The sequence below is a fragment of the Sciurus carolinensis genome, chromosome 5 (genome assembly GCF_902686445.1).
Source record: "Sciurus carolinensis chromosome 5, mSciCar1.2, whole genome shotgun sequence".
NCBI lineage: Eukaryota > Metazoa > Chordata > Mammalia > Rodentia > Sciuridae > Sciurus > Sciurus carolinensis.
This window is the reverse complement of record NC_062217.1, coordinates 143,267,562-143,411,740: the sequence shown is the minus strand read 5'-3', so window position 1 is coordinate 143,411,740 and position 144,179 is coordinate 143,267,562. Positions and strand designations below refer to the sequence as shown.

The window sequence follows — 144,179 nt, the reverse complement described above, 5'->3', positions numbered from 1 at the left end:
GAAGATGTCAGGTTTGCACCACTTCATACCCCACTAGGAAATATAGAATGGAGAAGCAACACTGTCATAGTATAAATGACAGCTGAGCTGCCTCAAAAGGGACAGAATGGGAAAGAAGAAAAGGCAGAGCATTTTGAGGAGAAAATGTGTCACAGAAAATGGATATATATATTCTCAATCAGGATTGTCAGAAATACTGCTTAAAAAAATGTGGAGACCCTAGGCACAGTGGCACATGCCTATAATCACAGCAGCTTGGAAGGCTGAGACAGAAGCCAGCCTCAGCAAGGGTGAGGATTTAAGCAACTCAGTGAGACCCTGTCTCTAAATAAAATACAAAATAGATCTGGGGATGTGGCTCAGTGGTTGAGTGTCCCTGAGTTCAATCCCCTGCTCCTCCCCCCAAAAAATATCCCAAAATCATGGAAACATGGAGGATGTGCCAGGTACCCTGAAAAAATCACAGAGCACTTCTTCCAGTGATGAGCATGTGTCTTGCATACTGCATCACCACACCTGCATTGTGTGTGCTGAATCTGGCCATGGAGTCTCCGTCTTTGATTCTGTCACTTCAATGCCTGCTCTTCATCTGGTATTGTAGATACTACAATTACAAGGACAGAGACCTCTCTTCAAATCCACATTCGTACACAACAGAAAGGTAAACTAATAAATGGAAATCAGTGTGTAGATGACCCATGCATCAATGAGAACATGAGTATTATGTTGAGTAAAACTAGTGATGGCAAGATTTTATTGTTTGAGAGAATCACAAAAAGCAAAAAGAGGAAATGAAATTTAATGTAGTTGTTGAGGTTGTGTAGGAAAAGGGCATTGCAGACAAAAGCAACTGCATGATACAACACTGTAAAGTACTTGGTCTGTTGCAGATGGATAAAAGGCATGTACAACTAGGACCATGGATAGAGAGTATGAAAAAACAGTGAAATATATGTAAGTATATATTTTTTAAAAGATAAAATGTTAGATATTTAGCAATCTGTTATCCTTTGCCCTTATACCTATCTGGTTCTCCTTCTATACATTCCTCATTCTTCCATCCATCCAATCATTCATCAAACAATTACTGTGCATTCTCAGAATCACATTCATCATCAGAGTCACAGTTACACATAAAGACTAACTATTATTTTGTTTTGTTTTGTTTTGTTTTTAATCTTCTGGAAAACAGATATGTGTGGAAGAGGGCTTGGTTCTCATGAAGCTCTCTTGACCAGTATTGTACAGCCACTTCAACATGAAATCTCTGGCTAAGGAACCTGATACCGAACTATTTGCCAATGCATTGACTTCTCTGCCACGCAGGTACCTGACTGTCTGGCTGCTTCTGTGTTGACATCAAAGTCCTCTTCTCTGGGACACTCTTCACATACTTCCCCTCTTTGGTATGCCTTCTCTGCCCTCCCTTCTCACATTTCCCCATTCCCACAGAATCCAGAAAATACTCTCTTCATTTTAGAGTATTTCCTGGGTCACTAACCAAAAATATCTGCCTTTTCCTGTGCCTGGGTACCCTGGCATGGGTGGCCCCAAGTGCCAAAGCTTACCTAATGTTGAATTGTTCATGTGTCCTTCAGGTCCAACAGCAAAATGATTAAGATGTGATAATACAGGGCATTTCTCCTCCACATGATCTCAATAATAATCATGATTAATTACTGATTTCAATCTCAACTTTCAATTTTTTGTTAAATAATTCAGGTAAAATGGAATGAAATTGGATCCCAAAAGGACAGGCTGGCCCTCAAAATGATAAGCATAGAGTGTGGAAAGGGGAAGTGTTAGAGAATCTCCTTGGCAGGGCTGTGGTGTAGCCCAGAGGTAGAACATTTGCTAGCATGTGTGAGCCTTGCAATCAGTAGCCAGCAAGGAAAAGAAAAATATATATGCAGCAAAAAATGTTCTTTGAATGAGTGTCACCTACAGTTACTAGATAAATAGATTTTAAACACAAATAGCATCAGGCAACTGCAAACCATAGTAGGATACTGTGGAGATTAATCATGGGGGGCGGGAAACAAGCATTAAGGTTACAATTCATGCCCCTGTTTTGTGTGTTAACATGAAAATAAATGAAAATTTGAGATAGTCTCTGCAATTCATGTTTCCAACTCAGAATCAAGTATGAATTTTTTCTCCTATTACTAAGCATATATTGAACTTTAGTCTTCCCTCTCCAACAGAACACATTCCCTGAAAGCCTGAGCTTTCCTTTTATTTATCTATTTTTATTTTACACTCAATAGAAATGTGATTGCAATTTGTTGTTATGTCTCTGAAGTCATTAGTCTTATTTCATCTCCAGAACACACACAATTGAGCTTCTGTTTCATATCTAATTATACATATTTTCCCTTCTTTCTGTGCAGAAATATATGAAAGGAGCAGGGTCACACACTACCCTTTCTGACCTCATCTCCCAGAGGAAATCACTTTGCCAGGTGTTTTAAGGTAATGCACCAGGACCCAGATGCAGAACTCTAACTGTGCCTATGTGCATCCTCAGTGTTTCAGGTCCAAGGCCTATACTCAATTCCTTTCCCCTCCCCCATGCAGGGGCATCTCTTCCTGCCACATGGCTTAGAGTTGGGGTTGCGGTGATGCAGGCAAGTCTTTTCTTCTCACCTTCTTTAATGTGTCTTTTTATTGTCCTAAACTCAGGCACTAAAGTCTCATCTGACTTCCTTATCTCTTGTGAAAGTGATTTGTTGCATGCCTAGGTAGTCTTTCTGTGTGTTCACAATGTTTATATTGCTCATATTTAAAAAGTCAAAAATTAGAAACAATCAAAATTATCCATCTCCTTATATGTAGATAAAAAATTCAAGGTATACTTTGTAATGGAATACTATTCAGTAACAAAAGGGAATAAACTACTAAAACATGTAAAGGAAAAAGAATCTAATATATATTTTTCTACATAAAAAAATACATGAAAATGTAGGAGACTAGCAGAGTATCAGGAGGGATTCAGGGGGAGGAAGAGGGGAAGGGAGGGCAAAGGAAGGTACTGGGGAATGAAATTGATCAAATTATATTATCTGCATTATGAATTGGTCACAATGAAACATATTTTTCTATAAAATTCTTATACACTAATAAAAAGTTAAAAAATAAATTTGGATCTGCATAAGAAGAGTATTGGAGAAGGAATAAATGAAGGTAAAACATGCAGAGATAAAATATTTGATTCTGTAATGATCTATGTCATAGTCTATCATAAGACTTGATAAGTCAAAACCATAGGTACAGAAAGCAGATCCATGGTAATCAGGGCCTGGAAGTGAGGAAGGATGATTGGTTGTAATAGGAGGACAAAAAAACTATGGGGTTACGAAAATATTATATATATGTTATATATTATATACATAGACACAGTATCTCACTATGTGGCTTAGTCTGGGCACAAGTAATCCTTCTGCCTCAGCCTCCTTAATAGCAGGGACTATAGTTGTATAACATCATGCTCACCAATATTTCATATTTTGATTGTTGTGTGGTTGTATCATTGCATATATTTGTCACAACTCATTGGACTATACACATAAAAGAGTCAGTTGTATGTCTGAAAATGTAGCTCAGTGGTAGAGTGCTTGCCTAGCATGCACAAGACCCCAGGTTTGATCACCAGCACTGAAAATTATTTTACATTACATTACTTAGAACCCCATTAAAAATAGAACAAGGTCTGGTATAAAAATGAATATATGGTGAAAAGTATGTCTCCCTTTCACTTTAGCACAGGACCCAGTTTGGACTTTTCAGATACATCTGCCAACATCAATTAGTATTATATCTCTCCAGGGAATATGATCCTTCATAATTACTTTATGCATGTAAGGTAAATAAACCTGTATGCAACAGGTTTATGCAATTTGTTTCTTTGGTTTTTTTTGTTCACCCAAGTTAAAGGTAATCTCCATCATTCTTATTTTGTATTAAATAAAACAATGCAGATATTGCCCTATGTTGACACATATATCTGCACTATTTGTGTTAAATAATATGAATGCATTATTACACTGCTGATAAGTTTTAGGCAATTAGCAAAATTTCTTTGTGACAAGCAACTATGAAATGAGAATATATTGGACATATCTGTTTGCACATGGGGTATATAGCAAAAATTAGAATTTACACATAATAGAATATATATTTTCCAATTTTTCTTTATTTCTTTTTTGTTATTTCAAACACCAGGAATTGAATTGAGGATGCTTAACAACTGAGCCACATCCCCAACCCCAGCTCTTTTTTTTTTTTTTTTATTTGAAACAGAGTCTTGCCACGTTGCTAGGGCATCACTAAGCTGTTAAGGTTGGCTTTGAACTTGCAATCCTCCTTCCTCAGTCACCCAAACTACTGCAATTACAGGTATGTGCTACTGCATCTGGCTTACATTTTTATTTTAAAAGATACTGCCAAATTGTTCTTCAAATTGTATTTGCCGGTTTAGAATCATGCCAGCAGAAAATGAAAGTGCTAATTTATATATATCCTCACCAACAAAATGTTTTCTCAAACATTGGCTGCATCAATGATGTGGGGGAAAATTATATTCCCTAGTATTAGCTTTTATTTTCCAGATATTACATGGTTGAATTCTTACAACATCATAATAAGGCAAATAAGGTATTATCAACAGTGTGCAAATTAGGAAACCAAAGCTCAAAAGGATCAAAAATCTAACCAAGATGACAAGACTTTAGAGCCAAAGTTGATAATACTGAGATCCTCCTGAGCTTGGATAAGATAAATTTTTAGAATAAGACAAATTTCATTTCTCTTTTTTAAAATTTCTTTTTCTTGAAACAAATGGAATACATCATGTTTCTCTGTATGTGAAGTAAAGGCATACCATTTTATGATCGCCCACCGCCCGCGGGGACAATCACAAAGCTTACGCTCTTCTTGATCACAGGAACCAAAAGGGGCTTTATTCCACAAGTCTCAGACTTATATTGAGAACATCAGCCTATCAGAGAGTAGACTACCAGGAAAGTCAGCCTATCAAGGAACAGTCTCCAGGCAGATACCAGGATTGTCTCATGTACAACAGCCAACCAGAGTTACTTCCTAAAACTTGTTTATGAGTGCAGCTATGTCTGGCAAGCTGCCAGGTGCCATCTTAGAGATCAGGCCACAGTGAGGCTATGGGGCCCTCAGAGCCCACCCCTGACACCATTTGTGTAACCACACATTTACATAGGGTAACACTGATTGATTCATTCTGTTACTTATTCCTTCCCCCACGCCTCTCACCACGCTTTTACTCTATACAGTTCCTCCTTCCTCCATTCTTCCCCCTCCCACCCTCAATTATGTATATCATCTCCTTATCAGCGAGATCATTCATCATTTGGTTTACTGAGATTGGTTAATCTCACTTAGCATGATATTCTCCAATTTCATCCATTTACCTGCAAATGCCATAATTTTATTACTCTTTATGGCTGTGTAATATTCCATTGTGTATATATATGTATATATATATATATATATACACATTTCATTGTATATATATATATACATATATATATGTATATATATATATCACATTTACTTTATCCATTCATCAATTGAAGGGCATCTAGGGTGGTTCCACAATCTGGCTATTGTGAATTCAGCAACTATGAACATTGATGTGGCTGCATCACTGTAGTATGCTGATTTTAAGTCCTTTGGGTATAGGCCAGGTACTGGGATAGCAAGGTCAAATGGTGGTTCCATTTCAAGTTTTCTAAGGAATCTCCACACTGCTTTCCAGAGTGACTGCACTAATTTGCAACCCCACCAGCAATGTATGAGTGTACCTTTTTCCACACATCCTCGCCAACACCTATTGTTGCTTGTATTCTTGATAATCGCCATTCTACTTGGGGTGAGATGGAATCTTAGGGTAGTTTTGATTTGCATTTCTCTTATTACTAAAGATGGTGAACATTTTTTCATATATCTGTTGATTGCTTGTAGATCTTCTTCTGTGAATTGTCTGTTCATTTCCTTAGTCCATTTGTTGGATTATTTTTATTCTTGGTGTAGTGTTTTTTGAGTTCTTTTATATTCTGGAAATTAGTGCTCTATCTGAAGTATGAGTGGCAAAGATTTTCTCCCACTCTGTAGGTTCTCTCTTCACATTGCTGATAGTTTCCCTTGCTGAGAGAAAGCTTTTTAGTTTGAATCTGTCCCAGTTATTGATTCTTGCTTTTATTTCTTGTGCTATGGGAGTCCTGTTAAGGAAGTCTGACCCTAAGCCGACATGCTGAAGATTTGGACCTACTTTTTCCTCTATAAGATGCAGGGTCTCTGGTCTGACTCTAAGGTCCTTGAACCATTTTGAGTTGAGTTTGGTGCAGGGTGAGAGACAGGGGTTTAGTTTCATTCTGCTGCATATGGATTTCCAGTTTTCCCAGGACCATTTGTTGAAGAGGCTATCTTTTCTCCATTGCATATTTTTGACACCTTTGTCTAGTATGAGAAAATTGTATTAATTTGGGTTTGTGTCCATGTCCTCTATTCCTTACCATTGATTTACCTGTCTATTTTGGTACCAATATGATACTGCTTTTGTTACTATTGCTTTGTAGTATAGTTGAAGTTCTGGTATTGCAATACTCCCTGCTAAACTCTTCCTGTTAAGGATTGCTTTAGCCATTCTGGGTTTCTTATTCTTCCAGATGAATTTCATGATTGCTTGCTCTATTTCTATAAGGTATGTCATTGGGATTTTAATTGGAATTGCATTGAATCTGTATAGCACTTTTGGTTGTATGGCCATTTTGACAATATTAATTCTGCCTATCCAAGAACATGGGAGATCTTTCCATCTTCTAAGGTTTTCTTTAATTTCTTTCTTTACTGTTCAGAAGTTATCATTGTAGAGATCTTTCACCTCTTTGGTTAGATTGATTCCCAAATATTTTGTTTTTTTCAAGGCTATTGTGAATGGGGTGGTTTTTCTAACTTCTCTTTCTGAAGATTCACCACTTATGTGTAAAAATGCACTTGATTTATGAGCATTGCTCTTATATCCTGCTACTTAACTGAATTTACTTATGAGTTCTAAAAGTTTATGGTGGAATTTCCATGTTCCTCTCTATATATAATCATGTCATCAGCAAATAGGAATACTTTGAGTTGTTCTTTTCCTATTCATATCCCTTTAATTTCTTTGGTTTGTCTAATTGCTCTGGCTAGAGTTTCAAGGACGATATTGAATAGAAGTGTTGTAAGAGAGCATCCCTGCCTTGTTCCTGTTTTTAGGGGGAAGGCCTTCAGTTTTTCACCATTTAGAATGATATTGGCCATGGGCTTAGCATAGATGGCCTTTACAATCTTAAGAAATGTTCACACTATCACAATTTTTTCCTAGTGCTTTGAGCATGAAGGGATGCTGAATTTTATCAAATGCTTTTTTTGCATCTATTGAAATAATCATGCAATTCTTGACTTTAAGTCTGTTGATATGGTGAATTACACTTATTGATTTCCAGATGTTGAACCAAACTTGCATCCCTGGGATACAACCCACTTGATCGTGGTGCACTATCTTCTCAATATATTTTTGTATGTGTTTTGCTAAAATTTGTTGAGAATTTTTGCATCAATGTTCATTAAGGATGTTGATCTGAAATTTTCTTTCCTTGATGTGTCTGTCTGGTTTAGGTATCAGGATGATATTGGTTTCATAGAATGAGTTTGGGAGGGTTTACTCCTCTTTGATTTCATGTAATACTTTGAGAAGTATTGGAAAGAGGTCTTCTTTAAAGGTTTTGTAGAACTTGATTGAGAACCCATCTGGTCCTGGACTTTTCTTTGTTGGTAGGCTTTTAATGACTTCTTTTATTTCTTTACTTGCATTGATCTATTTAAATTGTGTATGTCCTCCTCGTTCAGTTTAGGTAATTCATATGTCTCTAGAAACCTGTTGATGTCTTCAAGATTTTCTATTTTGTTGGAGTATACATTTTCAAAATAGCTCCTAATTATGTTTTGTATTTCACTCATGACTGTTGTGATATTTCCTTTTTCATTCCAAATTTTAGTAATTTGAATTTTCTCTCCTCTTTGATAGTGTGGCTAAGGGTTTATCACTTTTGTTCATTTTTTCAAAGAACCAACTATTTATTTTGTTAATTTTTTCAATTGTTTCTTTGGTTTCAATTTCATTGATTTCAGTTCTGATTTTAACTATTTCCTGTCTCCTACTACTTTTGGTGTTGCCTGTTCTTCTTTTTCTAGGGTTTTGAGCTGTAGTGTTAGGTTGTTTATTTGTTGATTTTTTTCTTCTTTTATTGAATGTGTTCTATGAAATAATTTTTCCTCTAAGTACTGCTTTCATAGTGTCCCAGAGATTTTGGTATGATGTATCTTTGTTCTGATTTACCTCTGATGATTTTTTTAATTCCCTCCTGATGTCTTCTGTTATCCATTTATCATACAATAGTGTATTACTTAATCTCCAGGTCTTGGAGTAGTTTCTGTTTTTTATTCTGTCACTTATTTTTAATTTCAATCCATTATGATCTGATAGAATACAAGGTATTATCTCTATCTTCTTGTATTTTCTAACATTAGCTTTTTGGCATAAAATATGGTCTATTTTAGAGAAGGAAACATGTGCTGCTGAGAAGAAAGTGTATTCATTCTTTTTTGGATGGTATATTCTATAAACGTCCACTAAGTCTAAATTATTGATTGTGTTATTGAGATCTATGGTTTCTTTGTTCAATTTTTGTTTGGAAGATCTGTTCAGAGGTGAGAGAGGTGTGTTAAAATCACCTAGTATTATTGTGTTGTGGTCTATTTGATTCCTGGAATTGAGAAGGATTGGTTTGACGTACATGAATGAGGCACGGTTTGGGGCATAGATATTTATGTTTGTTATGTGTTGCTAATTTATCCTTCCCTTAAGCAGTGTGAACTGTCCTTCTTAATCCCTTCTGACTAACTTTGTCTTGAAGTCCACATTATCTGATGAGGATGGATACTCCAATGTTTTTGCTGAGTCCATGTGCATGGTAATTTCTTTTGCTTCTTTTCACCTTTAGTCTGTGGGTATCTCTTTCTATGAGATGACTCTCTTGCAGGCAGCATATTGTTGCATCATTCTTTTTAATCCAATCTGCCTATGTCTTTTGATTGATGAGTTCAGGTCATTAACATTCAGGGTTATTATTGAGATATGATTTGTGTTCCCAGTCATTTGGCTTATATTTGTTTTTTTGACACGACTTGTTTTCTCCTTTATTTGACTATTCCTTTAGGGTGTTTCCTCCCTTTGCTCATTGTTTTTCATCTCTGCCTCATGGAATATTTTGCTGAGAATGTTCTATAATGCCAACTTTCTTTTTGTAAATTCTTTTAGCTTTTGTTTATCATAGAAGAGTTTTATTTCATCGTCAAACCTGATGGTAAGTTTTGCTGTGCATAAGATTCTTGGTGGGCATCCATATTCTTTCAGAGCTTGAAAAATGTTGTTCCAGGCCCTCTAGCTTTTAGGGTCTGGGTTGAAAAATCTGATATCCGTATTGGTTTCCCCCTGAATGTAATTTGATTTTTTTCTCTCACTGCATTTAAAATTCTGCCTTTATTTTGTATGTTAGGCATTTTCATTATTTTGTGCCTTGGTGTGGGTCCATTGCAAATTTGTATATTTGGAGTCCTGTAAGCCTCTTGTATTTGATTTTCCATTTCAATCTTCAGATTTGGGAAATTTTCTGATATTATTTCATTGAATAAATTGTTCATTCCTTTGGTTTGTATTTCTGTGCCTTCCTCAATTCCAATAATTCTTAAATTTGGCTTTTTCATGACATCCCATAATTCTTGTAGATTCTGTTCATGATTTCTTACCATCTTCTCTGGCCAACTTTGGTTTCAAGATTAAATATTTTGTCTTCAGTGTCTGAAATTCTGTCTTCCAGGTGTTCTATTCTATTGATTATGCTTTCTGTGGAGTTTTTAATTTGGTTTATTGTTTCCTTCATTTCAAGGATTTCTTTCTTTTTTTTTTTTCAGTATCTCTAACTCTTTATTGAAATGATCTTTTGCTTCCAGCATTTGCTCTTTGAACTGTTGAGTGGTGCAATCATTCAAAACCTGCCTTTGCTCTTTTATCTCATCATTTGCTTCTCTGGTCATTTTAATTATGTACTATTTGAACTCCCTTTCTGACATTTCTTCTGCCATGCTGTCATTGGATTTTACTGATGTAGCATCTAGGTTTGTTTGGGATATTTTCCTACCTTGTTTTCTCATATTGCTCAGGTATCTATCCCTCTAGTAGTGAAACTCTGAGATATTTCAGATTTCCTCTATTGACTAATAGTGTCCCTGTAGATTTCCAATAACTTACCTCCTGGCCTTCAGTAGCCTGAAGTCTTGAAGGAACTTGATAATGTGGTACTGTACAAGGAAGCTTCCCCTCTAGGGGTTGTGGCCTTCAGGTGGGTACATCCCCTGCCTATGGGCAGAGGGTCCCCACTTGTTGACCAATGGTCAGTCAAAGGAGTTCTAGACTGGGGACTGGGGCATGTCTGGTCTGGGCCTGTGTCTCTGGTTCTACAGACCTGGTGGGAAAGACTCGCCCAGTGGGGAAGACTCACCCGGTGGGGAAGTTCCCTGGGCCACTCTCCTCTGAGAAGTTCCCTTTGGTCCAGAACTATCACCAGGGCTGGGCAGCCCTCCTCTGTGATGTTCCCTGGGGACCAGATCTACTGCCTGGGTTGGGGAACCTGGCCCTGGGAGGGACTCTTGCTAAACACCCTCCTCTGCTATGTTCCCTGGGGACCAGCCCTACCACCTGGGCCAGGAAGTTTCACCCTGTACCGAAGTCTCTTGCTGCGTGGCCCTCCGCCGAGAAGCTGTCCAGTCCTGCCACCCAGGCCTGAGATCCTCACTCTGCATCAAAGCCTTTCACTGTGCGGTCCTCCTCTGCAATGCTCCTGGTTGACCAGTGTCGAGGCTCCATTGGGGGAGTCTCACTGGGCCACTCTATTTCATGAAGTTTCCTGCATTCCTGGACTACTGCCCCATCCAGGGAGTCTCGCCCAGTGGGAGAGACTCACCCGGAGTCTCTGAGTTGGTCCTGAGTCTCTCAATACCTCCTCTTCTTGAATCCTGAGTCCTGTCAAAGGGCCTCCAGTCTCCTGTAGGTGTCTCAAGAAGGGAGCCGCCCTTCCAATGATGATGGCCACGCCCTCAGGAATAATTCAAAATGCCTGCACCAGCCTCCAAAGAAGGTGGGGAGCCCCAGTGAGGGTGCACTGAGTCAGCACAGAGGCATGTGCAGTGTACCTCAGCAGTTGGGGGGGGCAGGCAGGCAGGCTCAGCAATGGCGTCTGACCTCGGCATGGGGGTACGACGGGCTGGCTATCCTGCCAGCTCGCTCTGAGATGGGGACCAACCTCCGTGTCGGCAAATTGCATTTCTAAGTGGCTACCTGACTTTTCCATTTTCAGGATACAGTTGATAGAAGGTAGTACCTGATTTATTGAGAAGAGACAAAGAGTGATACTCTTTCTCACAGGCGACACTTCTTTCACCCTCTTCCCTATGGATGCAACTGTAATCCTGATCCTTCGTTTTCCTGGTTGAGAAATAAGAACTCCCCAACACAAAAAAGGCATGCTCTTAATGCAGTAATTACCACTGATCTTTCTGCATCTCAGAGAAAGTCATCCTTCTCTAAATGTTTCCTCAACAATTTCAAAATAATGTGTTTGTGTGTATGTGTGAGTGTGTGTGTGTCAGGAGAGGGCAGTTTCATTGTGTCCTACCTTTCTGATTCAGTCCTTAACTATGAACATTGGTCTTAGAGATGCAGTTGCTGAATTGTCATACTGTAACATTTTAGAAAGACTTTATGATGTATGCACTGTAGATATTTATAATACTCCCAATATGGTAGTGGAGGATTAAATCATAGAATCAAATGCATGGATATTTTTAGAAAAATTAATGAATATTACAAAGAATGTAGAATAAAAAATAATAGTAAAACCTCTGATATACGGTCTGCAACTTGATCATTTCTGCAGAGTTCTGTCCATTCTGCCTCCGTGTTTCAGAAATTTGTTGAAGTTTTGTTGGCTGTTTCCTCTACTTTTCTTCTCCCACTTTAAAAGAAGAAATTCTCAATTATAATTAGTTTAATAGTTTTGATGGAGTCCTGAAACGGGAAAGATGGTGTTTGCTTCTATTCTGCTATGCATTACTGGCACTCTTTAAAGGTACATTTCTAAATAGAGTTTTTGGTGAAAAATAAACTTAATAAGTACATATTTCTGAAATAATAAAATTCCTTTAGGCATATCTTCTAAGTAGCAACACTTATAAAAAGGTTATTTTTCTAACCTTTTAGAAAACTTTTCAGACACTAGTAATACATCTGCAACCTCATTAAATTTCTAATTTTTGTATTTATACTTCCATAAAGAATTTTTTTTCTCCCTATCTAGCACTAGAGCAAGATATTTTCAGAATAAGGAAAGATTTCCACAGAAATCTTGCAAGAACACACCTAATATGCCAAGTGGATTTTCCTTGGAAAGACCAATATGCAGTCTTAGGCCAACTCATGCTGGCTGTTGCATGCTGCAAATCACTTCCCAGTGGAATCCAGACATGAACAGAGCTCCACTGCTTTGCTACTGCCCATGCTGTCCTTCACTTCTCTGTCACTGTCCCCTAACTGTGCCATGTTTTCTTTTTTATATCCCTTCACTAAATTTGGACAAATATAACTAAAAGCACAGAAATTTCAATATGGACACTTCTTTCAGAGAAATAGATGAGGGCACTAGCAGTGTCTTCCCATACAGGAAGGTGAAATGCACCCTGCTGACCATCTGCAGTCATACCTGTGACCTCTGGGTTCTTCTCTGACCATATGTCAGAGGGGTGCTTGTTGTCTGTCTCAGCTCCAAACAGATCATTCACAAGGTTTACTAAGGCTTCAATGGTAAATTCAGTCTGTGGATTGCCCTTTTCCAAGGAATAATTCAAAGCACTTAATTCACAATTAATTTAGCATTTAATTGTAATAATTTCAAAAGAAATCAGGTGGTTATAAATAGAAACCAACACAGAAACAAAGAATACAATTTTATAAAAAGAGTCTGCATGGTATACTAAACTACAAATTAATTGACCAAACGTCCATTTCCTACCCTCTTACCCCTTGTTATCTAAAGATTCTGTTTCCCATCCTTTTTTGCAAATAGGAAGGACTTGCAACATGTTTCTAATGAATAAAACAAACAAAAGTCTATTTGCCACTTCTCTTTCCTTCCTTCTACATAAAATATAGACATATAATGTAGGTAAGACAGAAATGTTTTTGAGATTTCAAGATTTAAACACGAAGATAAAAACTAATATATTAAGTACAATGTTTTAATTCATTTTCTGTTGGTATAACAGACTACCAGAAACAGGATGATTTATAAAGAATAAAGGTTTATTTTGTCCCAGCACCTGTCAACATTGTTACATTGTGAAACAACTTTCAACATGAGTTTTGGAGGGGAAAAGCAAAATGCAATCATAACATATGGTGAAGGAAAATGAAGGCATCTGAGTATCTGATGTTTCTGGACTTTGTACTAACTCTAGTCTGGCCTACCCCAAGTCTTCCTTGTATGTAAGATAAATAAATCCACTATTTCAGCTCTTGTAATTGAGTCTTCTTTTACTTGTTGATAAAAATGGTCATAATTGTTAGAAATAGATAAATTAGGGCTATATCATGGAAAACAAAATACTTAAATCAAGAATATGCAATTTTCTTCTTCTGATAAAGAATTTACTTGGACTTAGGATTTCCCACACATTCATTAGGAACAGAAAAATAAGCAAAAGCTAATAAGCAACACAGTGTAAATAGAGTTAAAAAAATAGAAGGAATTATAAAGACAGAATGTATTCCAGATGTGAGGTGACAGATAGCATGACTAAGGAAAAAAGTACAAGAATGAATTCACCCTGAAATTTACCCTGCTCTTAGGATACCAGTTGAATAAGATACAACAAACATGAAGACAGAGTTTAGATAATAACTATTCATGTAGAATGAAGGAGAGAGTAGGGATAATGCAGTTTCTGAGAATAAGAGGGTAACTCGATAAAGCTCTCATACATTGGAAATTTAGAAATAAAAAGTACATGATAAGACCAATCAATGTTGATTTAGGACTAGGGTATTATTCGACAGTAGACTTGACATCAACAAGGGTTAATTTAAAATATTGATTAAAGGAGACTAAAAAACATAGAATAAACCTAGCACATGAATTACATATAGAAAATGTAATTTTGCAACCAATCCATAGGAAAGAATTCATTTTCTGGGGTTTATATAATATTCAGGTAGACTATAGCATGTTCAATAATATTAATTTTAAAGAAGACCTGGAAAATGGAATACCAGAAGAACCCACAATATTGTAGCAGTTCCCTGACCATGAATTAAAATATCAGTTCCATAGGAAAAAAAAAAAAAAAAGCTCAGATAGGAAGACTGTAGGATATTTTCATAGAGCTAGCAGGCAGGTGAATTCCAAAAACATCAGGTTCTGCAGCAGAAAGTAATTAATAAAAGCAACAGAAGAGAGTAGCATCCAGTGAGTGGTGGCTCAGTAGAGAAGGGGAAGCTCTACATAAGGACTGAGAGATTAAATAATATATTATTGCATGATGAATAGAAAACTGAGAGAATTAGGGTAGAAATTTAAACTTCCTAGACTCAAAAAATAATAGAGACACAACATACCAGAATCTCTGAAACACATGGAAGGCAGTTCTAAGATGAGAGTTTATAAACTCTGAGTGAATACATTAAAAAATCAAAAAGATTCCAAATAACCTAAGAATTTATCTCCAGACCTTACATGACTCAGAACAACAGTCCCAAATAGTGTAGAAAGAAGGAAATAAGATGCAAGTTGAAATTAATGATAGAATTAAAAAGTACAACAGATCAATAAAACAAAGGCTTGGTTCTTTTGAAAAGATTTAACAAGACTGATAGAAAATTAGCCAAGCTAAACAAAACAGAAAAGATTCAAATTAATAAATTAGAAATGAAAAAGGAGCTACTACCAGAGATACCTCTGAAATCCAGACAATTATTATGGACTACCTAGAAAACTCATTACTGTAAACCCAGAGGTTTGTGAAGCTGAGGTAGAAGGATCTTGAATTCAAAGTCAGTCTCAAAAAAGTCAGGTTCTAAGCAACTCAGTGAGACCCTGTCTCTAAATAAAATGCAAAAATAGAGCTGGGGATATGACCAAGTGACCTTGAGTTCAATCGTTGGTACCAAAACAACAACAATAACAAAACCAAAAACATCCACTATTCTAATAAACAGAAAATCCAGAAGAAATGGGCAAATTTATATCTAGATATTACCTACAAATATTGAACCAAGAGGTCATAGAAAAATTAAGCATAGCAATTATAAACAGTAAGACTAAAGCGGTGATACAAAGACTTCAGAAAAAAAAAAAAAAACAAAAAAAACAGGACCAGATGGGTTCCCAGCTGAATTCAATCAGATCTTTAAATGAGTGCAGCTCTTTCTCATATTATTCCATGAAATAGAAAGTGTGCATGTGTCAGAGGGTAACTCCCAATTCATTTCATGAAATCAGTCACCCTGAAACTCAAAACAGATTAGGACACATCCTGAAAAGAAAACTAGAAACCAATAACCCTGATGAATATAATTGCAAAAATTCTTAATAAAATATTGGAAAATTATGTTTGAAAGCACATAAGATTGTACATCTAAAAAAAAAACAAATAAAAAAATTTTACAAGATATCACTTGTTTCATTCCAAGGATGCCTCTATGGATGGTTCAAAATCCACAAATCAATAAACATAACTAATTACATAAAAGGAATCTAGTAATAAATAATCACATGGTAATCTCAATAGATGCAGTGAAAAGCCTGAGGCAAAAATCTAGCACCTATTCATGCTAAAAATGCCAAAGAAATCAAGGCTAGAAAGAATTTTCCTAAACATTTTATGGGTTGTATATAACAAACTCCAAGCCAACATATGGAGCGTAGGGGAAAACTGAAAACATTTTTCTCTGCACTCAGGAAAAAGACACAGATGTCCATTGTCACTACTTCTACTCTGAAAAGTATTTGATATTTTAGTCAGAGCAAATTAGGCAAGAGAAGGAAATAAATGTTATACAAATAGGAAAGAAAGAAGCCAAATTACCCCTCTTTGAAAATGATATGATTCTGTATTTGGAAGACCTAAAAAACTTCACCATAAGACTTTCAGGGTTTTCAGAAAACAAGTTCAGAAAAGTAACAGGGTAAAGATCAAAATATAAAAATCAATACCTTTTATGTACATCAATAATGAGACCACTGAGAAACAAATCAGGAATACAATTTCATTCACAGCAGCCTAAAAACAAAAACAAAAAAATTCAAATTCTAATATCGTAGGAATTAATCTAAGAAGGAGAAAAATCTCTATGATTAAAACAATAGAACTGAAGAAGAAACTCAAGAAGAACTTAGAAGAAAGGAAGACTCCCCATGTTCTGAAATAGGCAGAATTAATATTACCAAAATGACCATATTACCAAAGCAAGCTATAGATTGAATGAAATCCCAGACAAGATAACAATGCCATTCTTCACTGAAATGGATGAAAAGGTCCTAAAATTCATTTGGAAAAATAAAAGACCCAGAATCGCTTAAGCGATCTGGAGCAATAAGAGCAATACCAGAGGCATCATAGTACCTAAGCTCAAATTATACTACAGTGCTCTGGCAACAAATAACTACATGGTTCTGTCATATAACTAATGGGAAAAAAAATAAAGACAAACCCAAGTGGATACAATGATTCCTTGACAAAGTTGCCGGACACATACATTGGATAAAAAGGCATTTTGTTGTTTGTTTGGTTTGGTTTTAACAAGTGGTGCTGATACTGTATAGCCATATGTCAATGAAAGAAATTAGATTCTTCTCTCTCATCCATCTCATGGGTCAAGTCAAAACAGATTAATGACATAGGAATTACACCAGAAACACTGCAACCACTGGAGAATAACAAAAAGTCAACATTTCAACTGATAGGAATAGGCATTGACTTTAACAATAAGAATCATAAAACTAAAGAAATAAAATAAATACTTAATAAATGGGATAGCATAAAAGGAAATGTTTAAGAATATGAAGAGACAACCTACAGAATGGGAGAGAATATTTTGCTAGCTACTCTTGTGGCAGAGGATTAATATCAAGAATGCACAAGGAACTCAAAAACCTTAACACCAAAACCCACAAATAACCCAACTAATAAGTGAACAAATGAACAGAACACACTCTTCTCAAAAGAAGAAATAAAAATTGTCAACAAATATATGAAAGTTAGTCAACAGTGTTAGCAAGTAGGGAAATTCAAATTAAAACAATACTGGGATTTCATCTGATTCCAATTAGATTGGCAGTCATCAAGAACACCAACTAATTAATGCCGGAGAAGATATAGAAGAAAAAAATAATACTTTTACACTGTTGGTGGGGTTGAAAATAAGTACAACAATCATGGAAATCATTATGAAGGTTCTGCAAATACTGGGACTGGAACCACCATATGACCCAACTATACTACTCCTCAGTAACTATTGTAAAGAATCAAATAAGGAAAAAAAGGCTGGGGGGAATCCATGAAAACCAGTGGTTAATCAGTGGAGATAAAGGGGATCAGGGAAAATGAAGAGGTGACAGAAAGGGGAAATACTGGAGAATAATACTGACTGAATGGCATTGTTATATAGTGTGTGCATGTATGAAGACGTATCAACAGTCCAACCATTATGTTGAACTGTAATGCAGCAATAAAAATATACAGAAGGGAAACAAAGAAAAATAAATGTTGGTGGGAACTTGAAGGAAAAGGAACAGTTTTACACTTTTGGTGGGATTGTAAATTAGTACACCCACTATGAAAATCAGTATGAAGATTCCTTAAAAGAGTAGAAATGGAACCACAAAATGACCAAGTTATTCCACTCATTATTTATCCAAAAGAATTAAAGTCTAGCAATACATGCATGTCCTTTTATAGCAGCACAGTTCACAATAGCCAAGTTAGGAAACCCACCTAGGTATCCTTCAACAGATGGATGGGTAAAGATAATGTGGTATGTGCACACAATGAAGTTTTACTCAGTCTTAAAGAATGAAATGTCATCTCCAAGGAAACAAGTGGAACCGAAGAAAATATTGCTAAGAGAGATAAGCCAGACTCTTCAGAGAGTCCAGGGTCAAATGTTTTCTCTCATTTGTGGCAGCTAGACAGAAAAGGAAAAGTAAAGGGACCTCATCAAAATGGAAAAAATTTCAGGACAGAAAGAGAAAGGAATGGGAAAGAGAGAAAAGGAAGGAAAGGGATAGTATAAGGGAAAGAAACTGAAAAATTTGTATTATGTGCATGTATGAAGATAGTACAATAAATCTCACTCTTATAGATAATTCTAATGTATCAATAAAACCCTTTTTAAAAAGATGACAGTACAGGAGTAATGTCAAATATAGTGGAATAGGACGTTCCAGGTGTCAGTCCTTCCAGAGAAACAACGATTGACCTAGTATGAACTGTCTGAAGCAACTCTTTTGGAACTCTGGAATCCAGTTGAAAATGATAGTCTCTGGGGAAATATTTGATAAACAAAAGTTCTGAAAAATCTCAGTGTCTCACATACCAGCTACTATTTCCAATATAGCAGCACCCACTGCAGGCAGCTGTGAGGACAGATTCTACAGTCCTGTTGCATCTTATTGGTCTTACAATGGGCAACAGAGATTCTGTCCTACAAAAAAATCCTCCTTGGTCACATGATCTTGATCATAGAAGCCATTACATGGCCAGTCATTGGATACATTTGTATTCTCCTATACATTGAGTACAATCTTTTCAATTTGAATTTCATGACTCTGATTTTATATTTTATAACTTGTTTATGATTATTTCCTTTTCTGCTGAGGTGTGAATTTTTTCTTTCCTCAGGTAGATTATTAGTATCTGTAGAACAGGATCCATGCATTCTAACCACATAATAATTCAATTTTAAATCTTCTATGATAACTCATGTAGATCTTTAAAGATAAGATGTGCTTGAAATGCCTGTCAAGAATGTCTTGCCTGACTATTTAACTATTATGAGTAAGCATAGGATTAATCAATGAAACACAAAGTGTAGAAGCAATCAGATAACAGAGCTGTGGTTCACATTCTACCTCTTCCATTTTAATCAGGAAGCAGTTGGTAAAGTCCCAAGGAGTTTTTATATCCAGGGATTCTTGTTGCTCTTTTATTTTCTCCTAATAATACTGTTTCATACCACCAACATACTTGATTTACTTTTTATAACTACCTGGGAAATAGTTAATGAGAGCAGGTAAATTGTGTCAAACCTAAAAAATAAAAATATTTATTAACTAGAAACAAGTAATCTGGATATATAAATATTATGCCTAGCCACCTTAGCAACAATAGCTTTAAAAATAACTTAAAAAATTAGTGTCCGCCTTGAGGGAGAAGTTTTTACTGTACATATTTAAAAATTCTCAAGCTTATAGAAAGATTTGAGGGAAAGAACTAAGATCACAGGATCAGAAAGAATAACCCTTTCCTATACTCATATATCATCTTTAGAGATAAAAATAAGTGTATATAAATTCTCTCCTTTAAACCAATTTTTCCCTAGAATCTGGAAAGACAGATTGGCATGAATTACCATGATTGATGCTTTGAAGATGAGAACAGATTTTAAGGGACTTTAGGTAATCAGAGAAAGAGTACAATGCTTGGTAATTGAGAATTATACTCAGTGGAGTAGAGAGAAGAGAACAGAGTGAGGGAGAAGAGAAAAAGGGGAAGTGGTGGGGACTGAATTAGGATGTATTATATCCCATGATTTTATAATTATGTCAAAGTGAAGCTTATTGTTATGTATAAGTAAATGAACTAATAAGATTTTTTTTAATTAAAAAAGGAAAGAGCATAATGCTATTCTCTGCTTTTCCTTATATAAAGCTGCCTGATAAATAGAGTAATTGCTATAGAATAGGGGAGGTTTTGAAAATACCATGAAATGCAATTGGGATTCTATGAGTGAAGTAACTGTGCACAAGAGTAGTCAGTCAATTTACTTGAATGGAGAATGTGGACCCTGCGAGCTAAGTATAGGGTTTGTTTGTTCAGGATCCTACACATTGAAATGCAATCATTTCATTAGCCTAGCCCTACTACCTTGTCAGGTCAGATGCCATCTGAAGCATTGTTATGATTTAGATGAAAGTTGTCCCTAAGAGCTCATGTGTAAAGACAATGCAAGAGGGTTTAGAAGTGAAATGATTGAGTTATGAGAGTCTTAACCTAATAGAGCATGAGAGCATAGATAGGAGTTAACTCTAGGCACATAAGTTGTGGTTGGAGGAGGTCGGCCACTAGGGGTGTGTCTTTGTTGTATATATTTTGTCCATGGTGAGTGGGGTCTCTGTGCTTCCTGGTCCAATGTCTTGAGCTGCTTTTCCCCACCACATCTTTCTGCCTTTAGGTTCTGCTCACCAACAGGACCCAAAGAATGGGGCCAGCCATCTATGGAATGATACCTCTAAAACTGGTACCTCCAAAGGAACATTTCCTCCTCTAGATTGTTCTTTTCAGGTTTTTTGGTCATAGCTGTGAAAAAGTTGACTAAAACAAACATAAAAACATCTCTACCAATTCAGTTTCCTTACAGAATCTATGATCCCATTCTCCCTCCTTAATATCCTTAATGAAAATATTTCATGCGCATGTGTGTGCGTGTGTGTGTGTGTGTGTGTGTGTGTGTGTGAAGCATTGATTTTTTACTGGTTCTTTTTAGTTATACATGACTAAATATATAGAATTCTTTTTTGACATAATTATAGCAGCATGGAATAAAATTTATTCTAATTCTGTCCCCAGGGTCCTTCCTCCTCCTCCCATTCCTTAACCACTGTTCCCTTCAGTCTACCCTTATGATTTCTGTTATTTAATTATAGTTTTATTTAGATTAATGTCTTGTGTATGTACATGATGGTGAGATTCACCATGGTATTTTATATGTGTACATAGGAATGTTAGGACAGATTCAATCCATTGTCTTTCCCTATTCCTTCCCTCCTCTCCTTCATTCATTCCCCTTTATCTAATCAATGGATCTTTCTTCTATCCTTTTTTAATCTACCCCACCTTATTTTGGATTAGCTTCTGCATAGTAGAGAAACAATTCAACAATTGGATTTGTGGAACTGACGTATTTCACTTAGACTTATAGTCTCCAGATTCATTCATTTACTGAAAAATGCCACAGGTTATTCTTCTTTATGATTGAGTAATATTCCATTTTATATATACCACATTTTTTCCATTCATCTGCTAAAGGGCACCTAGGTTTGCTCCATAGCCTAGTAATTGTGAATTGTGCTGCTATAAACATTGATGTGGCTGTATCCCTGTAGTATGCTGATTTTAAGTCTTTTGGTATAGGCCAAAGAGTGGGATAGCTGGGTGGTTCCATTCCCAAGTTTCCTAAGAAGTCTCCATATTGCTCTGCAGAGTGGCTGCACCAATTTGAAATCTCACTAGCAATGGGGTATATTTTCCCCCATGTCCTCACCACATTTATGGTTAATAAATATTGTAACCTTGATAATTGCCATTCTGACATCAGTGAGATAACATCTCAGTGTAGTTTTGCCTTTCTCTAAGTGCTAGAGGTGTTGAACATTTTTTCCATACATTTGTTGATCATCCATGTGTCTTTCTTCAAGAAGTGTCTATTTAGTTCCTTTGCCATTCATTGGTTTGCATTTTGGTTTTTTTGGTGTTAAATTTTATGAGTTCTTTGTATAGCTTGTATATTGTTTCCCTTTTGAAGAGCTGATAGCAAAGATTTTCTCTCATTCTGTAGGCTCTGTCTTCACAGTCTTGTTAAGAATGCAATTCCTTAACGAGAGTTGATATGTTGGAGTGTGGGCCTACATTTTCTTCTAGCAAGTTCAGGTTTTCTGGTCTAATTCCTAAGTCTTTGATCCTCTTTGAGTTGAGTTTTGTGCAGGGTGAGGGATAGGGGTTCAATTTCATCTACCACATATTGATTTGCAGTTTCCCCAGCACCATTTGTTTAAAAGGCTTTCTTTTCCCCAACATCTGTTTTTGAAACATTTGTCAAATATTACATAACAGTTTTCCTGACAAATAAAATGATGAAACTTCTAATTGGTGATTAAATTGCAGCCCTTGTTCAGTGATAAGTCCTCCACGGGGACCTGGATGTGCAGTGACCTTGCTCAAATGCAGTAACCAAAGTACTTTATAAATATTAGGCTTTGGGGGTTACTGGGTAAAGCACTGGCCAGAGAGCTAGTGGACTTACCTATCATCTCTTATTTGGACTTTCATTTTCCTGTGCATAAATTAAAGTAAATATGACTTAGTCATATTTTCCTGATACTCACTCCATGACACTCAGCTCTGGGCCAGACTGTGGTGTCTAGACTCATTTCACATCTTGGACAACTAGAAGGCTTAAGCAGTCTAATACAAAATATCAGTAATGTACAAAAATATTTGAAAAGATCAATTTACAAACACCTATTAATTCAATTTCAGTGCATAATCATGTTTTTCATCAAACCTGTAGGTAATTAGGAATTAGGTTGAAAGAAAAAAGAAGTTGAGGATGTTCATTTTAAATACATAAATAAATATACAAATATATAAATATACTAATATGTACATATTCAAATATATTTGGGAAAAACCATGTGTAAATCCAGCAGAGGTAAAGACTAAAGAGTAAGTACCTATGTACAAATTTGTATATTTCTGGAACAAATAAAGATAAGCAGAAAACTTTCATGTTTTATGAAGAAAAAAATCAAACATACATAAACAATGACATGTATTTATCAAAATAAGAGCAAGACAATTATATGTTAAAATAAATTCAAGGTAGCAGAAAGATTAAATTCATAAATGGAATCTGTTTCTTCATTAGAGAGAGAGAGAGAGAGAGAGAAAGAGAGAGAGATGGATAGACTCTGAGGGAAATGTTCCCACCTTAGGAAATAGTGCCCATCATCTTTAAATGCCTCAAAATTTAATCTATTTGGCAATTCTGCCTGCTTGTAAACTTCTGGAATATTTCTCTGAATCATATAGTCACCAGTATAACTAAATATTTTATTAAATTTGAATGCTGGTCATCAATTTAAACAATCCTGTCATTTTACAGGTAAAGACATTAAAGTAGTACACGTTTTTTAATTTTCTGTGGGACTCTATAAAAAACAAATTACAATTAGGTAATAAATAAATTTCATTTATAAAAAAGTGTATCCCAATTCACAACTATACATTTAGTTAAAGTTTAAATGATAAAAAAACAAGGAAGTGAAAGACTTCTACAATGAAAATAATAAAACACTGATGAAAAACCTCCCATGCTCATAAACTGGAGGATTAACATTGTTAAAAGGATCATACTATCAAAATCAACAAGTGGGCTCAATTCAATTCCTATAATAATACCAAAGACATTCTTCACACAACAAGAAAAACACATTTAAAATTCATGTGGAAGCACAAAACTCAAGACAGTCCTGAGAAAAGGAGCAAACCTTGAGGCAGGAGAGTGCCTGAGTTCAAGCCATACTACAGAGTCACAGTAAGCAAAACAGCATGGCACTGGCATAAAAACAGACAAACAGGATAATGGAAGAGAAAGAAGATTTTGGGGGTGAGGAGAGACAGGCATCTACAGTCAACTGACTCTCAACAAATTTACCAAAAGTTATGGTGGAAAATGAGACACTCTTCATTTAATAGAGCATGCAGATGATTGCAACTTGGTGCTTACCTCTCATGCTGTACAAAATTCAACACAAAATTGCCCAGAGACATTATTGTAAGACCTGAAACCCGTAAAGAAATACAAGAAAACATAGGGAAAACACATCAAGATAGATACAAGTGATGATTTTTGTTTTTTGTATATGACTCTAAAAGCAAACCTAGGCAAGTAGATTACATCAAACTTAAAAGCTCTTACACAACAGATAAAAGACTGAAGAGATCCTACAGAATGGGAAATTATATTTGGGAATTATTCATCTGATAAAGGATTAAAATCAACAACATATAAGGATTTGAAAAACTTAAACCCTAAGTAGTACAATAAAAAATGGGCAAATGACCCTGGCCAACATCATTGTAATTGAAGAAAAACTGAAAACATTCCTCCTGAAAACTGGAAGAGACAGGGATGCACTCTTTCACCACTTCTATTCAACATAATCCTTGAAACTCTAGGCAGAATAATTAGACAGAAAAAGTAAATAAAGGAATACAAATAGAAAAGAATTCAAACTATCTGTATTTGCCAATGTCAGGATTCTATATTTAGAGGAGCTGAAATACTCCACCAGAAAACTTCTAGAACTCATAAATGAATTCAGTAAAATAGCACAATATAAAATCAATGTTCATAAATCTAATGCATTTTTATTCATAAGTGATGAATCCCCTGAAAGAGAAATTAGGAAAACTACCCCATTGACAACAGCCTCAAAAAAAAAAAACAAAAAAAAAAAACTTGAGAATCAATCTAACAGAAGAGGTGAAAGACCTCTAAAATGAGAACTTCTGAACAGTAAAGAAAGAAATTAAAGAAAACTTTAGAATATGGAAAGATCTCCCGGGTTCTTGGATAGGCAGAATTAATATTGTTGAAATGGTCACACTACCAATAATGTTATACAAATTCAATGCAATTCCAGTTAAAATCCCAATGACGTACCTCATAGAAATAGAGAAAGCAATCATGAAATTCATTTGGAAGAATAAGGAACCCAGAAGAGCTAAAGCACTCCTTAGCAGGAAGAGTAGAGCAGGTGGTACCACAAACCCAGACCTTCAACTATACTATAGAGTAATAGTAAAAAAATGGCATGGTATTGGCACCAAAATAGACAGGTAGACCAATGTTACAGAGCAGTGGACACAGAGAATAACACACATAAATACAGTTATCTCATACTAGACAAAGGTGCCAAAAACATTCACTGGAGAAAAGATAGCCTTTTGAACAAATGGTGTTGGGAAAACTGGAAATGCATATGCAGCAAAATGAAACTAAGTCCCTATCCCTCACCCTGCATAAAACTCAACTCAAAATGGGTCAAGGACTTAGGAATTAGATCAGAGACTCTGCACCTAACAGAAGAAGAGGCAGGTCCAAATCTTCATCATATCAGCTTAGGATCAGATTTCCTTAACATGACTCCCAAAACACAAGAAATAAAAGCAGGAAACAATAATTGGGAGAGATTCAAACTGAAAAGCTTTTTCTCAGCAAGGGAAACAATCAACAATGTGAAGAGAGAGCATACAGAGTGGGAGAAAATCTTGGCCACATGCACTTCAGATAGAGCACTAATCTCCAGAATCTATAAAGAACTCAAAAAACTTTATATCAAGAATACAAATAACCCAATCAATAAATGGGCTAAGAAAATGAGCAGACACTTCAAATAAGGAGATCTACAAGCAATCAACAGATATATGAAAAAATGTTCAATATCTCTAGTAATAAGAGAAAGGCAAATCAAAACTACCCTAAGATTTCATCTTACCCCAATTAGAATGTCTATTATCAAGAATACGAGCAACAATAGGTGTTGGTGAGGATGTGAGAAAATGGTACATTTGCAGCCACTCTAGAAAGCAGTATGGAGATTCCATAGAAAATGTAGAATGGAACCACCATTTGACCCAGCTATCCCACTCCTTGGCCTATACCCAAAGGACTTAAAATCAGCATACTACTGTAATACAGCTACATCAGTGTTCATAGTAGCTCAATTGACAATAGCTAGATTGTGGAACCAACCTAGATGCCCTTTAGTAGAAGAATGGATAAAGAAACTATGATACATATACACAAAGGTATATTATTCAGCCATTAAGTAGAATAAAATTATGGCATTTGCATGTAAATGGATAGAGTTGGAAAATATCATGCTAAGTAAAATAAGCCAATACCAAAAAACCAAAGACTGAATGATTTCTCTGATTAGTGAATGATGATTCATAATGGGGGTGGGTGGGAAGTAAGAATGGAGGAAGGATGGAATGTGTAGAGGAAAATGAGGGGTGGGGAGAGGGTCGGAGGAAAGAACAATAATAGTAAAAACAAACTGATGCTTAATATTTTCTCTGCAATTTTGTCACCTCATTTGGACTCTAATTTGTTATCCCTGTTTATCACTTTTTAATCTCTTACAGGATCATTTGACTCTGATATTTCTGGCTCACATACATAACCACACTAAGATTCCTAGACCGCACACCAAAGGAAAAGTTCATGCTAATGCTAAAAATCAATTTATTATCTCTTTTCAGATGCCTTGCAATGATCATTTTTTTCATCAAAATGTTCACTCTTTAATAAAAACCTTTTCTATTTCCCCTCAACAGGCCCATTTTATCATTAATAATTGCTCTCATTGCACACCCTTTCATTCCCCTACTTGGGAAACTGTAAGCCCTCAAGGTTAACATTCTAATGCTTTTTGCTAGATAATGTAACTCTCTTCCACCCCTATTCTTTTTCACATGTTATCATAGATATATCCTCAGGCCTTCCATGGGTCAGAGCACATTGTTCCAAAGTCTCAGTCTGTATCTCTCATTTGCTCCTTTACACTGCCACCATAAGTAAACCTCATCATTTAAAAACTATCAGTGCCCCGGCTTATGCTTCTAGTGCCTTTGCTGAATTTTGTAATCAATGAAATGTAATTTTAACCCATGGAATTCCCTACAATCCTACTAGACAGACCTTAGCTGAATGTGCACATCACACACTTAAAACATGACTTTAAAACAAAAACAAAAAATGTGACCTAGCCTTGCTCATGTCAATAATGCTCAAAATTGCCTTCTTTACAATAAATGTTCTTAATGTACAATATGAAGATAATAATGCACATCATTGGTTCTCTGCCTTGGAGAGACACTTTATCCCTAAGGAACCACTACCAAAAATTTATGTAAGATATTGAGTTCCACCAGATCAAATATGGTGGGACTTTGCACCCTTAATTACATGGGAAGGGATATGCTGCTGTTCTGACTCCTACAGGTCCTGTTTGGATTCCTGCCAGGTGTGTGAGATCCATCAATCATCATGAGTTGGCATGAAGGACTTCACAATCTGATTCCCAAATTCCATTTGACTCTGGATGAAGAGGGCCCTGATTCAAAGAAGGAACCTCCAACAATAAAAACAGGCCTAGGAGACCCCTAGTCTTCTAATTATTTAGTGACTTGGGGGATATAAAGTGTTTAAAAACATCTACTCAACAATTGCTAGTCTAGATGGGTTTAGAATGTACCCCAGAAAATTTGCTTATAGCTCTATTTGCAAGCTTACCCAAATATAACTATGTTGGCTGTTATTGTGTTATTTTTCTGTTGGATCCCTGTTGGTAGTGCCCCATACAAAAACCTGTTCTATTTTTAGCTTCCTGCCCTCATTATATTTGGGTGCAGTAAGCGGAAATTGTTAATTCTTCAAAAAAATTGTATCCATTATACTATTATTGATAATAGTGCTACAGTTAATTGTTTGCTGTTGTAACATAATCAGGTATGCCAGAAATTTAATATGTGTTGTTTCAATTTAACTAATAAGAATAACACCATTCAAATGGAATTGGATTGTCTTAAGACATTGCAAAGGAAGCACAACAATATGATGGAGATTGGGATGTATTAGATTGGTTAACCTCATGGTTACCAAATCTTACATGAATCAAACAGGTTTTAATTGGAGGATGTTTATTGATACTTGCCTTATTATACTGTGCTTGTTTTTGCCAATGTCTGCCTTGCTTTCTTCTTGCAACTTCCTTACGCAAAAGACAATCCATGCCTATTCAAAAGGTCATACAAAACAAAAAAGGGAAGTTGCAGAGGTTTCAGGTCAGTCAGTGTACAGAGGAGCGAAGTCCTTTGAGTTCAGCAAACTCCTCAGGACAATAGGCCTGTGATGTGAATGGCTTAGAAACACTCTGCAACTTCTCTGTCCTTGAAGCCTGGAAACATTATCTTATTATAAACATTTGGTACTACTGTACTCTGAGCTGCCTCAAGTTATATGATCTGCACATGCACAAGGTTAACTGCACTATGTAACCTAATGCAATTTGATATGACCCTGGAATAAATAATAAAACTGAACTGACTTTCCGACGAGAGCCACTCTTTGCCATCCTGTGTGATTGCCTCTTTATTTCTCTCCTCTTAACCTTTACAGTTGGACCACAATCAGCCTTTACAATAACTTAAAAATAACAAAAGACAAAAATAATGCAAAGGAAGCGTAGAGCATTGGGTAAGAGCAAAAATTTCAAGTTATCTACTTATCTGAAAGGTACAGGAAATATTTCAGTTTCCAAGCTTTCAGAACAAAGGTTTGTTTTAGCTATGGAGTTAGTGGGTAATTAAGAAAACCTGGGAATTTCTTTATGTTTGTCATTCACTGGAATATCTGATTTTTAGTCCTTCCTTTTTGTTACTTTGGAAGATAAATGTAAAAACAGAGTAACCTGAATCCAACCTGAAAATCACAGACATTAAAAAATATTTCATGAATCAGTAGAAAAGATGGAGAGGTAAGTAATTACCATAAGCATGATCAATGAGATTGTCCAGGAGGTATGCAAATCAATGGAAGACCATAGATAAGAATAATTAAAAAAAAAAAAAAAGAATAATTACTAGGCACTGGCCTTGGAAGAACCCCTGAGAGATTTGAGACATCAAAAGTGACTATACAACCACAGTCCAATTAGGTGAAAGAACACTTCACTTGCTTCAGCTCCACAGGGTCTAAGGTTGATGTATCCACTGTGTCCAATGGACAATAGTGAAAGCTGTGGAATGGAAAACTCAGAAATGTGCCCTGGGGCAACCCTGCTCTTTAACTCTTTAAGAAAACACATCTCTAAACCTCTGTCTTCATGATGCAATGATTTGAAAACAGAAATAAAGCTGGTCAGAGGAGGATTATATGACATTTACACTCACCATGCAGCCCACTCATGCCTGTACCGAGGTAGCAGATCCCCAGGCTCTGGTTCTCTGCTTCAAATCATCCCTCCTCCTCATGAGGACTGAGAGCGCCCATAATTAAAGGTGTGGCTGTTGCTGAAATGTGTCTGCTAGGCTGGAAATGGGAAATATAATGTAAAAATTTGCTGAACAAGATCAGGATTTGATATACATGTTTGAAATTATTCAGATGGTTATTCAGACTATTCTCATTATATTTGCTATATTTTTTTGTGCCACAAGAATCTTCAGATACTTATGAATTTTTTTCCTACAAACATGATGGCAATCATAGCTGTCAATTATGGATGGTCTATGATGTGCCATGACTGGCTCAGGCAATTGATATCTATACTATAATTAATCCTCACATCAATGTATTTAGGGAACTTATTTGTCCTATTCTACTTGCGAAGGAAATGAGGTCAGAAAGTTGCAAACTCATTTGCATGTACCATGACTAATAAACAGAAGACCAAAATTTGAACATTTATTTTGTCAACTTTGAAAGTTTGAAGAATTTTTTGGTCCCTGGTGGTAATCCACCTTTGCACCAATACCCAACTGAATTCTTCTGGGTCATTAGCCGGGTTTGTGCCACAGATATTTTGACTGAGTAAGTCTACGATAGGTACTGGAAGTCTATATTTTTAATGGTGACCCCAGATGATTTCACACTTATAGGTTGAGACCACAGGTATCTCTAACACAGTAAGAGAGAGAATTCCAGGAAGGAACACCAGGCTGTGAAGCATATCTTGGAAGAACAGTTTCCCTCACCTTGCAACAATTCATAGAGTATAGACTAAAGCTTTGTGCAAAAACCACAAGAATTCTGTAAACAGCCAGTGGACCCTGAGTAATTAATTCTTTCTTCACTCTCTTATGCTGTTTCTCAGCCCATAGTTTTATTTTATTAATTGCTTTATTGAGATATGATGGAAAAATAAAAAATTATATATATATATATATTTAGAGTGTAAAAGTGTGATACTTTGATTTATGTAGACATTGCCAATTGATTATGACAGTCAAGTTTATTAATATGTACATCATCTCAGTGTTCACAATTTTATGTATGCATGGTGAAAACACGTTAGCAAATTTCAGATATAAGATGTATTCTTATTTACATGTGAAGCACTGGGTTCAATCATCAGCACCACATAAAAATAAAGGTATTCTGTCCATCAACAATGTAAAAAAAAAAAAAAAACAGGAAAAATTTTTTAAAAATACAGTTCAAACAAGTTTAGTGTTCAGTAGCCCTATTTTGCAGTACTGCCTGATTACACTAACTGACTTTGGAAATATTTGCTGACCATATTGCAACATTCATTGCTTAAAATGAGGTCAGAAGAGTTGGATTTTTTAACCTTTAGAATTCTGCTTAACTTAGACCTTGATGGATTTTTTTAATCCATGTGAAAGTGAAGCAGTATTTTGCTATGTGAATCACAGAACTGTGACCTCTAAACAAACCATCTCAGACTCTAAACATAGACAAACCACATTTTCTTAATTTTGATAAAATAAATATTATCAATATATTACTAGCTTGATTCTCTATGAGATGAATTTCTTTCCTGTCCTTCTTCATTCCATGAAACTCCTGCCTTACCCAAATTCTTTGTATAGCGATAATCACATAGGAATTCAAAATGAAGGGAGCTAGCAAAAGTAGTACTAAGAAGGAAGTTTATAGCAGTGAATGCCTACATGATGAAATCAGTTTCAAATATACAACCTAATGATGCATGTCAGGGACCTAGTAAAGCAAGAGGAAACTAAACCCATAATTAATATGAGAAAAGAAATAACCAGGATCAGAGTAGAAATAAATGAGGTAGAGATTTAAAAATACAGAAAAAGATTAATGAAAAAATTTAATGATAAAATCAACAAACCCTTAACTAGACTAAGAATAAAAAGAGAAGTTATAAATAAATAAAATTAAAGATGATACATGTAACATTACAACTTATATCACAAAAATACAAAGCTCATTCAAGAGTATTGTAAAATATGTCAGATGATAAATGGAAAATCTAATGAAAAATGTTAAGTTTCTGAATACGTATTACTTTCCCATATTGAGCTATGAGCCATGACTAATAATTGACAGTGAAATTGAAGTAATAAATATTTCTCAACAAATAAAAGTTTAGAATAGAATGACTTCACTTTGGAATTCTGTCAAACTCTCACAAAACTAACAACATTTTTTTTATTTTTGGTCAAACAATTAAAAGGGAGGGTGTTCTTTCAAACTCATTGTACAAGATTAGTGTCATACTGGTTAAAATGGGGGTCAGAAAAGTTTGATTCTTTAACCTTTAGAATTTACATAAACCCAGGACACAATGAACCGTTTTCCAGGGCAAGAAGAAACTAACTTGCTTTCTGACTCTCGGAGATCTAAAGTCCAAACCAACCAATCTAATATCTGATAGAACCACATGGACTTATTTAAAAAAAATCTGATTGCTTTCTCTGCATCATTAACTTTATTCTATGTGAGAAGAATGTTTCTACCCTCCTCCTACAGAGATTCTTGCTTCCCCTTTTCTCTTTTTATGGAAAGAAATAATCACACAAAATATCAAAAGTTGTGGAAAGAATAAAGGGTAACTCTAAGAAGGAATAGCAATGAAGGCCTGCTGTCAAGAAATTAAAATATAAAATGAAATAAATAACCTAAACATGCAGTAAAGCAATGGAAAACTAAAATTAATAGGAGAAATAAAATAGCAAATATCAGATCAGAAAAAGATAAGATAATAGCATAAAAAAATGAAACAAGGTTATTTTGTGAAAATATAGGCAAAATCAATAAACCTTTAGCCAGACCAGGAAAAGGAAAGAAAGCAAATAATTACAATTAGAGATAATAAATGACACAACATAGTACAAATATAACATAGAATATTACAAATTTTTAGGGAGAGTATATATTAAAATAGGGAAAAACTTAGAAGAACTAGATGTTTCTGGACAATAACCCATCAAAATTGAAATATATGAAGAAATAAAAACACAAAGAGACTATAGTGGATATTAAAATTGAACCAGTAATCAAATATTTCCATACAAATAAAGGTTCAAGATAGAATGGCTTCACTGCTTAATTCTAATAAACTCACAGAAGAACTAACAACATCATGTTTTGTCAAATAATTCCGAGGAATTAAAAAGGAGGAAACTCGGGGGCGATCCAAGCTGGCAGACTAGAGGGTGACTGCATCTCCTATCTCCCCAGAACCCAGGATTCAAGAAAGGGAGGCATTGAGAGACTCGGATTAAAATAGAGCCACGGAGTGGGTCTCCCCCAACGGGTGAAGCTCGGCCGGGCGGCAGGCCCGGTCAGGGGTGGCTTTTCAGAGCAGGGCAGTGCAGCTAGAGTCTTCCCCAGGTAGCCCTGCTCCCTCCGGCGGTGGGCTCCTCCCACACGGCCAGCTTCTGGAGCAGGCCCCCCAGTGAGAGCCTTTCTGCACAGAACCAGCTCTGAGTCCTGGAACCAGAGGTGAGATACGGCCCACAGGCAGCTTCAGGGACCAAGACAGGGCAGCCAGGGACTTCCCCAAGCAGTACTGCTCACTCCGGAGGCAGGCTCCTTTCACGGCCAGCTTCTCAGAGCAGACCGCCCAGTGAGAGCCTTTCCGCACAGAGCCAGCTCCAAGCCCTGGAACCAGTAGCAGGCTAGGGGCAGCTTTCTTCGGAAGCACTGCATTATCAAGTTCCTCCAAGACATCAGGCTACTGAAGGCTGGGAGGTGTTATACTGGAAATCTACAGGGACACTATAAACCAATAGAGGAAATCTGTAATATCACAGAGTCCCACTGATATCTGACCAATATGAGAAAACAAGGGAAGAAAATATCCCAAACAAACCTAGGTATTATATCAATAAAACCCAATGTCAGCACAGCAGAAGAAATGTCAGAAAGGGAGTTCAGAATGTACATAATTAAAACAATCAGAGAAGCAAAGGAGGAGATGAAAGAGCAAATGCAGGCATTGAAGGAAGAGATGAAAGAGCAAATGCAGGCATTAAATGATCGCACCAATCAACAGTTAAAAGAGCAAATATGGGAAGCAAGAGATCATTTCAATAGAGAGTTAGAGATACTGAAAAAACAAAACAAAACAGAAATCCTTGAAATGAAGGAAAAAATAAACCAAGTTAAAAACTACATAGAAACCCTAACCAATAGGACAGAACACCTGGAAGAACCTCAGACATTGAAGACAAAATACTTAATCTTGAAACCACAGTTGACCAAACAGAGAAGATGGTAAGAAATCATGAACAGAATCTACAAGAATTATGGGATATCATGAAAAGGCCAAATTTAAGAATTATTGGAATTGAGGAAGGCTTAGAGAAACAAACCAAAGGAATGAGCAATAATATGAGAAATAATGTCAGAAAATTTCCCAAATCTGAAGAATGAAATGGAAAACCAAGTACAAGAGGCTTATAAGGCTCCAAATATACAAAATTACAACAGACCCATACCAAGGCACATTATTATGAAAATACCTAACATACAAAATAAAGACAGAATTTTAAAGGCCGCGAGAGAAAAGAATCAAATTACATTCAGTGGGGAACCAATAAGAATATCAGCAGATTTTTCAATCCAGACCCTAAAAGCTAGAAGGGCCTGGAACAACATTTACCAAGCCCTGGAAGAAAACGGATGCCAACCAAGAATCTTACACCCAGCAAAACTTATTTTCAGATTTGACGATTAAATAAGATCCTTCCATGATAAAAAAAAAAAGCTAAAGGAATTTACAAAAAGAAAGTCAGCATTACAGAACATTCTGAGCAAAATATTCCATGAGGAAGAGATGAAAAACAACGATGCAAATCAGCAACGGGAGGAAGTAGCCTAAAGGAATAGCCACATAAAGGAGAAACCAAATCATGTCAAAAAACAAAAATGACTCAAATGACTGGGAATACAAATCATATCTCAATAATATTCCTGAATGTTAATGGCCTGAACTCATTAATCAAAACACATAGACTGGCAGATTGGATTAAAAAAAAATCCAACAATATGCTGCCTGCAATAGACTCATCTCATAGAAAGAGATACCCATAAACTAAAGGTGAAAGGATGGGGAAAAACATACCATGCACATGAACTCAGCAAAAAAACTGGGGTATCCATCCTCATTTCAGAAAATGTGGACTTCAAGCCAAAGTTACTCAGAAGGGATAAAGAAGGACTTTTCATAATGCTTAAGGGAAGCATAAATCAGCAAGACATAACAATCATAAATATCTATGCCCCGAACATTGGCTCATCCATGTATGTCAAACAAATCATTCTAAATTCCAGAAACCAAATAGTCAACAACACAATAATACTAGGTGATTTTAACACACCTCTCTCACCACTGGATAGATCCTCCAAACAAAAATTGAATAAAGAAACCATAGATCTCAATAACACAAACAACAATTTAGACTTAACGGACATATATAGAATATACCATCCAACAAAGAACGAATACACTTTCTTCTCAGCAGCACATGGATCCTTCTCTAAAATAGACCATATTTTATGCCACAAAGCTACTGTTAGCAAATACAAGAAGATAGAGATACTACCTTCTATTCTGTCAGATAATAATGAATTGAAATTAGAAATAAATGACAGAATAAAAAACAGAAACTTCTCCAATACCTGGAGATTAAATAATATGCTATTATATGATGAATGGATAACAGAGGACATCAGGAGGGAAATAAAAAAATTCGTAGAAGTAAACAAGAACAAAGACACATCATATCAAAATCTCTGGGACACTATGAAAGCAGTACTTAGAGGAAGATTCATTTCATGAGGTGCATTCAATAAAAGAAGTAGAAATCAACAAAAAAATGACTTAACACTACAGCCCAAAGCCCTAGAAAAAGAAGAACAGATCAACAGCAAAAGTAGTAGAAGACAGGAAATAGTTAAAATCAGAGCTAAATCAACGAAATTGAAACAAAAGAAACAATTAGAAAAATTAACAAAATAAATAGTTGGTTCTTTGAAAAACTAAACAAAATTCATAAACCCATAGCCACATTAACAAAGAGAAAGAGGGAGAAAACTCAAATTACTAAAATTTGGAATGAACAAGGAAATATTATAAGAGACACAAGTGAAATACAAAACATAATTAGAAGCTATTTTGAAAATCTATACTCCAACAAAACTGAAAACCTTGAAGACATCAACAAGTTTCTAGATACATATGAATTACCTAAACTGAACGAGGAGGATATACACAACTTAAATAAATCAATTTCAAGCAATGAAATAGAAGAGGTCATCAAAAGCCTACCAACAAAGAAAAGTCCAAGACCAGATGGGTTCTCAGTCGAATTCTACAAAACCTTTAAAGAAGACCTCTTTCCAATACTCCTCAAAGTATTCGATGAAATAGAAGAGGAGGGAACCCTCCCAAACTCATTCTATGAAGCCGATATCACCCTGATACCTAAACCAGACAGAGACACATCGAGCAAAGAAAATTTCAGACCAATAACCTTAATGAACATCGACGCAAAAATTCTCAACAAAATTTTAGCAAATCACATGCAAAAATATATTAAAAAGATAGTGCACCACGATCAAGTGGGTTTTATCCCAGGGATGCAAGGTTGGTTCAACATCTGGAAATCAATAAATGTCATTCACCATATCAACAGCCTTAAAGTTAAGAATCACGTGATTATTTTGATAGATGCAGAAAAAACATTTGATAAAATACAGCATCACTTCATGCTCAAAACACTAGAAATAATAGGGATAGTGGGAACATTCCTTAACATTGTAAAGGCCATCTACGCTAAGCCCATGGTCAATATCATTCTAAATGGTGAAAAACTGAAAGCATTCCCCCTAAAAACTGGACCAAGGCAGGGATGTCCTCTTTCACCCCTTCTATTCAACATCGTCCTTGAAACTCTAGCCAGAGCAATTAGACAGACCAAAGAAATTAAAGGGATAGGAAAAGAAGAACTCAAACTATCCCTGTTTGCTGATGACATGATTATATATTTAGAGGAACCTGGAAATTCCACCAGAAAACTTTTAGAACTTATAAGTGAATTCAGTAAAGTGGCAGGTTACAAAATATATGCTCATAAATCCAATGCATTTTTATACATAAGTGATGTATCTTCAGAAAGAGAAGTTAGGATAATTACCCCATTCACAATAGCATCGAAAAAAATAAAATACTTGGGAATGAATCTCACAAAAGAGGTGAAAGACCTCTACAATGAGAACTACAGAAAGAAGTTAAAGAAAACCTTAGAAGATGGAAAGATTTCCCATGTTCTTGGATAGGCAGAATTAATATTGTCAAAATGGCCATACTACCAAAAGTGCTATAGAGATTCAATGCAATTCCAATTAAAATCCCAATGATGTACCTTACAGAAATAGAGCAAGCAATTATGAAATTAATCTGGAAGAATAAAAAACCCAGAATAGCTAAAGCAATCCTCAGTAGAAAGAGCAAAGCAGGGGGTATTGCAGTACCAGATCTTCAACTCTACTACAAAGCAATATTAACAAAAATGGCATGGTATTGGTACCAAAATAGAAAGGTGGATCAATGGTACAGAATAGAGGGCATGGGCACAAACCCAAATAAATACAATTTTCTCATACTAGACAAAGGGGCCAAAAATATGCAATGGAGAAAAGATAGCCTCTTCAACAAATGGTGCTGGGAAAACTAGAAAACCATATGCAACAGAATGAAATTAAACCCTTATCTCTTACCCTACACAAAACTCAACTCAAAATGGATCAAGGACCTCGGAATCAGACCAGAGACCCTGCATCTTATAGAAGAAAAAATAGATCCAAATCTTCAACTTGTTGGCTTAGGATCAGATTTCCTTAACAGGACTCCCATAGCACAAGAAATAAAAGCAAGAATCAACAACTGGGATAGATTCAAACTAAAAAGCTTTCTCTCAGCAAAGGAAACTATCAGTAATGTGAAGAGAGAACCTACAGAGTGGGAGAATATCTTTGCCACTCATACTTCAGTTAGAGCACTAATTTCCAGAATCTATAAAGAACTCAAAAAACTCTACACCAAGAATACAAATAATCCAATCAACAAATGGGCTAAGGAAATGAACAGACACTTCACAGAAGAAGATGTACAAGCAATCAACAGATATATGAAAAAATGTTCAACATCTGTAGTAATAAGGGAAATGCAAATCAAAACTACCCTAAGATTCCATCTCATCCCAATTAGAATGGCGATTATCAAGAACACAAGCAACAATAGGTGTTGGCGAGGATGTGGGGAAAAAGTTACACTCATACATTGCTGGTGGGGTAGCAAATTAGTGCAGCCACTCTGGAAAGCAGTATGGAGATTCCTCAGAAAGCTTGGAATGGAACCACCATTTGACCCAGCTATCCCACTCATTGGCCTATACCCAAAGGACTTAAAATCAGCATACTACAGAGATACAGCCACATCAATGTTCATAGCTGCTCAATTCACAATAGCCAGAGTGTGGAACAAACCTAGATGCCCTTCAGTTGATTAATGGATAAAGAAACTGGGGCATATATGTACAATGGAATATTACTCTGCAATGAAGAACGATAAAATTATGGCATTTGCAGGCAAATGAATGAAATTGGAGAATATCATGCTAAGTGAGATAAGCCAATCTCAAAAAACTAAAGGACAAATGATCTCGCTGTTAAGCGGATGAGGACATATAATGGGGGGTGGGAGGGGTTAGCATTAGGGTTAGGGTTAGGTTTAGGGTTAGGGTTAAGTAGGGTGGCCGAATGGAGGAAGGAAGGACTGCATAGAGGGAAAAGAGGAGTGGGAGAGATGGGGGGAAGGGAAAAAATAACTGAATGAATCAAACAATATTACCCTATTTAAATTTATGATTACACAAATGGTATGCCATGACTCCATGTACAAATAGAGAAACAACATGTATCCCATTTGTTTACAATAAAAAAAGGGGAGGAAACTCAAACTCATGTAAACACTGCATCACTTTGATTTAAAAATTAGAAGAATAGAACAAAAATCTATAGACCAGTGTCTCTGATATATAGCAAAAATTACTAGCAAAAGAAATCAAATAATACATCCAAAAGTTCATTCACCATGGTAAAGTATTTTTTCAAGGGATGCATAGGTGACTTGACTTAGGCAAATCAATTAATATAATACAGCACATCAACAGAATGAAGGATAAGAAAACATTTCATAAAATTCAACATGACTTCATGATAAAAATCCCTAACAAAATAGTTATTGAAGGATTGTAACTTAATGTAATTAAGACTATGTATAGAAAAAAACACAGTCAACATAAAAATAAATGGGGAAAATCATAAAATATTTCCCCCAAATCTAGTACAAGATAAAGGTATCCACTATCACTGCTCTTATTAAGTTTAGAAGTAAAAGTTTTAGCCAGAGCAATAAGCTAGAGAAGAAAATAAAAGATGTAAATAGGAAGGAGAGAACTCAAATTACGCTGTTTGCAGATTATAGGATTCAAAAATATAAAAATTTAAAGATTCCTCCAAAAGAACATTAAAATTGATTACCAAATTTGCAGGATACAATATCAATATTAAAATAAGTAGAATTTTTATATATCAATAATAGGATTTCTGAGAAAGAAACAATGAAAGGAATCCCATTCGTAACAACTACAAGAAAATATTAAGCATCTAGGAAAAAACTTAATGAAAGAAGTGAAAGATCTCTATATCTTTCCAGAGTATTTATGAAAGAAATTAAAACACACACACACACACACACACACACACACACACACAAGTATGTGAGACAGAAAATGTAAAGACCTCTGTCTCATGTTCATGCATTGGAAGAATTAGTACTGTTGGAAGGGTTATAAAATTCATAGAAATTTATAGATTATATATAATTCCCATGAAAACACCAATGAAATTCTTTATATGACTGGAAAAAATAGCCCCAAAATTTATATGGAAGCATAAAAAAAGAAAAAACCAAAAAGTCAATATTATCTTGAACAAAAAGCACAAAACTGAAGGAATACTGCTTCCTAATTTCCATCCACATGACAGAGGCGTAGTGAGGTTACTGGCCTGATGCTGGCATAAAAACAGACACATAGACCAAGGGAAAAAAAAACAGAGGTTCAAGAAATGAACTCATGCATCTGGGGAAAATGGTTCTGAGAAAAGGAACCAAAATCATACTTTGGAGAAAGTGACCCTTTTCGTACAGCTGTGAGAATTATAAATCCACATGGCAGAGGATTGAAAGTTGACTCTCTCATCTGCACAAATCAACTCAGTGTGTTTTGTCAAAGAAGTATAAGTAAGACATGACATCAAAACTGGTGGAAGAAGATGCATGATTTTTGATAGAGGCAAAGATATGTTTTGCATATAATCCTAAAGTACAGAAAACAAAAGCAAAATTTCACAAATGTATTACATCAAATTAAAATGATCCCATACAACAAAGTAAACAATCAATAGAGTGATGAGTCAGCAAACAGGTTAGGATAAAATATGTGCCATTTATTCACATGACCAAAGATTAATATCCAAAATATATAAAAACTAAAATAAATGAAACTAAAAGCAAAGAGATCCAATTAAAGACTGGGACAATTATCTTTGAATTTTCTGCTTTATTTTTCTCATATTTTATTGGTTTATTATAGTTGTACCTAATGGTGAAATTTTTCATTACGTAAGTGTACATATACGAAATAGAATGGCATAATTTGACCAGTATCATTCACTATAATTTCACTTTACCTTTATCTCCTTCCTCCCCTGGTCCCTATCCTCTACTGATCTTCCTTTGATATTCATGATATTCCCCATACCTTTTTTTTTCTTTTTTCTCTTTGGCCTCTACATATGAGAGAAAACATATGACCATTGATCTTCTGAGTTTGGCTTATGTTACTTAACATAATTTTTTCAAGTTCCATCCATTTTCCTGCAAATGGCATAATTTTACTTTCCTTTATGGCTGAATAAAACTTCCCTGTGTATATATATCATATATTATTTATCCATTCATCCATGGGCAGACACCTGGGCTAGGTGAAGTGTGTCATGAAGGGAGGCTGCTTGCTCCCTTTATGACAGCAATGAAGGGTGGGGGAAGGAAGGAAAGGGAGAGAGGGAAGGAGGGAAGACCTTAGGGAACAGTCACCCACCCAAGGCACACACCCAGTGACCACCTCCTACAGCTATGCCCCATCTGCCTACAATTACCACCCAGTCCTTTTAAAACTAGATGAACCAATTAAGTTATAACTCTTACAATCCAATCACTTCACATTCTGCTTTAATACAGAAACTTTTAGAGGAGGAACACTTTATATTCAAATGGTAAGAACAGGTATCACTTCTGTGTGTGTGTGTGTGTGTGTGTGTGTGTGTGTGTTTGTGTGTGTGTATAAAGGAAATGTTATCACCTTACCAAAGAAATTCCTGCATATTCATGTTCATGTTTACAGTAGCATTATTCCCAATAGTTAGGATAAGGAATCAATTTAGGTGCCCATAAACAAATGAGTGCATAAAGAACAAGTGGTGTGGGTACACACTAGGATTCTATTCATTCTTAAAGAAGAATGAACTCCTATGATTGCAGCAAAATGGATGGAACCACAAGATATTATATTAAGAAAAATAAGTCAGACAAAGAAAGAAAAGTACTGTGATATACTGAATCTAAGAAAGGTGTCAACATGAATTTACAATAGTGATTACTAAAGGTTGGGACACAGTGGCAAGGAAGAAGGGTAATAAAGGGAAGTTGTATTTGATTAATATGTGATGTCTAAAAGTGATGGAATATCACCTGAGCCATGCTAATATGTAAAATTAATGCATGTTAAAATTTATAAACATAATTGCAAACAGAGACAGAAGTAATTTCAGAGACCCACTGGTTTACTACCTTAATTTAATTTAGTTTAGTAATAGGATATTGGTGACATAGCAAGGAGAAATGTCACCAAGGACTCAATACAAAACCTTGTTTTAGAATTCAGGTCTTATGGATTCTAAAATCCCACTTCAGTTATTCTCACATCTTTGGGATTTCTCATCACTACCTAAATGAATGGACAGGAGGCCTTAACATGAAACCCCTCACAGATGCAGATGCATCAATCTCTCTTGGCTAGAGCTGTTTGCTTTTATGTAAACATTTTCATTAAACAATAATTTCAAAATAACTACAAATGAAGAGTCTGGTAATTTCCAATACATGGAAGTGATAAATGTTTGAGGAAGTGGAAATGATAATTACTGTGATGATCATTACGTATTTTATATGTATTGAATTATCATATTCTACCTCATAAATATTAAATAATGGATATTATGTGTCAATTCAAAACAAATTTAAATAAAGTAAAAGGAAGCAGTGGGAATACAACTTCTCAGCAAGATGAGTGACTAAAGGAATTCAGTGAAATTTATTATTGGACTGTCAGAGTCTACAGAATTCTGGTGTTTGAACAGAGGAGAAGAAAAGGTACGTTGGAGTCAAATTTCTGACAGTAGTAGTGTCAGGTCCCATCAGATGGACTGGTTTGCACAAACAGAAAGATGGAAAAACATATGGAACAAATTTGGCATAGGAACATTGGTAAAACAGATAGAGACTCTGAATTTAGCCAAATCAGGGGTGGCTTAGTGAGCTGGTGTTTGAAAAGTGTCCATGTTTCTCAAAATTTAGCAGAGAGCTGTGGTGGAGAGCATCATAAACAGGTCACATCGGAACTTATTGTACAGGAACCTGGGAGATCATAGCAAATACTGCCACAATATCCTAGTCAACACCTACCATGTGACCTGGGGTATCCTGGAATGAAACAGGCACAGAGAAAATTGTACCCAGGGGAATCAAGTCAGAGTTTTGAAGGGAGTGCAACTTACTTTCCCTTTGTGTGCTACCTCCTGGGACCAGCTGAAGAAGATAGTTAAACTGAATAGAAAGGCATGACTGCCTTTGGGAACTGTGCCTTAGAAAGCCATGTCTGTGGGTGGTGGCGTGTGTGAGACCTGCCATGCCCCTTCCACCCAATGTTGGGTGTTACTCTACCCTGTGAGTAGAATTCTCAAAAGACCACTGAACGTCATAATGCCCAACAGAGATCAGTGTATGCCTGACCCTGGGGATGTGTTGATCTAATTTCTTCAATGTACATGCCACCTGACAAAATTTCTGTGTGTTGATAAGAACTAGACTCCAGACACTAAAACATTCCTTTATAACTCTGCATTATCCCTGCCCTGGGAGTGTCTCAGTCTTGTCTTTCTGGACAGTTCCCACTCTATCCTTCCTTGTACTGGTGAGCAGAGAAACTGAGGACCATTTCAACCAGTTTTGATTCCAGACATCTTCAGTAGGTAGTTTAGTAAGCAACACAAAAAGAGGAAGAGTTTAATAACCGTGAGCCCTTGCTTTATTTAAGACAGAAAAAAAAATGGAAAAAAAGTGCAGTTTGGCAATAGGAAATTAATATCCATCCTTATCCATAGTTTCAACCATCTCCAGTGGAGATAATTCTTTCAATTTTTAAAAATTCTTTAAAATTTTTGGTCGTTCTTGTTATATTTGCTAGTTGGTACATGCTTATACATATATCCCTACCTGTTTGTTTCTTTTTTTTTTTTTTCTTTTTTATAAATTTTCTTTCATTATCATTCTGTTATCTTGCTTTGTTTTGTTTTTGGAGGATTGGTTTTTGTTGTTGTTGTTTGTCTTGCTACACTTTTTTATTCTTTCTTATCCCTGTAATAACCACATTTTTATGTCTTTCTATTTTATTTCTTTTATTTATTTATTTTTCTCTCTTTTTTTTTTTTTTTTTTTTTTTTTTTTTGTGGTGCTGGGGAATCAAACCCGGGGCCTTATGCTTGCAAGACAAGCACTCTACCGACTGAGCTATCTCCCCAGCCCTTTTCTCATTCTTTATGGACTTGACTTGATAATTCTGATTTGTCCTCTCCTTGTTACCTCTTCAGTATTCATGTTCTTTTTCCCTTCTAATCTATATTCTTTTCTTTCTTTCTTTTTATTGAATTTTTTTTTCTTGTTACAACCCTTGCAACTAGGGACCAGTAACCAAATGAAGGGTGAACCAGTTTTTAATATTAAGGGACTGGAGAAATATTTAGAAATAAGACACAAATATATGAAAAATAGTTTCAAAAGCTGGGGTAAGTGGATCAGACTTGATGAGTAAGATCCCTAATAAAGGAAAAAAAACATGAATTGTTTATTTAAAGGGAAGCACATCAGTAAAGGCATTTATTGTCAGGAAGGGTTCTTCAAGGTATACAAAGTGAGCAGGAACTGGCTTATCTATTTGTGTAATATCTTCTTCTCGCTATAGACAGCTGGGCCTTAGGCTATTGAGTGCACCCACATTTCTTTCACCCCAGGGCACCAGGCATATCAATTCAAAGCTATTGAACCTATAAATCCCATGTCATTCATGGAATCTGCATTATTAACAGGGACCACCTGTAAACGAATGTGTCTTTCAGCACCTTGTACTGAGAGAAACCCAAATGGGCAGTGTAGATGTCCAAGGCTATGGAGTTCAAAGCAAAGATTCATTTGCTGCTGCTAACCATGTTTTAACATCTTTTACATTAATTAGTTTATATAATTTTCCCACTATATATGTTGTCACAGTTATTAATACTTTGGATTCTATAATGACAACTGGAGTTTATTTTAATGCTATATGTAGTTTACATTTGTTTGATGTTGCTATTATTAATAGCTGATTCCATTTTTCCTGTTTTTGTGGTTATTACTATCATAGATGATATGTTAGGCACCTGTTCTTTCACTGCTCAATTTTGTTTGTGGGTCTTATTTATTCTCCCTTTTTCTACATGGTGCTAAAAATCTAGTGTGACACTACAAATCCCAGAGTAGATACTCTACTACTTAGATAAACACCCGAACAACTAAAAGAGTGCACCTTGCTACACAGACAACCTAACCCCACTTGAATTTCAGCAAAAGTTTAACAAAAAGGATAGGGAGACAAAAATAACAAACTGATGACCAGGTCCCAAGTAGAAATGGCTAGGATGAGCCTCAGATCTCTCTAATAGACACCTCCTCCTACAGCAACAGCAGAGAAAAATAACATAAGGACCATGGATCCCACACCCAAAAAGAGCCTCTACTTAGAATACTTCCATACCCTTTTAGAGCATACAGAGTTTTCAAGTCTTAAGAGCAATCACAGAGGTTGCCCACCATATATCCTAGTACATAACACAATTGCCTGACCTACTAAAAGACCCTGCTATTTTGAGATAGAAAGAGAGGGTGGAATCCTTATATTCCAATAAAATACATATTGTGTTGAAATATATTAATCATTACCAAAAAACTAGCAGAGATAACAGTATGAAACCCACTAGGAAATATATTCATCAATTCACAAAAATCTGATATTCCAGAACACTTCACCAAAAAAAAGCCGGTAAAGAAAGGGTGGAAAATGATATTTCATAAAAACAAAATCCCAAAACAAGTAAGGGTATTTATTTTCATATCTGACAATATGACATCAAGTTCAAATTAATCAAAAGAAACAAAGATGTCAGTTTATATAGGTAGGGAACAACCCAAAAAGAAGAGGAAACAATAGCATGTTTATTTCTCAAATGTCAGATAGACTCAGATAGACTCCAATAAAAAACTAGGGAAGATTTCAACACATCGCTCCCAGCAGTACATAAGTCACCAAGACATAAACTCATTAAGGACACTTCAGAACTAAAAATATTATAAATCAAATGGTCCTAGCAGACATCTATAAAATAGGTCATCCATCTAAATTAACCTAAATTAACTTTTGAACCAGCTGCTTATGGAACCTTCTCCAAACCAGACCATATTTTTTAATTCAAGGAAAGTGCTACAAAATACAAGAAATTATACAATTTCTTCAATCTTGGATGGAATGAAATTGGATATCAACAGCAAGATCATAATGGAATGAAATTAGAAATCCATAGAAAGAAAAAGTTCAGAAACGTAAAAACATTTTGATTAAACAATATACTTTTGAATGATAAATGAGTGATAGAAGAAGTCAGGGTAGAAATATAAAATTTTCTATATTTAAATAAGAATTGACATATGATAATCTCAGACACTTTGCTTTTTTAGACTCTTTAGAGGGAAAGTCAACATTTATTATTGACTACATAAAAAATTTCAGAAAATTTCAAATGAATTATAAGGACCTAGAAAAACAAAAAAATTAATTTCCAAAACCAGTAGAAGAACAGGAATCATTAAGGTCAAAGTTCAGATTAATGAAATAGACAACAAAAATACAAAATACAAAATATTAATATAATGAAGAGTTGGTTCCTTGAATAGACAAACACGTTAAACAAAACCTAAGTGATCGTAGAGACAGAGAGAAGGGGACCCAAATCAATAAAATTAGAGATGAAAATGGTGATGTCCTCACAGATTTTACTAAAATCCAGATGATCATTAGGGACTAATATGAAATTGTATATTCCAACAAATTGAAAATTCTAGAGGAAATTGACAAATTTGTAGGCACAGATGATCTACATTGATCCAAGAGGATCTAGAAACCAAGACAGATCAATAACGAGCAATAAAATGAAGCAGTAATAAAAGCATGTCAACAAAGATAATCCAAGTATCAGATGAATTCTCAGCTGTATCTACAAGACCTTTAAAGAGGATCTAATTCCAATGCTCCTCAAATTACTCTGTAAAATTGAAAGGGGTAAAATAATTCCAAATTCATTCTATGAAGCCAGAATCATGCTAATAATAAAACTAGACAAGGATACATCTAGGAAAGAAACCTAGAGACCAATATTCCTGATGAACATGGATGCAAATTTCCTTAATGAAATGTTAGCAGATTATATTCAAGAACACATTAAAAAGTTTGTACATCATGATTGATTTTGTTTCTTCCTAGGGATGTAAGATGGTTCAACATAATCTAAACACATATAATTAATCACAAGTAGAATTAAGGAACTAAATCATACGAACATCTCAGTAGATGCAGAAAAAGTCTTAGAAAAATTGTAGCACCCATTAATAACAAACACTGAAGAAACTAGAAATAAGACCATGAAAAGACACCCTAAAGATGATGAAAAATCTTTGCCAGGAAATCTTTTTAAAAATTTTTATTTTTTTATAACATTTCTACTTGCTATTTTTAGATCTAAATGACAATAGATTGTGTTTTATATTTTGTATTTTCACAATGTGTTCTGAATCATACATATGTGGAGTATAACTTATTATAATTGGGATCCCAATCTTGTGGTTGTACATGACTACATTTTTAATTGGATTATTATTTAGAATATATAAAGGACACAAAAAACTTCACACCAAAACAAGAGCAGACAAACAAACAAAACTTAAGAAAGAAACAGATATTTTATAAAAGAAATGTAAGTTGCTTGGCCAACAACTACATAAAAAAAAAGTTCAACATCTTTAGTAATCAGAAAAATGCACATCAAAACTACACTGAGATTTCATCTCTCTTAAGGTAGAGTGGCAATAATCAAAAATATAAATAATAAGTGTTAGTAAAGATGTGGGGAAAAAGGAGCACTTATACATTGTCAGTATTATTGCAAATTACTACAACCACTATGAAAATCAGTATAGAGATTCTTCAGAAGACCAGGGATGGAAAGCCCTTTGATCCAGCTATTCCACCCTTAAGATTTATCCCAACAAAGTAGATAAATGCACTGCAATTAAGGACGTGCAATTCACAATAGCCAAGTTATGCAACCAGCCTAAGTTTCTGCCTACACCTAAATGGATAAAGAAAAATTGGAACAAGATGGGGGTTCCCTCTTTTACCACTTCTATTCAACATAGTTTTCAAAAATTTAGCCAGAGCAATGAGACAGAGGAAAGAAATTAAGGATACAAAGAGGAAAAGAACTCAAAGTACTACTACTTGCTGCTGACATGATTCTATATTTAGAAGATACAAAAAGCTCCACCAGAGAACTTCCAAAAGTAACAAATGAATTCAGCAAAGTAGCAGGATATAAAACCAATGCCCATAAATCAAATGCACTTCTAAATGTCAGTGATGAATCCACTGCAAGAGAAATTAGGAAAACTACCCCACTCACAGTAGCCTCAAAAAAAAAAAAAAACCTTATGAATCAACCTAAGAAAAGAGGTGAAAGACCTCTGCAATGAAAACTACAGAACATTAAAGAAAGAAATTGAAGAAGACCTTAGGAAATGGAAAGATCTCCCATGATCTTGGATAGGCAGAATTAACATTGTCAGAATGGACAGACCAAAAGCACTGTCCAGATTCAGTGCAATTCCAATTAAAATCCCAATGAAGTTCTTCATAGAACTAGTAAAAGCAATCGTGAAATTCATTTGGAAAAACAAGAGAACCTGAAGAGACAGATCAATCCTTAGGAAGAAGAGTAAAGAATGAGGCATCGCTATCCAGTTTCTTCCACATCCAGCATGCATGAGGGAAAGGGTTTCTGTTGGAGGGATGGGCTGGCTGTGTGCTAATCAGTAAGAAACATCTAATAGAAGAACCACAGGAGACAATTATCCTTGAAGCAGGGGCATGACCCATTGAGCTATACCAATCTGGCTCTAATAATAATGGAGGAGCCTACCTTCCCTTTATTTATAGTTGTACAGGTGAAGGGAGACCAGGAGGAGCTTCCTTTGAGAGTAACAAACAGGATGGGGTGGAATTAAGGAAACCATTTGCTCTAGCAGGTCATCCCAGCATGAGCAGCTAATTGTGGATGACCAGCCACTCTGCACTGAAATCTCATACTTCAGGTGATCTGGAACAATCTCTTGATGATTGCCAGTTCCTAAAAGCCAGACCTCTGCTTCTGATGGTTCAACCAAGGCTGATCTTGCTAGCCATAGATGTGTCCCCATACATCATAATAACAGACATTAAACTATGCTACAGAAGAATAGTAACAAAAATGGCATGGTATTGGCATCAAAATACGTATGTAGACCCATGGTATAGAATAGAAGACAGAGCCAAACCCACATAAATAGGGTTGTGTCATACTAGATAAATGTATGAGAAACATACATTGGAGAAAAGATAGCCTATTTAACAAATGGTGCTGGGAAAATTGGAAATCCATATGTAGTAAAATAAAATTAAACCTCTCTCAGTCTGCACAAAAATCAACTCAAAGTTGATTTAAGACTTAGGCACTAGAATAGCGACCCTGCAGAAGGACCAATCTCCACCATGTTGGTTTAGGACCTGACTTCCTTAAGTAGAATCCTAAAGCACAGGAAGTAAAATCAAGAATCAAAAAATGGAATGGATTCAAACTAAAAAGTTGCTTCTCAGCAAAGGAAACAATAACATAAAGAGAGAGCCTATGGAGTGGGAGAAAAATCTTTACCACACACCTCAGATAGAGCACTAATCTCCAGGATACATTAAAAACAAACAAACAAACAAAAAACTTAGCACCAAATAAACAAATAACCCAATCGACAAATGGGCAAAAGAACTAAACAGACACTTTACTAAAGAAGAAATACATACAATCAATCAACAACCATATGAAAAATGTTCATTTTCTCTAGTGATTAGAGAAATGCAGATCAAAAGTACTCTGAGATTCCATCTCACTCCACTAAGAATGGCAATTATCAAGAATACAAGCAACAATAAGTGTTGGCAAGGATGTGGGGAAAAAGGTATACTCAGACATCGCTGGTGGGACTTCAAATTGGTGCTACCACTATGGAAAGCAGTTTGGAGATTCCTCAGAAATCTTGGAATGGAACCACCCTTTGACCCAGTTATCCCACTCCTTGGTTCATCCACAGAGGACTAAAAATAAGCATACGACAGTGACACAGTCACATCAACATTTATAGAAGCTCAATTCACAATAGCTAAACAATGAAACCAACCTAAATACCCTTCAATAGATGAATGTATAAAGGAAATGTGCTACATATGTACAAAAGAATAATACTCAATCTTAAAGAACAAAATTATGTCATTAGCAAGTAAATGGATGGACCTGGAGAATATCGTGCTGAGTAAAATAAGTCAAATTCAAAAAACCAAAGGCTGCATGTTTTCTCTGATAAGTGCAGGCTAATCCATAATTGCTGTGGTGGGGGAAAATGAAGGAACTTTGGTTTTTTCAGGGGGACTGAGGGTAGGGGAGGAGGCGTGGGAATGGGAATAACAGTGGAATGTGTCAGACATTATTACCCTACGTACAGGTATGATGACACTACTGGTGTGACTCTGCACCATGTTCAGCCAGAGGAAGGAGAAGTTGTGCTCCATTTGTGTACAATGTGTCAAAATGCATTCTACTATCATGTATAACTAATTAGAACAAATTTTTAAAAAGACTTAGGACTTAATGGGTTAAGCCTTGAAGAGACTGCCCATGATTTCTGTTTTCTTACTCTTTGCCCAAATTATACCTCAGAGGAGAATATTTTTTATTCTATAATACACCAGTAACACAATTTAAAAAAAAATAGAGAAAATGTGGTTTATATACTCAATGTGTATGCTTTATATATGTATGAATACAGCACAATGAATCCCAATTTTTGTATAATTATAATGTAATAGTCAAGAAACAAAGAAAAATAAAACATACATCAAGAATAATAACAACAACAACAAAAAGGGAACCCAGTAAAAATTAAAGGGGAAGTGCCAGGGGATGAAAAGCAGTAAATTATGTTATGTGCACGTGTGAATATGTCACAACAAACCATGCGGTTATGTATAATTATACTAGTAAAACCACAAAAATAATTTAAAAAGAAAACAGGGACAGAAGGAACTTTACATGAACATCATAAAGCATATATACAACAAGCCTACGTCTAACATCATATCAAATTGGGATAAACTGAAAGCATTTCCTCTAAAATCAGTAACAATGCAAGGCTGTTCACTCTCACCACTCCTACTCAATATAATACATGACATTGTAGCCAGAGTAATTAGGCAAGGGAAGGGAATTAAAGGATATGAACAGAAGAAGTCAAATTATCATTGATGATAAGTTCATATATCTAGAAGACTCAAAAAATTCCACCAGAGATCTTATAGAGCTAATAATGAAATTCAGCAAAGTCACAGGATATATAATCAACATTCAAATCTGATGAAAATAAATCAGAAAAAAAAATTCCATTTGCAGTAGACACACACACACACACACACACACACACACACACACACACCCCTAGTAATAAATACAACCATGGACATGAAAGATCTTTACAATAAAAATGACAGAACACTGAAGAAATTGAAGAAGACAGTAGAGGATGGAAAGACCACTTAAGTTCATGGATAAGTAGAAATGATATTATTGGAATGATTATATTATCAAAAGCAATCTACATATTCAAGCCAATACCATCAAGAAATCAATGACACTCTTTACAGAACTAAAAAAAGAAAGTCCTAAAATTCATATAGAAAACATTAAAAATTCAGAAATGTCAAAGCAAGTCTAACGAAAACAATAGCAGTGCAGGAGTTATCACAGGATTCAATTTTATATTATACTACAGAGCTATAGTAATGAAAACAGAATTATGCCAGTATTGGCATAAAAAACAGATACATAGTCCAATGTAATAGCAAAGAAGACAGACAAATCTACAAAGAGGAAGTCATCTGATCCTTGGCAAAGACAACAAAAACACGTTGGATAAAAGGTTAAATCTTCAACAAATGTGATCAGGAAGCTGGATAAGTATATGTAGAAGAATGAAACTAGATACTTATGTCTCACCTTGCCCCAAAAGCTCAAAATGACTCAACTTATGGATTTAATTTTATTATACATTGTCAGTCTGTTTGGATTTTTAAAATGGTTTCAGACAGTTTAAGTTTGGTAGTTATATCCAGAAACTTACCCATTTCTCTTAAGTTTTCTCCTATGTGGGCCAAAAGTTTTTATAAAAATCTCTAATATTATTGTGCATTTATGTGGTACCAGTTATAATGCGTCTTTTATTATCTATAATTTTGCTAATTTTCTTTCTTTCTTTTTTCCTAGTCTAGCTAAAAGTTTCTTGATTTTATTCATGTTTTCCAAAACTAATTTCATTAATTTTTCTCAGATGACTACATCATCTTTTTTTGATCTGATATTTGATTTTTATTTCTTCTATTACCCTTAGTTTTCCATTGCCTTACTAGATTCTTGAGATGCATCATTGTTATTTGAATTTTTTACTTTTTGTGTAGGCATTTATTGTTGTTCCTTCTTATAGTTACTCTTTCTCTATCCCATAACTTTTGTTATGTTGTATGATTCTTTTTTTCTATAAAAAGAGAAAAGGTAAAGCAAGAACCTCTGTAGGGGAAGAGTAGAAATATTCATTTTATAAGGAATAAAGTTAATGATGCAAAGAGAGTCATCAAGTCACTTTTATTTAAAATAAGTCAGTATCTCTCAGAGATTGGAGCCCAATTTGATTGGTTTGGACTTCAGATCTCCCTGAGTCAGAAAGCAAGTTATTTTCTGCTTGCCCTGGAAAAAGAGTATATTGTGTCCTGGGTTTAAGCAAATTCTAAAGCTTAAAAAAATTCCAAGTTTTCTGACCCCCATTTCAACCAGTATGATACTGGCCTTTTAGAATGAGAGTCACTCCCATTCAATTATTTGTAATTATTTGACAAAAAAGATGTTGTTAGTTCTTTTATGACAATTTGATAGAATTCAGCAGTGAGGACATTCTATCCTTAACATACTGATTGGAAAATATTTTCTTACTGACAATATTACTACCTATGTTGGTCTGTTTATTGAGCTCATATTTCACAGATGACTCTTGTTAGGTTATAGGTGTGCTTAAAGTTAACAATTTCTATTAGATTTTCCATTGTTTGATTTATAATTTTTATAATATTAATGATCTTTGAATTTCTGTGATATCAATTATAAAGGCTATTTTATCTCTAGCTTATTTACTTATTTTCTTCTGCTTTTTAAGCTTATGTCTAAAGATTTTTGATTTCTTCTCATAAAAATCTTTCATTGATCTTTTGTAATTTTTTAAATTTTTCACTTATTTGTTATTTATTTCCTTCTGTTAATTTTGAGTTTACTAAACTCTTGCTTTACTTGGTCCTTTTGATACATAATTAGATACATATGTGAAATTGATTTTATAGCTTAGCAACTCATTGTTATAAACTTCCTTCTTAGTATTATGATTGCTGTATCCCATAATTTTCATACTCTGTGTGCTTCTTTCTTTCACTAAAAAGAGAAAAGTTCAGGCAGAGACATCATGGAATAAAGGAAGAGAGCAGAAAAGCCTATCTCATAGACAATAAAGCTAATGATCTGAATAAGACCCCTGAAATCAATTTTGTCCAAAAGAAGTTAATGTGGTTCTATCACAATTTAGTGCCCTATAGCCACATTGAATTACATGTCACAACATGTGAGTCATACAGCAAATTGCTGTGTCCCCTTAGTATGGATAAAGCATTCATCAAGACTTGAGTTAATGAAAGTTCTAAAGGTTAAAAAATAAAATTTTATGACCCACCATTTTGAACAATGAATGCTGCAATTATTTTCAGTGATGCTTTCAAGTCACTGATTAGTATAATGAGAAGACTGCAAAATAATATATGCTCAGTAAATATTGAACTTATTTGAACTACATGTTTTACTCTAGGGAAGACTTTGAGACTGAGGCTCAGGAGTTCCAGGCTCTCTGTTCTACCACTTACGATCTGTGTACTGGTCCAAGACATTGCATCTCTGAGGTCCAGCTTCTTCATTTCTAAAGTGGGAATAATTTTACTATAGATAAAGGTAATTAAAAATCAGAAGTGATATAATATGTGTGAAATCGCATGTTAATTTTGAGAATACATGTATATGTATGCATTAAATATTTGTAACTAGAGTCTTGACAGCAATTTTCCTTACTAAATACATTGTAAATAACAACGCTTGCCAATTTGAAACACGTATAATAGTCACTTAATAGGATACATCTTTGTACAGCATTAACTTTAGTGAGCTAGTACTGCACAGAAATCTAATGACATGCAACTCATGACTACCAAATAAAGTCTCACATTCCCATTTGCATAGTGTCTTCTATGCTGGGAGTCTCTTTGATGTACTCTCTGACTCCTATCCACCTCTAAACCACATGCCTGTTTATCTGTCTCTAATATTAGTACATATGGTCCAATAATTTTCATTCCATTACACTGGACAAGGAAATACTAAACAGCGACAGAAACAGTCCCATCTGGAAGAGGTGAGAGATTGGCACAACCATGGTTTCTCAATCCCTCCCCTTCAATTCTCTGAGATCAACTCTTACTCAGTTCTGCTGAATAAGTTTTTCTTTTTAGAGCATATTTTTTATTTTTTTATATTTCCTAAAATATTTTTTTTATTATAAACAAATGGGATACATGTTGTTTCTCTGTTTGTACATGGCGTAAAGGCATACCATTTGTGTAATCATAAATTTACATAGGGCAATGTTGTTTGATTCCTTCTGTTATTTTTTCCCTTCCCCCCCACCCCTCCCACCCCTCTTTTCCCTCTATACATTCCTTCCTTCCTCCATTATTGCCCCCCTCCCTAACCCTAACACTAACCCCTCCCACCACCCATTATGTGTCATCATTCACTTATTAGCGATATCATTGTCCTTTGGTTTTTTGAGATTGGCTTATCTCACTTAGCATGATATTCTCCAGTTTCATCCATTTGCCATCAAATGCCATAATTTTATCATTCTTTATGGCTGAGTAATATTCCATTGTATATATATACCACAGTTTATTTATCCATTCATCAATTGAAGGACATCTAGGTTGGTTCCACAATCTGGCTATTGTGAACTGAGCAGCTATGAACATTGATGTGGCTGTATCTCTGTAATATGCTGATTTTAAGTCCTTTGGGTATAGGCCAAGGAGTGGGATAGCTGGGTCAAATGGTGGTTCCATTCCAAGTTTTCTAAGGAGTCTCCACACTGCTTTCCAGAGTGACTGCACTAATTCGCAGCCCCACCAGCAATGTATGAGTGTACCTTTCTCCCCACATCCTCGACAACACCTGTTGTTGCTTGTATTCTTGATAATCGCCATTCTAATTGGGGTGAGATGGAATCTTAGGGTGGTTTTGATTTGCATTTCTCTTATTACTAGAGATGTTGAACATTTTTTCATATGTTTATTGATTGCTTGTATATCTTCTTCTGTGAAGTGTCTATTCATTTCCTTAGCCCATTTGTCGATTGGATTATTTGCATTCTTGGTGTAGAGTTTTTTGAGTTCTTTATAGATTCTGGAGATTAGTGCTCTATCTGAAGTATGATTGGCAAAGAAATAGAGCAAGCAATTATGAAATTCATCTGGAAGAATAAAAAACCCAGAATAGCTAAAGCAATCCTTGGCAGAAAGAGTGAAGCAGGGGGTATCCCAATACCAGATCTTCAACTCTACTACAAAGCAATAGTAACAAAAACGGCATGGTATTGGTACCACAACAGACAGATAGACCAATGGTACAGAATAGAGGACACGGACACAAACCCAAATAAATACAATTTTCTCATACTAGACAAAGGGGCCAAAATATGCAATGGAGAAAAGATAGCCTCTTCAACAAATGGTGCTGGGAGAATTGGAAATCCATATGCAACAGAATGAAACTAAACCCATATCTCTCACCATGCACGAAACTAAACTCAAAATGGATTAAGGACCTGAGTAAGTTTTACCTCTGTACTGATGGGTGGTGGGAGCCCTTCTGTGCCTTTTTCTTTTGAAGAATCTATGACCCAGTTATACGGGGATTGAAATAATGGGTAGTGACTTGAGGGGAAGCTTGTTGGTCTATGAACAGAGCCAGTGTGGTGTTTGCTTTACTTTTCTAATGTGGCTTTGGAGGCAGCTCTGATGTAAGCCACAGCACACCATTATGGACATTAGATCTTCAAACTCCAGTTCTGACCCTTGTGAACTGTGTGAGTGAAGGTCTTCCAAGCACACAGAATCTGAGTTTCTCCTTTTGTCAAATTAAAAATAGTATAAATCTCTACCCTCTGTTCTCCAGGATTTGGGGTTTTGGGGTGCTAAATAGCAAATGCTATGTACATTTACTTAGTTACATGATGATGTGTGTTTGGTATTTCAAAATATTTAACTTTTTCTATGTAGTTTATACTTAGGCATTTGGGATGTAAGTTCAGCATTTTAAAAATTTTAAAAGATTTGATTTTCAAAGATAAATGATCTTATTGTTTGATGAAATATTAGAAGTTCAATATTTTGTATAAAAATCAGAGGTACACTTATTTCTTCCAAGTCCTGAATTTCCAACCAGTCATCAGTGTGAGAATCTAGCATGTTGAGCAATGTTTTGTTATCAAATGCCTCATTTTTTCTTAATCCTATGTGCACACTGGTACCACCAGACGTTGGTTGCTTCTGTGTTTTGTTGCTTGTTTGTTTTAAAATACCTATTCCTGGGATCTATCCCAGAGTCCTGAACTAGATTTTTAAGGATAGAGTTTCAGGAAGGAGAGCAAGAATAAACAAGTTTGTTTTTATTCTTATCAGGTGACCAATACATACTCAGAAGGGGTCAGAACTTATCTAGCAGATTGGCTCAGCACTTTATGTCAATAGCACACATTCTGATTAACAGAGCACTATAAAGGTTTACACGGGTTGCAAGCTCACAGTTGTCTCAGGAAAAGGAGAAGGCTTCAATGGATCCAGTTGTAGTCCTGGTGATCAGTCTCTCCTGTCTGCTTCTCCTCTCACTATGGAGATAGAGATTTGGGAGAGGGAAACTCCCACCAGGACCCATGCCTCTGCCAATTATTGGGAACATCCTGCAGATAGATACTAAAAACATCAGCAAATCCTTAACTAATGTAAGTATGTTGATGCTCAGTGGCTTGTAAAGGGCAAATAAATTAATCCTTCATTTTAAATTCAATATATGCACAAGGAAATTTATTAAAAGAGATTGCTGCACAGCAAATAATCTTTGGATTTTGATGTTTCCATTTCTTTTTATAGTTTTCCATTGATAGAGGTAGTGTAATGAAACAATAATCTGAGTCAAAAGAAGCATTTAAGTTTCATATTTTGACAGCAATATGAAAATGTCAAAATCCGGAGTACACTTGTCCTTCATTGTTTCATGATCATTTGCTGTGATTTTCTATTTTCTGCACAATCTAATCTTTTGTGATGCTCTGCATGAATATTTATTTGATTCAGTGTGTCTTCCATTTCCTGAAGTTCTGATTAGTTTCTTTTAAACATCTCTTTTTTTTTTATTGAAATCATCTTTCAACCCCTGACTTTTCTCTCTTAATTCATTACTTAGGGCTTCATTTAGGTTTTGAACATTTTAATAATCAGTTTTTAATCATCTTTCTAAGGAAATTTAAAATATTTTCCTGTCCTTGGGATTTCTTCTTATTAAGGATTGTGAATTTGGGGAGATTTGTTTGCTGGATTCCTCAAGTTTTCACAGATCTTGAACTTGCACTTCGATTGAGATGGATTCCCCTTTCTCTTTTATATCTGTGTCTTTTTCTGTGTAATTATCTCCTTTGTTTTGAAATTTCTTTCTGTTTTTGATATATGAGTAGGTTCAGGAGTGTGACCTGAAGTCTTCCTCTGCTGGATCCTCCTTCGGGCCTGGTTGTTGGTTTCAGGTTTCTATCTCCTCAAGTCTTTGCGTTCAAGTAATTGTGAGGTGGAGCTAGACCATGTGTGGGGTGAGATTCCTTGTTATTTGGCACAGTTGGGAGTATTGCTTGGAAGCAGGATGTGTATTTTGTGAACCTGAAGTGACCCATTCACTTTCCAACCCCACTGAGAGGAAGTGGTGGGCCAGGAGCAGCACTATTGTTATCCACAGATTTCAGCCTTAAGACAAGGTCCAGTATCTATTTTGACATCTGGAACACCATTGCCACCTATAGAAGAAGGGTGGATTCAGCAATGAAAAAAATTGTGTCTACATGGTGTGAAACCAGAGAAACAAAAAGTTGTACCCCATTTGTGTACAGTGACTCAAAATGCAGTCTGTAAAATTAAAATAAAATAAAAAGTAAAAAAAAAAAAAACTGTGAACAAGCTCAGTCATTAGACAGCAGTGGTCTATTACATTGCCAGCTGTGCTAATAATCATAATAATATGAATGAGTTAGGAATAGCATAGATTGTATAATTCTACATTTAGTGAAATTATAGTTTTTTGTGTGGAGAGAAAATAGAGTAAAAATGCAAGGGAATGTTTGAAATGTTGTAAAAAGTGAAGAGAGGAGAGACAGGAGATAGATCACAAGTAATTTAAGATAAAAACAATTCAAACCATGTGTGGATACACCCCTCCTATGCTAAATCAAGGCTAAATAACGACAGGCACAGAAGAAAGCAGTAGAGATGAAAACAAAATTATACAAATATATATATATATATATATATATATATATATATATAAAACCTATTCATGCAGTGTGAACACACACACATACACACAAATCTTGCATAATGGAATGAATGAAATACAATAAAATACAATGAAATGATATTTGAAAGTAAATTAGGTGTACATGACAGCAGAATGCATTTTGACACATCCCCCTTAAATGGGGTATAACTTCTCATTCTTCTGGTTGTACATAATGTAAGATCACAGGGGTTGTAGTCATATATGCACAGAGGATATTAATGTGCAATTCATCTACTATCCTTACTCTCCTCACACTCTGTACCTTCCCTTCACTCCCCTCTACCTAATCCTATTCTTTCCTAACCAACCCACTCCCCTATTGTGAATTACCTCCTGTGTATCAGATAAAATTTTCCACCTTTGTTTTTTGGGGATTGGCTTTTTTCCCTTAGCATGATATTCTCCAGCTCCATCCATTTACAAGCAAATGCCACAATTTCATTATTCTTTAAGACTGAGCAATATTCCATTGTGTATATACACCACATTTGTTTTTACCAATTCATCTGTTGAAGGGCACACACACAAACCTTGTACAAAGGCAAGAAGTAAAAAAATAATAAAATGCAATGAAATATATTTGAAAAAAATTTTTAAAAATCTTTATTTGTTGTTTTTAAATATACATGACAGTAGAGTGTTATTTGACTCATTATACATACATGGAGTGCATTCAATTCCAATTAGGATTCCATTCTTGTGGTTGTACTTTAATGTGGAGTTACCCTGGTTGTGTATTCATTTATGAGCAAAGGAAAGTTATTTCTGATTCTTTGAATTGTCTTTTGTATTCCCATCTCCCCTCCTTTCCCTTCATTCTCCTTTATCTAATCCAACGAACTTCTATTCTCCTCTCACTACTACTATTCTTTGTTATGGGTTAGCATCCATATATCAGAAAGAACATTTGACCATTGGTTTTTTGCTACTGCCTTATTTCACTTAGCATGATGCTTTCCAGTTAAATCCATTTACTGGCAAGTAAAATAAATTCATTCTTCTCTATGGTTGAGTAACATTCAAATCATTGTGTATATACCACATATTCTTTATTCAGTCACCTATTGAAGGGCACCTAGGTTGGTTCCATAGCTTGAATCTTGTGAATTGAGCTACTATAAACATTAATTTGCCTGAGTCACTGGGGTATGCTGATTTTTAAGTGCTTTGGGTATAAAGAGAGGAGTGTAATATTTTGGTAAGTGGTGGTTCTTTTCCATGCTTTGTAAGGGGAACTGCTTTGCAGAGTTGTTGCACCAATTTGCAGTATCACCAACAATGTGTAAGTCAAACTTTTTCCCCACATCCTTGCCAATTGTTATTGTTACTTGTATTGTTGCTAATTGCCATTCTGACTTGAGTGAGGCGAAATATCAGTGTAGTTTTCTCTAACTGGTAGAGAGGTAGAACATTTCTTCATATATTTGTTGACCATTCTTATTTCTTCTGTGAAGTATGCATTCAGTTCTTTTGCTCATTTACTGATTGGGTTATTTGTGTTTTCTTTTTTTTAGTTAAGTTTGTGAGTCCTTTAATTTTTAAAAATAATGGAAAGAATATATAAAAATTGGGTGAGCATGAGGGTGAAAAAAAAGAAAAATATTAAATGAAAATAAAAGGCTTTTTTCCACCAAGGTGGTCTGAATTGTTGACAGGGATGGGTTTTCATTCTTCATATTTGTTTGTCTTTTTTTTTTTGTGAACCTAGAGTTGAAGTTTGGTCTTCGTTAAGCCAAGTATTTTTGCATTCATAACTTAGTCAGCAGTCAGACACTGTGGCTAGGAGCCCCATTATTGTAGTAGTCCTCATTTTCCATTATTCCAATGTAGGTGGCATTCACTGAGGAGTGATGACAAATTCAAAATTCCTGTAACCAGAATGGTGCAGAGTTCTAAATGGGATGTTAGTAGTTGGGGTTTAGTTTTGGTCATTTGCTGTTACTTTCTGCCTAAAGATTAATTATACTTACAGTGTAATTAGTTCATTAACAAAGTGATCTGCTGCGTGACTTGTAGGTATTTTTATAGCCATCAAAATTAAATTTCTCTGAAGAAGAGAACTATCTTCAGGTTAAGAAATACCTATGAGATAGACTGTGGTAAGATGGTGGAGTACGATATTCCAGTCTTCATCTCCTCTTTCACAAGAACAACAAAAGGAGAAACATCTACAAATGAAAAAAGTTCCAGTAGACTCAGCAGTCCATCCCAGCAACACCATGATGTGAAAGACTTAAAATAACTTCTCAAGGCTAGGAAGAATACTTCTATTTTACCTACATCTTTCTGTTCTCCGCACATTATAGCGATCATCCACCATGAACAGGCAGGGTTCATCGCAGATATCCAAGGGTGATTCACATGCGTAAATCAATATATGTGACACATCATGTTAATGAAATGAAGGACAAGAACCACAGGAGCATTTTGATAGATGCAGGGAAAGCATTTGACATATTTCAAAGTCTTTCATGATGAAATTTTCAAAAACACATGACACAGAAGGAATTTTTCACAGAACACTAATTGCTATGGGTGACTACCCAATATTTAACATCATCTTCCATGGTGAAAGTTGAAATTTTTTCTCAAAAATTAGGGAAAAGTCAGAAATGCCCACTCTGCCACCCTTACTCAGCAAAGAACTCATCTTGCCAGAACAATTAAGCAAGAAAAAAAAAAAAAGTAAAAGACATACAAACCAAAAAGAAAGAAGCAAAATACTGTCTGTTTTGGAAAACTCTCAACTTCAACTGAAAACAACTAGAACTAATAAATGAATTCTAAATAAACAGGATACACAAATAAAATACAAAATTCAGCAGCATTTTAAATAACAAATAGATAATCAAGACAGTATATCTTTTACAACAGCGTGAGAAAGAATAAAATATTTAGAAATAAATTTAAACAAGGAGGTGAAAAATTTGCATGCTGAAATATAAAAAACATCAATGAAAGAATTTGTAGCAGACAGAAATACATGGAAAAATAATTCATGTTCACAGATTGGAAGAATTATTTTTGTCACTACTTAATGTGATATACAGATTCAATGCAAAATCCCTATGAAAAATACAATGGTACCTTTCAAAGAAATTTTCCAAGTCTTAAAATTTGCATAGAACCTCAAAATATTTTGAATAATGAACAGTACCTTATACAAGAAATCTGAGGCTTCAAACACTGTAAAAAACTATAGTAAATGAAACATGGCCATGCAGGCATAAAGCAGACACATACACTCATGGATCCCATGGAGAGTCCAGGGAATATACCTACCCACATACATTGATTATTTATTCACCAAAGGACCAGAAATACACAGTGGGTGAGTGAATGTCTCTTCACTGAATAGCATTTGGGAAACTGTACATCCACATGGAAAAACCAAATGAAATTAGACTCATTTGTAACACTACACACAAAAATAAATTCCAAATAGATTCAAGACAAATGGAAGCCCTGAAACCATAAATGTACTGGAGGAAAATGCAGGGAAGATGTTCTCTAACCTTGATCTAGAAATGTTTTGTGTACATTTCCTTTTTAATTGATCCTCAAGAGTCATACATATTTACATGGCACCATTTTATGTTTTGATACCTGTGTATTTTGTGTAATGCTCAAATCAAGGTAAAAATAACTTTCTCTTCAAACAATTATCATTTATTAGTGATGAAAATATTCCAAATCCTTTCTTCTAGCTGTTTAAATAAGCAGTTCATTATCTGTCATCGTCCTACTGCACAACATAATGCTAGGACTTATGTTTCCAATCTATATCTTAGTGACAATAAATCAAATTTGCCCCATCCATCCCTCTTGGGGCTTCAGTCCACAGTCTCTGATATGCTTCTTTTTCTTTTTTTAAAGTGTTATTTTAACATGTTTTTATTTTATTTTTTCATTTTACGCCAAAACCACATATAAAAAATATACAAAAATGTGACTAAATCATGCTATAAATATTTCTGCACACCAAAGAAAAGAATGTACAAAAAGGAAACCCTATAGAAAGGAAGAAAATATTATCCAAAAATGTATAAAAAACTAAAAAAATCAAAATCAAAACAAAATTAAACTGAAAAAACATGATAAATAACCTTATTAAAAATAGTCAAGTGGACCAAGGTTGGATGACATTGCTGAGCCTGCCTGACCCCCACACCAAAGTCAGACACCATCACTGAGCGCAACCCCCCCACACAGAGGTCAGACCCGTTGCTGAGCCCGCGCCCCCACGCTGAGGTCAGAGGCCAGTAACTGAGCCTCTCAGCTCACCTGCCCCCATGCCCACTGCTGAGGGACACTCGCCTGCCTCTGTGTTGACTTAGTGCACCTTTGCTGGGGCTCCCCAGCTACTTTAGAAGTTGGTGCAGGCATTTTGAATTATTCCTGAGGGTGTGGTCATCATCATTGGAAGGGCAGCTCCCTTCCTGAGACACCTACAGGAGACTGGAGGCCCTTTGACAGGTACCTTTATTTACTCACTTGTATCCTACACCCTTTCCCCATTCTCTTGTTCACAACTAGAAATAGTGTAAATAGTAATTGAACTGATCCTGTTTATTTTAAAAATGTTAAAGTCTTTATAGGGGCTATCTGGTTCAGTGCTACATATTCTTTGTATTGGGTGCTATTGGTATTCCTTCAAAGGAGAGGTAGAGGAAAACTGCAGGGTCATAATAAGCCTACAGGGGGCAAACTTGAGTATCACTGATCTTCACTGCTAGAGGGGAATATAGAGAAAGAATATGAAAAAACAGGGGAGGAAGGTGCCCCTAACAAACCAAGATGCTATTGAGATAGAATCCAATGACAACATGGCAGTAGAAATGACAGAAAAAGAGTTTAGAATCTGCATAATTAAAATGATCTATGAAGCAAAAGATGAGATAAGAGAGCAAATGCAGGCAATGCAGGATCATTCCAATAAACAGTTAAAAGATCAAATGTAAGAAGGAAAAGAACACTTCAATAAAGAGAAAGAGATTCTGAAAAAAACAAAGAAACACAAATACTTGAGATGAAAGAAATGATAAACCAAATTAATAACTCAATAGAAAGCATCACTAACAGAATAGACCTCATGGAAGACAGAATCTCAGATAATAAAGACAAAATATTCAATCTTAAAAATAAAGTTGAACAAACTGGGATATCCAAGATGGCGAACTAGAGGGAGGCAGCGTTCCTTGTCACTCCGTAACTCTGGTTTCAAGCAGAGGATATCTGTTTCTCAGTGAGACAGTTTTTGCTGCTTTTCGATCCCCTACTATTTACCCCATTTGTCTGCTGTGATCACCTGCAGTCTGCCAGCACATTGATGCCTTTTTTGAGTGCAGATTGCTCACTGTCAGGTGCCTATCATCCTCCATTTGCCTGCCTCTTGCCTGTCCATCGCCTGCCTTACACCTATCCATCACCCACTGCCCGAGGTTCACCTTCCGATCGTCTGACAACATTCAGGAAACTGATTGCCGACAGCCAGAGGAGCACCAGCTGCCTGCTGTTGCCTGGAAGTTCACTGTGACAGCACCTACAGGTTTGATTACATGTGGCTGCCGCCATTTTCAGACAACAACCAAGCCCCGGAGGACCCCTGACCAGGATCCCTCAGCCCAACTGATCACTCCCTGCCTCTGGGGCCCTCACATTGACTGCTCCCTGCCACCAGGACCCCCAGACCAACTGACTGCACTCTAGCACTGGGACCACAGACCGACTGATTGCACCTGGTCTCCAGGATCCCGCAACCACACCAAACACACCCGACTCCAGGACTCCTGCCTGACCAACTGCACCCCGCCTCCAGGACCTCCAGCTGACCACATCCACACCCTGAGCTGCAGCTCCCCATTTGCCAACACATTTGGAAACCAGAGTGGCCATCTTGGATAATCCTAGAAGCCTTGGCTCCAATCTTTAGATGGGGCAAATCCCATACTGAGACACCTGCTGGAGACTTGAAGCTCATTATCAGGGGCTATTTGGTCTAGGATTACATAGTGTCTGAATTGGGCACTGCTAATATTGATCTCCCCTTAAAGAAAAGGTTTTAGAAACCTATAGGGCCACTATAAGCCTATAGGGGAAATCTGCAATACCCCAGATCTGCACTGCTAGAGGGGAACATACATGAACAACATGAAAAAACAAGGGAAGAAAATGATCCAAACAAATCTAGATTATATATCAATAGAATCCAATGACAGTATGTTAGAAGAAATGTCAGAAAAGGACTTCAGATTATATATGATTAAGATGATTCGTGAAGCAAAGGATGAGATAAGAGAGCAAATGCAGGCAATGAATGATAATACCAATAAGCAGTTGAAAGAGCAACTGCAGGAAACAAAAGATCATTTCAACAAAGAAACAGAGATTCTAAAAAAAAAAATAAAAAATAAATAAAAAAAACAGAAAACCTTGAAATGAAGGAAACAATAAACCAAATAAAAAACTCAATGGAAAGCATTGAAGAATGAAATGGAAAAGGCTTACAGAACTCCAAATGCACAAAATCACAACAGATCCACACCAAGGTATATAATAATGAAAATGCTAACATTCAAAATAAAAATAGGATTTTGAAGGCCGCAAGAAAAAAGCATCAGATTATATATAGGGGGAAACCAATACAGATAGCAGCAGTCCTCTCAACCCAGACTCTAAAAGCTAGAAGGGCCTGGAACAACATATTTCAAGCTCTGAAAGAACATAGTTGTTGACCAAGAATCCTATACCTAGCAAAACTAAACTTCAGATTTGAAGATGAAATAAAATCTTTCCATGAAAAACAAAAGTTAAAAGAATTTACAAATAGAAAGCGAGCACTACAGAATGTTCTCAACAAAATATTCCATGAGGAGGAAATGAAAAACAACAAAGGAGGTCAGCAAAGGGAGGAACTACCTTAGAGAAAAACCACTCAAAGGAGAAACCAAGCCAAGTTAAAAACCAAAAATAAGCAAAATGACTGGGAATACAAATCAGATCTCAATAATAACCTTGAATGTCAATGACCAAAATTCAATAATCAAAAGACATAGACTAGCAGATTGGATTAAAAGAAAGACCCAACAATATGCTGCCGGCAAGAGACTCATCTCATAGAAAAAGACATCCACAGGCTAATGGTAAAAGGATGGGAAAAAACCTACCATTCAAATGGACTCAGTAAAAAAGCGGGGATTTCCATCCTCATATCAAATTAAGTGGACTTCAAGCCAAAGTTATTCAGAAGGGATGAAGAAGGACATTTCATACTGCTTAAGGGAACCATAAATCAGGAAGACATAACGATAGTAAATATTTATGCCCCAAACCATGGTGCATCCCTGTACATCAAACAAATCCTTCTCAATCTCAGGAATCAAATAGACCACAACACAATAATTCTGTGTGACTTTAATGCACCACTATCACCACTAGATAGATCTTCCAAACAAAAAACCAAAAAAAAAAAAAAAAAGTAGAACTCAATAACAAAATCAATAACCTAGACTTAATAGACATATATAGAATATTCCATCCATCAACAAGCGAACTCACTTTCTTCCCTTCTCAGCAGCACATGGAACCTTCTCGAAAATAGACCATATGTTAAGCCACAAAGCAGCCCTCAGGAAATACAAAAAAATAGAGATATTGCCTTGTGTTCTATCAGATCATAATGGACAGAGTAGAAATGAATGACAAAAAAAAAAAAAAAAAACAGAAATTACTCCAACACCTGGAGACTAAATAATATGCTATTGAATGAAACACGGATAACAAAAAACATCAGGGAGGAGATAAAAAAAATTCTTAGAGGTCAATGAGAATGACGATACAACATCAAATTCTCTGGGACACTATGAATGCAGTACTAAGAGGAAATTTCATTGCATGGAACACATTTCAGAAAAGAAGGAAAAGTCAACAACTAAATGACCTAACATTACAGCTCAAAGGCCTAGAAAAAGAAGAACAGAAAAACAGCAAAAGTAGTAGAAGATAGGAAATAATTAAAATCAGAGCAGAAATCAATGAAATTGAAACAAAAGAAACAATTCAAAAAATAGACAAAACTAAAAGTTGGTTCTTTGAAAAAGTAAACAAAATACACAAACCCTTAGCCACACTGACAAAGAGAAGGAAAGAGAAAATTCAAATTACTAAACTTCATGATGAAAAGGGAAATATCACAACAGACACCACTGAGATACATCACACAATGAGAGGCTACTTGGAAAATATGTATTACAAAAAAATATAAACTACCGAAGACACTGACAAATTTCTAGAGACATATGCTCCTCCCAAACTGAACCAGGAGGACATACACAATTTAAACAGATCAATAACATGCAGTGAAATAGAAGAAGTCATTAAAAACCTACCTTCCAAGAAAAGCACAGGACCAGATGGAATCTCAACCGAGTTCTACAAGACCTTCAAAGAAGAACACATTCCAATACTTCTCAAAGTATTCCAGGAAATAGAAAAGGAGGGCCCCTACCAAACGCATTCTATGAAGCTTATATCACCCTCATACCCAAACCAAACAAAGACACATCAAGGAAAGAAAATTTTAGACCAATATCCTTGAAGAATATACATGCAAAGATCCTTAACAAAATATCAGCAAACCATATCCAAAAACATATTGAGAAAATCGGGCACCACAATCAAGTGGGGTTCATCCCTGGAATGCAAGGATGGTTCAACATTCATAATTCAACAAACGTAATCCATCATGTCAATAGACTTAAGGATAAGAATCATATGGTTATTTCAATTGACGCAGAAAAAGCGTTTCACAAAAGACAACACCCCTTCATGCTCAAAACACTAGGAAAAATAGGGATAGTAGGAACATACCTGAACATTGTAAAGGCTATTTATGCTAAGCCCATGGCCAACATCATTCTTAATGGAGAAAAACTGAAGCCATTCCCTTTAAAAACGGGAACAAGACAGGGATGTCCTCTTACACCACATCTATTCAACATTGTCCTTGAAACTCTAGCCAGAGCAATTAGACAATCTAAAGAAATTAAAGGGATTCGAATACGAAAAGAGGAACTTAAGCTGTCACTATTTGCGGATGACATGATTCTATATTTAGAGGATCCAAAAACCTCCTCCAGAAAACTTCTAGACCTCATCAATGAATTCAGCAAAATAGCAGGCTATAAAATCAACACGCATAAATCTAAAGCATTTTTATACAAAGTGTTGAAACATCTGAAAGGGAAATGAGGAAAACAATTCTATTGGCAACAGCCTCAATAAAAATAAAATACTTGGGAATTAATCTAACCAAAGAGGTAAAAGATCTATCTGTACAATGAAAACTACAAAACACTGAAGAAAGAAATTGAGGAAGACCTTAGAAGATGGAAAGATCTCCCATGTTCTTGGATAGGCAGAATTAATATTGTCAAAATGGCCATACTACCAAAAGTGCTACACAGATTCAATGTAATTCCAATTAAAATCCCAATGATGTACCTTAAAGAAATAGAGCAAGCAGTCATGAAATTCATCTGGAAGAATAAGAAACCCAGAATAAGATAAAGCAATCCTTAGCAGGAAGAATGAAACAGGGGGTATCGCAATACCAGGAGTTCAACTATGCTACAAAGTAATAGTAACAAAAACGGCATGTATTGGGTCCAAAATAGACAGGTAGATCAATGGTACAGAATAGAGGACATGGACACAAACCCAAATAAATACAATTTTCTCATACTAGACAAAGGTGTCAAAAATATGCAATTGAGAAAAGATAGCCTCTTCAACAAATGGTGCTGGGAAAACTGGAAATCCATATGCAACAGAATGAAACTAAATCCCTATCTTTCTCCCTGCACAAAAACCAACTCAAAATGGAAGAAGGACCTCGGAACCAGACTAGAGACCCATCATCTTATAGAAGAAAATGTAGGTCCAAATCTTCACCTTGTCGGCTTAGGATCAGAGTTCCTCAACAGGCCTCCCATAGCACAAGAAAGAAAAGCAAGAATCAATAACTGGGATAGATTCAAACTAAAAAGCTTTCTCTCAGCAAAGGAAACTATCAGCAATGTGAGGAGAGAGCCTACAGAGTGGGAGAAAATCTTTGCCACTCATACTTCAGGTAAAACACTAATTTCCAGAATATACAAAGACCTCAAAAAAACTCTACACCAAGAATACAAATAGCCCAAACAACAAATGAGCTAAGGAAATGAGCAGACACTTCACAGAAGAAGATGTACAGGCAATCAACAATATATGGAAAAATGTTCAACATCTCTAGTAATAAGAGAAATGCAAATCAAAACTACCCTAAGATTCCATCTCACTCCAGTTAGAATGGTGATTATAAAGAATATAAGGAACAATAGGTATTGGTGAGGATGTGGGGATATAGGTATACTAATACATTGCTGTCGGGTTGCAAATTAGTGCAGCCACTCTGGAAAGCAGTATGGAGATTCCTCGGGAAGCTTGAAATGGAACCACCATTTGAGCCAGCTATCCTACTCCTTGGCTATACCCAAAGGACTTAAAATCAGCATACTACAGATATACAGCCACATCAATGTTCATAACTGCTCAAGTCACAATATCCAGATTTTGGAACCAACCTAGATGTCCTTCAACTGATGAATGGATAAAGAAACTCTGGTATATATATACAATGGAATATTACTCAGTTATAAAGAATAGTAAAATTATGGCATCTGCAGGCTAATGGATGAAATTGGAGAATATCAGCTAAGTGAGATAAGCAAAACTCAAAAAAACAAAGGGCAAATGATCTCACTGATAAGCGGATGATGACACATAATGGGGTGTTGGAGGAGGGCAAGAATGGAGGAAGGAGGTACTGTATAGAGGGAAAATAGTGGTGGGAGAGGTGGGGAGGAAGGGAAAAATAAAATGAATCAAACACCATTAACCTATTTAAATGTATGGTTACACAAATGGTATGCCTGTACTTCATATATAAACAGAAACAACATGTATTCCATTTGTTTAGAATAAAAGTAATTTAAAAAAAAATAGATGAACAAACTGAGATTATGTTAAGAAGTCATGAATGGAACCTCTAAGATTTATGGGATATCATGAAAAGACTAAATAAGAATTATTGGGATTGAGGAAGGCACAGAGATACAAACGAAAGGCATGAACGACCTGTTCAATGAAATAATACCAGAAAATTTCCAAAATCTGATAAATGAAATGGAAAATCAAATATGAGAGGCTTACAGAACACCAGGTGCACAAAACTACAACAGATTCAAACCAAGACACATTATAATGAAAATATCTCACATTCAAAATAAAGATAAGATTGTAAAGACTGCTGGAGAAAAGCATCAGATTACATATAAGAGGATACCAATGCGGATATCAGCAGATTTTTCAGCCCAGACTCTAAAAGCAAGAAGGGCCTGGAACAATATATTTCTAGTTCTGAAAGAACACGGATGCCAACCAAGAATACTATACCCAAAAAACTAACCTTCAGATTTGACAATGAAATAAAATCATTCCATGATAAACAAAAGTTAAAAGAATTTATAAACAGAAGGCCTGCCCTATAGAACATTTTTGGCAAAATATTTCATGAGGAGGAAGTAATAAACAATACAAGTCAGCAAAGCAAGGAACTGCCCTAAAGGACAAGCCAATCAAAGGACAAGTAAAAAACCAAAAATAAGCCAAAATGACCAGGTAAACAAATCATATCTCAATAATAACCTTGAATGTCAATGACCAAAATTCAATAATCAAAAGACATAGACTAGCAGATTGGATTAAAAAGAAAGACCCAACAATATGCTGTCTGCAAGAGACTCATCTCATAGAAAAAGACATCCACAGACTAAAAGTGAAAGGATGGGAACAACATACCATGTATATGGACTCAGTAAAGAAGCAGGGGTTTCCATTCTCATATCTGATAGTGTGGACTTTGAACCAAAGTTAGTCAGAAGAGATAAAGAAGGAGATTTCATACTGCTTAAGGGAAGCATAAAACAGCAAGATGTAAAAATTTTAAATATTTATGCCCTAAACAATGGAGTATCTGTGTATATCAAACAAATGCTTCTCAATTTTATGAATCAAATAGTCTAAAACACATTAATTGTGTGGAACTTTAACACACCACTATCACCACTGGATAGATCCTCCAACCAAAAACTGAACAAAGAAACTTTAGAACTAAATAATACAATCAATGATATAGACTTAATGGATATTTAGAGAATATTTCATCCATCATCAAGTGAATATACTTTCTTCTCAGCAGCTCATGGATCCTTCTCCAAAATAGACCATTTACTATGCCACAAAAAAGCCATTAGTAAATACAAAAAAAAAAAAAATAGATTCCCTACCCTGTATCCTATCAGACCATAATGGAATGCAACTAGAAATGAACAATAAAATAACACAAAAACTACTCATATACCTGGAGACTAAATAATATGCTACTGAATGATGCAATGATAACAGAAGACATCAGGGAAGAAATTAAAAAATTCTTAGAAGTAAATGAGAACAATGACACAACATATGAAAATCTCTGGGACACTATCAAAGCAGTACTAAGGGGAAAGTTCATTGCATTGAGCACATACATTAAAAAAATAAAAAGTCAATAACTAAATGACCTAACATTGCACCTGTAAGCCCTAGAAAATGAAGAACAGATCAACACCAAAAATAGAAGACAAGAAATAATTAAAATCAGAGCCAAAATCAATGCAATTGAAGAAGAGAAACAATTCAAAAAAATGACAAAACAAAAAGCTGTTTCTTTGAAAAAGTAAACAAAATTGATAAACCCCTAGCCACACTAATGTAGAGGAGAGAAAACAATCAAATTACTAGAATTCATGATAAAAAAGGAAAGATCATGACAGACACAATTGAAATACATAACATAATTAGAAGCTATTTTGAAAATCTATACTCTAAAACAATAGAAAATATTGAAGACATTGACAAATTTTTACAGACATATGATCCTCCCAAACTGAATCAGGAAGACATACACAATCTAAACAGGTCAATTTCAAGCACCAAAATAGAAGAAACCATCAAAAGTCTACCAACCAAGAAAAGCCCAGGACCAGATGGATTCTCAGCTGAATTCTACAAGACCTTTAAAGAAGTACTGATATCAATACTCTTCAAAGTATCTCAGGAAATAGAAAAGGAGGGAACCCTTCCAAATTCATTCTATGAGGCTAGTATCACTCTAATACCAAACCAGACAAAGAAACATCAAAGAAAGAAAACTTTAGACCAATATCCCTGGTGAACATAGATGCAAAAATCCTTAACAAGATACTGGCAAATCGCATAAAAATATATTAAAAAGATAGTGCACCATGATCAAGTGGGGTTTATCCCGGGGATGCAAGTTTCGTTCAATATCTGGAAATCAATAAATGTAATTCACCACATCAATGGACATAAAGTTAAGAATCACATGATTATTTTAATTGATGCTGAGAAAGCATTTGATAAAATACAGCATCCCTTCATGCTTAAAACACTACAAAAAAATAGGACTAGTAGGAACATACCTCAACATTGTAAGGCTATCTATGCTAAGCCCACAGTCAACATCATTTTTTTTTTTTTATTATTGTATACAAATGGGATACATGTTGTTTCTCTATTGTACATGGAGTCAAGGCATACCATTTGTGTAATCATAAATTTACATAGGGCAATGATGTTTGATTCATTATTTTTTCCCTTCCCCCCCACCCCTCCCACCCCTCTTTTCCCTCTATACAGTCCTTCCTTCCTCCATTCTTACCACCCTCCTTATCCCTAACCCTAAACCTAACTCTAACCCTAACGCTAACCCCTCCCACCACTCATTATATGTCCTCATCCGCTTATCAGCGAGATCATTCGTCCTTTAGTTTTTTGAGATTGGCTTATCTCACTTAGCATGATATTCTCCAATTCCATCCATTTGCCTACAAATGTGATAATTTTATCATTCTTTATGGTGGAGTAATATTCCATTGTATGTATATGCCACAGTTTCTTTATTCATTCATCAACTGAAGGGCTTCTAGGTTGGTTCCACAATCTGGTTATGGTGAATTGAGCAGCAATGAACATTGATGTGGCTGTATCTCTGTGGTATGCTGATTTTAAGTCATTTGGATATAGGCCAAGGAGTGGGATAGCTGGGTCAAATGGTGTTTCCATTCCAAGCTTTCTCAGGAATCTCCACACTGCTTTCCAGAGTGGCTGCACTAATTTGCAACCCCACCAGCAATGTATGAGTGTACCTTTTTCCTCACATCCTTGCCAACAACTATTGTTGCTTGTGTTCTTGATAATTGCCATTCTAATTGGGGTGAGATGAAATCTTAGGGTAGTTTTGATTTGCATTTCTCTTATTACTAAAGATGGTGAACATTTTTTCATATATCTGTTGATTTCTTGTACATCTTCTTCTGTGAAGTGTCTATTCATTTCCTTAGCCCATTTGTTGATTGGATTATTTGTATTCTTGGTGTAGAGTTTTTTGAGTTCTTTATAGATTCTGGAAATTAGTGCCCTATCTGAAGTATGAGTGGCAAAGATATTCTCCCACTCTGTAGGCTCTCTCTTCACATTACTGATAGTTTCCTTTGCTGAGAGAAAGCTTTTTAGTTTGAATCTATCCCAGTTGTTGATTCTTGCTTTTATTTCTTGTGCTATGTGAGTCCCGATAATGAAGTCTGATCCTAAGCCAATAAGTTGAAGATTTGGACCTACTTTTTCTTTTATAAGATGCAGGGTCTCTGGTCTGATTCCAAGGTCCTTGATCCATTTTGAGTTGAGTTTTGTGTAGGGTGAGAGATAAGGGTTTAATTTCATTCTGTTGCATATGGTTTTCCAGTTTTCCCAGCACCATTTGTTGAAGAGGCTATCTTTTCTCCATTGCATATTTTTGGCCCCTTTGTCTAGTATGAGAAAATTGTATTTATTTGGGTTTGTGTCCATGTCCTCTATTCTGTACCATTGATACACCTTTCTATTTTGGTACCAATACATGCCGTTTTTGTTACTATTGCTTTGTAGTAGAGTTGAAGATCTGGTATTGCGATACCCCCTGCTTCACTCTTTCTACTGAGGATTGCTTTAGTTATTCTGGCTTTTTTGTTCTTCCAGATGAATTTCATAATTGCTTGCTCTATTTCTGTAAGGTACATCATTGGAATTTTAATTGGAATTACATTGAATCTGTATAGCACTTTAGGTAGTATGGCCATTTTGACAATATTAATTCTGCCTATCCAAGAACATGGGAGATCTTTCCATCTTCTAAGGTTTTCTTTAATTTCTTTCTTTAGTGTTCTGTAGTTCTCATTGTAGAGGTCTTTCACCTCTTTTGTGAGATTCATTCCCAAGTATTTTATTTTTTTCGATGCTATTGTGAATGGGGTAGTTTTCCTAATTTCTCTTTCTGAAGATTCATCACTTTTGTATAAAAATGCATTGGATTTATGAGCATTGATCTTGTACCCTGCTACTTTACTGAATTCACTTATAAGTTCTAAAAGTTTTCTGGTGGAATTTCCAGGTTCCTCTAAATACATAATCATGTCATCAGCGAACAGGGATAGTTTGAGTTCTTCTTTTCCAATTCGTATCCCTTTAATTTCTTTGGTTTGTCTAATTGCTCTGGCTAGAGTCTCAAGGATGATGTTGAATAGAAGTGGTGAAAGAGGGCATCCCTGTCTTGTTCCAGTTTTTAGGGGGAATGCTTTTAGTTTTTCACCATTTAGAATGATATTGGCCATGGGCTTAGCGTAGATGGCCTTTATAATGTTAAGGAATGTTCCCACTACCCCAATTTTTTCTAGTGTTTTGAGCATGAAGGGATGCTGTATTTTATCAAATGCTTTTTCTGCATCTATTGAAATAATCATGTGATTCTTAACTTTAAGTCTGTTGATATGGTGAATGACATTTATTGATTTCTGGATGTTGAACCAACCTTGCATCCCTGGGATAAAACCCACTTGATCGTGTTGCAGTATCTTTTTAATATATATTTGTATGCAATTTGCTAATATTTTGTTGAGAATTTTTGTGTCGATGTTCATTAAGGATATTGGTCTGAAATTTTCTTTCCTGGATGTGTCTCTGTCTGGTTTAGTTATCAGGGTGATATTGGCTTTATAGAATGAGTTTGGGAGGCTTCCCTCATCTTCTATTTCATGGAATACTTTGAGGAGTATTGGAATGAGCTCTTCTTTAAAGGTTTTGTAGAACTCTGCTGAGAACCCATCTGGTCCCGGACTTTTCTTTGTTGGTAGTCTTTTGATGACCTCTTCTATTTCATTGCTTGAAATTGATTTATTTAAGTTGTTTATGTCCTCCTCCTTCAGTTTAGGTAATTTATATGTCACTAGAAACTTGTTAATCCAACATCATTCTTAATGCAGAAAAACTGAAAGCATTTCTTCTAAAAACTGGAACAATGCAGGGATGCCCTCTTTCACCACTTCTATTCAACATCATCCTTGAAACACTTGCCAGAGAAATTAGACAGACTAAAGAAATTAAAGGAATACAAATAGAAGAACCAAAAAGAAGACTAACAAAAGGAAGAACTGAAGCTGTCACTATTTGCTGATGACATGATCCTATATTTAGAAGATCCAAAAAACCTCCCTAGAAAACTTCTAAACTAATAAATGAATTCAGCAAAGTAGCAGGATATAAAATAAATATGTGTAAATATAATGCATTTCTATTCATAAGTGATGAATCCTCTGAAAGAGAAATTAGGAAAACCACTCCATTCATAGTAGCCTCAAAAAATAAAATAAAATACTTGGGAATTAATCTAACCAAAGAGGTGAAAGACCTCTACAATGAAAATTACAGAACATTAAAGAAAGAAATTGAAGAAAATCTTAGAAGATGGAAAGATCTCCCATGTTCTTGGATAGGCAGAATTAACATTGTCAGATGGCCATTCTACCAAAGGCACTATACAGATTCAATGCAATTCCAATTAAATTCCCAATGACATTCCTTATAGAAATAGAGAAAGGAATCATGAAATTCATCTGGAAGAACAAGAGACCTCGAATAGCCTCAACAATCCTGAATAGAAAAAGTGAAACAGGAGGTATCACAATACCACACATTAAACTATACTACAGAGCAATAGTAACAAAAACAGTATGGTATTGGCACCAAAATAGGCAGATCAATGGTATAGAATAGAAGACACAAAGACCAAACCACATAAATACAGTCACTTCATACTGGACAATGGAGCCAAAAACAGAATAGAGAGCCTGTTCAACAAATGGTGCTGGGAAAACTGGAAATCCATATGTACCAGTATGATACTAAACCCCTATCTCTCACCCTGCACAAAAATCAACTCAAAATGGATCAAGGACCTTAAAATCAGACCAGAGACCCTTCATCTTATAGTAGAAGAAGTAGGTTCAAATCTTCAACATGTTGGCTTAGTATCAGACTTCCTTAACAGGACTCCATAGCACAAAAAATAAAAGCAAGAATCAATAACTGGAATAGATTCAAACTAAATAACTTTCTCTCAGCAAAGAAAACTATCAGCAATGTGAAGAGAGAACCTACAGAGTTGGAGAAAATCCTTTCCACACACACTTCAGATAGAGCACTTATCTCCAAAATTTTTAAAACTTTACACCAAAAATACAAAGAACCCAATAAATAAATGGGCCAAGGAACTGGACAGACACTTTACAGAAGAATACAGACAGGCAATTAATAAATATATGAAAAAGAGTTCAACATCTCTACTAATTAGAGAAATGCAAATTAAAACAACTCTAAGACTTCATCTTACTCCAATTAGAATGGCTATTATCAAGAACACAAACAATAATAGATGTTGGCATGGATGTGGGGGAAAAGGCACACTTTTACATTGCTAGTGGAGTTGCAAATTTGTGCAGCCACTCTGGAAGGAATTATGGAGAATCCTAAGAAAACTTGGAATGGACCCACCTTTTGACCCAGTTATCCCAATCCTCAGTTTATACCCAAAGGACCTAAAATCAGCAAACTACAGTATCACAGCCACATCAATGTTTATAGCAGCTCAGTTCACAATAGCTAGATGGTGGAACCAACCTAGATGCCCTGCAATAGATGAATGGATAAAGAAGCAGTGGTATGTATACACAATGGAATACTATTCAGTCATAAAGAATAATAATATTATGGCATTTGCAAATAAATGAATGGAATTAGAGAATATCATGCTAAGTGAAATAAGTCAAACCCAAAAAACCAAAAGCTGAATGTTTTCCCTGTCAAGGGGAGAATGATATGTAATGGGGGTGGGGAGTGGGGAATGAGAGAATAATGGGGGAACTTTAGAATATGTTGAAGGAAATGAGAGGGAGGGGTGTATGAAGAATGGTGGAATGAGACAGACATCATTACACTATGTACATGTACGATTACATAAATGGTATGAATCTACATTGTGTACAATGAGGAAACAAATGATGTACCCCATTTGTGTACAGTGAATCAAAACATAGTCTGTAAAAAATTAAAAGCTAAATAAAAATAATATTAAAAAATGACCAAGGTGGAAAATGGATGAAACTGGAGACCCTCATGCTAAATGATATAGGCCCAATCCAGAGAGTCAAGAGTTTAATGTTTTCTCTGAGATTCAGAAGCTAGACCAAAATCAGAGGTAAGAATTAAAGGGAGTGTTTCCACAAAAATAAAAGAAATTAGTGGAGTGGAAAAAAAAGGATTGAGGGGAGAGAGAAGGGATGGGAAAATTGAAGACCCGTGGAATGATTCTGACCAAACTTCCTATGTACGTATAGGAATATACTACAGTGAATCTACCTTTGTGTATATCACAAGGCACTAATCTGAAAACAAACCCTATAAATAATAGAAGAAATTTCAGTAGAATAGAGGAAAGGGTAAAGCATAAGGGAGAAGGGAGGGCAAGGGGAAGCACTGGGGACTGAAGTAGAACACATTATTCCATGCTTTTAGAATTATGTCAAAATGAGCCCTATAAAAATGAGACTGATAAACTCTTCAAACTTCTGAAGATGACAAAATAAATGTTCAAATTTGGGTCTTCTGTTTATTAGACATGGTACACTGCAAATGAGTTTGTAACTTTATGACTTCATTTACTTTGCATGTAAAACAGAACAAATAAGTCCCCTAAATACATTGGTGTGAGGATTAATTATAGTATAGATATCAGTTACTTGAGGCAAGCATGGCACATCATAGACCATCCATAACTGACAGCTATGATTGCCATTGCATTTGTAGAAATTATTAAAAAATATTTGAAGATTCTTGTGGCACAATAAATGTAACAAATTAATGAGAAAAATCTGAATGACAGTCTGAATCAGTCAAACATGTAGATCAAATGTAGCAAAATAGATTCAGCTAATATTCACATTTTCTTTCCCATTTCCAGTTGTCAAAAGTCTATGACCCTGTGTTCACTCTGTATTTGGGCATGAAGCCCACTGTGGTGTTGCATGGATATGAAGCTGTGAAGGAAGCCCTGATTGATCATGGAGAAGTATTTTCTGGAAGAGGCAGTTTCCCAATGGGTGATAGAGCTAGTAAAGGATTTGGTAAGTGTGTGTGCAAGTGAAATGGGAGAGCAATGGTCATGGTGATCAGGAGAAAGGAAAAGAGAAAGCCAGGTTGAGTTTGACCATCGCTGTGGCTGCCACTAGTCAACTTCCTCTACCTTGCCTGGGACATCCCTTCTAGATTCTGCTCTCCCTCATTTAGGAGTTGTTTTAACTACTGGAAACAGATGGAGAGAGATGAGGCACTTCTCACTCATGACTCTGTGGAATTTTGGGATGGGAAAAAGGAGCATTGAGGACCGCATTCAAGAAGAAGCCCACTGCCTTGTGGAGGAGTTGAGGAAGACCAAGTGTGAGTGACTCATCACATCACTGTCCTTAACAGACTGCTCTCTCTGTGTCTAGCAGACACATTTCAGTAACAGCCAGACCTTTGATTATGGATGCTGTCAGTCCCCATGTGGAGGAGGGATGATTTGAAGCAGAGAGTCAGAGTCTGTGGATCTGTGCTGCCTGTGCACAGGCATGAGTGGGCTGCATCGTGGGTGTAAAGGTCATATAATCCTCCTGTGACCAGTGTTATTTCTGTTTTCAAATCATTGCATCTTGAAGAGAGAAGGATTAGTGATCCATTCCCTTAAAGAGGTAAAGAGCAGGGTATCCCCAGGGCATATTTGTGAGTTTCCCATTCCACATTTCACCTTTGTCCAATGGACACAGTGGAAACATCAACCTTAGACCCTGTGGAACTGAGGCAAGTGAGGTGTGCTTTCACCTAATTGGACTGTGGTTGTAGAGTTGCTTTTGCTGTCTCACATCTCTCAGGATTTTCCAAGGCCAGTGCCTAGTTATTATTCTTATCTATGATTTTCCATTGATTTGCATATATCCTGGAAAGTCTCATGAATCATGCTTATGGTAATCACTTACTTCTCCATGTCTTCTCTACTGACCCATGAAGTGTTTTTCATTGTCTTTGATTTTCAGGTTGAAACCAGATTGCTATGCTTTTAAATTTCTCTTCCAATTTAACAAGAAAGGAAAGACTAAATCAGACTTTATAAGTGGATAATATACATAAAGAAATTTACAGGCTTCTCTAATTACCCTTCAACTCCATAGCTAACATAAATTTTTGTTGTGAATGCTCAGAAACGTGGAACACTTAGAGAGCTTGGTGGAAGAGTAGATAACTTCAAAGACTTGTTCTGACCCAATGCTCTATACTTCATTTGCATCATTTATTTTAAAATTATTTTATTGTAGTTTTATTAACATCTAATCAGTTCACATTAATGAGTATCACTCTGGTATTCCCACATGTGTGCAGCAAATACTGTTAAAATCCATCCTTTTCATTGCTCTATTCTCATCACCACCACCACACACCCTTCCCCATCTCCAGTAATCACTATTCTACCCTCAGGTGCACATTCATTTTACCTTCCACACCTGAGAGAGACCATGCAATACTTAACTTTCTGTTTCTGACCTCTTACCATCAGTTCCCCCAGTTTTTTCTTCTTGGCAGCAAATGACAAAATTTCATTCTTCTTTATGACTGAATGCAATTACGTTGTGTCTGTATAACATTTTGTTTTTATCCACTCATCTGTTGATAACCACATAAATTTATATGATAGCCTAGATATTATGAATAGTGTCATAAATATCCTAAACATTCAGCAATCTATATGGTATATTGATTTTATTTCTTTCATCTGTGTATCAGAATCAGGACACCTGGATCCTATGGAAGATATGTTTGTGTTTGAGGAAACTCCATACTGTTTTCCATAATGACTTTTCTAATGAAACATTCATACCAACAGGTATAAGGTGTCCTTTTTCTGAACACCTCTCCAATATTGTTATTTGTTGTGGTTGTGGTGTTAAGTTGGGTTTCTTATATTCGTTTCTGTTATTTGATGATAGTCATTCTAACTGGGGTAAAATATTATATCATGGTAGTTTTGATTTGTATTTCCTTGATGTCTAATGACATTGAGAATTTTAAAAATGAATTTATTGGACATTTAATTTCTTCTTTTGAGAAGTGCCTAGTAAGATCATTTGTCCATTTTTTATTTAATTACTTGGGGTCTGTTGTTATGTTTTTTTCATTCCTTATTATGTTGTCGATTTTAATTTTTCATGAGATGAATAATTTGCAAATATCTCCCATTCTGTAGGATGTCTCTTCAGTCTCTTGACTGTTGTGTAAGAGCTTTTCAGTTTGATGTAATATAATAGCCTACTTTTCTTTTATGGTCCTATACTATACAAAAATATCATCACTTGTATCCATCTCCAGGTGTTTCCTCTATGTTTTCCTCTAGTTCTTTTAGGGTTTCAAGTCTTACAGTAATGTCTCTGAGCCACTGTGAGTTGAATTTTGTATGAGGTGAAAGATATGGGTCAAGTTGCAGTCATGTTCATGGTCCATTTATTGAAGAGTGTCTCAATTCTCCACCATAACTTTTGGTGACTTTTATATGAATCAGTCAAGTGTAGATGCTTGTCTTCCCTGTCCCAACCCTGGAGTTTCCTCTCTCTTTCATTGTTTTATGTTCCTGTTTTCATGCCAGGGCCATGATATTTTGCTTACTCTGACTCTGTAGTATGTCTTGAACTCAGGCATTGTCCTGCCTCCAGCTTTGTTCCTCTGCTCACGATTGTCTTGCCTTTTGTGCTTCCACGTGAATTTTAGGATTTTTTTTCTAGTTCTGTGATACATGTCTTTGGTATTATCATGGGAATTCAATGGAGCCTGCAAATTGATTTAGATAGTAGGATCTAAATGTTCCAGTTGATGAGCACGGGAGGTTTTTCCATCTTTGTGTGTGTGTGTGTGTCTTCTTCAACTTCTTTCATCAGTTCTTTTAATTTTCATTGTAGAGATCTTTCACTTCCATGGTTAATTATTTTTATCAAATAAACTTTAAAACTATACTTGTGAATTTGGAGACTTTTATTTTCAAATGAAATTTATTGATCACCTAGTTGTAATTTCCTTTTTATAGAGTCCCACAAATAGAACCTTGTCCTACTTTAATTTCTTTCCCTATAAAAGAACAGATTTGACTAAAATGATGGCCAGCATTAAAATTAACTAAACTATATTGATCTGTGGGTGACTATATGATTCAGAGAAATGTTCCAGAAATTCACAAGGGGGCAGCATTGCTAAGTAGTTTAAATTTTGACGCGTTTGAAAATGATGGGTGCTATTTCCTAAGGTGGGAAAATTTCCCTCAGTGTTTGTCCCTCCCTCTCTCTCTCTCTGTCTCTCTAATGAAGAAATAAAGAGATTCATTCATGAATTTGAACTTTGTTTTACACGGAATTTAGTTTAAAATAAAAATTTCTCACTTTTATTTTCATAAGTGCATATCATTATTTATCTTGCCATTTTTCCTCATAAAACATGAATGTTTTCATTTGTTCCACAAATACAGAAATTTGTACATAGTTATTCTATTTAGTCTTTATTCCTGTTTTACACATGAATCCATCAGCTCAGGTCTGTGGCCCATGCTTATAATCACAGTGGCCCACGAGGCTGAAGCAGGAGGATCCAGTTCAAAGCCAGACTCAGCAACAGGGAGTTGTTAAGCAATTCAGTGAGACCCTGTCTCTAAATAAAATGCAAAATAGGGCCGAGGATGTGCCTCTGTTGTTGAGTGCTTCTGAGTTCATTTACCAATACCAAAATCAAACAAAAAAATTCACACAGGAATCTTTCAATGGTCACTATTTGTTGGGGGCTGTGACATGCGGAGGGCGCCAGAACAGCACCTGATCACATCAGCAGTGAGGAGATTAATTAACATAAGCACACTCAGGTGATTTATCACTGGCTATATTCAGTTAAGTCCACGTGCACAACATGAGCACAGGTTTTCCCAAGCGCGCCTGCTCGGGCCTGCTTGTTTTAACCCTTGCTGTGATAGGGCAGCTGGCTCCTCGCCTGATGGCGACTTGCGTGGCCCCACCCTCCGCCTCCTGGAGGGAATATAAGCGGGTGGTGGGTGGGGCCGCAACCGTAAGCAGCAGCAGCTAGCAGCAAGAGGCGGAGAGAAGCCATTAACAGAAAGGAAGAAGAAGAAGTGGCAAGCAGATAGAAGCAGCTGGCAGAGAGAAGCAGCAGGCAGCGGGGGAAGGCAGATCACAGAGCAGAGAATTGAGAACACACCTCAAGATCACAGATAGGTAGATCGCAGTACGCAGGACACATCACTAAGAAGCACCTCAGATAGACGCACCCTTAGTTCACAGGATGCAGGACGCACCTTTAAGAAGCTCAGAACTAAGAAGATATAGATCTCTGAAATTGTAGTCTCTCTCTCTCAAGCAAAGTCTCTCTTTCTCTCTTATGCAAAGCCTCTCTCTCTGCTCTCAAAGCAAGTAAGCCTCATTTCCTCTATCCTCTATAAACAAGCAAGGAAGGAAGCAGCTCAGAGATAGAAGTAGCTCAGTTTCCAGTCCACCACCCATAAAGACCTGCACAAATTGTTGCTGCAGGCAGTGACAAATACCCGCGGATTTGGCACTGCAAAGAGCCAGTGACAACTATTCATATATATATGTATAGTGGTTTGATGACAACTATGATTCTGCACAGGTGGTTTTAAAGTAATATTTTTAAACATTTTCAAATAATAAGAGATACTCTGTGTTAGAATGACTTAAAAAGGAAGTCAATATTTGAATGGAGCACTATGAAAAACACTATTAAACTGGCTAGAAGGTAAAAGTCAATTCAAGATTAATGTAAAAGTGATAATGACTTTTAGCATGCTGAATATTTTTCATCTCAAGGGAATTTCTTGATAGATATTGCTTTGAGGTTCTACAATTACCTTTCCCTGTTAACATAAAGAAAAACACGTTTTATGTATATTTTAATGTTAACGTTTTATGTTTCCATTTCTTTAGCCTCAGCCTGTGATCCCACCTGTATGTTGGTCTGTGCTCCCTGCAGTGTAATCTGCTCCATTATCTTCCATATCGTTTTGATTATAAAGATCAGCATTTTCTCAACTTTATACAGAAATCAAATGAAAGCCTGGAGATTCTGAGCTCCCTATGGATCCAGGTGAGACAAAATCCTATCCCTTCTTCCTGAGAAAACACATACGGTCTTTACTCCAAAAAGACAAATCTTCTAATGCTACAAGCAGTGAAGCAAGTCTAGACACCACAGTCTAGCCTTGAGTTGGGTGTCCTGCAGTTTCAGGAAAATATGACTGAGTCCTTTACTTTATGCAGAAGAAAATGAATGCCGTCATAAAAGTTGACATGTAAGCCCATTGACTCTCTGGTGTGTGCTTTTCCCATAACCCCCAAAGCCTAATTTTTATAAAGTACTTTAATGATTGGTTTTGAGCAAGGTCATGGCACTCAGTGGACATTCAGCCTCCTGTGGAGGACTCACCACTGACAAGGGCTGTACTCCAATTCACCACTTAGAAATTTCACCACTTTACTTGGCAGAAATACAGTTATCTGATACTTGACAAAGGTTCCAACAATACACTTTGGAATAAACAGTTAAGGGGAAACTGCAAATGTATATGTAGTAGAATGAAATTGAACCCTTATCTCTCACCCTGCACAAAACCGAACTCAAAAGTGGATCAAAGACCGAGGCATTAAACCAGAGTCCTGAACTTATTAGAAGAAAAAGTAGGCCCCACTCTATTGCATTGGTTTATGAAGTGACTTCCTCAATAAAACTCCTGAAGTGCAAGAATTACAATCAAGAATCAGTAAATGAGATATTATTAAACTAAAACCTTCTTCACAACCAAGGAAACAATCAAGAATGTGAGGAGGATGCCTGCAGTATGGAAGAAAATGTTTGCCACATGTACCTGAGACAGAATATTAATCTCTAGGATATAAAAGAAACTAAAAGAAAGTAACACCAAAACACCAAATAATCTGATCAATAAATAGGCAAAGAAAATAAGCAGACACTTCGAAAGAAGGAATATGAATGTTAACAAATATATGAAAGAAGTTCAACGTCTCTAGCAATTAGAGATTTCATCTCACTCCAGACAGAATGGCAATTATCAAGAATACAAGGCACAATAGATATTGGGGAGGATATGGGGAAAAGAGTACACTCATATGTTGTTCCTGGGACTGAAAATTGATACAACCACTCTGGAAAGCAGTATGGAGATTCCTCAGAAAACTTAGAATGGAACTCCCTTTTGATCCAGTTATCCCATTCCTTGGTATATATAAAAAGGATTTGAAGTCAGCATACTACAGTGATGCATCCAGATCAATGTTTATAGAAGCACAATTCACAATAACTAAGGTATGGAGCCAACCTACGTGATCTTGAATAGATGAATGCATAAAGAATATGTGGTATATGTACAGAATGGAGTATTACTCAGTCATAAGAAAGATTGACTGTATGGCATTTGCCAGTAAATGGATGGATCTGGAGACTTATGCTAAGTAAAATAAGTCAGTTTCACAAAACCAAAGGTCGAATGTTTTCTCTGATGTGCAAAAGCTAATCCAAACTAAGGTGGGTCAGAAAAAAGGGAGAGAATAGAAACAAGATCAGTGGAGTAGATGAAGAGGAATGAAAGAAAGGGAGGAGGAGTGAAGGGATAGAAAAAGACAGTGGATTGAATCTGTCCTAACAGTCCCATGAACACATACAAATATACTACAGTGACTCTCACCATCATGTACATACAGAAGTCACTAATCTAAAAAATGATAAGTAAATAGCCGAAAGATCAGAAGAGTAGAGGGAAGGGAACAGTGGTGGGAGGAAGAGTGGAGAAGAAAAGTACTGGGACTGAATTATGATAAATTTTATTTGTACTTTTATAACATTGTTAACCCCAAGATAATCCCTATCTGTGGACTACTGCTCTGATTAGGTTAAGGCTCTCATAACTCAACTCTTTCACTTCTAAACCCTCTTCATTTTTTCACACATGAGCTCTTGGGAGACAACTTTAATATAAACCATAACGATGCTTCAGATGGCACCTGACTTGACAAGGTAGTAGGGCTAGGCTAATGAAATGATTGCATTTCAGTGTGTAGGACCCTGAGCAGTTTTACCCTATACTTTGCTTAAAGTAAATTGACTCCTAACTATTGTGCACAGTTAATTCTTCCATAGAAAACCCAATTGCATTTCATGGTATTTTCAAAACCGCCCCTAATCTATGGTAATTACATTATTTATGAGGCTGCTTCATATAAGGAAAAGCATAAAACAACACTGTGCTCTTTATTTTTTAATTTACTAAAATTTAATAAAAAATTGAGTATGCATAACAATAAGATTAATTTTGACAGAATTATAAAAACATGGAATATAATACATTCTAATTCAGTCCCCACCACCTCCCTATTCCCTCCCCTCTTCCCCCACCCTGTTCTCTGCCCTGTACCCATTGAACATAATTCTTAATTATCAAGCATTGTACTCTTTCTCTGGTTACCAAAAGTCCCTTTAACTCTGTTCTCGTCTTCAAAGCATCAATCATGGTAAATCATGCTATTCCATTTATAGATTGTGGGGAAATATTGGTTTGAAAAAAGAAGAAAAATTATATATACATATTTTTAGGTCTAGAGATGAGTATGAGTATAGGAAAGGGTTACCATTTCTGATCCTGGGATCATAATTCTCTCCCTCATATCTTTTTTTTTTTTCTTTTTTTCTTCTTGTAAACAAATGGGATACATGTTGATGTTGTTTCTCTTATTGTACATGAAGAAAGGCATACCATTTGTGTAGTCATACATTTACCTAGGTTAATGGTGTTTGATTCATTGTTAGTATTTTCTTCCCCCCCCAACCACTCTTTTCCTTCTATACAGTTCCTTCTTCCTCCATTCTTGCCCTGCTACCACTCCCCATTATGTGTCATCATCCTTTTATCAGTGAAATCATTCGTCCTTTGTTTTTTTTGAGATTGGCTTATCTCATATAGCATGACATTCTCCAATTTCATCCATTTGCCTGCAGATACCATAATTTTACTATTCTTTATAATGGAGTAATAATCCATTGTATCCATAGTTTCTTTATCCATTCATCAATTGAAGGACAACTAGGTTGGTTCCACAATCTGGCTATTGTGAATTTAGCAGCTATGAACATTGATGTGGCTGTATCTCTGTAGTATGCTGATTTTAAGTCCTTTGGGTATAGGCCAAGGAGTGGGATAGCTGGGTCAAATGGTGGTTCCATTCCAAGTTTTCTAAGGAATCTCCACAATGCTTTCCAGAGAGGCTGCAGTAATTTTCAACCCCACCAGCAATGTATGAGTGTACCTTTTTCCCCATATCCTCTCCAACACCAATTGTTGCTTGTATTCTTGATAATCGTCATTCTAATTGGGGTGAGATGGAATCTTAGGGTAGTTTTGATTTGCATTTCTCTTATTACTAAAGATGGTGAACATTTTTTCATATATTTGTTGATTGCTTGTAGATCTTCTTCTGTGAAGTGTCTATTCATATCCTTAGCCCATTTGTTGATTGGGTTATTTGTATTCTTGGTGTAGAGCTTTTTTGAGTCCTTTATAGATTCTGGAAATTAGTGCTCTATCTGAAGTATGAGTGGCAAAGATTTTCTCCCACTCTGTAGGCTCTTTCTTTGCATTGCTGATAGTTTCCTTTGCTGAGAGAAAGCTTTTTAGTTTGACACTATCCCAGTTATTCATTCTTTCTTTTATTTCTTGTGCTATGGGAGTCCTGTTAAGGAAGTCTGATCCTAAGCCAACGAGGTGAAGATTTGGACCTACTTTTTCTTCTATAAGATGCAAGGTCTCTGGTCTGATTTCAAGGTCCTTGATCCATTGTGAGTTGATTTTTGTGCAGGGTGAGGAATAGGGGTTTAGTTTCATTCTGTTGCATATGGATTTCCAGTTTTCCCAGCACCATTTGTTGAAGAGGCTATCTTTTCTCCATTGCATATTTTTGGTCCCTTTGTCTAGTATGAGAAAATTGTATTTATTTGGGTTTGTTTCCATGTCCTCTACTCTGTACCATTGATCTACATGTCTATTTTGGTGCCAATACCATGCTGTTTTTGTTACTATTGCTTTGTAGTATAGTTGAAGTTCTGGTATTGCGATACCCCCTGTTTCATTCTTCCTGCTAAGGATTGCTTTAGCTTCTTCTGGGTTTCTTATTATTCCAGATGAATTTCATGACTGCTTGATCTATTTCTGTAAGATACAGCATTGGGATTTTAATTGGAATTGCATTGAATCTGTATAGCACTTTTGGTAGTATGGCCATTATGACAAATTTAATTCTGCCTATCCAAGAACATGGGAGATCATTGCATTTTCTAAGGTCTTCCTTAATTTCTTTCTTCAGTGTTTTGTAGTTTTCATTGTAGAGATCTTTTACATCTTTGGTTAGATTGATTCTCAATTATTTTATTTTTTTTTTGAGGCTTTTGCAAATGGGGTTGTTTTCCTCATTTCCCTTTCAGCTGTTTCGTCGCTTGCGTATAAAAATGCTTTAGATTTATCTGTGTTGATTTTATAGCCTGCTATTTTGCTGAATTCATTGATGAGGTCTAGAAGTTTTCTGGAGGAGGTTTTCGGATCCCCTAAATATAGAATCATGTATCCGCACATAGTGACAGCTTAAGTTCCTCTTTTCCTATTTGTATCCCTTTAATTTCTTTAGTCTGCCTAATTGCTCTGGCTAGAGTTTCGAGGACAATGTTGAATACACGTGGTGAAAGAGGACATCCCTGTCTTGTTCCCATTTTTAAAAGGAATGGTTTCAGTTTTTCTCCATTAAGAATGATGTTGGCCTTGGGCTTAGCATAAATAGTCTTTACAATGTTCAGGTATGTTCATACCATCCCTATTTTTTCTAGTGTTTTGAGCATGAAGGGGTGTTGTATTTTGTCGAACGCTTTCTCTGTGCCAATTGAAATAACCATATGATTCTTATCCTTAAGTCTATTGACATGATGGATTACGTTTATTGATTTACAAATGTTGAACCATCCTTGCATTCCAGGGATGAACCCCACTTGATTGTGGTGCACAGTGTTCTTAATATGTTTGTGGATATGGTTTGCCAATATTTTGTTTAGGAACTTTGCATCTATATTCATAAAGGATATTGGTCTAAAATTTTCTTTCCTTGTGTGTCTTTTCCTGGTTTGGGTATGAGGGTGATATTAGCTTCATAAAATGAGTTCGGTAGGGTACTCTCCTTTTCTATTTCCTGGAATACTTTGAGAAGTATTGGAATGAGTTCTTCTTTGAAGGTCTTGTAGAACTCAGCTGAGAATCCTTCTGGTCCTGGGCTTTTCTTGGATGGGAGATTTTTAATGGCTACTTCTATTTCATTGCTTGATATTGTTCTCTTTATATTGTGTATGTCCTCCTGGTTCAGTGTGGGAGGAGCATATGTCTCTAGAAATTTGATAATGTCTTCAGTAGTTTCTATTTTGTTGGAATACAGATTTCCAAAGTAGCTTCTCATTATGTTCTGCATCTCAGTGGTGTCTGTCGTGATATTTCCTTTTGCATCATGTATTTTAGTAATTTGAGTCTTCTCTCTCCTTTGTAAGTGTGGCTAAAGGTTTGTCTATTTTGTTTACTTTTTCAAAGAACCAACTTTTTGTTTTGTCAATTTTTTGAATTGTTTCTTGTGTTTCAATTTCATTGATTTCAGCTCTGATTTTAATTATTTCCTGTCTTCTACTACTTTTGCTGTTATTCTGTCCTTCTTTTTCTGGGGCTTTGAGCTGTAATGTTAGGTCATTTAGTTGTTGACTTTTCATTCTTTTCTGGAATGTGCTCCATGCAATGAATTTTCCTCTTAGTACTGCTTTCATAGTGTCCCAGAGATTTTGATATGTTGTATTGTCATTCTCATTGACCTCTAAGAATTTTTTTATCTCCTCCCTGACATTTTTTGTTATCCATGATTCATTCAATAGCATATTATTTAGTCTCCAGGTGTTGGAGTATTTTCTCTTTTTTTTATTTTGTCATTGATTTCTACTCTCAGTCCATTATGATCTGATAGAACACAAGGCAGTATCTCTATTTTTTTGCAGTTCCTAAGGACTGCTTTGTAGTATAACATATGGTCTATTTTCAAGAAGGTTCCATGTGTTGGTGAGAAGAAAGTGAATCCGCTCATTGATGGGTGGAATATTCTATATATGTCTATTAAGTCTAGGTTATTGATTTTGTTATTGAGTTCTATGGTTTCTTTGGTTGGATTTTTGTTTGGAAGATCTATCTAGTGGTGACAGCTGTGCATTAAAGTCACCCAGAATTATTGTGTTGTGGTCTATGTGATTCCTGAAATTGAGAAGGATTTGTTTGATGTACAGGGATGCACCATTGTTTGGGGCATAAATATTTACTATCATTATGTCTTCCTGATTTATGGTTCCCTTAAGCAGTATGAAATGTCCTTCTTTATCCCTTCTGAGTAACTTTGGCTTGAAGTCCACTTTATCTGATATAAGGATGGAAAATCCTGCTTTTTTTCTGAGTTCATGTGCATGGTAGATTTTTTCCCATCCTTTCACCTTTAGTCTTTGGAAGTCTTTTTCTATGAGATGAGTCTCTTGCAGGCAGCATATTATTGGGTTTTTCTTTTTAATCCATTCTGCCAGTCTATGTTTTTTGATTGATGCATTTAGGCCATTAACGTTCAGGGTTATTATTGAGATATGATTTGTATTCCCAGTCATTTTGCTTATTTTTGGTTTTTAACTTGGCTTGGTTTCTCCTTTGAGTGGTTTTTCTCTAAGGTAGTTTCTCCCTTTGCTGACCTCCATTGTTGTTTTTCATTTCCTCCTCATGGAATATTTTGTTGAGAATATTCTGTAGTGCAGGCTTTCTATTTTTAAATTCTTTTAACTTTTGTTTATCATGGAAGGATTTTAGTTCATCTTCAAATCTGAAGGTTAGTTTTGCTAGGTATAGGATTCTTGGTTGGCAACCATGTTCTTTGAGAGCTTGAAAAATGTTATTCCAGGCCCTTCTAGCTTTTAGAGTCTGGTTTTAGAAGTCAGCTGCTATCCATATTGTTCTCCCCCTATAAGTAATCTGATGCTTTTCTCTCGCAGCCTTCAAAATCCTATCTTTATTTTGAATGTTAGGCATTTTCATTATAATGTGCCTCGTTGTGGATCTGTTGTTATTCTGTGCATTTTGTGTTCTGTAAGCCTCTTGTATTTGATTTTCCATTTTACTCTTCGGGTTTGGGAAATTTTCTGATATTATTTCATTGAATAGGTTGTTCATTCCTTTGGTTTGTATCTCTGTGCCTTCCTCAATCCCTATAATTCTTCAATTTGGTCTTTTCATGATGTCCCATAGTTCTTGGAGATTCTGTTCATGATTTCTTACCATCTTCTCTGTTTGGGCAACTTTATTTTCAAGATTAAATATTTTGTCTTCATTGTCTTAGGTTCTGTCTTCCAAGTAGTCTTAAGTCTCTTGGTGATGTTTTCCACTGAGTTTTTTATTTGGTTTATTGTCTCCTTCATTTCAAGGATGTCTGTTTGGTTTTTTTTTTTTTTTTTGAGAATCTCTGTCTCTTTGTTGAAATGATCTTTTGCTTCCTGTAGGTGCTCGTTCAGCTTATTTGTATTATCATTCATTGCCTGCATTTGCACTCTTATCTCATCCTTTGCTTCACAAATCATCTTAATCATGTATAATCTGAAGTCCTTTTCTGACATTTCTTCTAACATACTGTCATTAGATTCTATTATTATATAATCTAGATTTGTTTGGATCATTTTCTTCCCTTGTTTTTTCATGTTGTTCATGTATGTTCCCCTCTAGCAGTGCAGATCTGGGGTATTGCAGATTTCCCCCTATAGGCTTATATTGGCCCTATAGGTTTCCAAAACTTTTTCTTTAAGGGGAGATTAATATTATCAGTGCCCAAATCAGACACTATGCAATCCTAGACCAAATAGCCCCTATGGGGACAATAACAAATTTGTCATAGTAAACAAAATGAATTTAAATATTATCTTTGGTAAAACAAACAGGTTTGCAATAAGGCCTGCAGTTTCTAATGGAGAACAAAGAGGATGCAGAGGGATGTAGAATGTGGCTGTTAATGGGATAAGAAAAGAATATACAGAAGTTCCAGAGAATAGAAAGGGTGATAGTATAATCAAAAGAAATCGGATGTTAGCATGCAAAAAAGGGAGAAAGAGACTCTGAGGGAACAGATAAACAAAAGGAAAAGAGAGCAAGAAAAGTAAAGAAATAAAAACTTAAATTTTTTAAAAAGGAGAAAAAAGAAAATCTACTGTATAACAGTCATATACTAATGAAACCTCCCAGTGTTCTGTAGCCTGATGCATGAGAGGTATCTGACAATGATCTTCAAGACTCCAGCAGGCATCACAGGATGGGATTTGTCCCACTCAAAGATGGGAGCTACAGCTTCCAGGATTATCCAAGATGACTGCTCTGGCTTTGAAATGTGTTGGCAAAAGGGGAGCTACAGCTAAGGGGTGGACGTGGTTTGCTGGAGGTCCTGGAGATGGGATGCGGTTGTTCCGGCAGGGGTCCTAGAGGTCCAGTGTGTTTGGTGTGGTTGTGGGATACTGGATGCCGGGTGCAGTCGGTCTGGGGTCCCACTGATAGGTGCAGTCAGTTGGTCTGGGGTTCCTAGCGGCAGGGAGCAGTCAGTTGATGTGAGGGTCCCAGAGGCAGGGAGTGATCAGTTGGGCTGAGGTATCCTGGACGGGACTCAGTCAATCCGGCCAGGGGTCCTACGGGGCATGGCTGTTTTCTCAAAATGGCGGCAGCCACGTGTAATCAAACCTGCAGGTACTGTAACAGTGAACTTCCAGGCGACAGCAGGCAGCTGGTGCTCCACTGGTGGTCGGCGATCACTTTGCTGACTGTTGTCGGAAGATCGGGAGGTGAACCTCGTCCGTTGGGTGATGGATAGGTGTAAGGCAGGTGATGGACAGGCGAGAGGCAGGCAAATGGTGGATGATAGGCACCTGACAGTGAGCAATCTGCACTCAAAAAAGGCATCGATATGCTGGCAGACTGCAGGTGATCACAGCAGACAAATGGGGTAAACACCAGGGAATCGATAAGCAGCAAAAACTGCCTCACCGAGAAACGGATATCCTCGGCTTGAAACCGGAGTTACGGAGAGACAAGGAACGCAGCCTCCCTCTAGTCCACCATCTTGGATCTCTCCTGTCATTGGGCTTTATTGATATATTATCTAGGTTTGTTTGGGACATTTTCTTCCCTTGTTTTCTCATATTGCTCAGGTGTCAGTGGAACTCTGAGATAATGCAGATTTCTTCTATTGGCTTATAGTGTCCCTGTATATTTGCAGTATATCACCTCCTAGCCTTCAGTAGCCTGCAGTCTTGGAGGAACTTGATAATGCAGTGCTCTCCAAGAAAGCTGCCCCTCTAGGGGTGGTGTCCTTCAGGTGGGGTATATTCCCTGCGAGTGGTCAAAGGCGCCTCCACTTGTTAACTGATGGTCTGCCAAAGGGTAAGTAGATTGCAGGCTGGGGCATGACTGGTTTGGGCCTGTGTCTGGCCTGCCGCCCAGGCCCTGGGTGCCTAGTTGTGTGCGGAAGCCTCTAACTGGCCGGCTCTGCTCTACGGCTAGTCACTGGGTCTGTGGGTGGGGGCTGGCTGTGAGGGAAAGCCTCTCACTGGGTGGTCCTGCTCTGAGAAGCTGCCTGTGGACCAGGCCTGCCGCTGGTGGATCCTGGATGTGCGAGGAAGGGGGAGCCTAGATGTTCATGGAAGCCTCTTGCTTCCCAGCCCTGCCCAAGAAGCTGCCTGGGACTGGGCCTGCTGCCAGAGATAGCCTGGCTGTGCGCGGAAGGGAGGGCCTGGCTGTTTGCTAAAGCCTCTTGCTGCCCGGCCCTGCTTCTAGAAGTTGCCTGCCTTTCGAGCCCGCTGCTGTGTCCAGGAGTGGGGGCTGACCTTGCGCAGAAGGGAGACCTGGCTGCTTGCGGAAGCCTCTTGCTGCCCGGTCCTGCTCCGAGAAGCTGCCTGCTGTCTGGGCCTGCTGCCCCGGCAGAGCTTTACTCAGTGGGAGAGACTCACCCAGTGGCTCTGAGTTGGTCCCGAGTCTCTCAATACCTCCTCTTCTTGAATCCTGTGTTCTGGAGCAACATTAGATGCAGTCACCCTCTAGTCTGTCATCTTGGTTCTCTCAAATTTTTCTATAAGCAGGGGGATTTTTAATATGAACAGTAAAAACTTCTCGTCAATGTGGAGAACTTTTTTAGTTTTTTTTTTTTTTTAAGGTATAGTTTCTACGATAGACTAGGGATAATATGCATGTTTTTCTTACCTGTTTGTAGCTAAAATATATTTTTATTTTGTAGGTCTGCAACAATTTTCCTGTTCTCATGGATTATTTCCCAGGGAGTCATAAAACATTTTTTAAGAATGTTGCTGATCTGAAACAGTATTTTTTGGAGAAAATAAAAGAACACCAAGAATCACTGGATATGAACAGTCCTGGGGACCTCATCGACTGCTTCCTGATCAAAATGGAAGAGGTAGAATGTGAAGCACAGCTCTGTTTTCTGATTGCTTCTACATTTTGTGTTTCACTGAGTAATTCTATGGTTACTAGGGCTAGACACATGGTCAGGAAAGACATTCCTGAACACTTGAAGCATATCTTGTCTTTAAAGATTTACATGAATTATCATTGAAGAATTAAAATTGAATCATTAAATACCTAGAGTACTTGAACACTGTTCTATAGACATTAATAATCTACCTGAAGAAAGACAAAATTGACACCTGAGGTGAAAAGGAAATATTCATAAAAAAGTTACAAATTATAAAATTGGAGGCATGAAATGCAAATTGAAATGACTGTACTCAATGTATGGGAGAAACTGAAAGTACCCAATGGCCAGCCTGTGTAATGGCTTCTCTGTTATCAAGATCAAATGACCAAAGCATACACAGGGGATTTTTGGAGGAACAATCCCTGTTTCCCGTTCTAGCACCAACAAGATGCAACAGGACTGTGGAATCTGTCCTTACAGTTGCCTGCAGTGGGTGCTGCTCTATGGGGAAGAGTAGCTGGTATGTGAGACACCTAGATTTTTCAGAACTTTTCTTTATCAAATATTTCCCTTCATACTATCATTTTCAACTAGATTCCACAGTTCCAAAAGAGTTGCTTCGAACAGTTCATACTAGGTCAATAGTTGTTTCTCTGGAAGGACTGACACCTGGGACTTCCTACTCCACCATCTCTGGGTCATTTTTCCTGTACTGTCATCTTTTTAAAATGGTTTTTATTTATTCACTATAATTATTGTAAGATTGGGATTTATTGTGCTATGTTCATACATGAACATATTACAAATTCGTCAGTTTCTTTTCCCCATACTTCTTGTTTCCTTCCTTTTCTCCCTTCCCCATTCCCTCTCTACTGCTCTGGTCTTTTTTCCATTTTCATGAGGTCCCTTTACCTTTCCTTTTCTGTCTAGCTGCCAGATATGAGAGAAATCATGGGACCCTTGACTTTCTGAGTTTGACTTATCTCACTTACCATTATGTTTTTCAGTTCCATCTATTTCCTTGGAGATGACATTTCATTCTTTAAGACTGAGTAAAACTTCATTGTGTGCACATACCACATTATCTTTACCCATCCATCTGTTGAAAGATACCTACATGGGTTTCATAACTTGACTGTTGTGAACTGTACTGCTATAAATGGGCATGCTTGTATTGCTAGAGTATGTGACTGATTCTTTTTGATAAATACCAAGGAGCTAGATAGCTTGATCATTTTTTCATTCCAATTCTACTCTTTAGAAGAATCTCCATAGTGATTTTCATAGTAATTATTTATAATCCTACCAAGTATGTGAAAGTATTTTTTTCCCTCCACGTCATATCTCCATTTATTATTGTTTGTGTGCCTGATGACTGAAATTCTAATTGGAGTGAAATTAAATCTCAGTGGCATTTCAATTTGAATTTCCCTAATTGTTAAAAATGCTGTATATTTTTTCACATACTTGTTCAACATTTGTGTTTTTTCTTTTGAGAAGTGTGTGTTTGGTTTATTTGTACACTTATTAGTTGGGTTAGTTGTGATTTCTGGTGTTAAATATTTTATGGTTTTTACATATTTTTGATATTGATCTTCAGAAAGAGTAACTGGCAAAGATGTTTTTTTCTCCCATTCTGTAGGTTGTCTCTTTACATTCTTTTTATTTCCTTTGTTGTACAGAAATTTTGTAATTTGATGCCATCATATTTATTAATATTTTTATTTTCTTTATTGCATTTTAGGAGTCTTATTGTAGAAGTCAATGCCTATACCTATCAGTTAGAGTGTTCCCCTTCTGTTTTATTCCAGCAATTGCAGTGTTTCTGGACTAATTTCTAGGTCTTTCATACACTTTGAGTTGACCTATGGGCAGGATGAAAGAGAGGAATCTAGTTTCATTCTTTTACACATGGATATCTAGTTTTCTCAGCATCACTTGTTAAAATAAAGCAGACTTTAATGTATGTGTTTGGCACCTTTCTCAAGGATCAGATCACTATATCCATGTGGGTTTCTCTTGATGATTTGTTTTCCATTAGTCTACATGACAGAACAATGTAGTTTCTGTTGCCAGAGCACTATAGCAAAATTTGATGTTAAGTATTGTGATGTCTCTAGCATTGTTCTTATCGATCCATATTGCTTAAGCTATTGTAGGTCTTTTATTTTTCTTGCTAATGTTTAGGACCTTTTCTTCCAGTTCCGTGAAGAATGGCATTGTTATCTTGATTGGAATTTCACTGAATTTATAGATTTCTGTGGTAATATGGTCATTTTGATAATGTTAATTCTGTCTTTTTAAGAATATGGGAAGTCTTCCCTTCTTCTAAGGTCTTCATTTTCTTTCCTCAATGTTCTGTAATTTTAATCAAAGAGATTTTCCTCCTCTTTAGTTAGATTCATTCCTAGGATATTGGGATTTGGATTTCTTTGTTTGTTTCTAGGTTATTGTGAATGGAATATTTTTCTGATTTGGATTTATGTTTGGATTTATTTTTCAATGGATTTATTTTTGTTCTGGTGAAGTTTTTTGGGTCTTCCAAATACAGAATCATATCATTTTCAAACAGTGATAATTGGACTTCTTTCTTTCCTATTTATATCACATTTGTTTCTTTCTCTTGCCTAATTGCTCTGTCTACAATATCAAATAGTTTATTGAGCAGAAGTAGTGACAATGGACATCCTTGTCTTTTTCCTGAGTGTAGGGAAAAATAGTGTCAATCATTTAACATTCGCTATATGTTGGATTTGAGTTTGTTATATACAGCCCTCGTGATATTTAGAGAAGTTCTTTATATCCTTACTTTCTTCAGTATTCTGAACATGAATAGGTGCTAGATTTTGCCACAGTGTTTTCCTGCACTATTGAGATTATCATGTGATTATTATTCATTAATTCAATTTATGTAATGAATTATGTTTATTGATTTGTAGGTGTTGAACAATTCTTGTATCCGTGGAATAAAGTAAACTTGGGCATCATGTACAATTTTGTTATTGTTCCTTTTATGTGTACAATCTTATTGTGGTTTCAAGCATGATTTGTCAAAGTTTTAATAAGAATTTTGGCATTTATGTTCATCAGGGTTATTGGATCCTGGTTTTCTTTCCATGGTGTGTCCTTATCTGTTTGGGGGATCATGGTGGTACATCGTGTTCCCTTCTGCCCGCAGAGAGAGACACGACACACTGGTTGTTTGTTAGAGCTCTTTATTGTTCCTCTTCTTCCTCTTTCTCCTTTCTCCTCTCCCCCTTTTACAAGGAAGTCATGGCCATTATATATGAATCATGAGCCAATCAGGTTACAGAGCATGTGGGGAGAGCATGATAACAATGTAATACAATAAGGGCAACAAGAGGGCACGCAGCGAGCATGAGTCACCTTGTCCAATCAGAGCAGTCCATTCTGGCACTGGCTTAGTGCCGGGCCAACTTCCTTAAGCAATGTTAGCTGTTTGTTGCAAACCAGGGGCCCCGGCTCAGTGCCAGACTAGGGTGGGGTCCGCGGTACCCCGACAGTGGTATGGGTTTTATAAAATGAATTGGGAGTTATGCCCCTCCCCCCACACTTTTTATTTCATGCAATATTGTGAGAAAGAGCTGCACGAATTCTTCTTTAAAGTCCTCGTAGATTTCAGCGGAGAACCCATCCAGTCTGGTTCATTTTTTTGTTGTTTTTTTTGTTTGTTTGTTTTTTGTTTTTTCTGGAAGGCTTTATGTTACTGCTTCAATCTCATTGTATACAATTGCTATGATTAAGTTTTTTATATCCTGGTGTTTCAATATTTTAGTTCATATCTGGGTATAAATCTGTCCATTTCTTGTAGATTTTCTCATTTATAGGAATATGATATTTTGATGTAGTCCATAATAATCCTCTGTATTTCAGAGATTTCTCTGGCATTGCTTATTTTTCATTTCTAATTTTATTACTTCCTGTCTTCTGTTTTGCTTAGTTTGGCTAACGTTTTATCAATCTTGTTGCTCTTTTCAAAGAATCAAGTCTTTGTTTCATAGTAGTTTTTAAATTTATTATTAATTTCATATTGCATCTTCATTATTTCCCTCTTTATTCAGTTTGGGATTGTGTTTTAATTTTCTACAGCCTGAAGATGCATTATTAGGTTATTTGGGATCTTTCTGATTTTTTAATGTATTAATTCATAGTTTATAATCTCTTGTCTAGAATCGTTTTCTGAGTGTTTCTGAGATTCTGGTATACTGCATCTATATTATTTTTTGAGTCTAGGAATTTTAAATTTCTACCCTAATTCTTTCAATGTTCTATTCATCATTCAAAAGTGTATTATTTAATCTCTAGGTCCTTTTGTAATTTCTATGGTTATTTTCTTGCTGTTGATTTCTAATGTTATTCCATTATGACCTAATATGATGGATGCAAGGGATTATAGGGACTTAAGAAGAATATTTTCTAAGACTTAGTACTTCGTGTCCTGAAATATCAATTTAGAGACAGTTCCATGGTCAACTGAGAAGTTGAATTTAGCTGCTCTTAGGTGAAATATTCTATAATAAGTCCACTTAATTTATAATACTTTTAGGTCTGAAAAGTCCTTAGTGATTTTATGTCTTGATAACCTATTTCATGGGGAGAGAGGTATGCAGAAAATTTCCAGTATTGTAATGTGGCCTATTTGGATCTTTAAGTTGAGTAGTACCTGTTTTATATAATTTGGTGCACTGATGTTGAGGTATGATTACTCTCCTTTCTTTTCGGTGAATTGTTTTCTACCAGTATGACTTGCCTGGTTTTTTTTATTCTCCATTTTCATGGAATATTTTTCAGCCTTTCACTTTTAACCTACGTATGTCTTTGCCTTAAGATGAGTCTCTTGAAAACAGTATATAGTTGGGTCCTATTTTTAAATCCAATCAGCCATTCTATGTCTATTAACGTGAGAGTTTAGATTATTTACATTCATCTTTGTTAGTCAGCCTTTTTGTTTCTGGGATCAAAAGATCTGACAAAAACAAGATAGAAGATGAAATGCTTATTTTGACTCATGGTTTCAGAGGGACAACCCATGGTTGGATGACTCAATAGCTCTGGACCCAAGATAAGCCAGAACATCTTGGCAGAAGAGCATAGTGGAGGAAACCAGCTCAGGGCATGGCAAGCAGGAGGCTAGAGACCTCAGCTCACCAAGGACAGAATATAAATCCCAGTGGCGCACTCCAGTGACCTCCTTCCTTCAGCCTTACCTTACCTGCCCACAGGTCCTGCCCAGTGAACCCACATCAGTGACTAATGAACTTATGGTTTTATACCTCTCATTTCTAATCATTCCATCTTTGAAAATTCTTTCATTGTCTCATATACGATCTTTTGGGGGAATCCCTCAGCTCTAAATCATAACATTCCACAACCGGTCCACCAAATCATCATGGATTCTTGTAGTTTCTTCTCATTTTGAAAGTTTTACACTTTCTCTTCAATCCTGAAGGCTAGTTTTGCCTGATATGGTAATCCTGATTAGCAATTATTTTCTGTCAAGGCTTGGAATAAACTATTTCATTTCCTCCTCTCTTTTACATTCTCAGTTAAGAAATCAGGAGTAATTCTGCCTAAAATATCTCTCAATGTGACATAATATTATGTTATACTTTTAAAATTCTTCTTTTCTGTATGACAGGTGTTAAGTGTGCTGTGTCCTGGAGAGGTTCTTTCTTGATCTTGTTTGGGGTTCTGAATGTGTCTATCTGGAGCCCTCTCACTCAATAAGTATGGAAATTTCTCTGAAAGATCTCACTGAAAAGGTCATTCATTCCTTTAGCTTTAATCTCAGTTCTCTCTTTAATCCCAATGATTCTTTAGATTCGTCTCATAGACTTGTCCCTGATTTCTTTAACTTGTGATCATGATTTCTTATTTCTTTTATTTTTTGCTGTCTGAGTCTTAAAGTTCATACACCTTGTCTTGTATTCCTGAAATTTTGTCTTTTATGTGGTCTAATTTATTAGAGAGACTTTTAATTGAATATTATATATCCTTACTTTTTCTTTTCAGGATTTCTGTATATTCTTTTTTCAAAGTCTCTATCTGCACTTTGAATGCTCTTTCATTTCTTACATTTTTCTCTCCCCTTCCTTCACTTATATCTTCATATAGTTCATTGATCATTTTAACCATTAAAGTTTTTAATTCTTTGACACTTCATCTGCATCTAAATTGGTAGATTCAGATATTGGTAGGTTATATATATTTTGTAGATGTCCTGTTGACTTGTTTACTCATGTTTTCTTGAGTCCTGTTTTGTGGTTCTCTTGAAATGGATTCCTCTTCCTCTTTTAAGTGAAGTTCCTTTGTAAGTAGTTACATCTCAATAATGTTCCTCTGACTTAGCTTTAACACATCCAATCAGAATGTTAACATTTTAAATTCAATCATTGCTACCACTTTGAAAGGAATTTAAAATGGTAATTTAAGAGCAAATCATATATCAATCTAATGTTCACAGAAGTTATTATTACTGACTGACCACTACAGCACTGTTGACCAAAGAGTATTGATTTGCAATAGACAAGGGAAATTAATATTTAATAGTACATTAAATTTCATTGAAAAAGGGATAAAATGTGCAAATAACAAATAAGGAAGCAGAATATATAAGGAAAAAAGGAAAAGTGCTGCAGGAAATGGAGATACAAGTTAAAATGATTCAAATATAAAGGATGAAAGACAAGGGAAGGAAATGCACATCAAAGAGAAGAAAAGGTATACTAAGAGATGATCCAATGAATTGACAAAATACATAAAATGAGAGATAATTCTGACAAAACACAAAATTTGGGCAGACAGTAGGAAACAGTTTTTATCAAGTAGTTGATGCAATATCTGTCCTATTAAAAAAGTAATTTTTCTTTCTCAGGTTTTTGAAATAGAGACCTTTCCCTCTAATGTTTTTATTCCAAAATCTTCTGAGATGAAGATCATCTTGTCCATTCTATTTTAGCATCCCCTCTGTGCCCAGACTGAGTCACAGGTTGGACCCTCACCAACCTAGTGAATAGTACAGCATAAGTGGCTATTGGTCTTGTGTATTCTAGTAGACAGTGTAGCAATACCCATTATTATATGTAAGTGACAAAAGGGGGAAAATACTGTAGTTTGAAAGAAAAATGTAAACTTCAGGGATTTCTAGTTTGACACTTAAGAAATTCAAACAGTTGTTCTTTTTGTTTTTTTGTTTTAGACTTCCTGGTTTCCCTACTTTAACTGTCTCTACTGGGGGAGGCTGGGGATTTCTAATTCTAGCTTAGCTTGCTGTTGATGAGCTATGTGTATACACACACATACACACACACGTATGAACATACTACATTGAGTCCTGCACATACATGAACATTGTAGTATGGTTCATACATGAACATAGGATAATTTGGTATATTTTGTGCTCCAGTAATTCACCATGTCCTCCCCTCTTTTCTCCCTCTGAATCCTCTTACTCTACTCTATTATTTTCCCTTGTACTTCTATCTATCTACACTCTACATATAAGCAAAACATTGATCTCCTGACTTTATGAGTAAGGATATTTTTTAGCATGATATCCTCCAGTTTCATCCATTAACTAACAAGTGACACAATTTCATTCTTCTTTATGGTAGAATGAAACTTTATTGTGTATATTTATCAATATTCATTACCCATTTGTCTATTGAAGACATCTAGGTTGATTCTATAACTTGGTAATTGTGAATTGTACTGCTATAAACGTGGGTATGCTTGTATCACTACAGCACACTTATTTTAGTTCTTTTTGTAAACACCAAAGAGTGGAAGAGCTCTGTCTTGTAGTGATTCCATTCCTGAATTTTGCATATCTCTGTATTGCTTGTACCAATTGATTGTACCAATTTTCAGTTCCACCAAGAACATATGAGTGTACTTTGTCACTGATATCTTCCAAAGTTATTATTGTTCTTTGTATTATTGAGAGTTGTCATTCTAACTGGAGTGTGATGATATTTCAATATAACTTTGATTTGTATTTCTCCACCACCAGGGATGCTGAGCATTTTTATTATATGTTTGTAGGTCATTTACATTTCTCCTTTTGAGGAATGTCTGTTTAGTTTATTTGCCCAATTCCTGATTGTTTTATCTGTATGTTTGGTGTTAAGGATATTTTTAGTTTTTTATAAATCTGGAGAGTAATCCCCTGTCATAAGAGCACCTGAAATAGATATTCTCCACATCTCTAGACTTTTCATGCTCTTGTATTTTGCTGTGAAGAATCTTTTTAATTTAAAGTCATCCCATTGATTGATTCTTGGTTTTGTTACTTGAGCTTTAGATATCTTATTCAGGAAGTTGGTACCTGTTCCAATATGTTAGAATTCTGAACCTATGCTTTCTTCTGGCTCTTGTACAGTTTCTGATATAATGCCTCTCTCATTGATCCACTTTGAGATTACTTTTGTGGAGGGTAAGTGACAATGATCAAGTTTTATTCTTCTACATGTCAATATCCAGTTTTCTCAGCGTCCTTGGTTAAAAATAATATCTTTTCTCCAACACATATTTTTGGCAGCTTTGTCAAGTACCAGATTATTGTATCTATGTGGATTTGTCTCTGTATTGTTGGATTTTATGGATTTTTTGATAATACTATGCTGTTTTTATTACTAAAACTCTAGTATAATTTGAGATCATGTATTTTGTTGCTTCCAGAAATATTCTTATTTCTCATTATTGCTTTAGATGTTGTGAGTCTTATAAATTTTAGGACTGATTTTCCTAGTTCTGTGAAGAATATCATTTGTATCTTGATCAAGATTGCATGAAACCTATATCTCATTTTTTGTAATATCAACACTTAAATAATGTTAATTCTCCTGTCCAAAACTATGGGTAGTTTTTCCATCTTCTGTGGTTCTCTTCAATTACTTTCTTTAGCATTCTATGATTTTCAGTGAAGAGAGCTGCACTTCCTTGGATAGATTTATTCTAAACTAAATTTGAGTTTTTGAGGTTATTTTGAATGGAATGGTATTCCTGAATTCTTTCTCAGAAGGTTTATTATTAGAGTACAAGAAATCAATTGATTTTTGCCTGTTGATCTTGTATCCTGCTATATTCAAGATTTTTTAAAACTCAGTTCTACATATCTTGTCTTTTTTGTTGTTGTTTTATTTTGTTTTATTTTTTTTGTTTATTTTTTAGATGGAGGTGTACTTCTAAGTATAAGTAAGATATGTCATCTGAGTTTGTTTTCTGCTCAGATGTGACTGTGTTAAACAATGATGTCTGCTTTTCTTAAACTTGGTGAGAGAGATTCATTTGTCTCTTGGAGGGGAGCTTCCCCTTCCCCACTGAGTCACCACTCACTGAATGCTGCACCTGTCTGTTGCTTTTATTCATTCTCTTTTGCTGGAAAACATAACATTTTTTATATTCACCAGTCTGCTAGCTCTACGAAAATTTCCCACAGTCTTTCTGCCTGAGATTTTATATGTAGAACTGATGTTTTCATTGATACGAAGTGAATTACTACAATATTGTGGCTTCCTCTGGTCTTCTATTTTACTTATTTTCAGTAGTTTGATCTGAAGTATACTGAATGTTTTACTCCATGCCATGGAATATGCTCCTATTTGGGTCTTCTTGGAAAGTTTGTTTGACAATCTCAGAAAACTAGGTAAAGTCAATGTTACCTTGTCCAGAAAATATGCCTATTGAGATAGATGACTCTCTAAATGTTGATTATATATTATTGAACATTCTATAGCCCACCTGGATATTATATAAACTGCAGAAAATGAATTTTGCCAATGGTCTATTTATAAAACTTCATATTTTATATATAATTCAAGTTTTAGGGTTATTCTAGGTTTTCAACTTTCTGTTAGTCAATATTTAAAATTAATTATTGTTGATGTCATGTCTGTGTCAATTAATACACTCAATCCTCAATCAAAATTAGTTGCTTGCATCAAGTACTTTTTTTTTTCTCAATTTCCATTGTATGAGAGCTCTATTGAGTCAGCTCTTATCCTCAGAATATGCATCATTCCTATGCTCTCCTTAATTCTAAATGAATAGTTAATACCTAAACTCTCTGTCTTCATGTTTATCATGCCTTGTTCAATTTGTATCTTAAATCAGGGTGAATTTCAGAGGGAATTCACTCTTGTAATTTTTTCCTAAGTCAAGTTACCTGTCACCTCACATCTGGAGTACTTTCTGTCTTTGTAATTCATTCCCTTTTTGATTGTTTTATACTCTACAGTCATATTAGCTTTTGCACATTTTCCCATTCTTATTAAATGTGTGGGAAATCCTGAGCCCAAGTGAATTATCAGAAGAAGAAATGTGCACATTCTTGATTGTTATATAATATTCCATGATATAGCCCTAATTTACCAATTTACCTCTTGCTATCAATCATGATCATCTTTATCTACAAGTTAGTGAATATTCATTTGCCAGTGCTTAGAATAGTGGATTTATTCATCTTACATACAAGGAAGATTTGTGGTGGGCTACACTAGGGTTAGTACAATAGCCCAGAAACATTGGAGACTCAGGTGCCTTCAATTTTCCTTCATTAAATGTTATAGTTGCATTTATACTGTCCCGCTCAAAACTCATAATGAAAGTTGGTTCACAATGTGACAGTGTTGACAGTTGGCTGGTACAAAATAAACCTGTATTCTTTATAAATCACCCAGTTACTGGTAGTCTGTTGTAGCAAAAGAATGAACTAAAACATTGTACTTAATATACTAGTTTTTATCTTCATGCTTAAATCTTGCAATTTCAAAACTATTTTTGTCTTACCTACATTATGTGTCTATATTTTATGTAGAAAGAAGGAAAGAGAAGTGGCACAAGCAGACTTCTTTTTGTCTTTTTTAATTAGAATTACTTTACATGTCCTTCCTATTTGCAAAAAGGATGGGAAACAGAATCTTTAGGCAACAAGGGGTAAGAAGGTAAGAAATGGACATTTGGTCAATTAATTTGTAGTTTAGCATACCACACAGAATCTTTTTATAAAATTGTATTCTTTTGTTTACATGTTTCCTTATGTTTATAAGCACCTGATTTCTTTTGAAATCATTATAATTAAAAGCTAAATGAATTGTGAAATAAGTGCATTCAATTATTCCTAGGAAAAGGACAATCCACAGACTGAATTTACCACTGAAACCTCAATAAATGTTTGAATGACCTGTTTGGAGCTGGAACAGAGACAACAAGCACCACTCTGACATATGGTCTCCTTCACCTGTTGAAGAACCCAGAGGTCACAGGTATGACTGCAGATGGTGAGCAGGGCGAATTTCACAACAGAAATATGGGAAGACACTGCTAGTGCCCTCATCTATTTTTCTGAAAGACGTGTCCATATTGAAGTTTCTGTGCTGCCAGTTATATTTTTCCAAATTTAGTGAAGGAATATAAAAAAGAAAACATGGCACAGTAGGGGACAGTGACAGAGAAGTGAAGGACAACATGGGCAGTAGCAAAGCAGTGGAGCTCTGTTCATGTCTGGATTCCACTGGGAAGTGATTTGCAGCATGCAACAGCTAGCATGAGTCGGCCTAAGACTGCATATTGGTCTTTCCACAGAAAATCCACTTGGAATATTAGGTGTGTTCTTGCAAGATTTCTGTGGAAATCTTTCCTTATTCTGAAAATATCTTGCTCTAGTGCTAGATAGGGAGAAAAAAAATTCTTTATGGAAGTGTAAATAGAAACTTTAGAAATTTAATGAGGTTGCAGATGTATTACTAGTGTCTGAAAAGTTATCTCAAAGGTTAGAAAAATAACCTTTGTTTAAGTGTTGCTACTTAGAAGATATGCCTAAAGGAATTTTATTAGAAAAATAACCTTTGTTTAAGTGTTGCTACTTAGAAGATATGCCTAAAGGAATTTTATTATTCCAGAAGTATGTTTTTATTAAGTTTATTTTTTACCAACTCTATTTATAAATGTTCCTTTAAAGAGTGCCAGTAATGTATAGCAGAATAGAAGCAAACACCATCTTTTCCTGTTTCAGGACTCCATCAAAACTCTTATACAGTAATTACAAATGAAAATTACCCCTGTTAATGTGGGAGAGGAGGAGTAAAGGAAAAAGCAAACAAAACTTCAACAAATTTCTGAAACACAGAGGCAGAAAGAAGTCTGTAGAGAGGATCAAGCTGTAGCCAATATGTCAGAAGAAGTTTTATTAGTGTGGAAAAGCCAGTCTGAGTACCAAAAATTATCCATGAAGTTCAAGATTTAGAACCAACACATGTTGATCATGTTATGGGAAATTTGCAGCATTACATAGGAGCTCCTCTATGCTCAGTTGCCTGCTACAACTCCTTTGAGCAGTTAAGTGTTTTCCTCTCCTAGGAAGAGAGGTTTACTCTCTAGAGGATCTGAAGCAAAGAGTTTGTGAAATCAATTTTAGAATATCAAATTAAAGTTAAAAATTGCATAAACTTTCAGAATTAAATTCTGTCTTGTATAAGGATTTATGAATCAGAAGGGCATCAGAGTTCTAAAGAGCAACCGTTGTTTTGTGTGGTAATGAAAAATATAAGAGCCAGTTGTGATGGCAGAAGCTTATAATCCAAGCTATTTGGAGGTTGAAGCAGGAAGTTTAGGCAAATTCAAGGCTAGCCAGGCCAGCCTGTCTCAAAATAAAACAAAAGTGCTGTGGTGGTGGCTCAGAGGTAGAGGGCCTCTGGGTCAATCCCCAGGACAAACAAGAGGAAACAAAATAAAAAAAACAAAACCCCCACCCAAACCAACCTGCCAACCAACCAACAAACTCAAACAACAAAACAAAATATCAACAAAAAGAAAGGAAATATGGTTTTAGATCTATGTTTGCTACAAAATTTATTCCTCTTTTTCACTCTCACAGGAATATATTAGAGCATATGCTTCATCCAAATATTTAAAATCAAGGCAGAAGCAGTCACAGGTTCCAGGAATGAGGGGACCTTAGGTATAAAGATGGGAGTTAAAAGGAGGCTTCTGGGCAGCAGGTCTAGGAAACAACCAATTGTCCATATTAAGTAGACACAGCAGATGTGTTGGAAGATCAGGAAAATGAGAGAGTCTGAAGTTTAAGCATTCAGAAAATTATTACTGTGAGCTTTAAAATAGAAAATTAGGAATTGGTATAAGTTGTTGAAATATGTGTTAAACATATGCAATTAAAGAAACATACACATAGTTACCTTATCAGTGAACATTGTTTATGAGGTTATAATGGTGTAAATAAAATATATTAATATAATGAAAAATTGTGATCAAAATAAATAGGAGTACAGAGGGAGTGTGTGAGGGATGTGGGCGTGCATATTTATTCATGGTATATATTTTGCAAGGAATAGAGATGGATCTTAATCTTTCTAAATCAAGAAACCATGATAGAATATTATTTAGAAAAATAAACATTTTAGAAGAAACCTTAATGATTCAAAAAGACTACATTTGAGGAATGAAAGATTGAAAAGGGTTCCACTGAAAACCACACACAGACTTATACATGAATACAGAATCCCATATATACATGAATATAAGTAGATTCATTAGTAGAATTTAAATTTATAATCATATTTTATTTTGTCATAAAATTAATGTTTTTATCTGTTTTGCTTTCAGCAATGATAATAATTAATTACTCATGAGATAAGCTGATATTTTGAAACATTTTATCATTTATATTTATATTCGATATAAGCTAGAATGTTAAGCTTATATAAATTTGTAGATATGTTTTAATACCTCATGTGTAGGAGAGTCATAAATGTATATGAATCATACATTTATGTATATGCATGTATGTATTTTTGTATATGTATCAGTATTTGTTGATAGATCTTGATAAATAGATAAAAATAGATACATATAGTATCATGGTGATCTTTTTAATTCCCAGAAGTACTTGTTGCATATAAGTCATATTTCTAATACCATTTGGATACACCCATGATGTTTCACATAACCTCGAATATTTTAAGAAATATACTATTTGTCTCTTTTCCATTAGTTCTTATTTTTAATCTTATCAGAAAAAGTCCAGGAAGAGATTGACCGTGTGATTGGCAGACAATGCAGCCCCTGCATGCAGGACAAGAGCAGTATGCCTTATACAGAGGCCGTCCTGCATGAGATCCAGAGATACATTGACCTCGTACCAACCAGTCTGCCCCACTCAGTGAACTGTGACACTAAATTCAGAAACTACTTCATCCCTAAGGTAAGATTGTTTTTCTCACATTCAAGTCCCCGAATTAGCATTATGGTCCCAATCCTCTGCCAACCCAAGGGAGAGAAGTACAAAGCTCATCCAATGAAGCACCTTGATGGTCTCAGTGCTGGACAGACAAGGTCATGAAGTTCCATAGCTGTTCCTGATGTACAGCAGTGTGAATTTTCCATATTTGTTCTGCTCCTTCAAGATTGTTTTTTTTCTATACTCAGCACTTTCTATTTCCAAGTGAATTTTGAATCATTTTGTTAATTTCCAAAACCACTCTTCTGGGATATTTTTCAACATAATATTAAATCTATAGATCAGCTTGGAAAGAATTAACATCTTAACATGTTGAATATTTCAGTTAATCCACATTGTATATGTTCTCATTCTTTTTTGTTTTCTTTATTTTTTCTAACAATGTTTTGTTTTCAATGGAATAATTTCACACGTTTTGAAGGTTTTTAAAAAATTTTTTTTGTATTATTATATATTTTCTGTGGTGCTGGGAATTGAACCCAGGCCCTCCTGCATGCATGGCAAGCACTCCACCAAGTGAGCTATATCCACAGCCCTGAAAGATTTTAATTAGTTAATTAATGTTTGAAAGCCAATATAAATTTACAGTTTGAATAATGACTTTTCCAATGTGATGTTCCAGGCATTTGGGCATATTGCTAGTTTTATTTTAATGAACTTATATGTATAATTCTTAGTTACTTTTTAAATGATTGCTAATAATTTGTGTTTATATTCTTTTGGAATTTCCTATGTACCTTATCCTGCTATCTTATTAATATTTGTTTTATTTATATTTTCCATTCCTAGTGACCTTAATTTCTGTTTCTTACATTATTTTCCTGTCTCAATGGCCAGAACAGTGTTGAACAGAAGTGGTGCGTTAAGCAAGCTTTTAATTGTTTTTAAACCTAGCAGGAGGTAAAGGTTTAGCATCAGACTATTGAGTGTGATGTTTTATGTACACTTTTGCAGATATTCTTGAACAGATTAGGGAAGTTTTCCTTTCCATGTTTGTGTTTGATGTTTTCTTATACTATGCCATTTTTTAAGTGTAACATACAGTTCCATCAAATAGATTCTCTGCATCCATTGATCATGTGTTGATGGTCATGTATTTTGGTCTTGTTCTCCACTAAATATGCATAATGTAAACATAGACATACAACTGTATTTGATCTTCTACATTTTAGTATAGACTTTTTCTCTTCCCATATTTTTTATCAGTGCATTATTGTTGTGATGAAATTTGTTGTCACATATATATGCATGCACATTATATAACAATATAATTTGGTCAATTAGCTCCCCAGCATTTTTATTAATATTTTTGACAGACTTTTCTCCAACTTTTCCACTTGACATTTCTTTGTCATATTTCTGTCAAATAATGCTGACCTCATAAAATAAGGAAGCCTGTATTTCCTTCATTGAGACTACTTTTATTATCTTTCTGTCCTCCCACTTTCTTTTTTTTTCAGTCTCTTAGTTGTATCTTTGGAATGCCTAATAATATTTGCTTAAGTACGTTTATATAAGCAAAGTTGCAATTTCAGATGATGCTCACCTTTTTCCAGAAAGAGTTCTTTCCTTCCCTACTAGAGAGAATACTATAACACCTCCTGCTCTGACTCAAGAGTTGTTGACTAACAGGGATGAAAAATGACTACAGTTATCAGCCAATCTCTCATGTTCCCCTAGCTGTGTAATCTTGGAAACAATTTTTATCTCAGCAAATTTCCAATGAGTCTAACAAATTTTCTTTATTCCTTTATACTTTCTGGTCAGTGTGCTACTAGCTATTCTAATTCTCTTAAAGTCAGAACATATGACTAATAAAATTTACAAATGATAGAACTGAGAGTGGTGTTTTCATGGTGAAGAAAGAATTATGATTGTAATAAGATTAGAAATATTGTTTTCTTCTTCTATAGAAAAGTGAATGGAGAACTTTCCAGAGAGGTGATGGGACTTGACCTGATGATGAAAGATTTCATTCAAGGGTTAGATTTTTTTTAAAATTCAATTTGTTTTCAGCAAAGAAAACAAGCAGAAGATCATGTTATGCCTAATCTCTGTTGAGATTTGTTAGCCCAGAACCCAAGGCAATGAGCTTTTCCTTTCTGTATGGAACAATGAAGGAAATTGCACCTGCACAGGTTATTCTAATGACCCCCTTATGAATTATAAAAATAAGTTCTGCTGTCACTCAGTGAGGTGGACAGTTATCTCATACTAGACAAAGGTGCCAAAAACATACAGTGGAGAAAATAGCCTCTTCAATGGTGCTGGGAAAACTGGAAATCCATATTCAGCAAAATGAAACTAAATCCCTATCTCTCACCCTGCACAAAACTTATCTCAAAATGGATCAAGACCCTGCACTTAATAGAACAGAAAGCAGGTCCAAATTTTCATCATGTCAGCTTAGGACCAGAGTTCCTTTACTAACTCTCAAAGCACAAGAAATAAAAGCAGGAGTCAATAATTGGGATATTTTCAAACTAAAAAGCTTTTTCTCAGCAAAGGAAACAATCAACAATGTGAAGACAGCCTACAGAGTGGAAGAAAATCTATGCCACACACACTTCAGATAGAGCCGTAACCTCCAGAATCTATAAAGAACTCAAAAAACTTTACATCAAGAATACAAATAACCCAATCAATAAATGGGCTAAAGAATTGAGCAGACACTTCACATAAGAAGGTCGACAATCAACAGATATATGAAAAAATGTTGAACATCTTTAGTAATAAGAGAAATGCAAATCAAAACTACCCTAAGATTCCATCTCACCCCAGTTAGAAAGTCCATTATCAAGAATACAAGAAACAATAGGTGTTGGCAAGGATGTGGGGAAAGGTACACTCATACATTGCTGGTGGGGTTGTAAATTGGTACAACCACTCTGGAAGCAGTATGGGGATTCCTTAGAAAATTTGGAATGGAACCACAATTTGACCCAAAAGACTTAAAATTAGCATAGTTCAGTGCTATATCAATGTTTATAGAAGCTCAATTCACAATAGCTAGATTGTGGATCCAACTTAGATGCCCTTCAACACATGGATGGATAAAGAAACTGTGGTATATACAATGGAATATTATTCACCATGAAGAAGAATAAAATTATGGCATTTGCAGTTAAATGAATGGAGCTGGAGAATATCATGCTAAGTGAAATAAGCCAATCCCAAACACCCAAATGCTGAATGATTTCTCTGATAAGTAGATGGTGATACATAATGAAGGGGAGAAGGAGGTAGGAATGGAAGAAGGATGGAGTGTATAGAGGAAAATGAGTGTGGAGATGGTGTGGGGGAAAGAAAAATAATAGAATGAGACAAACATCAATACCCTATGATTATACAAATGGTATAATTCTACTTTGTGACAAAAAGAGAAATGGTAGTTGATCCCATTTGTGTACAATGATTCAAATTTTTAAAAAATTAAAAAAACAAAATTTATTATATAAAACATTTTATTTTTTTATTTATTTATTTATTTTTAGCAATTTTCACATGTTTTATCAAAAGAGTATTTGAAGGTCTGGGGATATAGCTCAGATGGTAGAGTGCTTGCCTCCCAAGCATGGGACTCAGGGTTCAAGCCCAGCACTGCAAAAAAAAAAAAGGAAAAGTATTTGAATCTAAGTATTAGTACTAATGTGATTGAAAGGTTCTAATAATCTTTGTTTTATTTCTTTTTCTTTTTGGTATTGGGGATTAAACCCAGTGGTGCTTTACAACTGAACTAAATACATGTCCTTTTAATTTTTTTATTTTGAGACAGGGCCTTACCAAGTTGGTTAGGTTCTCACTAAGTTGCTGAGACTGGCCTGGAACTAGGGATCATCATGCCTCTGCCTTCCAAGTCACTGGAATTACAGGCAAGCATCACCATGCTTGACTTCCTATTGCTTCATATTTCATAAGCCTAGAACTTGTAAAATAGAATGGCCACATAAATTTTAAAAAATGCTGTATATGAACAAGTAGGACAGCACTTTTCTTAGTCTTTTCCCAAATAGGATTCAGTGTCTTTCATTATTTTTGGAATAAGGGCAACAAAATATTGTTAGATAGAGGCAATACATTTTATAGTGTTCTAGAGCACACTAGGATAACTTTACTGTACAGCCATTGATTATGTATCTTATAAGTAATAAGGAGAGCAGTTCAAATGTCACCAAAGAAAAAATAATGTGATGAAAATGCTACTTATACTGATTTAATCTTTACATCCATGCAATACATCTTCACACCATAAATAAGTACATAATTGAAAAAAAAAATTCTCCAAACCTAAAAACCTAGAACACACAAAAATGTATTTTGGTGCTGTCTCATTGACTGACCAAAACTGAATTGAATTGCAGTGAATTATTGATATTCTTTATTTTATTCCATTTTCTATGAAATATGTATTTATTTTGCTAAAAATAATCTTGTATTCCATTCTATGATATTAAACTACATTACGCCATTGGAAGTATCATAAATATCCAAATTGCTTGTACCATGATGCCTTTCTAAAATGTTAACAGTGTGACAATGGAGCAATTGCACCTTTAAGACAGAGGTTCATACTTGAGGACTGAATTGGACAGGTGGCAGACAATAAAACTGCCGACTCCAGACACACACACACACACACACACACACACAAACACACACAAACACACACACAATTTTGAAATGGTTGATGAAACATTTTGAGAAGGATGGCTTCCTCTGAGATGTGGAAGGTTCAATGATGATTACTGCAGTGAGAGCATGTCTCTTTTGTGTTGGGGAGTTCTGATTTCTTAACCAGAAAAATGCAGAATCAGGATCACAGTTGCATATACAGGGGAGCGGGTGAAAGAAATGTCACTTGTGTGAAAGAGTATTTCTCCTTTGTCTTCTAAACACATCAGGTACTGCCTTCTGTCAACTGTATCCAGAAAATGGATGTCAGGCAGCTACTTAGAAATGCAAGTCACCTTTATCTAAGAATTTATTTTATCCAAGGGTCAGGAGGACCTCAACTATGTATCAACTATGGCTCTGAAACTCCTAAATACTATCTTCATTAGATTTGTGATCCCTTTGAGCCTTGGCTTTCTCATTTTCACACTGTTAATAATACCTTATTTGCTTCCTTATGATTCTGTGAGAGTTCACCAGGTAACATCTGCAAAACAAAAAGTAATACTAGGGGATATCATTTTCATCCAAATCTCTTATGCAAAGACTGAGAGAGCATTATGTTGATGAAGATATGTAAGGATCAATGAACAGTTTCATGTGCTATTGGCAGAATTCTAAACTGGTACATCCATTTTGAAGAACAATTTGGCAGTATCTATTTAAGTAAAAATGTAACCCAGTCTCAGTGACACATACCTATAATTGCAGCAGTTCAGGAGACTGAGGCTGGAGGATTGCAAGTTCAAAGTCAGTCTCAAAAGTTTAGTGATGCCCTAGCAACTTAGCAAGACTCTATCTCAAATAATAAAAAATAAAATGAGATCTGGCTGGGAATGTAGCTCAGTTCTTAAGCACCCTCAGTTCAATACTTGGTCTAAATAAAAAAGTAAAGAAAAGAAAAGAAAAGAAAAGAAAAGAAAAGAAAAGAAGAGAAGAGAAAAGAAAAGAAAAGAAAAAGAAAATATAAAATGTATATTCTATGATGTAGAATTCTAATTTTTGGTATATACTCCAAGTGCAAACAGGAATGTCCAATATGTGCTCATTACAGTTGTTTCTCACAAAAAAATCTGCAAATTGCCTAAAACTTGTCAGCAGTGTAATATGCCAGTCATAGTATTCAGCATGTAAAATGTAGCTGTGTGTATAAAATAAGGCAGTACCTGAATTTTTTTGTTAATACAAAATAAAAATGCAACAGAATACCTTTAATTTGGGTGGAAAAAAGAGCAAAATAAGAAGTTGCATAAAACTGTTGCATATGGGTTTATTTGTCTTATATCCATAGAACAATTATGAAGGAACATATCACTGATTGGTGGCAACAGTGGTTTCTGAAAAGTCCACATTGGTTTCTGTGGTAAAGTGAGAGGAAAACTTAATTTTCACCATAAATTCATTTTGATACAATTTCTTATTCTATATTTTTATTTATTTGTGCTTTTAAGTTATACATGACATTAGAATGTATTTTTGGTGCTCTTCAACAGAAGAATGAATAAAGAAATGTAGAATATAAATGTAATAGAATATTACTCAACCTTGTTCTATTTTTGATGGAGTTCTAAGTAATGTAATGTAAAATAATTCCCTCACTTTCTTTTTTTTGCAGTGGTTATGATCAAACTCAGGGTCTTGTGCATGCTCCGCACTCTACCACTAAGATACATCCCCAACCTACAACTGATTCTCTTTTGTATACAGTCAAAACAGTTGGGACAAATATATGCACTGGTGCAGCCACAGAAAAATTAAAACATAAAATATTGCTGGGCATGATAGGCCATGCTACTCAGGAGGCTGAAGTAGGAGGATGGCTTGAGCCCACAAGTTTGAAAGCAGCCTAAGCAGCACAGAGAGATACTTTGCCTATGGATATAGTATTTCCATTACCCCATAAAGATTTTTCATCCTCCTATTACAGCCAATAATATTTCCTCACGTTCAGGCCCTGGTGACCATGGATCTGATTTCTGCACCTATGGTTTTGATTTATCAAGAAAGTCATACAATAGAATATGACATAGAACACCACATAATGAAATCATTCGTTGGGGGCTATGCCATGCGGACTCGCCAAGACAGCGCCTGGCAGTCAGCCAGAAGTTGTTTTGATCACATAGGCAGTACGGGTGCACAAGTGTTCCCGAGTGCTCTTGCTCATGCCTGCTCATGATTGGACAGCTGGCTCCTCGCCTGATCTCAACTGGCGTGGTCCCGCCCTCTGCCTTCTGGAGGGAATATAAGCAGGCAGTAGGTAGAAGGAAAAAAGCACCAGCTAGCAGAAAGAAGCAGAGAAGCCATTAGCAGAAAGGAAGAAGACGAAGCAGCAAGCAGATAGAAGCAGTTAGCAGAGAGAAACAGCAGGCAGCGGGGGAAGGCAGATTGCAGAGCGGAGAACTGAGAACACACCTTTAGGTTGCAGATCACAGATTGCAGTACGTGGGGCACATCACTAAAGCACCTTAGGTAGACACACCCTTAGTTCACAGGATGCAGGATGCACCTTTAAGAAGCAGCAGAACTAAGAAGATATGGATCTCTGAAAGTGTAGTCTCTCTCTCTCTTATGCAAAGTCTCTCTCTCTCTCTCCCTAAGAAAAGTCTTTCTTCCTCTATAGCCCAGGGAACAAGCGAATAAGTGAGAAAGCAGCCCACTAAAGAAAGGTAGTAAAAGTAGTTCGTTTCCAGTGCACCACACATAAAGACCCGCGCAAATTGTTGCTGCAGGCGGTGACAAAAATCCGCGGATTTGGTACCGCAAAGAGCCAGCGACAGTCATTTATCTCTGGCTGTTTTACCTTCATTTATTCTTTCTCCAGTGTTCTTCTTATTGATCCAAATTAAAAAAAAAATTTATTGGCATATAATAATTTTACAGAATAATATGTTTCATTGTGGCCAATTGATACTTGCACATAAAATAATTTGATCAATTTCATTCCCCAGTATCTTCCTGTGCCCTCCCCTCTCCTCTTCCTCCTCCTAATCCCCTCCCTATACCTTAGTGGTCTCCATTATATTTTCATGTTTCTGTTTTTTAATGTACAAGAATATGTTTTAGATTCATTTTCATTTACATGTATTAGTAGTTCATTCCCTTTTATTACTGAATTGTATTCCATTATAAAGAAGACCTTGAATTTTGTATTCACTCATAAGGACTTGGATAATTTTGGTTGTTTCTGGTTTTTGACTTTTTAAATATAATCAATATGAACATTTGTGTAAAAAATTTGAGGTGGATTATATTTTCATTTATATTAATTAATTACCTAAGATGAATATTATTGCATAAAGTTTTAGGTTTATGATAAACTGACAGAATCAAGGTTTTCTTTTATAAATTGCACTTTATTAAAAAAATATGCCGGCTCAAGATTGCACAATTTGCCCTTACCTGTTTTCAAGAATTCTAATAGTTTAGCTCCTACAATTAAATTGGTGATTGATTTCAAGTTAAATATTTGTGTCTTGGAGTAAATGATCATGTAATTGTTTCCTTTCTTTCCCTTTCTTTTCTTGAGACAAGATGTCTCTATGTTTCACAGGTTGATGTCAAACTCCTGGGTTCAAGAAATCTTCAGGCCTTAGCCTCCTTAGCATCTAGGGCTATAAGTACACGCCACCATGTTCAGCCTATTTGTTTCTCTATTAAAAGTGTTCAGTTGATACAATTTTTGAAATTATATCTGTCTTTACATCCTCAAGAAACATTTGTATCTTCAGGGTCCACCGCATAATCCAATACACCCCTTCATTTATTCTAAGTACTTAAAGTAGCATACTAAAGTGATACATGCATATCCATGTTAATAGCAGCAATGTTCACAACAGTCAATACATGAATACACTTTGGATATCCATCAACAGATGAAAGAATAAAGAAATATGGTACCTATATACAATGGAGTTTTATTCAACCATAAAAAATGAAATTACGTCATTTTCAGGAAAAGAGATGGAAGTTGAGAGCATTATGTTAAGCAAAATAAGTCAAACTCAGAAAGTCAAGGGACACATGCTTACTGTTACATGTAGAAATAGAGGGAAAAAGGAAAAATAAATCAGTGGGGAGTTTCTTTAAAATTGAATAAAAATCAGTGGAAAAGACAAAAGGGACTGGGGGAGTTTGGAGTGAAAGAAAAGGGGAAGAACAAGGTAATGATACTGACCATATTATAGTGTTATACTATGTGCAAATATGAATGTAAAATAAAAAAATCCCAGTATTATGTATCATTGTAAGGTACGAATAAAATGTAGAAAATAAACATTTTAGCATACTGAATTTAAAGATATATGGAACATTTGAAATACTTTGGCCTTTATTTATGATTGTCAAAAAATTTTTGAAAATTATTTTTTTCAAAATTTGTCATCCATATGCATTTGGAAAGATCTCCCAGAGTTCTCAGAAAACTCAAATTTTGTGATAATGTTAAATACATTAAGTTGGCTTCTGCTGTACTTTTTATTATCTTAGAAAGGTCTTATAAAAAATATCCTGGATATTTAAAAAGCCACTGACCCATTTTAAAGCAGAATCCTATACAAGATGTGTGAAAACTGAAGTTATAAAATAGAGTATTGATTAAGAGCAGACATCAGCATCCAAACATGATGAGGAGGAGAAAAGAAAGTTTGGTGCTCAAGCACTCAAGTACTCCCTATGTCAAATGCTACTGGGGACATTTTAACAATGTCCTAGTCACTGGCATTAAACTTACATTTTATTACTTGTTTGGTGAACTGCTTCTCTTTGGAAAAGGACTTCTTATCTACAGATCATAATGTTTGGATGAAGCTCTAAGTCTTCTTTGGTTTATCTGTGTCTGTTCATTGCAGGGAACAAGCATAATAACATCCCTGACATCTGTGCTGCATGACAGCAAAGAATTCCCAAACCCAGAGACATTTGACCCAGGCCATTTCCTGGATAAGAATGGCAAATTCAAGAAGAGTGACTACTTCATGCCTTTCTCAACAGGTAATAGAAACTTATTTCCACTGGGACTTTGGTGGACCAGACACCTTCATGGGATCAATTAAACCTACATAATGCTCATTTTGGAGCTGGTAGAAATGTTCTTTGCACATGATCAAGAGCAACACTCCCAGTGCCCATACACTGTCCAAGATCAGGCTACAACATCATTACTGGGTTCTCCTTCTGGGGCTTTGGGTTAATTGACCTACTTCTTCCAAAGTAAGAAAGCTACAGAGAGGGTCTATTGAGTCATGCCTCAAAATACAACACTGTGTCTCAGACACTTCTCAGAAGGTGAAATTCATCTCAACTCTCCCCATCTTCCCTGTGAAAAGTATCTAAATCCACAGGTTTGGTGAGTACCTTCCATGTGGTGGCTCTCATTCCTCTGATGAGCTCTGGGTATGGTAAGTATCCCCAGCACACAATAGGGCAGCAAACGTGTCCCACACTTCAGTTAACCAAGCAGATTGATAAAGAGATTGAGTAATCCAGTATGACAAGTCTTGTGGGAGTAAGAATAAAGGATTGGCTGTTCATGATGGCAGAGGGAGAAAATGCCTCCTGCCTGTTCTGTCATACCACATAGTGAGGCATCAAATGGATTGAGTGGCATTCAAATAGAAGAAAGGACACTAGAGCTCCCTTATAAGAGGCAAAGAAAATGAACTGAAGAGAGGCAGGGCATTCTTACAGAGGCAATTGACCATAGGAGTAGGATATTTGCTTCTGATTAAGGATGCCAGAGCCTTCTGACTAGTGAATGACGGTCAGCAGACCTTGTGAGTGGGGCACATTATCCTTTTGGGACACCAGAGCACCCTGATTTCCCTACATCTACTTCATTTTTGAATAGAGGGATCTTCACACTTGAAGTGTGTGCTGAATCTCTGACATATCATGGCCCAAATGTTTCTTTGACACTTCAGTCTTGCTTTTAGGTTTTGCACTACAGATATTCATATGACAAAGATTAGCCCTTCCTTAATGAAAATCCTATTTCAGAAGGTTAGAAAAATAGTGAGTAATGATTTATATAATACAAACTTCACTGCTGAGTAAAACTAAAGAGGATAAGACTGTAGAGACTGGTGGAATCACAAACAGTGTTAAAGAAAATAACATTCGATCTAGGATCTGAGAGAAGTATGAAGTGCATCCTGGGAAAAAGGAACAGAATGAGATAAAGATTGAAACTGCATTCTATGTTTAAGGCTGATGAGGCTCATTGGACCAGAAGAATGGGAAGAGAGATCATGGAAATCAGACTGGAAACAGGGAACACAAGTAATCAGTGTGTGTTTCTGGGACAAGATTGAAGGAAATATAAAATGTCAAAAAAAAAAACAGTTTTAATGTGGTATGGTTAATGTATTTCTTGGAAGAAAGCTGATTCTCAATAAGTATTGATGGAATGAGCAGTGCTGATAAATTATTAGGTGGATAACAGGCATGTTCATCCTTCTCACTAATCAGCTGGATTTATATTTACTCATTTAAAAATTTTTTAGTTGTAAATGGACACAATAACTTAATTTTTTATTGATTTATTTTATTTTTTTTTTTTTGTGGTGCTGAGGATCCAACCAAGTATCTCACATGAACTAGGCAACTCTATTACTGATCTACATCAGCAACCCCATATTTATTCTTGGTCCATCCATCCATCCATCTGTCCATCCAATAATTCATGAATAGTGACTGCATTTTTCTTGGACCAGACAGAAATATAGTGTTCAAGGAGAATTTACCCTCTCTCATTTTTTTTTTTTTAAAGGAAAACGGGTTTGTGCAGGAGAAAGTCTGGCCTGCATGGAACTGTTCTTATTCCTGACCACCATCTTACAGAACTTTCACCTGAAATCTGTGGTGGACCCAAAAGATCTTGATACCACCCCAGTTGCCACGGGATTTGTCTCTGTGCCACCTGCATACCAGATCTGCTTCATTCCTGTCTGAAAAAGAGCAGTCCTTTGGCTGCTGCTGTGCTGTCCTCTGGAATCTCCTCTTTGGAGCATGCTCCACCTCCTTCCTTGTCAGGCATGTCTCCTCTGACCTACTTCTCACCACCCTATTCCTTTGAATTCCAGTGAACATCCAACCCCACTGGAGAGTGTCCTCAGTTTTCACAAAGGTGTGCTTCCTGTACACTTACTCCTACACTTGCATTAGCCACTCTGTATTTTAACACATTAGTGTCTTTTCAGTATGCCATCACTTTAAACCAAGGAGAATCTGGGGGACATTATAGGAAGTGCAATAAGTCATGCACAGCAAGATAAAGTAACATGATTTTAATTTTTGAATAATATAAAAACAACAAGCTCTTAGATTAGTGATAAGTAATGGTTGCTAGAACTTGGGATGGGTGAGAGTGTGAGTGGATGGAGAAAGAAGAGAAGGTAGTTAAAGGTTCAAAGTTTAGAGTAGACAGGTGGAAGTGGTTCTGATGATATAGGGCAGAACATGGTCCCTACTGTTAATAATGATTTGTTGCATACTTCAAGATTCCTAAAAGGGGAGATATTAAATATCCTGCCCATATTAAAGGACATATGTGTGAGATAATGACTGTTAATTATCCTGATCAGTCTTCCTTCCATGTATACATATATCGCAATGTGCCCCATAAATACATATGATCACTACTTGTCAACTAAAAAAGATATGGAAGCAGATTAAAAATTAAAGTGCACATGAACACTATATTGTTTCCATTTTTAACAATCTTCATTGGAAAAGGAAAATATATTAATCAGTGTTTGATAGAAGAGTGGAACAACAGCAGCCTTATATGCTGACAGCATAATTTCTCAATATTGCTACTCTAATTATCTTACCAAAATTTATAATTTTCCCTTTACCACCATCTTCCCCTTCATTCAACTGCTGATTCCTTTGCTCTGCTTTAGCCTTTTGTTCTTTTCCTTTTCCTTACTCTTTCTCATAAGTTTGTGAGATAGAGAGTACTTGTATGAGTCGCCATTACTGTCTAAACAATTACCACACATATAATGACTGAAAACAACACACATTAACTATCTTACAGTTTTGGGGTTCAAGATCCAATATCATCTCCCTTGGGGTAGTTGATTCTGTCAACCAGTACAGTTCCTTTTTGAACTTCTAGGGAAGTTACATATCCCTAATTTTTTCATCTTGTCCCTAATTTTTTCATCTTGTAGATACTGTCTGCATCCCTTGGCTTTTGAGTCCTTTGTCACATCAATTCAATCTCAGTGTCCAAATCTGCTACCTCCTCATAGCTTCTCATTTTTCTTTTATATAATCTTTGCTGAATCCAGGTATGGTGGTGCAAGCCTGTAATCCCACTGGATTGCAAGGTGGAATGTTCACAAGCACATGGCCAACCTCAGCAATTTAGGAAGGTCCTAAGCATCTTAGAGGGATTCTTTCTTAAAATAAGAAACAAAAAGTGCCAGGGATGTGGCTCAGTGGGTAAGCAGCCTTGGGTTCAATGTCTGCTACCCTCTCCCCATGCAAACAACAAAAACCTTGTTGATTGAATTGAACACACCTGCATACTACAGTCTATCCATGTGATGACCCTGGACATAATCACATCTACAATGTCCCTTTTATCATGTAAGGTACCAAATTCATGGGTTCACAGGTTTCAAGTAGTAAGACGTAGATGCTTTGGGATGTGAGGTCATTATTAAAACTATAACGTTATTACTACCAAGCTAATTCAGACAGGCTTTTGTTAAGTACTGTGTTTAGGTTCACATGTCAGAACAAGGAGGGGAACCTCAGAGCCATTTGGTTATAAAACTAAACTTTCCTAATCAGGTGATGTTAATTCTTTCAGTGTCTTTTAGTTTTAAAGTTTTATTGGAAGGTAATGATGTAAAGATATATTTGTTAATATTTAATGGAAAGAGAAGATATTTTCAGATTTCAAAGAAAAAAACAGACTTCATACCAAGGATCAATATTCCGGAAGGAATACAATTTCTTCAGTAGACTAGAATGTACTAGAGATAGGCCTTGAGGAATTTTTTATTTTATTTTGGGTACAGGAGATTATTCCAGGGGAGATTACATTCCCAAACCTTTTTTAATATTTTATTTAGATGAAGCATCTCACTGAGTTGCTTAGGGCCTCTATAAATTGCTGAAGCTGGCTTTGAATTCATGATCCTCCTACCTCAGTTTTCTGAGATGCTAGGATTATTGCCATTTATCACTCTTCCTGACTGTTTCTAGGATTCTAAGAGAAACTATTTAAAATCTAGAAACTTAGTCTCAGTGAACTTTCAACTATTTGATAAGGAAACATCATGCAAATTTATTGCCTGTATTGGATTAGTAGTATTCAAAGAGAAAGAGAGAAAGAGAGAGAATCAAAGTGATATAGATAGATAGCTGATAAACAGTTGATAAGGAATTTATTATAGAAATTGACTCACATGGTTGTGGAGAAAGAAAAGTCCCATGATAGGTGATCTGCTGTCTGGAGAACAAGGTAAACCAGTGGTATGACTCAGTCCAAGTCTATGTGCATGGATAATGCCAGAGTATTGCTCTTTGAAAACACCCTCACAGACATACCCAGAAATTATGCTCTTGTGTATCACTTAATCCAGTCAAGTGGAAGTCTAAATGTAATCATTACATATTTCCAGCATATTCCCCCTGACCCCGAGGGGAGGATTCTTGTATACAAGAGAGAAAAACAAGACAAAGAAGAAGCTGGATTCAGGTACAGAAGGTCCAAGAGTTTGGTCAAAGGGAAAATCTCAGAGGATGTTAAGGTTGACCCTATGAGGAGAGATGGGCTCTAGGCTTCCAGACCAGCTACAGAGAGAGGAAGAGAAAGGGAAAGGATTGGAAGTTGCTAACCCCTTCCTCTTTTTGTGTTGCTTACTGATCTGTTAATTGGAGTGGCATAAACTTAAAGCTGTTGTAGCTCTCAGCTTCCCTTCTCACTAGTACAAGGTAGGATGGAATGGTCATTACTGTAGGTTGAAGTTTTGCCCAGACAGACAAGATCGAGAAACTCCCAGTTGAAGCTGCTGCAGATAAAATGAAAGGAATTCCAAAGTTGTGGCTTAAATAAGGCCTCTGTGGTTTTGTTGGGTGATATCTTCCCTGGAGAGATGAGACCAACACACCTTAGGACCTAGAAAATGGTGATTTATTCTGGAAGTCTGGAAGTCTGGGGGCTCCCAAGAATTCTGCTCCTGTAGGAGAGAAGTCATTCCACAAACTCTTCTGCCCACAAACACAGACTTCCCAACTGAGTCCCTGAGTGTGTACACATCCCGCTGTTCAGTTTCCCATCTCTCTGCAGCTGGTCATGTGAGCTGCCAGATTCAAAGGGAAAATGAGTTGGATTCCCCTTTGTATTTCTGACTTAAAGCTCCCTGGAAAATTCCTTGTGTCTGCTTCACTCATATTCTACAAGGTACACTCTAGACCACTCATGGGCACTTTTGGGAGCACTATGGCAATGTTGCTATGATCTTCCAGGGTCCTGCAGTAGAAAGCTGCAGTGTGATCTCTTCAAGATGGCTCCCAACCTCAGCTTTCCATGGCCAGTTAACAAATACAGAGAACTTTTCAAACACCAGTTTGTTGTGTAGCTTCTGGAACAGCAAAGTTTAGTCAGCTTTTCTGATCTTCAGATTTTTCCATGCCAATTCTGTCACTGTGTTTGTTATCCCTCCCCTTTGTGGTGACCCCCCACTGCAGTACAATGTCACTTTGCTCCAAAGTTGTCTTTCTTGTTCTATGCACCTAAATTTTTAAGTCTCTACGATATTCACACCAATATTGAATTTTAATGAAATCTACTTGTATGATTTAGATATGAGGTGTCCCTACAAAACTCATGGGTGATATATTGTAAGAGAGTTTAGAGGTGTAATGTTCAGTTAATGAAAGCCATAACCCATTAGTGCATTAATCAGCTGATGAGGATTAACTAGGTGGTAACTGTTGGTATGTAGGTTGTGACTGGAGGAGGTGAGTCATTGAGGATGTGGTTTTGTGGTGTATATTTTGTTCATTGCAAGAGGAGTTTCTCTCTCTCTCTCTCTCTCTCTCTCTTTCTCTCTCTCTCTCTGCTTCTTCCTGTCCTTTCCTGACTTGATTTTCTCCACCACACTCTTCCACCATGTTTTTCTGATTCACCTTAAATCCCTTTGAATGGAGTTGTCTATTTGGGGACTGAGACCTCTGAAACCATGAGCCCCCAAAGAAACTTTTTCTCCTATGAAATTATTCTTGTCAGGTATTTTGATCACAGTGATGGAAAAGCTGACTAAAACTCCCTCATTCACCCTGCTAGGCATCACCACATTTATAAAGATTAAATTACAAACAACCATATGTTTATAATTCTTATCAGTCTTCATTATATCCTGTATATCTGAACTAGAATCTCATACTGTTTTCTTTCCTTATTATAAAGGATGGTGATATTTCTAAGATTTTTCTGTCTGAAAATGTCTTTGCCTTTTACTTTTTAAAAAATTTATACCTTTAAAATAGAAAAAATCATATTCTCACACCATTCTAGAAGTCAGAAGTCTGCAATCCATTTCACTGAGTCAATATCAAGATGTGGAAAGGTTTGTACACCCTCCTATGGAGAATCTATTTCTTTCTTCTCCTTATCTTCTGGTTGTTGACAGAACTCCTTGGTTTGTGGTTGCATCACTCCAACTCTACCTCCATCTTCACTTACATCTCTTTCTCCCACATGTGTTTTAAATCAGATCTCTCCTAGGTGATCTACCCCTCCCTCCATCTCTCTCTCTCTGTCTCTCTCTCTGTCTCTCTCTCTGTCTCTCTCTCTGTCTCTCTCTCTCTCTCTCTCTCTCTCTCTCTCTCTCTCTCTCTCTCTCTCTCTCATACACACACACACACACACACACACACACAAAACACATCTTATTTGCTGTGGTAAATATGCCTAACATGAAACCCACCATATTTATCATTTTTAGGTTTAAAATTAGTGGCATGCACATTTGCATCTTTGTGCAAGGATCACCAACATTCATATCCAGAGATGTTTTCATCTTCCTAAACTAAAATTCTATCCCAATTAAACAACATCCCCTATTTAATTTTTCCCTGAAACTAACATTTCACTTTCAGTCCATGAATTTGACTATACCAGGTAACTCAGAAAAGTAGGACCATATTTGTTTTATTGTGTCTTCAAGCTTCGACCATATCATAAACTGTGCCATTACTATTTAATGTTGGAAAATATTCCACGAATGTATATACCACCTTTTGTGTATCCAGTCTTCCACTGATGCACAGTTTGGAGTTTTCCAACCTTCTGCTATTGTGTATAAACATGGATGTACAAATATTTATTCAACTCCCTGCTTTCAATTGATCTAGGTAAATACCTCCAAATGGAGTTCTAGATCATATGGTAAATTCTGTTTCTTTGTTTGTGTGTTTATTGGAGCCAGCTTATACAGAGACCTGAATATGGCCCAAGGTGAAAACATAGGACCTTCTTAGTTATTTCCTGTGCATTCATGACCTTCTAATGCCACAGGAATATGTCAGACTTCCTTGATGTCTTTTATGAACTGCTCTGTTATGACTCGATGTGAGGTGTCCCCAAAAAACTCAAGCGTGAGATAATGCAGGAAGGTTTAGAGGAAAAATGATTGGGTTATGAGAGTCTTAACTCAACTAGTGAATCAATCACCTAATGGCATTAACTGATTGGTAACTGAAGGCAAGTAGGTATGACTGGAGAAGGTAGGGCATTGGGGGTATTTCTTTGGGGTGTATATTTGTATCTGGCAAGTAGAGATATGTCTATGCTTCCTGATCATCTTGTGAGCTGTTTCCTTAATTATAGTCTTCTGTCATGATGTTATTAACCTCACCTCAAGCCCCAAAGAATAGAGTTGGCTGTATATGGACTAAAACCTCTGAAACTGTGAACCCTCCAATAAACTTTTCCTCTTCTAAAGTTGTACATTTGCCTATAAATACATAAATAAAATGCATGTCACTTTCACAATTAATTTTTGTAACCCTTGGAAAACACAAAAAGCATATAAGACAAACTGTCAAGTGATTACTTCCCTGGATATTTACATATGAGATTAAGTTGAGCTAATTTCATATTATCTTTTAAATAACTTTAAAGGCATAGAAAATCTCTGATTATTTATTTTGGCTAAAACAGAATATTAAATTCATAACATCCTTTTTCTTTGGTATGTACTGAAAGTTAGATGTAGTTTATGACCTCAGGACTGTGTTATAAGAATTTTATTGGATATACAACAATGAAATTTCTTTCATTCAGAGAAAGTTGAATGGGATCTTGAATGTTGGGGAAAATTAGTAGATACAGAGCTCATGGACAGTATCCTTGCTGCTAAGGGGTGTAGAATGATTGATGCACTAGTTAGAAAACAATCCAACAAAAACAAGAACAAAAACACTTGTTCAGATGACTGCAGTGTCTCATTCAGAAATCTGTTAACCTGCCCTTTCTTCAGACTGGACTGAGACAGAGCTCACAGAAGGGTGTTTTAGAGCCTAGCCCAGTTGCAACTGGAGTGGCTCAGTGTCCTTTGGATCAACCAGAGATTTCAAGGTAAAATATTAGAAGGTTCAGGAATAAAAAGGACCAAATGTTGGCCCCGCCCTCTCCAATAGAAACCCTGTTTCCTGAAAATGACATATGAATTGATTATTCATTTCATTCTAATCCTGAGTTATCACATGGGAAGGATTAAATGAATGTGGAATTGATAAATTAATGAATGACTAATTCACCCTTGGCTAGTATTCATGTATAATCATGGTTTCTTCCCTTCCCTTCCCTGCCTTCCTTACCTCATTTCTACCTGTTTCCTGGAAACTGACATCTAGGGACTACTTTAAGCCAGGAGCCAAATCCTTGGAATTCAGATAACTGGGTATGAAAATGTTTAGAGTAACTATTCTTTCATTCCCAACCTTCCAGGTCACAGTTTTGGCAATGACTGTACTCATCTACTAATATATTCATTTCCAGTTTAGGCATCCACTGTACCTTGACTAAAGGTCTATTTGGTCTCCAGTGACACCCTCCTTCCTTGTACCTTCTAATCTGGGCTGGTAACATCTTCCTACTGATGCTAGTCCAGAATTCTTTAGCACACTTTGCCACTTCCCTTGTTCTGTGAACACCTCGGAAAAAAGCTTCCTCATTAAATTTTTCCACTAATATTCTTGAGTGTGTTTCTTTCAAAGACTCTTAAAAATTAAGAGAAAATACTTAAATATCACTTCCTGAAAAAAATTTCCCTTACCCTCTGACTGCTCTTCCCCTGCTGCAAAAAGACCAGTCAGGAGCTCCTCTCTGGACTCCCATGGCAGCCCCTAGCATAGCACTGGCCAAACTACCATTTCACTGACCGTTACTCATCTTCCTCTCTCTTAAAGGGAAGCTCTATTTCTCATTCACATTTGAATCCCTGGATCTGAGTGTGGGATTGTTACACATATGGTGCTCAGTTAATGTTATTGATCGAACTGACTTTTCAGGTTCAGTGAGAAGAATCTTGGTAGAATTGGAATTCTAGGAGCATCTGAGAATCTCTGCAGGTTCAGGAAGCAGAACTAGTGGGTGGAGCCTCCACACCAGTGAGATGACTAATAACCTGGACATTGGGATTAGTGCCTCTGACCTCTGAGAAAAGGCTGTGTGTACAGCCCAGAGTAGCCTCCACACAAAGCCTGCCCTAATCTCGCTTGACCACTGATGCAGAAATAAAAACAGAGCTTGCTTGGCTGCTAAGAAAGCTATGAAGTAGTCACTCTCCTTAAAGTTGCCATTTTCATCTGGAAAATGGGCAGGGTCAAACTTTTGTAGGCTGGGAAACTCTTTGTTATCATACAGGATGATAGTCATAAATGCTATTGTGTCTGTTACCTGATAAGAGAAACGGATGGATTAGTTTATAAAGGAGTCATGGAACTTGAAAAAATTAGACTTCCCTCACCTAATCTACTTGTTTTATTGATGAGGAGAGTGGTGCACAAAAAAGAGAATGTATTTGGTCCATGTCACATAACAAATTAATAGACAAGTCTAACAGGTGTTAAACCATGTAATGCCTGATTCAGGACAGTGTTTACTGACTTCAAGGTCATCTTCACCAGGTTGTAGTCTGATATCAGCACTTAGTGTGAAAAAAATCAAGGAAGCTTTCTGAAGTGCTTCGTTCTGGAAAAATAAATTGTGATATTGTCTATCAGAGCTGAAGTCACTGGAAAACCAACTAATTTTCTTCTTTAAATTTTTTCATTTGTTCAATTATACATGACAATAGCATGTATTTTGATACTTTGAACATACATGGACTATAACTTCCCATTTTTGTATTTGTACATATTGTGGAGTTTTACTGGTTGTGTATTTGTAAATGAACATAGAAAATTAATGTCAGATTCACTGTACTATGTTTCCTATTCCCACCCCATCACTTCCCCTCCTTCCCCTTTGTCTAATCCAATGAATTTCTATTCTTCCCTTTCCTCCCCCTTATTTTCTGATAGCATCTGCTTATCAGATGGAACATTCAACCTTTTGTGTTTTGAGATTGGTTCATTGCACTTAGCAAGATAGTCTCCAGTTCTATCCATTTACTGTCAAATACCATAATTTCATTCTTCTTTGTGGCAATGTTCCATTGTATATGTATGCACCATATTTTTCCTTATCCATTCATCTGTTGAAGGACTCCAAGATTTGTTCCATAGCTTAGCTATTGTCAATTGAGCTGCTATAAACATTTATGTGGTCATGTCAGTATAGAATGCTGATTTTAAGTCTCCTGGAGTACAATCTTGTCTGTGTCCGTTTCATTCAAGTTCTGCTTGGTACAGCCTAGGCCACATGGTAGGCACATATCTGAACAGTATTACAATATTTACCATGATCTCCTGGTCTCCCACAGCAGCAAGCTGCAGCATAACCTCCTCCATATTGCACCCATTGAGAAACAGCAATTTCCAAACATCAGTTCACTGTGCAGCATCTGCATCAGCTAAATTGAGATAACTTTTCCATTTTGCATTGTATTTCTCACTTGTGTTTGTGTTAGAATTCCCCTGTCCATGAATCAGCACTGCTGATACTGCTTCAACCATCTTGGTTCCAAATGTTCTTTCTTGTCCTGTTCAATATACCCCAAATTCTGGGTCTCCAAGAATTTCTGATTGTTCAGCATTGAATTTCAGTGAATTTCCTCTTTCACCCATGTTGCTAAAAAGCAATACACCTGTTGCTTAAGTCCTGAAAAACAGAGCAACTAGTAATGCTCTAATATATTGAACTTCCCCACTTGAGAGCTTTTGTGAATAGAACTGTTATGAACTTTACCAGTAACTTTTGGTATATCTGTAAATTCCATCAGTTCATCATGTATATGCAAATAAAATTTCTGGATACACTTGTGTTCCATTTTGGTCAATATTTCCAAAGAAGTGATCCAAGTGTTTGTCCAATTTAAAAGTTTATTATGAGAGTAGCAAAGAATTTAATTCCTTGACAACACTTAGTAGATTCACATTTTTTTATTTTAACTTTCCTGATGGGCATGTAATCATATCACATTGACTTTTCTGTGGGGAACAAAGATGCCAAGAAATTTTTCAGATGTCCTTTGGTAATATCAATCACTCTTTTGTGAATAATTATATACAGTTGGGATGTAGTCTGTGGTTTAATACATGGATGGAGCAATTTTATAATCACATGTGAGCACAAATGTTAGATGCATACCCAAATAAGTCTTTATTTTAAATTATTAGAAAACTCCTGATCTGATATTTTAACCTGAAAAATATATTATTAGGAATTTCCACTAAACAAAGAAATTTTCCTATACAAACTTAATAAAACTACTAATATCAGGAAATTTATATTGATGTGTCAGGACCATCTACTTCTCAAATCCAATTCCTGTTTTCCCAACAAATGAAAATTATGTCAATATCATCCAGTTCAGAATTTATTCTCTGACTCCCAAATCAAGGCAGCCTCCCTGACCTGCCCCATGTGGTGCACCCCTCATGTCTCCTGGTTTCTGACACCCCATGCTGCCCTGACCTTCCATGGGTATGTTCTTTCATCTAGCTTGGTTCTCAGTCCTCTTACCCGACATCCCCATGTTCCATATCAATTGTTGTCCTCACTTATTCACATTCTTATACTCCATGCCTGGTAGCATAGTGGGTACCCTCTTCCTTGTTTGGGCCAGTCTATCAAATTTCAAGTTAGGCAATCATAATCATGGAGGCCCTGCTGGCCTGCCTGAGTTCTGATGCAGCAAGCTCAAACTCTCCCCTCTCTCAACACTCTTCTCTCCTTCTTCAGGGTTTCATCCACCACCCCAGGATAACTCTCCTGCCGGGGTTCAGCCCTAGCAGGAGTCCATGGGTTCCACACAGGTAAACGGGGCGTGGGGAGACAGCGTCGGCAATGGATGGAGAATGAAAGACACAGACTCTAGATCTGGTGCAATCACTCCCACTTTATTCTGGGGAAGGCTGGGTTTATATACATTTTTCTTCAGGCTATAATGGCAGTCTTGTGGTTAATATTAAAGAAGTTTCCAAAGCATAGGCAGAAATTGTTTTTAACAAGGAACCGAAAGATTATGAGAAAACTGTAACCTTACAGATTATCCTTACCTAATCACAATTGTTTTAAGAATATCTAACTACGTCAATGAGCTAATACAACATTTATTTCCATAATATCTAAACTCTATGTGACCTAAGACTATTCTTATTACTCTCGCGGTTAAAGCGATAGACAAGTAATCTCATGTGACCATCTCTACTAGGTCCATCTGGTTAATAGCTAAATTGCTGAGTTAAGGACTACAGGAGGGCAGTGGTCCCAGTGGTTCTCATGGCCAAGTTTTTTTTTTTTACTGAATAGATTACCTTGTCTTATGTAGCTCTTTTTTCCAGAACAGGGCATTGTGCACCAACATTTATTATAGGGGTGATCTATTCTTTGTAGGAAGGAAGGAATGTTGTGAAACCTTATTCTTTTACCCTACCACCACACATAAACAAAACCATCATTAGAATTTAACCAGACTGTTGGAGACAAAGGCAGATCTATATCTATTTTCTCCAGAGGTTTTCAGGGACTCATTGCACAGTTGCAAAATTATTTTTAACTTTGTTAGTGGTAAAGACCCATTGTCTTTCAGATTGTAGGTAATATTTTCTGGAATTTTTGTTGTATTCCCCTCATCCCCTTAAGCAATTCCGTTCAGACTGAAATGAGTAATATATTAATCAGAAAAACACAGCAGAAAAAACACCATGCTCCGGAGCAAAAAATCCGGCAATTCCCTTTAGGATGAGCCTTTGCAAACATCCTCCAGAGGATCTTTGTCAAGCACTGGATGGAATTCCGGACGCCCCCGCACTCTCCTATGCAACCCTCTTGTGTAACCCTTCTTGTGTACCCATTCCACTCTGAGAGGGCTCTGATAACTAACCTGAAAAACACAGGTGCATCTTTACTACCATAAATGTCTAATTGGGTGAACCCACAGTGAATATGGTATTTAACAGATATTTGCATTGGCAAATGGGTTGGTATCAAGTTCCCTAGCCAGAGATTTTATGTTAAAGTGCTGTACAATACTGGTCAAGAAGGAAGTGGGAGGGAAGGAGATAAGGAATGGGATGACTCAGTTCTATAGATACTAAAAACATTCAGAATTGGTTTTCAGTCTAAGACTTTCAACAAATGAGTATTTGCTGTTATGAGAGATACTTCTTGTGTGCTATGCAAAGCACATTTTTAGATTTTACATAAGGTCATGGATGAGTAGATTCCTATAGTGGTTGCATTGTTCCCTGCCCCCACCCCTTGCATCTCAGAGAAACACAGAGAAAGACTACCTAGTCATGCACCAAATCATTTTCACAAGAGGTAAAGAAACCAGATGAGTCTTTAGTGCCTGAGTTTAGGACAATAAAAAGACACATTAAAGAAGGTAAGAAGGAAAGACTTACCTGCCTCACCCCCAACCCCAACTCTAAGCCATGTGGCAGGAAGAAATGCCCTTGCATGGGGGAGGAAAAAGGAATTGAGTACAGGCCTTGGTCCTGAAACAATGAGGATGTACATATGCACAGTTAGAGTTGTGCATCTGGGAACTAGTGCATTACCTTAAAACAACTGACAGGAGGCTGGGGAGATAGCTCAGCTGGTAGAGTGCTTGCTTTGCAAGCACAAGGCCCTGAGTTCGATCCCCAGTACCGAAAAAAAAAAAAAAAAAAACCTGACAAAGTGATTTCCTGTGGGAGATGAGGTTAGAAAGGGTAGTGTGTGACCCTTCTCCTTTAATACATTTCTGCTCAGAAGGAAGGGAAAATAAGTAGAATTAGACATGAAATAGAAGATCAATTGCAAGTGTTCTGAAGATGAAATGAGACATAGCACCAAATTCCCATCACATTTCTGTTGAATGTAAAACAATGTATGGAAGCCTGAAAAATAATAGGAAAGCTCATGCTTTCAGGGAATTTGTTCTGCTGGGGACAGAAGACTAAAGCAGAATATATGCTTAGTAAGTAACAGGAGAACAAATTCATATTTGATTCTGAGTTGGAAACATGCAAAATAGAAAATAGCTCAAATTTTCACTTATTTTCATGTTAACACACAAAACAGGGCAATGAATTGTAATCTTAATGTTTATTCCCCCACATGTATGAATGGATGCTATTTCTGTCTTTAAAATCTTTATGTCTAGTAACTGTAGGTGACACTCATCCAAAGAGATTTTTTTTTTTTTTTTTTGCGGCATATATTTTTTTTTGTTATTTTTCCATGCTGGTGACTGACTGCAAGGCTCACACATGCTAGCAAGTGTTCTACGTCTTGGCAACACTCTAGACCTGCCAAGGAGATTCTAATCCACTTCTCCTTCCCACACTTTATGCTTATCATTTTGAGGGCCAGCATGTCCTCTTGGGACCCAATTTTATTCCATTTTTACCTAAATTATTTCTCTAAATTTAAAGTTCAGTTTGAAAGCAGTAATTATCCATGATTATTATTGAGATCACGTGGAGGAGAAATAATCCTGAATTGTCACATCCTAATCATTTTGCTGTTGAGCCTGAATGACACATGAATAACTCAACATTAGGTAATCTTGGCACTTGAGGTCACCCATGCTAGTGTACCAAGACACAGGGAATAACACATATCTTTGGACAGTGGCCAAGGAAATACTTTAAAATGAAGAGGGTGTTGTCTGGATCCTGTGGGAATGGGGAAATGTGAGAAGGGAGGATAGAGAAGGCATCCCCAATAGAGGAAGTATGTGCAGAGTGTCCCAGAGGAGATGACTATCAATGACAACACAGAAGCAGCTAGTCAGTCAGGAACCTGTGTGGCAGAGAAGCCAATGCATTGGCAAATGGGTTGGTATCAAGTTCCTTAGCCAGAGATTTCAGGTTAAAGTGCCCTACAATACTGGTGGAGAATAAAGAGAGCTTCATGAGAGCCAGGCCCTCTTCCAAACTTATCTGTTTTCCAGAAGACATAAAACAAAGACAATAGTTACTCTTTCTGTGTAACTGTGACATAATGATGAATGTGATTCTAAGAATGTGATTCATAGAATGTGATTCTATGTTTTGTAAATCATCACCATTAGCTAGAAGTAAACCCTCTCAAAATGTGTACTCACTAGAGAGAGACAGTCATATTTCATGGTAATGCCAACCTCAGGTTCTTTTCTGAGCTCATGGAGTTACTCTGAGGGCTGAAGTCAAGATAAAATTAGTTCAAGTGGTACATTTATAAACCAAAGTTAATATTTTGACCTATTGAAGTGAAATTAGAGATTGAACAGTTCCAGGCATGTAGCTTATCATAGTTAAGTTAGGTTAAATCAAATTTGTTGAAAGAAAATTAAAAAAAAAAACAAAAAAAAAACTTAACTATGTGGAATGCATTCCACATCAGAGATTGAAATATTCATATGATTTTTCTGGTATTACTAGAGTAACATCACAAAGATGGCAGATCCAGATGTTCAGGAATGTCTTCCAGCGTATCAACCACTGACTTTGTGTAATCGACCTGAAGAAATTATTTTATGGCTCCAAAATTTAGGCAAATATGTGCAGCTTCCTGGGAAGTACTTGAAGAAAGTGTCTGACAGATGTCAGTACATTGGGCAATTCACACAAAAGCTAACATTTCCCGCAGCTGGGGATTGTGTACTGTTACTGTGCAGATTGCTCATCTCCAACTGTGCAATGGGGATGTTTTCCTTCAAACATCAATGTTGTGATTTCTTTTTCCTTTATAGTTCTGGGGATAGAACCCAGGGCATTATACCACTGAGCTACATCCCAACACTTTACATTTTATTTTGAAACAGGGTCTTCCTAGGATACCCTGGCTCCCCTCAAACTTGCAGTCTTCCTGCCTCAGCCTCTTGAGTCACTAGGATTACAACTCCTGAACCAGGTATTACAGGTGTGGGTCACCATGTCCTGCTTAAGTTGTGACTTTTGATTGCTGGTGGACTAGAATAGACATTATTCATTGTTTAGTAATCATGGGGACAGGCAACTTTCTTAGACGCACTAAGTGCAGAATTTTAAGAAATAAAATGAATTCATTTTCTTATTGGATGTAGAAATGTAAGGAAAAGTTTATCAGGTCTCTGATTGGCTATAGACGTAAAGGGACAGAGATTCAGTTGATCACAGATGAAAAGAAATACAGTTCTTTAAAAGTTATATTAATAGTACCATTGAAGAAATACACATAAGAATGAAGCTGGGGAAAGGGTGGACTAAAGGCACCATGTCCCTCCATGGCATTTCATGTCCCTCCAGGACTCAGGATTCAAAAGAGGAGGTATTGAGAGACTCGGGACCAACTCAGAGCCGCCGGGTGAATCTCTCCCACTGGGCGAGGCTCCCTGGATGGGGTGGTAGTCCTGGAACGCATGAAATTTTGGGGAGCAGGGTTGCCCAGTGAGATTCCCTGATGGAGTGGTGAACACAGACAATCAGGAGCATTGTAGAGGAGGGCTGCTCAGCGAGAGGCTGAGTGAGGGTCCCAGGCCTGGGTGGCAGGACCGGACCACAGGCAGCTTCTCGGAGGAGGGCCACTCAGTAAGAGATTTTGGCACAGGGTGAAGTTCCCTGACACAGGCGGTAGGTCCAGACCCCAGGGAACATTGCAGAGGCAGGCAGCCCAGCAAGAGACTTCACCGCAGGGCAGGCTTTCCAGACCAGGCAGTAGTTCTGGACCCAAGGGAACTTCTTGGAGGAGAGTTGCCCAGTGGGACTCCCCACCAGTTGAGTCTTACCCATCAGGCAAGGCTTTCCCACTAGGGCGGTAGAACAGGAGACCCAGACCCAGACCAGGCATGCCCCAGTCCCCTGACTAGTCCCCCTTGGCTGACCATCATTCAAAAAGTGGAGGTGCCTCTGCCAACTGGCAGGGACTATACCCCACCTGAAGGCCACCACCCCTAGAGAGGCAACTTCCTTGTGGAGCACTGCATTATGAAGTTCCTTCAAACCTTCAGGCTACTGAAAGGTAGGAGGTGATTTATTGGAAATCTACAGGGACACTAGAAGTCAATAGAGGAAATCTGCAATATCTCAGAGTTTCATTACTAGAGGGGTAGATACATGAGCAATATAAGAAAACAAGGGAAGAAAATGTCCTAAACAAACCTAGATGCTACATCAATAAAATCCAATGACAGCATGGTAGAAGAAATGTCAGAAAGGGAGTTCAGAGTGTACATAATTAAAATGATCAGAGAAGCAAAGGATGAGATGAAAGAGCAAATGCAGGCTTTGAATGATCGCACCAATCAACAGTTAAAGGAGCAAATGGGGAATCAAGAGATCATTTCAATAAAGAGTTAGAGGTAGTGAAAAAAGACCAAACAGAAATCTTTGAAATGAAGGAAATAATAAATCAAACCAAAAATTCCATAGAAAGCAGAACTAATAGGATAGGACACCTGGAAGACAGAACTTCAGACATTGAGGACAAAATATTTAATCTTGAAAACAAAGTTGACCAAACAGAGAAGATGGTAAGAAATCATGAACAGAATCCATAAGAATTATGGGATATTATGAAAAGGCCAAACTTAAGAATTATTGGGATTGAGGAAGGCTTAGAGAAACAAACCAAAGGAATGAACAATCTATTCAATGAAATAATATCAGATAATTTCCCAAATCCGAAGAATGAAATGGAAAATCAAATACAAGAGGCTTATAGGACTCCAAATATACAAAATTACAACAGACCCACACCAAGGCACATTATAATGAAAATACCTAACATACAAAATAAAGTCAAAATTTTAAATGCAATGAGAGAAAAGAATCAAATAACATTCAGGGGGAAACCAATACAGATAACAGCAGATTTTTAAGCCCAGACCCTAAAAGCTAGAAGGGCCTGGAACAACATTTTTCAAGCCCTGAAAGAAAATGGATACCAACCAAGAATCTTATACCCAGCAAAATTTACCTTCAGATTTGACAACAAAAGAAAACCCTTCCATGATAAACAAAAGCTAAAAGAATTTACAAAAAGAAAGCCAGCATTACAGAACATTCTCAGCAAAATATTCCATGAGGAAGAGATGAAAAACAACGATGTAAATCAGCAAAGGGAAGAACTACGCTAAAGGAATAGTCAAATAAGAGAGAAACCAAGTCATGTCCAAAACCAAAAATGAGCCAAGGACTGGAAATACAAATCATATCTCAACAATAACACTGAATGTTAATAGCCCAAACTCACCAATCAAAAGACATAGATTGGCAGATTGGATTAAACAGAAAGATCCACCAATATGCTGCCTGCAAGAGACACATCTCATACCCACAGAATAAAAGTGAAAGATAGGAAAAAGCATACAATGCACATGGACTTAGCAAAAAGGCCTAAGTATCCATCCTCCTATCAGATAATGTGGACTTCAAGCCAAAGTTAGTCAGGAGGGATAAACAAGAACATTTCATACAGCTTAAGGGAAGAATAAATCAGCAAGACATAACAATTGTAAATATCTATGCCCCAAACGGTGGCTCATCCATGTACAACAAACGAATCCTTCTGAATTTGTGTAATCAAATAGACCACAACACAGTAATACTAGGTGATTTTAACACACCGCTCTCACCACTGGACAGATCTTCCAAATAAAAATTGAACAAAGAACACATAGATCTCAATAACACAAACAATAATTTAGCAGACATATATAGAATATACCATCCGACAAAGAGCAAATACACTTTCTTCTCAGCAGTACACGAATCCTTCTCTAAAATAGACCTTATATTATGCTACAAAGCTACTTTTAGCAAATACAAGAAGATAGAGATACTACCTTGTACTCTATCAGACCATAATGGATTGAAATTAGAAATAAATGACAACAAAAAACAGAAAATACTCCAACATCTGGAGATTAAATAATATGCTATTGAATGATGAATGGATAACAGAATACATCAAGGGGGAAATAGAAAAAAAATTCCTAGAGGTAAAGGAGAACAAAGATACATCATATAAAATCTCTGGGACACTATGAAAGTAATACTAAGAGAAAATTTATTTTATGGAGCACATTCAATAAAAGAAGAAAAAATCAACAAATAAATGACCTAACACTATAGCTCAAGGCCCTAGAAAAAGAAGAACAGAGTAACATCAAAAGTAGTAGAAGACAGGACATTTTTAAAATCAGAGCTGAAATCAATGAAATTGATCCAAAAGAAACAATTGAAAAAATTGACAAAATAAATTGTCGGTTCTTTGAAAACATGAACAAAATTGATAAACCCTTAGCCACACTAACAAAGAGGAGAGAGAAAACTCAAATTACTAAAATTCAGAATGAACAAGGAAATATCACGGCATATGTGATTGAAACACAAAACATAATGAGAAACTACTTTGAAAATCTATAGTTAACAAAATAGAAAATCTCGAAGACATCCACAGGTTTCTAGAGACTTATGAATTACTTAAACTGAACCAGGAGGACATACAAAATTTAAATAGATCAATTTCAAATAATGAAATAGAAGAAGTCATCAAAAGCCTACCAACAAAGAAAAGACCAGACCAGATGGTTTCTCAGCCAAGTTCTATAAAACCTTTAAAGAGCTCATTCCAATACTCCTCAAAGTATTCCATGAAATGGAAGAGGAGGGAATCCTTCCAAACTCATTCTATGAAGCCAATATCACCCTGATACCTAAACCAGACAGAGACACATTGAGGAAAGAAAATTTCAGACCAATATTCTTAATGAACATCGATGCAAAAATTCTCAACAAAATTTTAGCAAATTGCATACAAAAATGTATTAAATAGGTAGTGCACCATGATCAGTGGGTTTTATCCCAGAGATGCAAGGTTGGTTCAACATCGAGAAATCAATAAATATAATTCACCATATCAACAGACTGAAAGTTAAGAATCACCTGATGATTACGATAGATGCAGAAAAATCACTTGATAAAATACACCACTCCTTTATGCTCAAAACACTAGAAAAAATAGGCATAGTAGGAACATTCCTTATCATTTTAAAGGCTATCTATGCTAACACATGGCCAATGTCATTCTAAATGGTGAAAAACTGAAAGCATTCCCCCTAAATACTGTAACAAGGCAAGGATACCCTCTTTTACCACTTCTATTCAACATTGTCCTTGAGACTCTAGCCAGAGCAATTAGACAGACCAAAGAAATTAAAGGGATATGAAGAGGAAAAGAAAACTCAGACTATCCCTACTTGCTGATGACTTGATTATATATTTAGAGGAACCAGGAAATTCCACCAGAAAACTTTTAGAACTAATAAGTGAATCAGTAAAGTAGAAGGTCACAAGATCGATGCTCATAAATCTAATGCATTCTTATACATAAGTGATGAATCCTCAGAAAGAGAAGTTAGGAAAACTACTCCATTCACAATAGCCTCGAAAAAAATAAAGTACTTGGGAATCAATCTAACAAAAGAGGTGAAAGACCTCTACAATGAGAACTACAGAACACTAAAGAAAGAAATTAAAGAAATTCTTAGAAGATGGAAAGATCCCCCATGTTCTTGGATAGGCAGAATTAATATTGTCAAAATGGCCATACTACCAATCTGTGTACTACTGCTACACAGATTCAATGCAATACCAATTAAAATCCCAATGATGTACATCAGAGAAATAAACAAGCAATAATGAAATCCATTTGGAAGAATAAGAAACCCAGAATAGCTAAAGCAATCCTTAAGCAGGAAGAGTGAAGCAGGGTATCGCAATACCAGAACTTCAACTATATTACAAAGCAATAGTAACAAAAGTGACATGATATTGGCAACAAATAGGCAGGTATATCAATGGTACACAATAAAGGGCATGGACACAAACCCAAACAAATACAATTTTCTCATACTAGAAAAAGGTGCAGAAAAAAAAAAAGAAATGGAGAAAAAATAATCTCTTCAACAAATGGTGCTGGGAAAACTGGAAATCCATATGCAGCAGAATGAAACTAAACCCCTATCTCTCACCCTGCACAAAACTCAACTCAAAATAGATCAAAGACCTTGGAATCAGACCAGAGACTGCATCTTATAGAAGAAAAAGTAGGTCCAAATCTTCAACATGTCGGCTTAGGATCAGAATTCCTTAACAGGAATCTCATAGCACAAGAAATAAAAGCAAGAATGAATAACTGGGATAGATTCAAACTAAAAAACTTTCTCTCAGCAAAGGGAACTATCAGCAATGTGAAGAAAGAACCTACAGAGTAGGAGAAAATCTTTGCCACTTATACTTCAGATAGAGCACTATTTTCCAGAAGTTATAAAGAACTCAAAAAACTCTACACCAAGAATACAAATAACCCAATCAACAAGTGGGCTAAGGAAATGAACAGACACCTCACAGAAGAAGATTTGCAAGCAATCAACAGATATATGAAAAAATGTTCAACATCTCTAGTAATAACAGAAATGTAAATGAAAAGTACCCTAAGATTCCATCTCACCCCAATTAGAATGGCGATTATCAAGAACACAAGCAACAATAGGTGTTGGCAAGGATATGGGGGAAAAAGGTACACTCATACATTGCTGGTGGGGTTGTAAATTAGAGCAGCCACTCTGAAAAGTAGTGTTGCATTCCTTAGAAAACTTGAAATGGAACCACCATTTGACCTAGCTATCCCACTTCTTGGCCTATACCCAAAGAACTTAAAATCCGCATAATACAGTGATGCAGCCAGATCGATATTCATAGCTGCTGAATTCACAATAGCCAGATTATGGAACCGACCTAGATGCCCTTCAATTGATGAATGGATAAACTAAATGTGATATATATATATATATATATATATGAATGGAATATGTATATATACACAATGGAATATTACAATATTACACAGCCATAAAGAATAATAAAATTATGGCATTTGCAGGCAAGTGATTGAAATTGGAGAATATCATGCTAAGTGAGATAAGCCAACCTCACAAAACCAAAGGACGAATGATCTTGCTGATAGAGCAGATGATGGCACATAATGGGGGTTGGGAGGGAAGCAAGAATGGAGGAGGAGGGATGTATAGAGCGAAAAGAGGGGTGGGATGGGTGGGGGGAAGGAAAAATAACAGAATGAATGAAATACTATTACCCTATAAATGCATGATTACACAAATGGTATGCCTATACTTCATGTACAATCAGAGAAACAAGTTGTACCCTGTTTGTTTACAGTAAAATAAATAAATTAATTAAAAATTAATTAATTAATTAATAAAAATAGTACCAGTTGAACAATAAAAAATTTATTTTTAATTAACATATTCCAATGTTGTAAATATCCTATAAAATTATGCAGTGAAAAAAATCAGTAATAAAGTTCATAAATAGCTAAAATCAATATTTGACAAAAACATCTCTCAGGAGATCAGATATCAAACTTACTTGTTAGAATCTTTTGTATTCTGAAGCAAACTTGAAAAAAACCAGAAAATCAATGTGTGAAAAACATCAAAATATCAATTGCAGAGAAAGAAATTAAAATGGGAAATGAATAGATATTACAAAATTTAAAGAAATACAATATATAAATTAATTTATTCAGCACAGAAGTTCAAAAGTAGACTTCTATAAATGAAAGACAGAAGACCAAACATGAGGTTAGAACAACAGAAATGTCCTTGTATGAACAACATAAAGAAAAAGGAACAAAAGAAAGTGAATAGAACCAAGGGCATTATGGAATTCCACCTACTATGACAAGATATCCTTAATGGAAGTTCCAGAAAGAGAAGAGAGACAAAGGAGGCAGATCATGTGTGAAGAAATAGTGGCTGAACACTTTAAAATTTAAGGAGTCATGACTCTACCCAAGCTGGAAATTAAATTCCAAGTGGAATAAAGCCTAAGAGACTCATATCAAGGCATATTTTAAACACATTTAACAACCAAACACAGAGACTGTTGAAAGTAGACAGAAGTGACTCATCACATACAGGATCTTCCATAAAAGTGACAGCTGGTATTTCCTCAGAAACTATGGAAGGCATTAATCAGTGGTAACATGGATTTAAAGTACTGACAGGAAAAGTGTCAATGAAGACTTTTCTACCTGCCAACACTATCCATTCACAATATGTGGGAAATTAAGACATTTCAAGATAAGCAAAAGGTAAGGTAATTCATCATGTGTACATCTTTCCTACAAGAAATGTTAAAGCAACTCAGCTTTGAAACTGAAACAAAAGGAATCTGACATAATTTTCCTGTGTCATATAGGAATACACCAGCAAATCCCACCATTCTTTATTCCATGAGAATGGGATCCTATTTAGAATAAAATACATTCAATGTTCATAAAATTATATTAAATGGATTCTACTCTCATGTATAACTAAAAAGAACCAATAAAAAAGAATAAAAAGCAAAAAATATGATATAGGAAATAAATCACTGCAAAATTAAGAAATAGTCCTGAGGAACTGTATCTCTACCAATCAATTTAAATATCAATAACATTCTACTTTGTATTTAACCATTTTTTATTTTCTATATTATTTCAATGAATTTCATTAAAAGTAATTATAAATATATGCTTAGGGCACAAAATATAGGATGGTGTAATTTATGACCAAAAGAAGAAAAAGGAGAAAGTAGTCTGTTGGATCAGAGCAGAATAATCTGTATGCGCTTGAAAACTAACTGAGAATCATTTTTAATTAGATATTTGTTAATTGAAGATGTTAACAGTATTCCCCATGGTAACTACTAAAAAAATAACTTCAAAAAATATACAGAGAAAAACCAAGAGGGAATTAAAAGTGCAATATAAACAAAGGTGATCAAATAAAATTTAAGTCAATAGAAGAAGAAATGAGGAAAAAAGTATAAAGGGCATACAGAATAAGATAACATTACAGGAGAACAAAATTATCAATACATTAAGCTCTTCAATTGGAAAAGTATTAGGCACACCATTAAAAAAAGATATAGAAGTAATAGGCAATGTAAAAGAGACCCACTCCTACCAAACACAATCCTGTTGAAAGTTAGAAAATGAATGATTTCCTGTGCAATTAGTAACCAAACAGGGAGATGGTATAGCAATACCACACAATCCAAATTAATGAAAATTTGTTTAGAGGTCAAATGGTTTTTTGATATGTAGATGCTAACACACAATAAGGTGGGGTGGGGAATAGAAGTTCACTGGATTACACAAAGGCTAATGAAGGGAAGAGAGGGAATGGGAATAGGGAAAAAAGTAAAGTGAATTAGATATAACCTTCCTATGTTCATATATGAATACACAGTCAGTGTATCTCCACATCATGTACAACCACAAGAATGGAATCTTCTTATCATACATTATACTCCATATGTATATAATGTCAAAATGCACTCAACTGTCATGTATATATAAAAAGAACAAATTTAATATAAAAGATTTTACATTAGAAATGAGAATATTTTATATTATAAAAAAGATGAATGTATCTAAACATACATTATAATTGTATATGTAACAATCAAGAGAGCCTGAAAATGTAAAAAAGCATTGCCAATCAAGAGAAAAATAGTTGTAAAATAGAAGTGGGACATTCCAACACTCAACTTTCAAAAAGAGATTAAGCATCTGGACGAATATCAAAATTTAAATAGTACAAGTTATCAACTATAACTAACATAACACAACACTTTTCTTAGCACTTATACAATACACATTCAACTCAAACCCACAAAAAATTTTCTGCAGGATAGACTATATACAGATGATGCATAATAATTCTCAAGTATTTAAAATATTAAAATCATATATCTTCTCTGATCATAGTGGAATGAAATTAAAAACCAATAGCACAAGGAAATGTGGATGTTAAAGAACATACTCTTGAACAATCAATAGGTTAAAAAAGAAAGCACTAGGAAAACTAGAAAAAAGTGAAGATAAGTGAAAATGAAACACAACATAAAAAATAATGGGATGTAGGAAAACTCAGTCCATAGAAGAATATTGAGAGCCGTCAATCTATATTAAAAAAGTAGGATGTGCAAATTATAACTGAATTTCTGAAAAACGTAGAAATTGCAACTGCTTTCTACAAAGACAATCTCGTACTTATTACGGGAACATGGCAGTAGGTGTGTACCAGTTTCTGTCATCTTGGAGGGGAATTGAAGGTTTTTCAAGAATATGGCATTCAAGCAATTGAGGTTTGAAGAATGTCTCAAACTTGATTCTATGAAAATAAAAAAATTTAAAACATAAAAAGTAAAGAAAGAAAAGCTGAATTTTCAGTGATATCAGCTCTGTTACACAATATCACAATTTATTTGTGTGGAGCAATGCACTTCAGGAAGCTAATTTGAGCTTCTGCACAGTAACTACTGGTGTCAGCCTACACCCTCGTGAGGATGGCCTTGCACTCAATGAACAGTATCTAGGACCAGGCATTCAAATTCAAAACTTTTGGGGCTTGCTATTAATTTATTATGTGACACGGACCAAAAAAATTCTCATTTTTTTTTGTCTCACTCTCCTCATCTATAAAACAAGGAGATTAGGTGATGGAAGTCTAATTTTTTTCAAGTTCCATGATTACTTTATAAACACATGTTTCTCCTTCTATCAGGGAGTAGAGAAAATAGCCTGTATGATTTCTGTCCTGCGTGATGACAAAGAGTTTCCCAGTCTAGAGAAGTTTACCCTGCCCTCTTTCTGGATGAAAGTGACAACTTTAAGGAGAGTGGCTACTTCATGACTTTCTCAGAAGGCAAGCAAGCTCTGTTTTCATTTCTGCATCAGTGGTCAAGTGAGATTAGGGCAGGATTTGTGTGGAGGCTACTCTGGACTGTACACACAGCCTTTTCTCAGAGGTCAGAGGCACTAATCCCAATGTCCGGGTCATTAGTTATCTCACTGGTATGGAGGACCACCCACTAGTTCTGCTTCCTGAACCTGCAGAGATTCTTAGGGGCTCCTAGAAGTCCAATTCTACCAAGACGCTTATCATTGAACCTGAAAAGCCAGTTCAATCAATAGCATTACCAAGAACCTTATATGTAGCAATCCCAAACTCATATCCAGGGATACAAATGTGACTGAGAAACAGCTTTCCTCTAAGAGAGAGGAAGATGAATTAACAGTCAGTGAAACGGTAGTGTGACTGGTCTTTTTGCAGCAGGGAAGAGCAGTCAGAAGGCAAAGGAAAAATTTTTAAGGAAGTGACATTTAAGTATTTTCTCTTACTTTATAACAGTCTTTGAAAGAAACAGGTGGCCCACACTCAAGAATGTTAGTTGAAATGGTTAATGAGCAGGCTGGTGTTTGATAAGTTCTCTGTATTTGGTAACTGGAAAGCTGAGGTTGGGAGCCATCGTGAAGAGATCACACTGCAGCTTTCTGCTGCAGGAGGCTGAAGATCATGTCATCATTGCCATAGTGCTCCCACGAGGGTCTATGAGTGGTCTAGAGTGTACCTCGTAGAGCATGATTGAAGCAGACACAAGGGATTTCCCAGGGGGATTTAAGTCAGAAATACAAAGGGGAATCCAACTCATT

At 36.0% G+C, this 144,179-nt stretch overlaps 1 pseudogene; it reads left to right on the top strand.

The window, feature by feature from the left end:
• Positions 1-56,114: 56,114 nt before the first annotated feature.
• LOC124984717 (cytochrome P450 2C9-like) lies at positions 56,115-118,978 on the top strand (annotated as a pseudogene).
• Positions 118,979-144,179: the final 25,201 nt, after the last annotated feature.